The sequence below is a fragment of the Rhinolophus sinicus genome, linkage group LG04 (genome assembly GCF_036562045.2).
Source record: "Rhinolophus sinicus isolate RSC01 linkage group LG04, ASM3656204v1, whole genome shotgun sequence".
In the NCBI taxonomy this organism is placed as follows: Eukaryota; Metazoa; Chordata; class Mammalia; order Chiroptera; family Rhinolophidae; genus Rhinolophus; species Rhinolophus sinicus.
The window spans coordinates 126,011,389-126,155,567 of NC_133754.1; the positions used below are offsets into that span (position 1 = coordinate 126,011,389).

Below are 144,179 nucleotides of genomic sequence, written 5' to 3' on the forward strand. Positions count from 1 at the left end.
AGGGAAAGGAGGGTTCTCTAAGGAAGAGAAAAGGGGCTGAAAGAGTAGGTGAGGGTCCCTCAGGTAATATTTTTGCCCGCTTTGATTTTCCCATGGTCAGGCCCTGATTGTCAGTGACCTGGATACACAGTGGACTATGGCCTCCAGGCAGAGCTGCTTAGGTTACCCAGGACAAAGGCCATTCATCTTGCAAAACAAACTGTCCTGCTCGAGCAACCCCCAAATCTTATGTTCTTGGGGTTCTTAGGCCTTGAGGTTGGGAATTAGCCAGTAAGCTTGAGTTAGAATGTAAATTAATAGGTATAGGTTATAAAGAGCAATTCTTTAAAAAAAAAAAAATCTTTTTTTTTTTTTTTAAATTGGGGAACAGTGTTTTTCCAGAGCCCATCAAGTCATTGTCCTTCAATCTAGTTGTGGAGGGCACAGCTCAACTCCAAGTCCAGTTGCAGCCACCATCCCATGTGGTAATTGAACTGGCAACCTTGCTGTTAAGAGCTCACACTGTAACCTTTGAGCCATCTGGCCGCCCCTAAAGAGCAATTCCTTAAGAAACCGATTTCTTGTTGAGTTGTATTTTCTTATACACTGTGGAAAGGCCATGGAGTCAGACATCTGAGATTCTGGTTTCAGCTCTGCCAGCTGTGGTGCCTTGGGCGAATCACTCAGCTGCTTTTTCCCTCAGAAGAGTCTGGTGAATGCAGTGTTTGTTAAAATGTAGTTCTTGGTTTACCTGCATCAGAATGTCTTGGGCTACTTTTTAAACATTTCTGGATCGTTTCCTAAACCAAGTGAATTAGAATCTCTGGAGATGAGGCCCCAGAATCTATTTTTAACAAGTGTCCCAGGCCATTGTCATGTACACAGAGACCCACTGGATGGGGCCATCAATAGGATTCCTTCCTGCTCTAAAATTCCATTAACTCTGATGATCTGAATTTAGTTAGCTTTATTTTTCCACAAACAAAGCAAAATTAAAAGGAGAAAGAGAATGACATTTGCTAATCTACTATTTGCATGGTGCTATGTTTGAGGTCTTATATACAATATCTTATTTTTCTGCACAATAATCCTTTGAGGTAGGTATTATCATTACTACCATGGTATGCATAGATTCAAAGTTGGGACTCTGTCCAAACTTCTAGTTATAGGATAAATAAGTTCTGGGGGCGTAATGTAACTATAGTTAACAAGACTATATTTTATATTTGAAAGTTGTTAAGAGTAGATTTAAAAAGTTCTCATCACAAATACACATAAAAATTGTAACTATGTAAGGTGATAGATGCCATTAACTAACCTCATTATATACATACGTAAAATCACTATGTTGTACACCTTGAACTTACACAACGTTATACAAGTATGGCTATCGTATCTCAATAACGCTGGAAACAAAAAAGCTAGGACTCTGATTTCGAAGTCAATGTTTTTCCCCATAGTATTACATTATAGTAAGAAAGTACAAAATACCTTGTAGTAATTGATAAGCTCTAGTGCAGCACCTTGTCTGTATACAATAGATTACTATTTTAGGAACTGTTTCTTCATCCTTGTTGAATCACTGAGTTTCTCCTATTGTGAACATTAATTCCCTGATATGATGATGGCAACATAGAAACAGTAAGCTTCATATTAATTTCTCCTGGCCTTATTTTTCTTATTTAAAATTTATTCTTACTGTATTCTATGAATTTTAAGGCAATTTAAGTCCTTTGCGTGTGGTGGAGAATAAATTAGATATAAATAACTAAAAAAGGAAGCTATATTATGAATTCATTTAATAATTGCATTCACTTAAAGAGAATGAAAATACATGAAATCGTGAAAGCCCAAGATAATTTCAGTTTACGAAATTTTAAACCTATAACTAGCTCCAAGATGAATGGAAAAACAGATTAGATGAGAAATGGATCTGAAATTTTGTGTGATGTATCTTTTGATGGCTTCTGCCTCAGTTACCTACTTCAGATAGAAGATAGAGAAGGGAAGGGTGATGGCAGGCTAAAAGATATGAAGTTCAGTTGGACAGAAGAAGGGTGGTCTGTTTGGAAACTGAGTCAAGATGACGTCCATGTGAAAGAGGAATTGCCTTTTCCTCTCCTAGGTATTTGGAGGGGAATAAAGGAAAAATGGCAGAGGGTCAAATTTGGAAGGTAGATCAATTGGGTCATCCAAGAGATTCTTCCTGCTGGTGACAAGTTTGCACTGAGTTTGACCTGGTCAAAACAGAAATCATCTGGCCTCATGACTCATTACTTTGTGATCCATTATCTCTGTCTTTGGTTCATGAGAAAAGTAGCTTTATCTAATTTCAAGCTCAGGTGAAAAGAAGAAATGAGCATAGTAATATTTCCCCTGTGTTTGGACGGGACTGTCTTAAGACCAGGAAGTAGGAAAAGGCACCTCTCTGGTTTGAGATAATGTTTATAGGAAGCGCATTGTAAGCTATAAACAGTGTCAAGTATTATTGTTTTTTTTTTTTTGGATTAAGATAATACAGCTGGAAGGAACCCTAGATAACATAACTCCTTCATCTTACAGACACTAGGCCTACGGAAGTCAAGTGTGTTTATTACCTAAGAGCACATGCCAAGTAATGATGTAGGGCATAGACTCTAGAGTCAGACGTGCCTGGTTTGACGCCCAGTTCTGCCACTTACTGGTTTGTGGCCTAAAGACTTGAAAGACCTCACAGAAGTGAAGATCTGAGTCATACAGACTGAGGAAAATTTACCAGACGGTATAGGGGTTCAAAACAGGCCTCGCCAAAATGTGTCACTTTGGCATGTGAACTATTTTGAGCAAATGTCATAGACTCACAAGAAACTTTGACCTCTCCCTTAAAGAATTTAAATTAGGGGCCTTGCCCATAAGAAGAATGTCACCAGAAATAACTTTTTATGACCTATTTGTAGGGCAGGCAAACTTCTAATTTCTAAACACCTGCTCCTCTTATCATTCTGCAATGACACTTTGAAGCCCCCAAGTCACCATACCTCATCCTTATCTCAATGCCATGTATACCTCATTTTAACTTTCTGTCCCTGAACCTTTCACATACGTATGCTCTCTGACTCGCTCATGTGTGTAGGATTCCCATACATATACATGTAATTAAATGTGGTTATTTTCTCTTGCTAATCTGTCTCATGTCTATTTGATTATTAGACCAACTGAAAGAACCTTGAGGGCAGAGGAAAGTTTCTTCCTTCCCTACAATGGGCAGGGATACAGACAGGGGGAATGAAGGTATGTCCAAAGAGGGAGAGAGATGAGGACAGAGAGCTGTATGGAGACGTGGATGCAGGTGAATATAGCTGGAGCACACACATGGTGTTTGTGGGGAAGGGAAGTAAAGATGGGGGTGTGTTGGGGGGAAGGAGGACTTTACTCTGCCTCTGGGAGAGGAAACGTCTGCCAGATTTTTTCTTGCTATTTCACTATTACTTTATATTAATAATATACCCAAAGAAAGTTGAATTGCTACAAATTCTCGGCAGTGTCTTTATTTATTTATTTATTTATTATTTATTTTTGGGTCATAGAATAAGTGTTTGTTATCAGAGCATTGGTGGTCTGAGAAGGCAGTGGGTTAATGCCTCCAAAAACTGCCTTCCGGGAATGTGTCTTTATCCACAGGGTCTCCTGTACTTTGTAGTCCTGGAAGGAAGACTAGGCAGGGCCTGGGGTATTTCTTGGTCCCTTAGCACCCGTTTTACTTCCCCTGTGAGCTGAGCTCTCATTAGTCCAATGCCCAGCAAGGCTCTCTTGGGCAAAAAGGCTCTGGGTATGTCCAGAAAACAACAATAGCTACTGGTACCATTTCTATGTACCTGGCATTATTCTAACGGTTGAGTGTATTGATTCATTTAATCTTCACAAAAATCTTATGAAGTAAGCACCACTATTTTTTCTTTGTTCAACTTTTCAAAAGCTTTTTTTAAATAGAAGTATAGCATACATATAAAAACTATATGTAAGTGTACAGTTTAATGAATTTTCACAAAAAGAGCCACACATGTAAGTAGCACCCAGGGAAAATTACCAGCAACCAAATGGTTGTTTGGGGCCCCATCGAGTCACTAGTCCTCCACACCCCCCAAAGCAACTACCACTTTTACTTCTGACAGTAGAGTTTAGTTTGTTTTATACAGTATTATTTGTATGCAGCTTCTTTCAGTTACATTACATTGCATATAGTTACTTAAAGGTCTGTTCATTCTCTCATTGCTGTATAATATCCTCAACTTTTATTTTGAAATATTTTAAGCCCCCCCCAAAGTTGAAGAAGTTTTACAATGAACACCCACATACCCTTTACCTAGACCATGAAGGAATATTATTTCCATTTGACAGATGAGGAAACTAAGGCAGAGAGAAATTAGGTAACTAGCCCAGGTCATGCCCCTGGGATCTAGTCTTGCCTAGCTTGTGGCTTAATCAGTCATAACACTGTGGGGAAATCCCATAATTTCTCTGAGGCTGTTTCTTCATTATTAAAATAGGAGTAACAATCCCCATTCCATTGAGTTTCCAGGCTGTTGTGAGGTTAAAATCTGAGGAATATGTGAAAGTGCTTTGTGAAGAGTAAAAAGTGGTGGTGGTACTCGAAAGGGGTATTGTTTAAAATGCAGGTTCCTGGGCCTCACCCTGTAGATCCTGATTTATAAAGTCTGGGGGTAGGAAGCAGGATGTTTATTTAACAAGCATGCTGGGTGAATCTGATGCACTAGTTCCCATACCAAACTATGAAAAAACGCTTCTGTAAAACAATGGTTCCCTAGAGACTATCAGAATCACCCGGAGGACTTGGGTATTACTTTTGCCACCAGCTCCACTTTCTCAGACTCACCAAGATGAGAGAGAATTGCAAGTGCAGACTTTGGTGCGCTTTATTCTCTGTGAGCTGGGAGAGTTCGCCCCCAAGATTAGTGCCTAGAGCCCTCTTCAAAGAGGTAAGTAATAGAAAAACAAAAGGAAGCTTGCTCATTCCTAAAAAGGACAACTGACTCAGATTTAAAACGCAAAGGGAAAAGATGGGGACGTTTGTAGGTGAAAGGGCAAGAGTTTTCTGTTGTAAACTAAGAGGTCAGATTAAAGAGAAGTAAAAAAACTACCATCATTACTCAACATTCCGTACATTCCTGTGTCAGTGATGAATTAAGGAACGATCGGCACACCAAACTTCTCCTGAGAGCACCAACAAAGCCAGAGCACCAAAAAGAAAACAAGTAATACTTTGATTGCTTAAAGCATTGAATATAGGGGAAAAAAACAGAACTTTTTATGGCCTTCCTAACATTTATTTTATGGTTTAGAATTTTATTTTGAGTTATGGGGGGAGCGGGTAGAAATGCCATAATTGTTTTTCCTTACTGAGGGCCTATAGATGTCTTCAGTCGTGTATTTGAAATTCATTTTTAATGGGTCAGTTTGGAACTTTAAATATGATAAACAGTACATATGTCCATGCACCATTAGTTAAGTATTTGAGGTGAAGGTTTTGGGGGGCTTTCCACAATTCAAACTCCGTAGCTTGGCAAACAAAGCCAGTCTTCCAGCTCCCGCGCCAGCGCCGTCTCCCCTCGCTCTGCTTTTTGGAGGCGAAGGAGCTGGCAGCTGCTCCGAGCACTAGCTCCCCTTCCTACCGCCCCACCATCCACTCTAGTTTACCTTCCCGGGAGAGAGAGATCCGGGGGCCGAGGCCGGTGGCTAAGCCACCCGGAGATTCCCCGCCACTCCCTCGGGGAGAAGTTTACTGAACACCTACCCCGCCCGGGGCGTTTGCACAAAGTATTTGCTTAAATAATGAGGTTGAAGTTCCGAATGTTACACAAGAAAAACTCGGACTCAGATGTTGATGATTTAAGTTTATTTTAAAAAATAAAATGCGTAGCCCACAACTTAAAAAAAAAAAAGGCCACTTTGCAAAATAAGCATAGGCAGCTGTCAGCCGGGAGTGATTTGGGTTTGTTTTTCGGAGAAAAAAATTAAGGGGACCAACCAAGGGTATTCAAAGCCCTTTTGGTAAATCGATTCAACTTTAAATTAGAAATATGTATGAGGAATTGACTTTAAAGTCAAAAGAGCCGTGAAACAAATCTCTATAGATCCGTCGGTTAGAATTTTACAAAACTAAAAGTTATTAGTTTGCTAAAAATAAATCTAGAATCTGTTTCCATTTTTAAAAAGTTCTATTTTGAGAACGATGGTAATCAGGTTAGTGTTAATTGGTACGCGCGACTGCTCCACTTTTCCTTTGCAAAAGCCCTAGAGCTAACCCGGATGCAGGCCGCATTTTTGCCACGGGCCCTCTAGGACCCCGAAATCAGGCAGAGCACCCCGACCCCTTCATCCAAACAAAGGGCCCCCACTCCTGGGGGGCGGGGCTCCGGTGCGGGGGCGGGGGAAGGCGGTGTGGGGGAAGGGGCCCGGAAGCTGCCGAATGCGATGCTCGAGACTGGCAGCTGGGCGTTTGGGTCGCGAGGTGTCGGTCACATGTTGCGTAGGCGCGGGGGGCGGAGCAGCGCGGGATATATAGCCGGGGAGTCCGGGGGCCCTACTCTTGAAACGCCCTTGGTGTCGCCGGAGCTGGGATAGCGCATCTCTTCGGATTCTCGCCTCTTGAGTGCTGTCGGTCGGTGGGTGTCCTCCCCCTCTGTTACCAGCGAGCTGGCCCGGGTACCCCGAGGGGGTCTAGGCTGGAAGGCGGGGGTTTTAGTCCGTGGAGTCTCTCCGCCCCTGGGCCCTGTCTGGGAAGGGGCGGTTTCCTGGGCCTGCGCTTTCGACCCTTGCTTTTGTTCTTTGAGTCTTTTCTTCTAGCTGCTCTAGTAGCTTTGCAGCTTTTTGGCTTGGTTGCCGGGTAACATTTTCCATTTGTCCCGAAAGGACATTATTTAAAAAGAAATGCGTTAGGACATAGTCTTAAAGCAGAATTTTATGGGGTACGCAGTGACAGTGGGACAGTCGATGCTGGCGCTTGACTTCCGCCCTCAGTGCGGTTCTTATTTCTTGTGGAATTGGGACCCTTGGTGGCCAGAGGGTGAACTGATTGGCCCGGAGGTAGTGGACAGCGGGATGTGCTGGTTCTTTTAACTTCCCAGCTCTGCTGTTTAGCATTAGGCAGTTTTGCCTGTACATGGGTCTTTGGAGATACTAAATTTACATTTAAAAATGTTGTGAAATGTTTCTCAATTCCTCAGAACACCTCTTTCCTCCGTGCTTAGTCACCACTAAACTGGTTTCACTCTTGACAAGGAAGGAATCAATTCCCCTTAAAGTACTCCAAGTTGATAGTCTTGACTGTCCAAGATGTCTTCTGCTTGAAATCGCTGTGCAGTTTTAACATGGATTTTAACTTGTTTAGCATTTTTGTGAACAGATATTCCGCTTCAAAAGGCATTCCTAGTTTCCTAGTGGAGAAACAAGACAAATATATCAACAACTTTGCTTTTCCCTACAAAGCCTCTTTTCTATTGGAAATGTACACAGGAGCTCTGGAAACCTTGCCTCCGAAGGTGTTTGCTTAGGGGGAGAGTGCTCAGAGCTTGAGGGTGGGAAGCAGTGCAGAAGAAGACACCTCATCTTGATTTTTTTCCTCTAGAGATTTGCTTGGGTTGGGAAATGAATCTGGGGAGCGTCTTATCCCAAAGTCTTGAATAAATTTCTCTTCCGCAGATTTCTTCTTTCTCCAGGAAGAAAAATGGCACCTGTTGCAGTTGATTCACAACCGGTATGAATTTTAAATTGTGATTTCTTGATTCCTTTCCCTCCCCATGTGTTGAGACATTAACCCTCCCCCTTCCTTGGTTGCAGAGCGTGGTGACTAGAGTGGCCAACTTACCCTTGGTGAGCTCCACATATGACCTGGTCTCTTCAGCGTACTTCAGTACAAAGGACCAGTATCCCTACTTGAAGTCTGTGTGTGAGATGGCAGAGAAGGGCGTGAAGACCATCACCTCGGTGGCTGTGATGAGCGCTCTGCCCATCATCCAGAAGCTTGAGCCACAAAGTGAGTTCTGATTTCCCCCTTAAGGTTTAGTCCAAGGGACTAGTGAGGAGTGAGCCTGAAGCTGCTTTGAAGATCATGAATGCCAATGGAATGCCCTGAGCACACAGCGGCAACTTCAGGGAATCCTTAGCTTTTCCTACGGCACATACTACCTTTGTCTAGAAACTGCCAGGTGACCTTCATTGTTACAGGAGATCTGCTTCATAGCAATGGCGGATGTTCATGATACTTCTAAAAAATTCCCCAAAGATGCTTTTATGTTGGCATCTGAGATCACAAGAGGAAGACAGTGGGTAAACTGAAATAACTGACTTCCTTGGGCGCAGGCAGTAGACACCGGACTGCTTTTCTTACAAAAAAAAAAAAAAATTGAGCTATAATTAACACACCATACAATTCACCCACTTAACATGTACTATTCAGTGGTATTTTAGTATATTCAGAGAGTCATGCAGGCATCACCAAAAATCGATTTTTAGAACATTTTTATCACCCCGGAACGGAACCTCATACCAGTTTCTGTTGGGATGATGAAAAAGTTCTGAAAATGATAGTGGTGATAGTTGTACAACATTGTGAATGAACTTAATGTCATTGAATTGCACACTTAAAAATAATTAAAATGGGGATGCTTATGTATATTTTACCACAATTTTTAAAAAACTAGAAAGAAACCTTATGCCCCTTAAAAGTCATTCCCCTTTTCCTTACTCTGCCCCCCCCCAACTACTAAGCTACTTGTCTTTATAGGTTTGCCTATTTTAGACATTTAATATAAACTGAATCGTAGAATATGTGTTCTTTTGTGACTGGCTTCTTTAACCTAGCATGTTTTCAAGGTTCAGCCATGTTGTAACATCATATCAATACTCTGTTTCTTTTTATTGTGGAATAATACTACATTGTGTGGATAGATCATATTTTATTCATTCATCAGTTGATGGACATATGGATGCTTTTACTTCCCCTGCCAATATGAATAATGAATGCTACTGTGAATATTTGTGTACAAGTTTTTGTGTGGATATACTCAGTTCTTTTGGGTATATACCCAGGAGTGGAATTGCTGGGTCATGTAATAACTTTTAAGCTTTTAACTGCCAGACTTTTCAAAAGTGGCTTATCATTTTACATTCCCACTAGCAGTCTATGACGTTTCTTCACATTATGAACATTTTTGAATAAAAGTTTAAATCCTCCCAATGGTTAAATCATGAGCTTTTTTGGAGGATAAGAAACCTTTAGAGTTTTCCAGCTCTGTTACTTCCCAAGTGAATTTGGGACTAGTGATTGGCGTGATCATCCTTAGGAGGAAGCTTGGACTAAAATGTAGGCCATGTTAGGGAGATCCAGGGTTCTGTTAGCATATATTTCCTGGTGATAATGCAAAACATATTGCCACTTACTGAATTAAGTGTAGGTAGGGGTTAAACTAGCATGGAGGTGCTAATTTTGAGAGTTTTTAAGATACCTTATTCCCTGAACGAGGGTTCAGGTGAAGCTTGGCTTCTCTTGGCATCAACTTTATAGGGACCAGTTAATGAGGAAGAATCTTCCCAACCAGCTTCCTACCTGGCTTATCTCTTCTTTTGCCTGCTGCTCCCCCCACCTTATTTCCCTATCAGTAGAAAAAAGTTGCCTGCATCCTGCCAACCCTCTTCCTGTCTGAGCTAGTGACTAGGCAATACATTGTGAAGATCAACGTTCCTGCTGTTTTTTATAACACTAAATGTATCATAATAGGTATTCAATCTATGTCTACACCGTTAACATTTTCCCCATTTGTAATTCCTTTAGTTGCTGTTGCCAATACCTATGCCTGCAAGGGGCTAGACAGGATCGAGGAGAAACTGCCTATTCTGAATCAGCCAACAAACCAGGTGAGCTTGGGATGAGAGTGCTGAGACTTTCCGTCTCACATATTTTCATGTCCTAGCTGTTTAGCACAGGTGGTGTATGCCATAAACAGGAACTACTTAATTGTTCCTTCAACCTGGATGTATTTTTGAAAGTAATGGCTACTCCTTCTTGAGTTGTTGTCAGGTTATGTTTAAGAAGCAGAGATGAGCTACCCACCTTTGGACTAGAGTACTTTTAGTCTGATCTCTGTAATTTGTGGCTTTGCTTCTGCAGAAGAAATTGCTCTCACAAATGATTGATTCCCACGTGGTACTGGATAATGCAGAGGTGGTATATAGAACCTTTTCTCACTGGGTATCTGAGAGCAGATCCAGTAGGATGGAGAATAGGCATTTCTGCCTATGTGTTGGCCTTCTGGGGCTGTGTTTGGAGCCAGGTGTGTATGGTACCTCTGTCTATGCTCGTAGGCATTCATGAGCTGCTTTCAGTATAAGCATGTCAACATGGAAAATGCCATTCTTTTTCTGGAGTACTCCTTGTACCTTTCTATAGGTTCATCTTGTTTTAAAAAAATAAAACCTTGACAAATCCTATATCTGTTTACCTCATCTGCTCCTCCAACAACCCTTGAGTGGTGGCAGGTAGAGCAAATATACCTAAGAAGGAAACTGAGGCTCATCAACTCTTAGTAACTCTCTCCCAGACCTAAAGCTAGGCAGGGAAAGGGCCAGATTTCTTCTTTAACTCTTCAACTATGCTGTCTTAGTTAAGGCCGTAAGTAGGTATTTGTGCAGGGGTTACTCACCAGCCAAGTGACCTGCTTTTCTATTTGTAGGTTGTCGCCAATGCCAGAGGTGCTGTGACTGGGGCGAAGGATGCTGTGACGACGACTGTGACCGGTGCCAAGGATTCTGTGGCCAACACAATCACGGGGGTGATGGACAAGACCAAAGGAGCGGTGACTGACAGTGTGGAGAAGACCAAGTCCGTGGTCAATGGGAGCATTAACACAGTTTTGGGGAGTCGGATGGTGCAGTTGATGAGCAATGGAGTAGAAAATGCGCTCACCACATCCGAGCTGCTGGTAGACCAGTATCTCCCCCTCACTGACGAAGAACTGGGTAAGTGGATTTTTATCTTGAAGTAACGTTTTACATCTTAAGGCAATCTTTCAAAACAGCCTCACTGAAAGATATACTTTGTGTACCCCAAAATTCACCTTTTTCATCCTAAATGTACAGTTACGCAACCATCACCTCAATCCAGTTTTAGAGCATCACTCACCCTGAAAGATCCTTCATGCCTATATGCTGTCTCCATTATCTCCGAAAGATTAGCCAACCACTAGTATTTTGTCTCTGTACATTTTCTTTCTTAAAGCAACCTTAAGTTTCACACTGAATTGTACATGGTAAGTTTTGAAATTTTAGGAGAAATTAGCCTGGAGAAATGTTTCCTCCAAATGGATCGTCTTTAATGGGCTGCTCTTATAGAATCATTAAATAGTGGCTGCTCTATGCTGGGTGCTGTGTTGCCCAAGAAGCTCACTTTAGTGAGAAGAGACATATAGATGAACATGTCAGATGCAGTGGTATGTGTTGGGTAGTCAAGCTTAGCAGCACACATGAGCTGTCTCGGGAAAATGAGTGTCTAATTACTAGGTTGGTGGGTAGAATTGACGAAATGAAGATCCAGCTTAGATTTCAGGCCTTGTCACTTATATCTGTGATCCCTTACGGTTTTTGTCTTTTCTAACTTCAGAAAAAGAAGCAAAAAAAGTTGAAGGATTTGATACTGTTCAGAAGCCAAGTTATTATATCAGGCTGGGATCTCTGTCTACCAAGCTCCGCTCACGTGCCTACCAGCAGGCTCTCAGCAGGGTGCAAGAAGCTAAGCAAAAAAGCCAAGAGACCATTTCTCAGCTCCATTCTACTGTTAAACTGGTGAGGAAAAATTCATTTATCTAGAGGGATAAGAGTAAATGTAATCATGAAATCCAAGGATTTTATCTTACGAGCAACCCACTAGAAAAATGGGTGAACAGTATACAGCCAGCTCACCGAGAAGGAAATACCCGAAATATATGAAGTGATGTTAATCTTACTGTGAGGGGTCAAATTACAGATGCCTCTCTTGTCCTGTCACATTGGCGAAGTGTGATGCTCTGGCAATGGTGTAGAGAAAGAGGTTACTTGTGGGCTTCTGGAGGATTTAAGGGATGGTTCTAGGAAAGGTATAAAAAGACCTGTGCCTTGAGCAGCTTTACTTTTAGAAATGTATCCTACAGACATATATATTTAGAGTTGCAAAAGACTATAAACAATGCACGTTAACCTAATAAGGAACTAATTAAATTGATAACCTCACAAAAGACTATTGTGTAGCCGTTAAAGATTGCCAAGATATAGAACAGTGTGTATTGTACTGCCATTCAAAGCCAGTTTATTCTGGGAAAGGGAAGTAAGTGGCTGGCAACAGAGAAGAGGAAGTTTGAATTCCGTTCTCTTTTGTAATATTTTTTTCTATTTGACACATATACATTAAATTTCAGTTGCCTTAACTGTGCTGAATTGGAGGTAAATTTAGAGCAGTGTTTTAAGAGTTAGCGGCAGTGAAGAACTACAACTACTTGATAATAAATAACAATGATAAGCGGATTGCTCTCTTTAAACTCTCAGTTACATGATTTACATTATACATCTGAAAATAGGCTAACGTGAGTGCTTCACTAACTTACTCGTTTGTTTTACTTCAATCTGTTATAGATTGAATTTGCCAGGGAGAATGTGCATAGTGCCAACCAGAAAATTCAGGGTGCTCAGGATAAGCTATACGTCTCCTGGGTGGAGTGGAAGAGAAGTATCGGCTATGATGACACTGATGAATCTCACTGTGCTGAGGTAAGACACCGCGGGCGGAGTCACCCACTACATGTGGGTGAAGAAGTTTCACCAGACTTTGCAGTTTTGCCGTTACTCCTCTTAGAATACTCTTCTCTAGCAAAAGTTTGAATAATACTGTGAACAGAGGTTGCTTGTTATGTGACAGAAAAGCAAAAAACTGCGCAGTAACTTTATCTCTCAAGCTGCATGTTACTGCTGACAGGATACAGCTAAATGAGAAACCTGGGCCTTGCCCTCATAGTGGGTACAGACTAACGGGATATAGGCATTTTTACCGTCATAGTGTTTTTTGACAACATAAAAACAGGGGCTCTGACACTATATAGGGAAGGCACCTAACTTGGTCTTGGAGTGAGGATGGGTGAGTCAGATGACTTCATAGAAGAGGAGAGTGCTAAACTGCGACTAAATGGGAGCATAAACTAGGTGAACGCACAGTAAGGGGACTGATGTTCCGGACCGAAGAAATAGCATGTTCTAGACATAGAAAGTGGTTCATTGGGTTCCAAAAGCTATTAATAGTATGCATATCTATGAACTGTGAGTAATACTGCTACACTCAGGGTGGTTATGAAGATTTTTAAAAAGTCAAAGAAACCACATAGGTGATGGACACATAACCCATGTGCTGTAATTGAACTAATTACTACGTAGTATTGTTGGATCCACTGCTAATTTTAAACTTTTTATTTTTAGCACATCGAGTCACGTACTCTTGCTATTGCCCGCAACCTGACTCAGCAGCTCCAGACCACGTGCTCTACCCTCCTGTCCAATGTTGAAGGGTTACCGCAGAACATCCAAGATCAGGCCAGTCACTTGGCTGTGATGGCTGGAGACATCTACTCAGTGTTCCGCAATGCCGCCTCCTTTAAGGAAGTGTCGGACAGTGTCCTCACTTCCAGCAAGGGGCAGCTGCAGAAAATGAAGTCGTCTTTAGATGATGTGATGGATTATCTTGTTAACAACACACCCCTCAACTGGCTGGTAGGTCCCTTTTATCCTCCGCTGACTGAGCTTCAGAATACTCAGGACCAAGGTGCAGAGAAGGACACTGCCAACCAGGAGTCCCCGCAACCTGAGCACAAACATTAAACCTGTCTCTGTCACCAGTGCATGGTGCAGCCAGCCAACTAACACCTTCTGTTAATGTTGAAATTAACCTGCTTGACAACTCTGAATTGGAGAAGCAGCTCACTAGAAAAGATGTCCTTAAGTGTAGTAATTTCCAACTGGATTAAGAGCTTTAAAGTTTTTGGCATTAGCAGACGAGTGAGTTCTGTTGTTGACCTGGCTGGTAAGAAAATGATAGACTGGTCAGAGCCTAGCGAGAATTGAAAAAAGTTCTAGTGCATTTATGGTCTCATTCTCTTGCCTCTGTTGCTGTCTGTGTGTATTGAATAAAAACACCTTCGTGTGAGCTATGTTATGAACTGGTGTCGTCTCCGATTGGGTCTGAGCAGGCATCCTCACAGGTTTGTCTCACATGCATGCTTGTACAACTTTAGTTTTTTTTATTTTTCATAAAGGAATGCTGCCTATGAATTCAATAAAATTCACTGCAGAATAGATCAGTTCTATGCTCTGTGTTCCGTGTGCTTTGTGTGTTGCTTTCATAGAGCTGCTTGGCTTGTATGACAGGGTTATTAATACACATTCATGACTTCCAAGTGGCCTGTTAAGAAATTTTGCAGGGAAATTTGGAACATTGGAAAATTAAACAAGTTAAAAGTTAATGTGCATATAAGTTTTACTGGGTGACAGTTGTTGCCTTCACTTGCCCATTTACCGGACCTGAGAGGGGACCTCCTTATGGTTGACTGCCTTGCTGAAAACGAATCAAAGCTGAAAGGAAGCAAAAGAATGACCATTTGCATCAGTCTCAGGTAAAGGCAGTAGGCATTTCTTGCCCATTTAAACTGTGAACCCTGGAATGAGATTGCTCAGTGTTCGGTCTCAGGTGGACTTAACTTACTGTGTTGTGACTTTGGGAGAAAGTCACTAGTAATTGGTGAGATATCTTTAGAAGATCGTGTGAGAATAATTAGAAGTAAAAAGACTGGATCCCCTGTAAAAAAGATTCTTCTTACCTCCTGCCTAGGGTGTTCAGATTAATAGTCTCCTCAATGTTGGTCAGTTACTTAGGAAATATGAGTCTCCTTATAACAAAGCTGCAGGATGTCAAACTTTCAAAAAAACAAATCTTAGAATCTATGAAGTAGAACTACATGCTTCTGTCTATCCCTACAGCAAGGTTGCCCTTCAGAAACAAAGTCTAAATCTAATTTGTCTCTTTCAACCCTGGTTCACCTCTTTCTCTCCATGAAAACAAGGAAGCAGTACATTATATGCACCTTTGATATGAATGAGTTTATCAAAACTAAGTTATAGAACTAAATATTTTCCCCTTGAGGTATCTCCAGGAATCAGTAAACAGGTGAGTTGAATTGGAGGGTAGGGACTCACTGAGATGCTAGAAGTTAAGGAGCTTCTGATTTCTGGGAAGATGGACTGTCACAATTTATAGGCTTCCGGAATGGAGACTATCAATAGTATTCACTTGCCTGCCGGCCCCCATTGATGCATTTTCTAGAGCCACAGCCTTTAAATAATTTTTTTATTTCTCGGTCCAAACTGGACAAGGTCCTGCCCCTCTGCCTCAAAACTCCAAGGCTGGTATTTTGTGGTTTATTCTAATTGATTGAAAAATTCATATAGTATAGCTGTACACATGCTTTCTTACCCTGAACATAAACTTGCGTTTCCCCTTCATACTGTATTTCCCCGAAAATAAGACCTAGCTGGATCATCAGCTCTAATGGGTCTTTTGGAGCAAAAATTAATATAAGACCCAGTGTTATGTTATATATTATACCCAGTCTTATATAGTAAAATAAGACCGGGTCATATTAATTTTTGCGCCAAAACACGAATTAGAGCTGATGGTCCGGCTAGGTCTATTTTCAGGGAAACATGGTAGGAGTTCCCCTTCATAATGCCAACTGAATTGCTTGTGAAAAGGAGACATGTTTCAGAGCTTTATAAGCAAGACAGAATGTAAAGGAGACCTCCCTCAGCGTCTAGAATACCACCACTACCCGTTGCTTTTTGCCATGAGCTATGCACACTGGTGATGGTTTTGTCTTTGTGTCTCTAGTTTGACTGCCTAAACGCATTTCGTTCTATTGTCAATATGTCTTAAAATTCATGGTGATCTTGCATCTTAAATTTTGTGTAAACTGGCAGTTTTAGTTTAACAGACTTTTTCCCACAGAGGACAATTCTTTTGAGGAACAAAAGCTAAGCCTAGAACGGTATCGAACTATGGCAGGTTTTTAAACATTTGACTGTAGGAAGCCTGGCAGGTGTTCCTGAGTGTTCAAGGATGTTTTTTCCTTTGCGTGTAATAAAATGGGCTTTCTGGTTCTGAGGGGAAAAAAATCAAAGGAACATGGTATACTAGCCATTAATCTCTCAGTTTTCTCATCTGTCACATAAAATTAGTGATGTCTCCACAGATGGATGTGAAATGTTTGAGGATGGGCAATCTTTCTATTTTGCACTCAAAGAATGGGGATACCATCTGTGGGACAGTGATATGTAGTATGTTTAACTTGCTAGTTCAGGTGTGAGTAATACGAAGCCATGAAAATATATCCACTTTGATAAGACATTATAGGTATTGAAGAACGAATAAAAGGGGAGAAAATGTTTTGCTTGAGATATCTCTTAGAATATCATTTAGCTCATGGAGGTGTCTAATGAGGGAAGGAAGGAGAAGGAGCAGGATAGATATTTGTGCATATATCTATCAGGTATGAGGAGATGGAAAGGAGGGCCTCTTGCCAGCCTGACCTCCCTGGGCTCATGAACTGGGGACAGGGACAGCTGGGACTCGGTCCTGATCCAGCTCAAGTAACCCAGCACTGAGGCCTGCATGGGTGATGGTGTTTGTGAGGTGTCCCTGCTCTGTAAATGAAAGTATTTATTGCTTATGTCTCAAAGAGCAATACCTTCATGCTATAGATATCGACCTTCCCAACAGATATCCTGTAATGGTACCACAGTAACCATTTGGTAAGCAAACGATAGCTGAATAATCCTACTGTTGAGTATCTAAGTTTCCAGTCTAACCTGTAGAGACTTAACTTCATCTTAATGATGAAGTAATAGCATCAACTGGAGAAGTAATAGAATCAAACTGTTCAGAGAGGAGAATAAGTCTCTAAGCTTGAGGTCAGCTTAGGCCAGAGACATGTTTTATTATGGTGTCTTTCCTTTTCCCCTTACTTACCTTTTGAGATTCTGATGCCACTCCCCCATGTTTTAGAAGTTGAATTCCTGGAAGAAATTGTGTCAACTGACCCTCACTGGGATAGGCCCAGGTCATTTTTCTTTCCCCCTTTCTTCCGCCTCCACTTCAAGCCGTTGTTCTTCAGTCTAGTTGTGTAGGACCCAGCTCCCTGGCCCATGCTGGTGTTATGAGTCTTGCGCAGTTGGTCCCTAGTCGTTGGTCGGCCGCTCACGGCAGCTCTCACCAGCTGCTGGCTGCGCACGATGGCTGCTGGCCACTCACTGGCCACCAGCAGCCTGGGACAGCCGGCTGCAGCCTGCGACAGCACTCCGCAGCCCACAGGAGCTCACCCAAACCTCCGTTGCTTACTGCAACCCAACTCCAGAGAGAGCTGTTGTTCACAATCTTAGCTGTAGAGGGCGCAGCTCACTGGCCCATGTGGGAATCTAACCAGTGATCAGGGGGGCAGGTCATATTTTTAGGGTTGGTGAGGGGTGAAGCCTTCTTGATCACCATCCAGCTGGGGTTGAGCTGGGAGGCAGCGGAGAGGTACTTGGGTGGAAAACGCTGAATAGGAAAATCATACCCTCAATTGGTGTAGTGGTGAAAGGCAGGCAGCCTTTTGAGTTTGACTGAGATTGCTGATTAATACAATAATCTTTAATTGTTAAGATCGTCAGTAAGATGACTAAGTGAAATGACAGGAAGGCAAATGTTTGGAGGAGGTGGGACAGAGTTGCCTGGGAGTCTTCCTCCATGCTTAATTTGCTTAAACGGCCTGCAGATTAGAGAGAAATAGGATGTAATGAGAGGCTTTGAATCTCATAGGGGATCCTTATCTTGATGTAGAGTGTATCTTCTTGGTTCTTTAGCTTGGTACTAGTTTTATGAAAGTGCTACTTGAGAGAGCCATGTAAAAGATATTGGAGCCATATCGTAATACGTACATTTTGGGATAACTGAAAAAAATATAGTTGGTTAGAGACAATGTGGATATGTAGGTAGCTACATTATACCATGTTTCCAGGAAAATAAGACCTAGGCCTAATCAGCTCTAATGCGTCTTTTGGAGCAAAAATCAATATAAGGCCTGGTATTATATTATATTGTATTATATTATATTATATTATATTATATCCGGTCTTATAGTAAAATAAGACTGGGTCTTATACTGATTTTTACTCCAAAAGATGGATTAGAGCTGATTGTCTGGCTAGGTCTTATTTTCGGGGAAACATGGTATATATGTAGCTGCATTAAAAATGGTTCAATTCAATATTTGAGTCCCTAATATAAGGCATGAACTCAGCCCTTCTCAGAAGGTAAAAAGCAGGAACTGTCCTTCAGAGCCTCTTCTAGTCTTAGAGGAAGTGTGTTGATGAATATTCAAGTATTGTCCCAGTGGAGGGCCCTATTTGTCCCTCACTTTTAATAACCCCAGGCTGCTCATTTTTTCTTTTTTACTTTTAATATGTGCAGCGTATTGTATACCAATTATACATCAATATAGTTATAAAAGAATTACCCTAAGAAAAAAAACAAAAATAAATGGAAAGAAATACCAGTTACAACCAGTAAAGCATTATAGTGCAGTCTTGGGATGATGTCTGTTCATTACAGGCTGCTCATTTTTAAATTCCCTACCTTTATTACAAAATTCACCTGCAAAATATGACATTTCAGCCTAAGTAAGTGTAGGAATGGCAGGGCACAATTTGGATTTTAAGTTTTATTGACCAAAGCAAAACCGAATATTTAGATGATAGATATCTCTTGTGAGGGGAAAGAAGGTCTAATGTCTTCTAGAACTTAAGAAAGTAGTAGAGTGTTATTGACATTTTACAAAAGTAATGAATAGATTAAATGGTGCTTTTGTGTAAATATCAATGATGAACAAATGGTTACCATTTAAAATGTTTTCATTTCTCTTGGTCATATACCTAAGAGTGGAATTTGCTAGTGGGTCATAGGTTTACTCTATGTTCAATTGTTTGAGGAACTGCCAGACTGTTTTCTGAAGTGGCTACACCATTTACATTCCCACCAGCAGGGTATGAGGGTACTGATTTCTACATTATCTTCCCCTCCCCAACACTTGTTATCTGACTTTTTGAGTCTAGCCAACTACTTAAATTGTAAACTAATAAGACTAGATGGTGAATAGTGTAAATCAAGCACTTTTACTTTTTCATTGTTTATTCAGGTTTGAGCAAAGGAAAACTCAGCTAAGGAGGTAGTTAATATATCAGATTGACTCCCTTATATAATGTGACCCGAGTGAGCTCTCAGCATGGATAAAACCACATTACCTGTCAGGGAGCCTTCACCTGCCCTCTCTGTCTATGTCAGGGATTATTAACTGGGGATACTGATAAAATGAAGATTCGTGGGTTCCACCCCCAGAGAATCTGATTAGTAGGTCTAGAGGTAGTTCTAGGCATCTGCACTTTTTAAAAGCACTCTCTCACCCCCCTCCCCTCACCCTTCAAAAACATCGTCCCTAGTGATTCTACTGCAAGGGATCCACTGACCACACTGTTTGAGAAACAAAGGGAACAGGAATCAAATTATTTTAATCTGAAATAAAAATAGGTTAGGGTTATCTATAGTCCCCTCTCTTCGAACAAGACCCTTGGTGTGAACTCCATAAAATGTCTTGTTTTAAGGGCACCTACTCCTGATGTATCTACTGAAATGAATCAAAGACACAAAAGTTAGCACTGACTAGTTGAATGATGTGTGATGGATACCAAGAATCACTTTAATTTTGTTGTGATCAGTGCTACTCTGCTCCCTAGGCTGTGAGTTCTGAACACTTCCATTGACTTCTTAGCCGAGGACAAAGCATCGGGGTACAAGAGGGTTCCTACTGTGGGGCAGGGGATGTATACTCCCTCAAACTGTACCAAATTGTTCAGTAAAAGGTAGAGAGTACAGCAGAACCAAGTTGCTACTGACCCTCTAACTTTCAAGCACATCATAAAGCTGCATATGCAACCTATTATGGACGGTGAGAGATTTCTGCTAAAATCAAACCCTCAATGGGGTTAGTCTTATGTATTTGGTGGTAGAGCTACTCATTACCCCTTGCATGATCCTTTTATAGCCAAATATACATTGGAATTCTTTTTATACAAACAAACTAAATTTTTAGTTTTTCTTTTCACTTCATTATTTCTTGAATACTTACTCTCTATTTCAAAATAAATCATTGTGCTGATTCTGTGTCACGTTTACTAACAAGTTAAATTCCCACAGATGGTGTTTTTTATTTCTGTCATAGCCTCACCTATTCAGGGCTCTAGGTCACCACTAGCCTACCTTTATGCAAATTAGAAAATGGTACCTTATCCTTAACATGTGTAGTGCCACCTTCTGGAAAGTTGTCATAATAAATATGTGAAATAATGAAGTCTATGACAGGACAGATGCCCCCTGTGGTTGTATGGTGAACAACCTGCAAAAGGTACGGAGAATCTTATTAGGTTGGTGCAAAGGTAATTGCGGTGTTTGCAATTATTTTTAACCTTTTAAACCGCAATTCCTTTTGCACCAAACCAATAGCATGGTTGCTTGGTTTTCTTGAAAAGAATGTATTGCTGGTTTCCTGTCCTTTTCAGGGAGGGACTATGATTATCATTAGTTTCTTATTAAGCAAATGATTCTGAGTTTGGCCCTTACTGGTGGGCATTCTCAGCAAGAGATTTCTATACTCCTTCAGTATTTGTTCACGTCAGTGAAAAAGGAATTTATTTTATATATCTGTTAAATAATATCTCTTCTGCCACATTTCTAAAACAACTCGCGAAGATAGGCACAACTACTACATTTTAAATTAAACTCACCTTGGGAACTGGATAGACTGCGGCTACCTCCTAGCTGCCCCACCCTCCCCTATTTCCTTCACAGCCCCCAAGTAGGCTTTGAATTTAATGCAAATTAGACACTGAATCATTCTGAACATACGGAAGATGAATTATTCATATGGCTCTCGTAAATAATCTCATGGACTAGAGGTGCTGTTTTTGGCGGTAGGGGTGATGGTGGTGGTGGTGATGGAAACTTTTCTCCTAACCTTCTGAATGTGGGCTCTCCATCCTTTGCAACCAACTCTATTTCAGGCCAATGGTTACCTGGCCTGTAGGCGACTTTGAAGGGGTGTGTGTGTGTGTGTGTGTGTGTGTGTGTGTTGTGGTATTTAAGGAACTAATGAGAATAAAAGCTACTGTTTGAGTACCTTTTACAAGCTAGGCTTATACAACCTTTATTCTTCACCTGCAACTCAATCAGTTAGGTATTTTCCTTACGTGAGAGGTGAGGAAAAAGGTTGAAAAGAGATAAGTGGCAGGGCAGGGATTTAATCCAATGTCTTACTGATGTCAAGGTGTGTGTATTTTTTCTGTTCTAGCATTCTAGGCCTTTGATATATGGAAACTGTAGCTTGCTTTCTTGTTTTGGACCCAGAAAATCCCTTTGTTCAGATCTTCTTGTTTTTTAGCTTCCTGTTCTATTTTATATTTATTAAAAATAGTGATATTGGATGTTAAAATATACATTTACTAGAAATAGTTCAGAACAGAGAGCTAAGCAAGGTATGCTTTTAACCTAAAAAGGATAAAATTACAATCGTTGACTTACCTGGCTGATGCTCTGAATCTATTTGTATAAATATTGCTAGCTTTTGTGGCTGTTAGGTCAGATATCATCTTTGCAAAGTGAACATTCATGAATACCTAGAATGCAGTTTGATCTCCCCAAACTGAAAGCCTTAGGAACAAATGGAAGTTTGCCTCAAACCAAGTAGTCCTCTGAGCACCTGGTTCTTAGGGAAAAGTGCAATAAGGACTACAAACAGCCAGACAAAGGGTCCCAGTGACCAAAGCAAGATTCTCTCTTCTTCTCTATTTTCTTTTTTTAATATTTAAAAAATTGTGGTGAAATATACATAGCATCAAGCTTACCATTTTAGCCATTCTTAAGTATGCAATTTAGTGGTATTAAGTACATTTGCAGTGTTGTACAGCCATCACCACTATCCATTTCCAGAACTTTATCAGTCATCCCAAGCAATAAACTCCACACCCATTAAACAATAACTACTCATTGCCCCGCCCCCCCCGCTGTTTTTTCATGGATTTTTTAGTTAGTTGTTTTGCCTCTGTTAAGTAATCAGCTAATATTCCCCCTCTGCTATCAAGACTGCAGTCTTTTGTAATTCATTATACCTTACTAATTTTCTGCTTCTAATCTGATTTTGGCCAAGAAACATTACTTAGCTTATCAAAATTGTATGTAAAGTAAGAGTTAATTGAAATTCTTATCCCTAAAAGCCTTTCCTAGGCTTTTAGAAGAGCTAGGACTTTGTGATGGCTATTTCAACTATTAAAAGACCTTTTGCTTCCTCAGTTCCAGACATTTCCCAAACAGTCTATATTATTGGAAGTCAGTCTTATGGAAAAGTAGAGCATTATTGTTTTTAAGAGAATAATAGATTGAGAGATGAATAACCAGAAATGCTTTGTATCCAGCATTTTATAAAAGCTTTCATTTAATAAGTCCACCATTAGTTAGTTTCCTTGTAAAGAGAAGCTCTGTTAGTGCTTTTACAATATGAGTGAATTTGGGGAATAAGATTGTTAATACCTTGTCAAAAACCACAACTATGGACAAAGTAAGGTTCACCCACATGCAGTAATTAATGTTTCCATGAGCCCACCTGAACTGACAGCTTACTTTATTATTATTTGTTTTAATATCCAAGATTTTTCTTTTACAGGTATTTGATTTCACTGCCATAGACTTGACATCTGAGACTGATGAAATTCCAGATATTATAGCTTTGGAAGAAGAGTATGGATCAGGTCATTCACATGCTAATAACCCTGAGCCTTCTCAGGACAAAATGTTGAACAAGAAAATACTCCCTTGGCTGAATACACAATTTGTTCTACAATAAACTTCGTATTTGCTCATGTGTTAATTCCTATGGCTTTCAGGATTAATCTATTGGGGGTTAGTCTATTTTTTGGTTACTCATCTTAATTGAAATGAAATTTTGATCTAAACATTTGTAAGAGATCACAGTTCTGTGTCAATACATCATTTTATATAATTCTTCAAAGTTTAATCAGTGAAATGCCTATAATAAAAGTTGGTCTGTATAATCTTGAATCAGTGTGTGTGTGTGTGTGTGTGTGTGTGTGTGTGTTTTAATACTGATGATATATTGAACATTTCTGTGTGTGTGTGTGTGTGTGTGTGTGTTTTGGGTTTTTTTGTTTGTTTGTTTGTTCTTGGCCTCTCAGGATTCATTTTTGCTTCTTCTGGTAACAGCACCTTTGTATCTTTGGGGAGGGAGTGGTCTCAGTGGGTCTGTTGGTCAAAGTTTTTTTGCTTTCCTAGGGGTGGGCCTACGACTGAAAACAGGTCAATGGGAGGAAGCATATCATGATGGGTAAAGGCTTAGACTCTGGGTTCTAATCTTGGCTCTGCCACCTACTGGCTGTTTGACCTTAAATAAATTACTTAATTTCTTTGTCCCTCAATTCTCTTATCTGTAAAATGAGGATAATAGTAGGTTTGTCATGAAGAATCAATTAATTCACATTTGTGAAAAGCTTAGAGCAATGCCTGACACTGAGCAGCATTACTTAAGTATTAGTTTAACCCAGTAGCAATAAGCATCCCTAGTGTCCAGATTGTAGTTTTGAAATACCTTTACCCACTAGAAGAAATCAAGGCTTCTTGAAGAAATGGCTAATTCCAGGTCTAAGGCAGGATATGTAAAGTATGAGCCTTAAACTTCTTGTTATTCCAGATAGTAAGGAAACCAATTTGAAAAGGTTCCCATTAGCCAAAGATGGGCAATTTGAACTTCAATAAGGATAATAATTTCAATAGATTGAACCCCATCAAATGTGAACCAAAATCAATATCCAAATATATCATTACATGTGTAAACAACATAATTGGTCACCTTCAGGGGGTGATAGCAAAACAGTTCATTATCTTGAAAACTGGTAAACAAAGGGAAAGAATGGAGAATTTATCCTTTCTTATATCTTTACCAGTAAACAAACAGTAAATGAAGAAAACTTCTCTCATAAAAGTACTCCCACTAATCAATGAAAATTAAATGATACCTTGGTCAGTTTGAATTGCTATAACAAATTACCTTAGATTGAGTGGTTTAAACAACAAAAGTTTATTTCTCACAGCTCTGGAGGCTAGAAGTTTGAGATCAGGGTGCCATCACAGTTGGTTTTAGGTAAAGTCCCCTTCCAGGTTGCAGAAAGTCAACTTCTCTCTTTGTATCCTCACAAGATGAAAAGAGCAGAGAGATAAAGTGAGCTCTCTTGTGACTCTTATAAGGGCACTAATCCCATTTATGAGGGTTCCACCCTTATAACCTCATCTAATCCTAATTACCTCCCACAAGTCCCACCTTTTAATACCATCACATTGAAGAGTAGGGTTTTAACATATGAATTTGGGAGATGGGCACAAACAATCAGACCACAAGTGATAAATTACAATTTCAACATTTTGCAATTCCCAGTGAATTAAATGGATCTTGGTATTTAGAATTAATGCCTGTCAATGGCATAAACAAAGATGTTATGTTCTGCCTGATGAAGAGCATACACCAACACCAACCATCAACTAGTCTTGCCACAGGGACCGTAACTGAGTCTGATCAATCCTCTGGATCCAGGTGCCAACTTGAAAAATTTGGAGGACAGTGGAATATGTTGAACTGTACCATGAAGATGCAATCAGTGAAACGCAGACTGTGGGAAACTATTCTGGTTATATAGCCCCATTTCTTCAATGGGTAAATTAAATTGTAAGGAAAAAAAAAGGAGGAGGCACTGAGGAAAACTTGCATATTAAGTTATATTATTAAAAACAAACAAATAAACAACCCAGGAAAGACCCCCCCAAAAAAAAATAAAGTCAAGACAAATATAAAAAAGACAAGACTAAATTGCAGTGTGCAGGGGAGCACACTTGGGTGGTAAAACTACAAGACAATGTAAAGAAGCAAATACTATAAAACTGACAATGATGGTTACTTTTTGGCAAAGGAGGGATGGCTGGAGTTTTATTTTGTAGACATAAGAAATGTCCAAATCTGTAGAAAATTTTTATGAGTTTATTTGAGCCAAGCTGATAACATTGCTTGGAAGCAAGATCTCAAATCCTCGGGAGAATGACAATTTTGCAGGTTTTTTTACACATCTGGAATGTAAGAGAGAATGCAAGGGAGATTATTACATGAAGGTGGGAGAAAACAAGGGACTAAAAATCTCTATAATTGGATTATAGGATAGTTAAGATTATGTGCTCTCATGAGCATGGTTATGCTTCAAAGGAGTCTGAAAAAGAGGCACTGCAAGTGTGTTAACCTAGATGCACAAAAACAATGGCCAGGGCCTACTTAAGGCAAAGGTAACCTTTCTTTAGGGAAGTTACAGTCCTGAGGTGTGACCACCCACCATGACCTGCCCAGTCAGGATTTTCTGATCAGATTACCCTTTGAGGTTACTTTCAGTTAGGTTTGTGCCCATGTTCATCCACAATTTCTTGTTCTGGGTGATAGTTACACAGGCATTCACCTGTAATAATACAGTAAGCTATTTAAAAGAAGCAATTGGATTGCCTGGGATATAAATCTTGAGTGGAGTGCCACATGGGCCTGCTCTTCCTGAACCTTATTCTCTGGCCTTTCTATTCTTTATTAATACTACTCAATATCCATCTAATAAAACTCCTCAGAGTCAGTTTTGCTGCTTGCAACCAAGGAATGTTAATTGATACAAGTGGCCTCAACAAGTTCTGTTAGCAGTGAGGTGGGTATAGATAACTTTTTTTTTTGAGAAGTTTTGATGTAATGAAAAATGAAGTGGTAGCTAGAAAGGCATTGGGAATGCCTTCCATCATTAAAAAAAATCAGATAAAAAAGATATTACATACAGCATGTTTGTATACTCGTACTGATGGGAAGAATTGATGATGCGGGACAAAGTAGATGACAAATGCTGGAGCAAACTCCTTGAGTAGGAGAAAAGGAGTATTATCCATTGAATAAGTGAAAGGACTGGTCTTATGTAGGCACACCTTTATTCACCCAGATTAACAAAAGGGAAGGAAGAATACATGGAAAAAGACATAGGCAGGTTGGTAAATTGTTGATGAAAATTATTTTCTGGAAGCACCTATTAACTAAGAATACAGGACATCATTGAGTGTGAGGAAGGGAAAAGAGGTATTTGAAGTTTAAGGGAGGGAAGAAGATATGTATAATTGTGTGGAGAGTGAGACTTGGGAAGAATAGTAGGAGAAGGTAGGCCTAAGAGCCACTTGAGCTATCATGAATTTTGAGTGACAGCAGGCATCATAATTGTGTTGCAGGTGCCAAGCTGCAGGTGTGGAATAGGCTGAGAACGGGATTTAATCGGGATTTGAGTTCTGCCAGATAAATCTAACAGAGAGAAAGTGGCCAGGGAGCTGAGAAGAGATCAAGGAACTGAGACGCCAAGGCACCTACATGGATATTGAAATTACCAAAAATTTGTCCCCGGAGTAATGTTGGAGAGACAGCGAATTAAGCGCTAAATCTCAGAACGAGGTCCAGCAACCCGGGGCTCTTACTCGTGACCTCCACGAGAAAGAGTTGTGGGTGTAGCATCAACTTCAACGGAGCAGATGGTTTTAGTGAGGCAGTAAGTGCCAGAGGTGGCAATGAGAAATAAGTAGGGTACCACCCCATTTCCAGGCCGTTGTACACAGGTTGTGGGAGAGAAAAGAGTCATCAATTGAGAGGGCTGCAGGGGGAAGCGTAGGCTTAGGGGAAAGCCAGATTTCTTAGAGCAAGAAGATGAAAGGAACATTCAGCATTTGAGGATACAGAAGATTTTAGTAATAACAGACCTGAGACTCAGAGATTAGGTGATTAGTTATGGGTCACACAGCTAGTGAGAATAATTTAGGATAGAACCCAGTGCTTTTTCTACTACATGGAGCCATAGTCCGCCTTCTACGGTTTTCATCGGACGTAATAAGTCTATATGCGCAAAAATAACCGCAAAGACTAGAGATCAGAAAGCGCCAAGCTGGAAGATCCCTTAAAATACTGCTTGTGATTACACAAGCGTGAAATAGTTCGCTGGTCGCGCAGTGCGCTGTGGGTCTTGTAGTTTCCAGGCTTAGGCGTGGCGGGAAGGGACAGAGAGAAGGGCGCATTGCATGGCGGGAGATATAGTCGTCCCTGGAAGTCGCTCCTCCCCCGGAAGCCAGGCGGCGCGCGCAAACCGCTTTGCCGGAAGCGCGGGAGTCTTGGTTTGTCGTAGTTTTAGGCAGCTGTCCTGTATTACCGTTAGAGGCTCCGTTTCCCTGAGACTTTTACGGCCATTTGCGGTGAAATGGCTCCGGGCTAGACAGGAGCAGGCAGTGGCAATGCAGGAGCCGCCGCGACCTCTGGTTGCCCCCAGGGAAGGAGCCTGAGGGCCCTCTGAATCGTTTGGGCCTGTGCGTTTTGCCTTTGCAGTGACACTGCCTACCGCGAAGATGAGCTTGGCCTGGGTCACCTCTTTCGAGAAGGCGCATCTCTGGATGTATCTGCAGGCGCTTGGCTTCGAGCCAGGCCCGGCGACCATTGCCTGCGGAAAGATTGTATCGCACACGCACCTCGGAGTGTAAGGAGGCCGGGGCCGGAGGGCGGGGGAGTCTGAGCTTGGACACGCTGGGGTGACCCGCCCATTCGCGGACCTCGTAGGTTGATGAATCAAGGAATCGAGCGGTTACTGTGTGCCAGGCACTGGCTACAACGCCTCTGCTCCCAGTGGCTGCCAGCCTGGTGGCACAGACTATCAATTATAGAACCGTGCGGGGAGCAGTGTGGAGGGGAGTAGAGTCTCAGTTGGGGCAAAACTGAAGGGCCAGCTTAATCCTGCTTTGGTGGTAAAGCTGCGTGGTCTGTGAAATCGAGGGAGGCATGGCAAATTGGTAGTGGAAGGACGTATAAGCAAACACCTCTAGGGCACAAGGGAGCCTTTCTGGGTGGTTGCTCTTTAGTTTACATTTTTTACGTTTTGAGTTCGCAGACTGAGGCATGCCACAGTTAGCAAAAAAACACACAAAAAACAGAGAAGGGTATTAAGATGAAAAGTGAAAGCCCCTTCCCTTCTTTGTCACTAATGATATATGGTTATGCTCATAAATGTAAATATTTTGTTTATATTTCTGTGTCTTAGCTTACTAACTAGCCAATATCTAATTTTCCCATTGCAGGCCAAGGGAAATTTGGGATACATAGGCTATCTCCTGTTCTCTATCTTCCTGAATTAGTTGTTTTAGTTCTAGTGGCAATGTTTTATATGTGCTTATGCTTTTATTTCATGATGTATGAATCTCAAGTGTTTCTTGATTCCATAGTGTGAAATTTCACAATGAAGGTAGCTATTATTTATGAAATAATTAGCTCACCTACACTTCCCCTTGTCCCTCTTGACTTTTTTAAAACTGTGTTATGACTGTTTTACTGTCAAGGTTTAGAGCTGTAATTAAATTTTGTTTGGTAACTATTTGTTTAGAAGTTACTACTATTTACATCTAGAAATGCTTTGTCTAGAATTCTAACAATTGACAATCTGTGGATAGCATTTATCAGGCTATGATTATGTATTAATAAATATTTCACTTATCGCACATGAGTTAATACCCCATAGCAATCTCATTTTCTCTGTACTGGCAGAGAAACTTAAAGCTGCTTCAGGCCTCCACTAACAACGGTTCCCATTGCCACTGCATCCTTTTCTACCACGTTTTAGCAATCGTACCTTGCTCTGGTTTATCCAATTGCAATCTGCTTTCTGTCTTTGAAAATTAGTTAAAATCTGTCAAGTTCTGGTTCAGTAATAGCAGTTGTTTTTTTCCCCCCAACACTGTCATTGATATTTTTACCCCTTATGTCTTTAGAATCATAGGTTATTGGGAGGAATCTACCAATTTGAAACAAATGTCATCTTTAAAATGCTTTAAGCATACATGTGGCATCAAATTTATTTTAAAAAACATTTTTTATTCGTTTATATTCATATGGTAAAATTCATTCTTTTTGGTATGCAGTTTTATGAATTTTTGGTTTCTGTGAACATGTAGTGGTGTAACCACTTTTCTTATAAAGTTAAACATACCCTTAACATTTGATCCAATTTCATTCCTAGGTATTTGCCCCAAAGATTTGGTTTTTTGGAAAAATCATTCTGATTGCCTTACAGAGAATGGATTAGAGGGGGAATCAGGGCTTTGCAGTTACAGTAGAGCTAAACTAATGTGACAGTGGGAATGGAAAGAAAAAGGGGGTTCATTCGATTTGCTTATTCAACAAATAATTAGTTGAGTACAGTATTGGACCTGAGTATATAGTGGTGAACAGAATAGACATAAACTTTTACCTTATAGAGTTTTAGTCTAGTGGGTGAACAGATACCTTCAACAAATATATTAGTGAAAATTAAAATAAGTGTCAAAGAGGAGTGAAAAAATAACAAGTTTGTGAGAGATTAAGGAGGTAAGAGCTAATTTCTGTGTATTGAGGAATAGAAACATTCCAAGGACAAACAGTTGCTTGATAAGCATGGGAACTTTATTTTTTGAAAATATTTTTGTGGATTTAATAAACTTATTTGTAATTATACTTACAGTATTAAACATATAGTATTATATAGTTTCAGGTGTATACTAGTGATTCAACATTTATATACCTTACAAAGTGATCAACACAATAATTCCAGTACCCATTTGTCACTATACATAGTTATAGCATGGAACTTTAATGTTAATTTTTTTTCATCTCAAGATAATAGCTTTATGTGTTCACAGAAGGAATACTCACATCTATTTGTCATGCATGCCAGTGCCTCACAGCCCCCCTCTTTTGTTTTTTTCCCCAAAGGACAGGGTGTTTTTTTTTTTTTTTTTAAGATTTTATTGGGGAAGGGGAACAGGACTTTATTGGGGAACAGTGTGTACTTCCAGGCCTTTTTTCCAAGTCAAGTTGTTGTCCTTTCAATCTTAGTTGTGGAGGGTGCCATTCAGCTTCAAGTTGTTGTCCTTTCAGTCTTAGTTGTGGAGGGCGCAGCTCAGCTCCAGGTCCAGTTGCCAGTTGCTAGTTGCAGGGGGCGCTGCCCACCATCCCTTGCGGGACTCGAGGAATCGAACTGGCAACCTTGTGGTTGAGAGGATGCGCTCCAACCAACAGCCATCCGGGAGGCAGCTCAGCTCAATGTGCTGTGTTCAATCTTAGTTGCAGGGGGTGGAACCCACCATCCCTTGCGGGAGTCAAAGAATTGAACTGGCAACCTTGTGGTTGAGAGCCCACTGGCCCATGTGGGAATCGAATCAGCAGCCTTCAGAGTTAGGAACATGGAGCCCTAACTGCCTGAGCCACCAGGCCGGCCCCTGGCCATGGTTTTCTCTCTACCTAATTAGCTTTTCCTTTTCTTTTTGTAGAATATTCTCATTGTAATAAAGCAAATTCAACCAGTTTTCTTTTGTTTGGTTTGCATTTTTCAGAATCAGAAAATAAAAGCTTGTGTTTTTCTTAGTTGGTTATAAAAATGTACATGAATGAGAAAAATTAATTTGCCTTGACCTCTTGAAGAGAATGAAAAATATTGATTTGTCAAACTCTTATACAGCTTTTGATAATACTTACTTTTATTAACCATTTTTCCTTTTATTTTCCTGCTTCTATTTCTGTTTAAACCATTAGGAACATGTTTGACAAGCTGAATCGTGATGCCTTTCACATAGTTTCTTATTTTTTGTTTCAAATGCTGGACCAGTCTCTCACCAAAGAAGTTTTCAAGTGAGTAAAAGTTATTTAATTTTCTTTTTGTAAGTAGTCATTCTCAAATTTGAAAAGGGACTATGCGTTGATATAAGCCAGAATTTCAACTTTGGCTTTTGAGTATTATTTTGAATGGGTGTCACAAAAGTTAGGCTTGAGTCTTACACATTTAGTGTTTAACTTTTATAAATCTGAGTGACCTTTTCTTTGGTACTTATCTTGAAATCACATATCTTAATATCATTGTATGTTTCTTAGGGAAGTTAAGAGTTTGTTTTATAAAATTAGTTCTTAACATTCTTCATAGTCTTCATTATTGGGCAAAACAGTGAGCTGGTACCAATTTACCTGTACACTCAATTTTGCCTTACTTTTTTTTTTTTTTTTTTGGTTAATTACCCCCTGCCTTACTCCTTTTTTTATAGACAGTATTAATTGTTTTGTCTATTTTTACTTTCTAGATCTCTGTAAATCCTTATTATTTTTGTTATTGAGATATATATAGCTATCTATCTGTCTCTATATATGTAATAGTGTTAGGTGCTGTAGGCAAAAATAATTTTTATTAAGTTTGGCTTATTGTTATATACTGTTGAAATTAAATAATTTACGAAGGAGATAAAAATGTGAATACCCACTAGCCTTTGTTCCAAGTTATATTACATGTGATTTGGGTTTCTTCTGTCAGGAAAAGTGTTCAAATTTATTTTGATATTTGTATTGTGCCATTAGCCTCTTTTTTTTTTTTTTTTAAGATTTTTATTAGGGAAGGGGAACAGTGTGTACTTCCAGGACTTTTTTTCCCCCAAGTCAAGTTGTTGTCCTTTCAGTCTTAGTTGTGGAGGGCGCAGCTCAGCTCCAGGTCCAGTTGCTGTTGCTAGTTGCAGGGGGCGCAGCCCACCATCCCTTGCGGGAGTCAAACCGGCAACCTTGTGGTTGAGAGGACGTGCTCCAACCAACTGAGCCATGTGGGAGCTCAGTGGCAGCTCAGCTCAAGGTGCCCTGTTCAATCTTAGTTGCAGGGGACGGAGCCCACCATCCCTTTCGGGACTCGAGGAATTGAACTGGCAGCCTTGTGGTTGAGAGCCCATTGTCCCATGTGGGAATCGAACCGGCAGCCTTCGGAGTTAGGAGCATGGAGCTCTAACCGCCTGAGCCACCGGGCTGGCCCCATTATTCTCTTAATATAGGAGAATAACAAGTCCATTGTTTAGGGTATTGTTTTTTTTTTGATAATTTATTCTTAATATTTTATCTTCAGTTAAAGTTATAGTGACCAGAAGAATAGGTATATTTGAAACATTTATTTTGGAAATCCCTCTCATTATGGTATGGGGATTCCTCTGTCCAAATAAAAATAGATTTTCTGATTTTTTTCCCCCTTGATTATAAACAAAATACAGCTTGTTTTAAACAATTCAGAAAATACAGAAAAATGTAAATAAAGAAGTAGGAATCATTCCTAAACCCACCAACCAGAGAATAACACTGTTGATATTCTATCCTTTTAATCTTTTTTTCTATGTATACTTAATTTTTCCTATGAACATAGAATTATGTTACGCTGTAAAAATATGAAAAACATGGGGCCCTAAACAAATAACTATGCCTCAGAATAAAAATTTAGACAAAAATGATTATTGGGGAAAGCAATAAGTCAATTTTGAAGTCTATTATTTTTAACCAAAGCTGAGGCAAAGCTTTTCTTAATAATTTTATAGTTTGTTTATCCACAAAACAATAGCACCCGCTGACCATGGTACAGGTCATCTCTAGGAGTCAAAATCTCTCATGCCATTCTTTCTCGTGTGCTCTTCATGTATAACTATGTTTCTTTTTTTTTTCTTCCAGGCTTAACATACTAATTTATTTATACCATCTTTATGTATTAGTCCATTGAATCCATTAAGAGTGTTCTCATCTTTAACTGATTTTTAGTAGTTTTAATAGTGATTGATTCCTTCATTTATTATATGTATTCATTGATTATTTGCATTAAACTGGACTCAACCCTATAGATATTTATAAAGAAAAAGACCCAATTTCTCACAGGTTTGTGCCTCCTTTTAGTTGAAATCTACGAATGTTAGCCTTGATTCATTTAGCATTATTGTTTTTAGTATAGGAGAGAAATTTGATATTTCTAAATTTGGTTCAATTTGCTTTTTTGTTGATAATTCTAATGCTTTTATTTTTGTTTTTAAGACTTTGTTGGCCTCCATTTGACCAAAAAACTGATGCTGAATTCCGGAAACATTGCTGTGAATGGTTAAAAAAGATTTCTGTAAGTATTTTCTTTTTGGAAGATGCAAACTTGAAGAAGTTAAAAATGTGGGCAGCCAGTTGGCTCAGGTGGTTGGAGCGCTGTGCTCCGAAAAACCCAGGTCACCAGTTCGATTCCCACATGGGCCAGTGAGCTGTGTCCTCCACAACTAGACTGAGAAACAACGGTTTGACTCGGAGTTGGTGGTGGGGGGAAGGCGGAAAGGGGGAAGGGGAAGGGGGTAAAAAAAAGATATATGTTAAAAAGTTAAAAATGACAACTTTTTTCCTGGCTTTATTGAGGTATAAAATTAACATAATAGTATAATTTTTAGAGGTGAAATATTTTTAATGCTTTTATGCTAACAGTATAAGCTAGGAAATATTAATTAGCGTAATACTTTTTGATTTTTTTTTGTTGGGATTCTGTATATTTCTAGGAAACTAGCTTTGCTGGATATATACATTGGAAATAAGTTTTTGAGTTCCTTGGAGTTTATATCATAGTTTTTATTTAAAGCAAACTTTGACCATAGATTATTTTAGTTTGTGTCTCAAATAGTATCAGTAATTGTGTCTTTATATTGTAATTATTTTTTATAATTGTAATTATTTTGTTCAACAAGAGTTTAGAAAGATTCAAAAATTCAGTTTCTGGTTCAGATGGACTAATTCTGATCAATCCTGTCATACTTCAAAAACAGTGTGATGTAAATGTAAAAGTTATTGTTCATAAGGTCTTCAAATTATCTTATTTCCTTTTTCCATAGGCTGAATGTGGAAGTAGCTTTCCTCAGGTTGTTGGTTCACTGTTTCTTTCTCCTGGTGGTCCTAAGTTTATTCATCTGATGTATCATTTTGCAAGATTTGTTGCAATAAAATATATAAAAACTCATTCGAAAGGTAAGTTAAGCTTATAATAGGAATTTTTTTGTTTGATTCTTAAATTCGTATTATACTTTGCAGTTTATAAATTATCAAGAAATTTTATTAAAGCAATGTAAGATAAAAACATTAATTTACCTCAACAGGCAAATGGTTAATATTCTACTAGAACTGTATTTTGAAATCCTCTCATAATGAACATAAACTATTGAGATTATTTTATTATGTTTTAATATAGGGGTTGGGAAACATTTTCTATATAAGACCAGATAGTAAAAATTTTAAACTTTGTGGACCACACAGGTCTGTCACACATACCTCTGTGTGTGTGCATGTGTGTGTGTGTGTTTAATAAATCCCTTTAAAAATGTAGAAAGCATTCCTAGCTTGCTGACCTCAGAAAATCAGCCAACAGGCTATCTTAGCATGCAGGTTATAGTTTGCCTCTAATACATGTATTAAATGTGTTGAATTTGAGATTTATTTTGGCTACCAGTAATGTATGGGAATTTTGTTGTTAAAAGTTGGTGTTTTAAAGGGATTTGATATATTTGCTAATTCACAGAAACAACATACAGTTTGGATATTTAAGCTAAGACTTAAAAGAATGCTATTTATAGCATATTAAATATGCTGTTCTGTTTAATTGGTTTATGCTCATAAAACATGGACAGGAAAATACAGAAAAGTTGATCCATAAACCCCATCATCTTCCAATTTCTAGAGACAACCATTACTGACATTTTGGTTTATTTTCTTTCAGTTGTGTGTGTGTGTGTGTGTGTTAATCTCTTTAAAAATTAATTATTGCCCAATAAATTAAAAAAAAAAGGAAAAGAAAAAAATTATTTATTTATAAATATGTAATAATAAAATCCATTTTTGATATTTATTAGCTTATAAGTCTTAAGTTTTCTATGATCTTGTTTGTGTTCCATATAGATTCATCCATACATTTTACAGAGACATTTAATACAAAGCCACAAGATTTGCACAAATGCATTGCCAGGTGCCATGTAGCACGTAACAGATTTTTACGTATTTTACAAAGAGAAGATTTTGTCTCCCGAAAATACCGGGAAAATGCACAGTAAGTAATATTTTGATAGTTAGAAAATGAAAATTCCTTTCTTTTTGAAAAATGTCATCAATAGGCCTTCAATGGCAATAATTCATGCCTACTTCAAAATTCCTTTGCTGTTGTCTTTCCATTTTAAAGCCAGGTAACTTCTGAATAAAATATTTTAAACTTTAGGTATATTGTAAATTAAAATTTAGAAAAAAGGAAAAGATCAGTTCAAAAATTTAATTTTTTAGGAGTTTTTTCTTTTTATAACATGGAAATATATTTTAAGGTTGTATAGTGTTCATTCTGTTTTGTATCCTTTTTTTCTCTTAATATTTCATTCTGTAAATTTTTCCATGTTGCCATTGATAGTCTATTGAATATCTATTAAGCAGATATTCCTTGAAGTAGGTATTCCATAGTTTCTTTAACCATTTCATACTGTTTTATATTTAGGTTCATCTATTCAGCCAATTTTTTTTTTTTTTTTTTTTTGAGTTACTTCTATGTGCTAGACACTGTTTAGGCACTGGTCCTATGCATTAAACAAGACAGACAAGGTTCTTACTCTCAAGTAAATTGTGTATAATTTTTTACAATTACTAACAACTACAGTAAGATAACCCTTAAAGTGCTGTGTTATCTATTACAAAAGCCACAGAATCCTTTGAAATTGCCTTAAAACTGCACTGTTGCTTAACTGTCATAGATACCATTTAAATTTACCCGCTATGTATGTGAGACAAGGATAAGAGAGCAGAGTAGTCTTACTAACCTCCAACATTTTTATTCAATGTCAGAGAGTATATGATCCAAGAAGTCCTGTCCATCTTGATAGCAGCCTTTGTGTGAGATCACTCCTCTAACTCCAAAAGGGAGTGCAGAGTTCTTCAGCTGGCTGCTGGCTGTATTTGGAAGAGCAGTGCTCAGAGGCCTTCAGCAAAGATAGGAAAGGGGGAAATATTAAAATGGCTCTACCATTTAATTGTAATGGAATTACAGAAGGTCCCTGACTTAACGATGGTTAGACTTCAGATTTTTCAACTTTATGATTGTGTGAAAGCCATATACGTTCACTAGAATCTGTACTTCAAATTTTGAATTTCGATCGTTTTCTGGGCTAGCAACGTGTGCTGTGATACTCTCTCGTGATGCTGGGCAGCGGGAGTGAGCTGCAGCTCCCAGTCAAGCCCACGGTCATGAGGGTAAACAGCCGATAACTCTGCAGTGTACTGTGTTGCCAGCATTAGGGATATTGTGTTTGTGCATCCATCATATTTACAAAATGGCCATCTGTGTCCCCTGCTTTGGTGAGAAGAAGAGGGGAAGACAATTACTTTTAAGATGAAACTCAAGGTAATTGCCCAAGTTAGGCTAACGTAAGTGTTCTGAGCATGTTTAAGGTGGGCTAGGCTAACCTGTGATGTTTGGTAGGTTAGGTGTATTAAATGTATTTTGAACTTAATGGTATTTTCAACGTAGAGTAGGTTTATCAGGATGTAACCTCTTGTAAGTCGAGGAGCTTCTGTATAGTTGTCATTTTGTGTATTTTGTTGCAGATTGTCAGTTAAACAAGTACGAATTTTGAGATCAGAATATATAGGACATCAAAACCAAATAAAAAAGTAAGTAACTTCTAGAGCCAAAGGTTGCCTTACATATCAGTTTAGCTTCTGCATTTTACAGGTAAGGAAACTGAGAGTCCCAGCAACATTATAAATAATATATCAATAGTTAGATAAATATAGAATACAATTCTGATTCCTAGTCCAGATCTTCTAATAAATTATTACTTTGAGCTAGAATTTTATTTTTGTTTTTAATTGGAGTAGTTGTTAGGGGGTGGGTTTGCAGATCAGTTAACTCTTTGGATGGTAAATGACCGTGTGATTTTTAAAAAAAATGATTAATGAGATTATTTAATTTTTAACTAGAATGGAACCTTATGATGACCAAAGTAATATACAAGAGAAAATTGAAAAGGTGAGATAACTTTTGAAGGGGGAAATGTCATCTTACTTTTGTAATATGCAATGTTTGCTCTTTGCTTACTTAATTGGACAGTCATTTTTTTTTGTAGCACTTTTTATTTTTTTAACTCTTTATAAATGATAAAGGTATCAACAGGGTACCTCTGAAATGTTTGAATATGTTGGAAAAACTAGCTTATAATACGTGACTAAATATATACAAAAGCAGTTTTAAATATGGTTAATTTAAAGTCTTTCATGCCAGCAAGTAAAGTTCAGCTTGATTGTAACTTAATAGTATTTATTTATGTAAATAAAATACAGTAACTGAAGGGAGATGGTAAGTATGGAAGAAAAATGAGAAGTTACTTGAGGCTGGCTTGGTAGTAGAGAGGAATATGGCTGACATAAATGATCTGAGGCTTTCAGAGGTTGGCTTTCATGTGGGATAGGAGTGTTTTCTTAGGCCTTCTTTGTGGTTAGGTGACATCTCAGGCTCTTTGTTCTGATTCTGTGATCACCAAGCTGCTTTGGGTATTAATATGGCTTCCCAGGCACTTTGCCACTGGAAAAGGTGAGTGCTGTCCTCAGGAAATAATTGTTCATTCATTCAGTGAATTTATTGATCACCTGCCATGTACCAGGCATTTTTCTATGTATTAGAGCCACAGCAATGAAGAAAAATGGCAAAGCCACTTTTTTTCACAGAGCTTCCAGATTAGTGAATATGAATATTCCGATTAATGAATGCAGTATCTTTGATTATAAATTTAATCGGTTAGGATGAAACCTGTTTAAAGTTTTCACAGCAATCTCTCCTGAGTTTGGTTAATGTTGTTCAGTTTCAACTTTGAGCTATTGGCAAGGTAAAATTTGTAGACTTTAAAATTCTGAGAATGAGATCCTGGATCTTCATAAGTTCACCAAAAAGTGATATCCTGTGAGACCTCTAGACTATCTGCCAATGAATCTGCCTTTGGGGACAACTTTACACCATGGGAAGACAGACACCAACGTGGGTATTATTATCATATTTCCCCACCTCCCTCCCTCTTTTGTAAATTCTGTTGAGGCATAACATTCAAAAAAGCGCAAAAATCATAAATCTATACCTAGACAAAATTTCACAAAGTGACATCTATGTAACCAGCGTCCAGTTTAGGGAACAACGTTACCAGCATCTCGGAAGCCTCGATCCCCTTTCATTCACAACCATTTCCCCCAGATAAACACTGTCCTCACTTACTACACTAAAGATTAGTTTTGCCTGCTCTTGAACTATTTATATAAACCGGAATATCTAGAATATATTCTTCTGTGTTTGACTCCTTTCACTCATGCTGTTTTATCCATGCTATTGTGTTGTATAGGTGTGTTTCTTCTCATTGCTGTATGGCGTTCTTTTCTATGAATATAGTACAATATACTTTTTACTCTAGGCAGACCTTTGGGTTAACAGTTTTTGGTGCTTTTAAAGAAGCATGGTTTTTCACATTTTTAACTTTTTAAAACTTGAATGACTTAAAATTCGTGTGTAGTGTTATTATTTCTCCCTGAAAAATCTTTATTAGATTGCTGGTGTGTCCGAATACCGGAAATACTAATTGCATCTTGCTATAGTATAAGGGTTCTTAGATTTGTTTCGAAAATCATAGTGGGCTAGATTCTCCTGAAAAATTCTTTAGTTACAAAGGCCCCTTAGAAGTACTATCAGTGCTTTTAGACTATTAAAATGCAGTTAGTTAATTTCTCTCCAGAATCCAGGAATACTTCATTTATTCTTGGGAGTGAGCATATATTTGTTTTACATTTCTTTATGTACAGATTATGTATAGACTTTAATATTTTGTTTGTGTTTTCAAAGGTTCGGTCTTTGTGGGCTTCAGTGAATGAAACACTCACGTTTTTGGAAAATGAGAGAGAAGTTGTTAGTTCAGTCCTTAGTCTTGTTAACGAATATACTTTAGATGGAACTAATATTACTATCAATGTTCCAGGGCTCTTACTCGACAAAATTGAGAAACAAATGTGTCAGGTAAGCATTTGATATTAAGGAAGCTTTTGAGAAAACTTTCACATAATTTTATATTGTTTTTCTTACAGTGTTTTTCTACTGTTTCCATAATTTATTTTTGTGGGTATATCTAGTAAAACTTTCATAAAGAGGGGTACTGTTAAGGGTGCATATATTTATATCCATCAACTTTTATTAATTGTACCTCGTATGGTATTACAGACCGTGTTTCCCCGAAAATAAGACCTAACCCGAAAATAAGCCCTAGCATGATTTTTCAGGATGACATCCCCTGAACATAAACCTTAATGCGTCTTTTGGAGCAAACCTTAATATAAGACCCGGTCTTATTTTCGGGGAAACATGGTATATAGTTTAAAGAGTAGGAAGTTACTTAGAAAGATGATATGGTACTTAGTTCTTTATAAATTCTCAAGTAGAGCAATAATGACCTGATTGCTAAACATCTTTGTAAAAAGACTATCCTTTCTGGCGTCTCTTTCATCTTGATGCTATTATGTATTTTAAAGTCTTCCTTTAGTTTTTGTAACCTCAGTGTGTCTGTCTGCTGTTCTGTGGTTTTTCAGACTGCTGTTCTCAGTTTTTCCACTGGTTCCTTTTTCTTTGTCTGATATTTAAATGAAAGTATTCCCATCTGTCCTTTAATGCCCCCCTTTGCTTTCCCACATTACAAATTCATTTGTATTTTCTTACCCAATTCCATGGCTTCATCTGCCTCCTATACAGTAATGTTCTCAAATTGGTATTTCTGTTCTCTCTTCTTCTACATAAACTATATCAAATTATTTTCATTTGCTTGTGGGACATTTCCATCTGAATAGCCCATCCTTTTTTTCTTAGTAAACTTACCATTTATTAAGCAGCTACTACAGTATTTCCCCAAAAATAAGACCTAGCCGGACAATCATCTCTAATGCGTCTTTTGGAGCAAAAGTTAATACAAGACCCAGTCTTATTTTAAGACTGGGTATAATATAATATAGTACAATATAATACCGGGTCTTATATAATGTAATGTAATATAATATAATATAATATATAATATAATACTGGGTCTTATATAATTAATATGATAATATAATATAATATAATATAATATAATATATAATAAATATAAGACATAATATAATTAATATAATATAATACCGGGTCTTATATTAATTTTTGCTCCAAAAGGCGCATTACAGCTGATTGTCCGGCTAGTTTTATTTTTAGGGAAACACGGTAGTGTATGCCAGATATTGATTATAGTATAGGAGATACAAAGATAAAATATTATGACCCTGAAGAGCTTTCATTTCAATAGGTAACATGACAGGCACTTCAGATTCAGAGTACATAAAAGTTGGGATCTTCAAACTCAGATTCCTGTAGAGACTAGGGAGTAATGTATATAAGTGAAGTGTAATTGTGTGTAACAATAGTGTAACAGCTAATTGTGTGTAACAATAGGGATAAAGTAGAAAGCGATGGAGTCTTTGGAGAAATAGTCATTTTTATGTGAAATTTATGACTGTAAAAATATTGGCAACTAATTCAAATGATTTTAAAACACTGGAACTGTACAGGCCATATAAACATGTCTATGTTTAGATTCAGCCTTTAGGGACAACAATTTGCAATTTTTTGTTAAAACATGAATTCATAATCTTTCTCCAAGCCTGCTCTTTCTCCTCATCTTTATTTTGTTTTCTATTTATTTACATTTCTTTTACTCTAGTTTTCAACTTTCTGCATACTATAAAAATGTAGCGTGGCATGTTAATTCTTTCACAATAGTTTTCTTTGGACCAAAATTATTTACATAGTTTTGGGGTAGACATTTGACTTTTTTCACTCTTCTTTAAGGTAACCTTTCAATAATAGTAAAAAACACAGATATATTTATGCAACAGTTTATTATATGAAGAACCTGTAGTTGACTTTTTTCTTTTCCTGAATCCTTAGTTGCACATAGGAAATGTTTATGAGGCTGGAAAATTGAACTTCTTAACAGTTATTCAGTTATTAAATGAAGTCTTGAAAGTAATGAAATATGAACATTGTCAGGCTGACCAAGCAAAACTGACAATAGACCTTCGCTTCCTTGAAAAAGAGACCAAATTTCAGAGAGAAAGATTATCGGATCTGAAGCATATGAGGTACCTTAGGAAGATTCTGTTATTTTATTGGGGGAGGAGTAGGACAGTTTTGATAATTTCTCAACACAACTCTTGTGTAGTTAACAGCTCTTCAGCTTTGGCAAACAAGTGTGAAAATTTTAGTAGTACTCAAAAACCTTATGTCATCAAGTCCTAGAAAGATACATAAAGTAGAAAGGAAAATTAAGGTAATTTTCTTTTTGAAATGTATTATTTGCCCTTAGTGTAATTCTTTATGAAATAATTTTAACTTTTCTGTAGCTTTTCTTTTGTGGGGTCTACTACTAAAACTAGGCTCAGAAAAGTTGTTTATTTGAGCAGAATGACGAGGAGGTATAGGTTGCCTTTAGGAATGCACAGCGAGTGGGAGGAGAATTTCTGCTTGAGTTTAAAACCAGGAAAAAAATGTTTAAAAGATAAATGGAGTAATAGATGTGTGATTACTTTCTCTGGTCTTAAAAGATAAAAAAGGTATTTTAAGTGTTGAGTGTTCATTGTGAGAGTTTATTCTATTTATATGTACTGTATTGGTTGAACCTTCAGTTATATTTCTTTTTCTACAAACTATTCTTAAATTTTATTCAATATTTTAAAAATATATTCATGTTTTGAATAATGTTATCTCTTATGCTATTATAGGCGTAAATTAAAAGAAGATCTTACAACTATAAGACATTCTATTATTGAAAAACAAGAAGAATGGCATAAAAAGTGGCAAGAATTTCTTGGTCTGTCTCCTTTCAGTCTAATTAAAGATTGGACTCCAGTAAGTCATGTTGACTTGCCTTTTGGAGAGTAGTTTAATGTATGCGATCTCTTGATTTATCATGTTACAGATGACTTAGAAATCCTAGGTCATGTGTGTATGTATTTGTCATCCTTTCATCTGAGCCTAAATTTCAAATGATTCGTTTCTGTAATTCTTCCATACATATTAGAATATTCATCAAGCTACTGTTGTGATTTATAGTTATTATTAGATATAGAGGATTGTATTAAAAAGAAAATGAGTTATTCCTGTTGATGTTCGATACTATTACACTTGAGGCACAGTTGGAGGCCAAAGTAGTTCCCATGTTCCTAATATGATACTTCGTGTTTTAAAAAGAATTATAGGATGATTTATATGCATAGTGATTCTTTGTTAGGGGGGAACATCACCCATACAGAGATTAACTTAGTATTGTAATTGTGGTAGTGAGTAAAATGTGTATATTTCAAAATTATGAATTCTGTTTTAAGGCTGTGGATCTTTTGCCACCTATGTCTCCCCTTTCATTTGATCCTGCCTCAGAAGAAGCATATGCAAGAAGTATTCTTTTGCAGTATCCTGCTTCACTTCCAGGTTGGTTATGTTTTTCTCTTTTAAACTTCCTTCTCATCAATATTTCTCACTATGATAACTGTTTCTTTATATTCTTTCTTGTTTTTCTTCCCCCGTTATTTTTTTAATGTGGTGAAATGCACATTGTTTCATTCATTGCAAAGGATACAACTCATTGGCATTTAGTAAATTCACAAAGTGGAGCAACCATCACCACTGTCTATAGAGTTCCAGAGTATTTTCATTACCTCAAAAGAAAACCCTGTACCCATTCCGTACCCATTAAAAGTCACTCCCCATTTCCACCTCCCCCAGTCTCTGATAGCCAGTAATGTACTTCATGTCACTATGGATTTGATTATTCTGGATGTTTCGTATACATGGAGTCATATGCTATGATGAGGCTTTTTTTGTCTGGCTTCTTTCACTTGTACAGTTTTTCACTTTTGAATATTTTCAAAGTTCAAGTTGTAACATGTATCAGTACTTCAGTACTTTTTATGAATATGTTCTAGTGTATGGTTAAACCATATTTTGTTTATCTGTTCATCCTTCGATGGACATTTGGGTTGTTACCACTATTATGAGTAATAGTGCTATAAACATTTGTTACAAGGTTTAGTGTAGAAGCCCACAATTTTTTTAACATGAAAGAATAGTAGTTTTTACCTGAATACTCACTACCTGTTTCAACAATTAACACTGCCATATTTCTTTTGTTTATGTTTGTATTTTTGCTAAAACAAGTAAATTCTAGGCATTATAATATTTCACTCTAAATGTTTCAGCATGCATTCCCATAAAAATGACATTTTCCTATATAATTACCATAGTATCATACCATAATATCACATCTAAAAAAATGAACAATAATTCTGTCTTATTAAGTAAGCTTCCTCAACTATCATTCCAGTATCACACCTAAGAATTAATTTCTCTACAATATCTAATATTCATTTCATATTCAGTTTGCCCCATTGTCCCGTACTGTGTACAAGAAATTGTTATTAGGTTCTGTAAATGTAAGATGTCATGGCAGGACTTAGGAAGAAAAGAGTGAACACAACCAGGAGAAGTGATTAATTTGGGAGTCAGATGTATGTGGGAAGCACACGGGTTGGGAAAGATTATAGACCAGAGAGCAAGGCTCAGAACAGGTGCTAGCAGAAGAGTAGAGCATTTTGACTATATGATTTGATGAATGAAAAAGACCTTCAGTAGAGCATTACTTACTATGTAGAATTACTTTGATAGCTCTTGGCATATATGGTAGGCATTGTGTTTTCACTTCAGTTTGGAAAGGGCCTTTGCACTCTTGTCAGATTTAGTTTAGGCCCTGTGAAACCATGAAATTGTCCTCATGTCCATTCAGAGATCTCTGTCTGTCTTGAAAATGGGGCAAATTTGTGTCTGCTTAAGAAGTCCAGTTGGAAGTCTACTTTTTATAGGTGTTTGATAAGTTCTCTGGAGGTGACCTTTCTTCTGACACTGCATAATTTGTACTCTTGGGATTCGTTTCATTTCCCAAGGGTAGGGACTTGGTCTGAGCTGGGAGCAGCAACATTATTTTATATTTTTTTGTTGTAAAACTTTTTCCCTTCCTACACCTTACATGTAATGTCTTACTTAAAGTAATTTTCTCTTAAATTGTTTTTTTAAAAGTTAAATTTCAGAATATAAAAAGTACAGGGAATAATATAAATACCTGCTTACTGAACATTTTTTTGACAAATCTTTGCAACATTTGCGTTGGAAATTTTTTTTTTAAAGTACAAATGTAGTTAACTGTTGGATATCTGCCTTTTCTTGACCCCATTCTTCCTGCATTTGCTGAGGTAACCACTATCCTGATAGAATCTTCTGCCTATTCTGATGTGTGTTTATAAAAATTTTACTTTGTATGTATGGATCTAACAATACATAGTATTGTTCTGCTATTCTAAAGTTGGTGAATAAAATGTCTTTTATCCCCCAAAATGTCCTTTGTAAATGTTTATTTTTGAATCAGGATACAAGGAGGGTTCATTCATACCATTGGGTTGTTTTATCCTTTTTATTAACTTTTAATCTAGAATAATGCCCCTACCCCCTCTTTTTTAATGATATTGATAGAAATTGTTTTTAACAATCATTGTGTGTTTAGATTTACCAGTGCATTTACTGATTTTTTTATTTTTTGTCAATATTACTTTTCTTCTTCCTTTTGAGAAGTAAGTATGTTTTGAAGTATATCCTTCACTTCTTTTAGCGATGGAGCCTGAAGAGTAGTCTTTAGTCTTTTAGGGAAAATGTCTTTATTTTCACTTAATCCTAAATGGTAATTTGAGTGGATATAGGATTCTAGATGACACTTATTTTTCCTTAGGACTTTGATATAATCTCATTGCTTTCTACCTTCTAGTGTTTCTGAAACATTTGCTATTGGTCCATCTAATTGTCATTCATTTGTAGGTATGATTGATTGCTTTTAAAATGTTGATTTATTTTTGTGTTATGTAGGTTCGTTGAGGTTTGTCTTAATGTAGACTTGTTTTTATTTAGCCTTTTTGGGATTTGTGTGTACTTATTAAATGTGAAGTCTCATATCTTTCTTCGGTTCTGGAAACTTAGTCACTAATATCTCTTTTTTTAGGTTGGTGCAAAAGTAATTGCGGTTTTTGCAATTTTTTTAACCTTCTAAACCGCAATTACTTTTGTACCAACCTAATAGTATTGCCCCTCTCTCATTCTTTTGACTCTTTCATTCTGTAACTCCTATTGATGGGACTTCTAATTCTCTCTTTCATCTCATAACTTCTCATTCATATTTATAATCTCTGTAACTGGGCTGCATTCTGGATATTTTCCTTGGATTTCTCTTATGGTTCTCTAATTATCTCTTTAGTTATATTTAATTTCCTTTTTGATCTGTCTATTTAGTATTTAGTTTTCATGAATGTACTTTTCATTTGCTTGTTTTTCAGAACTGCTTGTTCTTCACAGTGTCATCTCTTTCATTATGGCTCCTGTTGTTTCTTTTTTGCCGATCATTTAAAATGTACTGATTTTTATCTTTGTCATTTTTTCTGATATACTCTATGTTTCAGCTACTTCTGCTCCTGTACACTCTGCCTGCTAATTTTCATGGTGGTTTGGTTCCCATTAAAATATTTGACTATGATCTCACCATCTGTGGGTCTCTCCACCCCTGGAGGACTTACGTGGCTCTGAATTGTACAAAGGTTTCTACACAGTGGCCGAGGGTCCCAGGTGTTTCCCTTGAGCTAGGCCAATTATTGTCGTTGGTTTGAGATTCCTACAACAAATAGCCAGTATAAATTTGGATTTCATACCTCTTTTTTAAGAATCTAATTTTATTATTAGTTTCAGGTGTACAAAACAACATAATGATTAGACATTTACGCCCCTCACAAAGTGATAACCCCACCAAGTGTACTACCCAACTGACATACATAGCTATTATAATACCATTGACTATATTCCTTATGCTATACTTTACATCTGTGAATACATACACACGTGCACACACACACACACACACACACACACACACGCACACGGTGCCAAAAAAATGTATACACATTTTAAAAAAGGAAAAAACCATTAAAATTGTAATATTCAATATATGCTGATAACAAAAGATGAATACAAGTTATGTGAATACCTTTTTTGGCACCCCTGGTATATAATATATTTTATATTTATATATATGTATATCTACATATACACAAACGAACATTTAATTATAGTTGACATTCAATATTATTTTATATTAGTTTCAGGTGTATAGCACAGTGGTTAGGCATTTATATGAAGGCTATGAAGTTCATACCTCCTTTTGAGTAGGCTAGGTTTTAAATTAACTCCTTCCCTCCCTCCTTTCCTTCTTTCCTTTCTTTCCTTCCTTCTAGACAGCAAACTTCTCTGCTACTTCCCTGGTCCAGCTGGCAGAATTTTTATAATCCTCTTTTCAGGGGCTGAGTGCCTTTACAGTTATCCTGCCCTATGGCAGTCTCTCAGATCCAGCCTGGGTGACTTGAGATGATGTTTCTTGTTACCATGTAGGCATTAAGTCTCCAGTGTTCAGCCGCTGGAGCCTGCCTCAGTGAGCCTTCGTTTCTCAGTGTGAACTTATCATGCTGAGCATGCTTTCCATCTTTGTTTCTGGCATTTGATGATTCTTTTTTTTCTTCTGGGCATTCCTTTTTTTTTGTTGTTGTTACATTTTATTTTGCAGTTGTAGTCTGTTTATGGTAGGAGTCAGTGCCTGCTTCATCTTGGTTTGCTTTGTAGTGGTGAGCTCAGTTTTGTTTTAACCTCTTAAATGCCCTATTACATCTGTCTCCTGCTTTGCTATCCTCACATCTTAAGTGCTGTACTTTAGTTTTTGTCATTTCTTGCCTATAATTGTGTTCTAACCAGCGACTCTGCCTCTAGTGTTCTATCTATTCCATATTATAAATGGCTCTCAGTGGTCTTTCTGTAATGTAAATATGGTCTTTTTCATCTCCAGGTATAATATACATCAAAGGCTTCCTATCACGTATCACCTTTAGAAGGAAAAAAAAGAGGAAAAAGCTCTAGATGCTTTTTCATTTAGCAACTTTTACTTTACAAACTTTCTTACATACCAGAACAAATGTGCATCAACTCTGCCTGCCACCATCAGACAGTGTTTATAGTTACACATAATCATTTTAGTTTATGGTTGTCTACTAAGTTTGTGGTCTAGTTGTATTTGTGCTCATTTTTGGAACGTTTTATAAATCTCAGTAATTCCATCATAGTTAGTAGCTGCAAAAGCACAGGGTATTGAAAATACTTATAAGGTGCCATACTATTATGATGGTTTGAAAGGAAAATTTATATATACATTGCTTTATGTATACATTGCATTCTTATATAGTAACACTTTGGACACATGTTTAGTCTTTCAGAAGCTAAGATGTTGAAAGATGAGGAGCCCCTGCTATATATATCAAATTCTCTGTAATGTAGCCATGCTTTCCTCATTGGTTTCATTTCCTACCATGCTTTCCCTAGATATATCCTCTGCTCCTGCATAGCAAACTTGTACCTTATCTCTCAGTACTTTCTTTTTTATTTTTTTTAAAAGATAGTACTTATGTTTTTTAAATTTTTTTTTATTGAGTAATATTGAGGAACAGTGTGCTTCTCCAGGGCCCATCAGCTCCAAGTCGTTGTCCTTCAATCTACTTGTGGAGGGTGCAGCTCAGCTCCAAGTCCAGTCGCCATTTTCAATCTAGTTGCAGGGGGTGCAGCCCACCATCCCTTGTGAGAATTGAACCGGCAACCTTGTTAAGAGCTCTCACTGTGACCAGTTGAGCCATCTGGCTGCCCCTCTGGAAGCTCAGCGGCAGCTCGTTGCCTTCAGTCTGGTTGTGGAGGGCACAGTTCACTGGACCATGTGGGAATCAAACCAGCAACTGTGTTGTTCAGCGCTCAGCTCTAACCAACTGAGCCATCCGGCTGCCCTCTCAGTACTTTTTTGTCTCCTTCAAGTTCCCTAATCTGGGCCAGATGCCTTCCTGCATTCTTGCATTCTGTGCATACTTCTATCCTAATACAGTACACATAATTCTCTACTCATCAGTAGTCTTTTCTACACCTACTCCTTGAAGGCAGGTCTCCATCTTTTGTTTTTTTTCTCCCGTTATTGGTACATTCGAGACAATTCTTCAATATGTTGAAGAATCAGTACATAGGTTGACTAATGTCGTAGATGCTGGGCTGAAATATGCTAAGAATTATAACTTCTTGGCTTTGTTGGTTTATATGGTAAGTGCATGATCTGTATACTTAAACATGAAGCGTGGCTATATGATGCGGAGAAATATGGGCTGTCCGTTTTGGAAACTTAGTATGAGCTATCAATCTTTTTAGAAAAGCCTACAAATTTATGGGGATGGAAGGAGAACTGACTCTGGGTGGTGAACACACAATGGGATTTATAGACGATGTAATACAGAATTGTACACCTGAAATCTATGTAATTTTACTAACAATTGTCACCCCAATAAATTAAAAAAAAGAAAAAAAGAAAAGCCTGCTAATATTCTCTATCACTGTCCAGCCTGTCACTTTATACTTGACAATTGAATCATTGTCTTTTCCTATTAGCATTCATATTCTGATTTTTCTGTTCTCTTTAGAAGTTGTAAAATTTGAAGAGATCCCCAAATATTAGAATGTAAAAACATTGTTAAAGAGTAATTAATTTTCCTATTCTTTTAGATACATCTAAGCAACATAACCAGGAAAACTATTGCAGAGGAGCCAGTGATATACTGGGAACTGCATATGATCCAGCCAACAGGTAAAACAAATTTGATTTTCTTATTGATTTTTTTCCCCCCTGTATTAATTTTAGTTCCATCTTCAGCCTGTTTCCAAGCTTCTCTACTATGGGATAGTCTATAGTTTTCTTCTTTTAACCAGACAGTATTTTTTCCCTGTGACTCTACACTTTCTGGAAAGATTCAACATTTCTGATACATGGGCATATTTTTCTTTTCTATATCCAAATGATGGGATTCGTGGGGATCATTTCATTTTTGAAGAAGAAAACATACATGGAAATTATCTAATGCAAGTTTGGGAATTTTTCGTGCTTTTGTGTTTGAACTTTTTTGAAACCACTTAATAGCTAATGACTAAATCCAAGCGATTAGGGACCTTTGAGATCATCTACTCTGGTAGTCTTCAGTCTATATTCTGTGGCGCCCTCTGGTTCTGTGAATGAATCTAATTTAGCCTGTGGGCAGTCCAACCTTTCCCACTTCAACCTGAGCAGCTTGCTTTTTTTTTTTTTTTTTTTTTTTAAAAGATTTATTGGGGAAGGGGAACAGGACTTTATTGGGGAACAGTGTGTACTTCCAGGACTTTTTTCCAAGTCAAATTGTTGTCCTTTCAACCTTAGTTGTGGAGGGTTCTGTTCAGCTTCAAGTTGTTGTCCTTTCAGTCTTAGTTGTGGAGGGCGCAGCTCAGCTCCAGGTCCAGTTGCCGTTGCTAGTTGCAGGGGGCGCTGCCCACCATCCCTTGCGGGACTTGAGGAATCGAACTGGCAACCTTGTGGTTGAGAGCCCGCACTCTAACCAACTGAGCCATCCGGGAGGCAGCTCAGCTCAAGGTGCCGTGTTCAAGCTTAGTTGCACGGGGTGGAGCCCATCATCCCTTGTGGGACTCGAGGAGTTGAACAGTAACCTCGTGGTTTCGAGCCCACTGGCCCATGTGGGAATCGAACCGGCAGCCTTCGGAGTTAGGAGCACGGAGCTCTAACTGCCTGAGCCACTGTGCCAGCCCCAGCTTGCTTTTTTTATCTGTATTATATGTTGGGGTTTCTGTATACCATTTGATAAAAAGAGTTCCATGCTTTTAAAAAAAAGGAGGGGTCTTCTAATGAAATCAAATGCCAAAATCTAACATATGAAAAAACTGAACCTACTTAGTTTGTCGTAACTGCCTTCAGGAGTATTATTTTCTTTATTGTCTGTTTTGTCTATTATCCTATTTTGGTCCTTAAAACTGATGTCAGATTATATAAGCAAAATGTCTAAACTAAATGTATGTAATCCATTTGGGGAATATATATATTTTTTTAATTGAAATTAAGCATTATTAAGTAGCAATCAAATACAGTCATAGTAAACAGATTCCTTTATTGTTTTGTTTTTTTCCTGATTACTCTTTGCCTTAAATAGGTATCTTTCAGTCCAACTGCCCCATGTAAATGGGGCACAGATTTGGAAACACAATACTTAGAACAATTCTAAAGGAAAATTTTAAATGGATTGAGGTCTTCTTTATTTGTATACTCTTAATAAGTTGAAACACTGTAACAAGGGTCAAACTTATATAGTAGTATAATCCCCTTATCGGCAGTTTCAGTTACCTGGAGTCAGCCAGGTTCTGAAACTATTAAATGGAAAATTCCAGAAATAAACAATTCATAAGTTTTACATTGTGTGCCATTTTGAGTAGCAGGATGAAATCTTGGGCCGTCCCACTCTGTCCTGCCCACGACGTGAATTTTCCCTTCATTCAGTGTGTCCACACTGTATATACTGCCCAATCATTAGTAGCTGTTGTGGTTATCTGATTAACTGTCATAGTATCGCAGTGCTTGCATTCAAGTGACCCTTATTTAATAATGGCCCCAAACTGCAATAGTAGTGATGCTGGAAGTTCAGATATGCCAAAGAAAAGCTGTAAAGTATTTCCTTTAATTGAAAAGGTATGTGTATGTATAATAACTTACCTGTATATAGAACAGTTTATATATGGTTTGTTAATGTCTGTGGTTTTAGGCATCCACTGGGGGTCTTGGAACTTTTCCCCTGTGGATAAAGTGGGGGTCTTGGAACTTTTCCCCTGTGGATAAAGTGGGGACCAAAGCTCAATTTCACTATTCTATGTGAAATTGAGCTTTGGTGGTTTCCTCTGCAGTAATTTTCTGGTTCACAGGATGTCAGGACTACTTGTGGAAGAATTATATTTTTTATTCTTAGATCTGGACGTGATAATTGATTATCTGAGTACCTAAAGAAATGTAATGAAGCATCTGTGAAGACCTGATATTGAAGAAATAGTAAAGTTATTGTACTTGTGTATTTCCTCCTCTTATCAGAATTGTTCTTAAAGCATGCTAGTAGGGAATAGTTGGTGCTTTCCAATCATAATTATGTTTTTGGTCTGTCTTCCCATGAGAGAGCAAAGTAAAGTCTTTCACTGGACTAAAGATTGATGGAGTTAGATTAGTGTATAAATCAGATTATGTTTATGAGCTCCACTGAATGTCAAGATTGTTTCTTTTTTTTTTTTTTTTTTTTTTTTTTTTTTAAAGATTTTATTGGGGAAGGGGAACAGGACTTTATTGGGGGAACAATGGTCAAATTGTTGTCCTTTCAATCTTAGTTGTAGGGGGTTCTGTTCAGCTTCAAGTTGTTGTCCTTTCAGTCTTAGTTGTGGAGGGCGCAGCTCAACTCCAGGTCCAGTTGCCGTTGCTAGTTGCAGGGGGCACAGCCCACCATCCCTTGCGGGACTCGAGGAATTGAACTGGCAACCTGGTTGAGAGCCCACTGGCCCATGTGGGAATCGAACCGGCAGCCTTCGGAGTTAGGAGCACGGAGCTCTAACCGCCTGAGCCACCGGGCCGGCCCCAAGATTGTTTCTTAAAGTAGAATTTTGTACTAAGATGTATGCGTAGAATTCTACAGGAGCCAGACACAGCCCCTAAGAATTTAATTCAAATGAATTCTCTTACTATGGGAAAAAGAAATTGTATTAAATATATTTTGATTTTCACATTTGTCGTCTTTCAGGCTCCTAGATCTTAAAGTTATCTTTTGACAATTTCCTTTATAGGTTGGGAAAGGCAGGTAGGGGAAAGCTTTTGGTGATGAGGGATAAATGCTTAATGGGATATGAAAGATTATTACTGCTTGATAGCAGAAGAGAGGTGAAGAGTTGAGTTACTGGGATATGGACATTAACGTGGTACTCCGAATTCTTTACTGTCAAAGGTATTTCATAATAAAATATTTCATTAGTAGTGTGTAATGTGGGTAAACTATACTTAAAGAAATAATACCCTTTTTTTTTGCATCTAGTTCAGCTATTATACTAAATATTTTATTTGTATTGCCATTATCTTATGTCATTATTCAATGTGGTTAACTAGGAAATTCATTTGTGGGTATGATCAATACAACTATTCAATTAAAAAAACATGGAAAGAATGCAGTTTTTAGAGTAAGTGTGTTATTAGCCCTTTCACATGCAGTTGTCTTTCACAGGTCTAGATCTTAAAGTTATCTTTTGACAATTTCCTTTATAGGTTGGGAAAGGCAGGTAGGGGAAAGCTTTTGGTGATGAGGGATAAATGCTTAATGGGATATGAAAGATTATTACTGCTTGATAGCAGAAGAGAGGTGAAGAGTTGAGTTACTGGGATATGGACATTAACGTGGTACTCCGAATTCTTTACTGTCAAAGGTATTTCATAATAAAATATTTCATTAGTAGTGTGTAATGTGGGTAAACTATACTTAAAGAAATAATACCCTTTTTTTTTGCATCTAGTTCAGCTATTATACTAAATATTTTATTTGTATTGCCATTATCTTATGTCATTATTCAATGTGGTTAACTAGGAAATTCATTTGTGGGTATGATCAATACAACTATTCAATTAAAAAAACATGGAAAGAATGCAGTTTTTAGAGTAAGTGTGTTATTAGCCCTTTCACATGCAGTTGTCTTTCACAGGTACTAAAATGTAAGTACTCGTCTCCATAAATCTCATGGCTGGTTTTGGTCGAGTGAGCTGTTGGAAGCTTTATCATACTTAAACCAGAATTCAGTGATTGATGATGCCTTTGCTGTATTCTGTGTATATTACCTTTTTTGCAATAGTTTCTGAAAAGGAGGTTTCCATGATGTTTCTAGTGCTGGCGATAGTTCTTTTTAGACTTTTAACCTCTATAGTTTCTCCTTTACTGCATTTCAACGATAGGGCAGTCTGATCTTGCATGCCTGTCAATGAAACATCCTTAGTTTTATAAATTTAATTCCAACATTATATCTTTCTCTTTTTATAATTATGTTTATTATTTCTCTTACTAGTTTGGTGCAAAAATAATTGCGGTTTAAAAGGTTAAAAATAACTGCAAAAACTGCAGTTACTTTTGCACCAAACTAATAATTGTAGATATGTTGTAACAACAACAGCAAATAAAATGAAAAATTGTTAGCCAAAATTTCTAACAAATCAGTTTTCAGGTTATTTCTTCAAGTTCTTTTTTAGGCATTCTTTATAATCATAAATTTAGTTCTAGTCAAAGCATGGATATAGTCTAGTGTTATAAAATACAAAATTTTCTAAACATTGACATAGTATAAATGCATTTTTTTTTTTACTGTGTATGTGTATTTACTTTATATATGACTAATTATCACTTATAATGGCTTTTTAACATTTTATTTATTTTTACACTTGGATTTTCCTCAAAGTTTTTACTACTATAAAAAGCATGTCACTTTTCTTAGGGTAAATTCCTACAATGGGATCAACATCCTTTCTTTTGCTCTGTTGCAGTACTGGGGTTTCATGGGCCTCAGTTTTGGCATGGCGAGTAGGTGGAGAGTAAAGACTGAGAGCCAGGGCTACTTTCAAGTTGTCTTGGATTGCGATGTTAGCAGTGCTAATTGCATGTTGCCAATTCAGCAGTGAGAGAGAAGATTGCCATTTTTCTCTATTATGAGGCTCTGCAGGAATGAATCAAATAGAAAAATTTGGTGGAATCTGTAGAACCTCATCCTCAAGTGACATTTATTCATTGATGATCAAACTGTCAATCAGTTACAGACATGTATTGCACTACCAAGTACCAGGCACTGTGTTAGCCCCTCGAAATAGCCTTTAGAAAGACATGGTCTTTGTCTTCAAGGAGCTCACCATCTCGTGATGGCGTCTTAATGGCTTTGGTTCATAGATTGCTGGCCCTGCTTCAGAGGCCTTCTGATCCTTTTAATTTTAAGTTTTTGGAAAAATTAAGATAAAATTGCAGTAGGTAATGAATGTTTTCCCTTTGATATCTAGGTTATATCCTGTTGAGGTGAAGCTGCAGCTTGAGCAATTTCAGTGATTTTTGAAATGGTAGGAAGATAAATGATAATTCCAAGACAAGCATATTTGAAAAAGTTTTAAAAGCATATTTGCTGTTTTATATTCAGGGAAATACGGTAGGGCTTATTTTGTATTACAAGTATCCTGAAAAATCATGCTAGGGCTTATTTTCCGGTTAGGTCTTATTTTTGGGGAAACACGGTATATTGTCAGAATTCATCCTATTTATTAATAGGAATGTTACTGTACAAATGGATTATAATTGAGAATGTTTGTTTTAAAACTAGTCATTTTAGCAGATAGAGAGTTCTCCAGCTCAAAGATGTTGTTGACGGTAGTTTAGGTCACTATGTAGTTAGAACTTCCTCTAAATCTTCCCTCGTATCACAATTCTTACCTTTTCTCTCCTTTATAATGGGGACATCTTTTAAGATAAGGGAGAAACAGTTTTGTGTTTGATTTCACATTATAGGACGGTACCTAGACGGTCTGTAGGGAATGTCTGGGAGCTGCATTCTTGGGTTTGTTTTTGTGCCATCTGTTATGGGCACGGCTGCTGACTGTGAAGTGCTTTTTGTCGTCAGGGCTTTTGTTGCGTTCTACCAATGGGCTTAATTTTTGCTTTACTTTTTCTTTTCTGTTTTAGGTTGCAAGGACAGTTTTATCTGATTCACCACAGCCCTCTATGGGAGAAGAAGTAAAATTAGAGGAACTAATTGACTCTCTAGTTTCGAATCCATTCTTAACAAGGAGCCAAATTCCTCGAACTCCAGAAAACTTGAGTAAGTTAATAATGCTTTCTATGACTTGTTTCCTTGCTTAGGTATTACTATTAGAACCATGGTCTGACAAAGCTCACTTTAAAACTCTTTTATATCATGAAGTTTAGTGGCCATGGCTCTTTATTTGTTTGATGTAAGGGACTTTTATTAATGTATTAAATGCGGGCACTCTTACTTACATGGAAGTTCTCTTCAGCAGTATTATTTTACCCTGATACTGTACACTTTTGTTTCTGTTGTTTTACTAAGCCTTTTCTTGGAAAATATTTTAGTTGATCACTTTTAAAAAACCCTTTGCCTCCACATGTGATCTGTGATCAACATTTATAGAGTGTAGAGGCTGTATTCTTCCAGTCAGCAGCCAGCAGCACCAGCCCCAAACTGGGCTGAGATCCGTTCTACCTCTCCTAAGCTAGTCAGAATGCCCAGTGCTTTTTCCTTATAATGTATGATTTGTGTAGGCACAGTTCTAATATTGTCCTTATGCCAGCACACCCTCCTGGTGTAGTGATTAAATACAAATTCCATTTTGCTGCTAGAAATGATATATTTAAAGTTAGATTGATTCGATTCCCATTGAACTTAGCCACAGCCTGATAGTGGTCAGTAAACTCCAACCCACCTGGCCTGCCCTGTGTGTTTTTATAAATAAAGTTATATTGAACACAACCTTGCTCATTTGCCAGCATATTTATGGTGGCTTTCATGCTAACAGTGGCAGAGCTGAGTAGTTGTGACAGGCTGGATGGCTTGCAAAGCCTAAAATATTACTATCTGGCCCTTTACAGAAAAAGTAAGCTGAACACTGGTGTAAAAGTATTTTTTTAAAAATGGAATTTGTATATGCTGTGTGGAAGTATGTGTACGTTTGAAAACAGCTTTTGTTGTTTGTGATTAGCTGGAGATGGAGTTCTCTGATGTTGTTGGGCTTTGGTGGGTTGTGGAGCCTTGCCATCCAGGCAGCATATCTCTGGAACATATACTCAGTCAGGAGCTTTATCTTGAGCACTAGAAAGGAAATGTTTAATTGCATGCTGTGTTTGGGAATATTAGTAAATTGTGTTTTCTGCCCCTTTCATTTAATTTAGTAAGTGATATTAGGAGCTCCTGGAGAAAAGCTGTTGAAATGGAAGATAACAGAAGTACAGAAGCAATTCAGATGGATACTGAACATAGAGAAGTGTTGCCAGAATCTTTACCTGCGTTGCATAATCAAAAAGAATTTAGCATGGCCAGTTTTTTCTCAACAACCTCTGAATCTGATTGTAGCCATTCTCATTTGCCTGAAGAGAAAGTTGTTTCAGATTGCCTCAAGTGTGTGCCTCAGAAACATGTGGTGACCAGTCACACAGGTGAACCAACAACACAAAATCGGTTAGATTTGTTAAATAAGAAAATAATCTGCAAGCAAGATTTGGAGTGTACAGCTTTACATAACAAGCTTTTAGAAACTAGCCAAATAGAGACATTCTCCCCTGCTATAAGCGATAGGAGAGATGGGATAGGTAGCAGTGAAGGTGAGTGTATTAAAACACCGGACTACTTGCAAACTTCTTACAAAGAACCGTCCATGCATAAAAGTATGTTATGGAACTCTTTTCATATAGCAAGTGGAATTAATTCCAGCAGTTTTAAGGATACTGATTTTGGCATATTACATGAAACTCTTCCAGAAGAAGTTGGTCGCTTAAGTCTTAATAGCTCCAGTAGTACAGAGTCCAATTTTAAACTGGAACCAAATACTCCTATGCACACTGGCATTTTTACAGAAGATGTGGGAGAAAGACAGACTACTCCAAAATCCGACCTCAGGTTACAGGCTATTTGCAGTAGATATGAGGCTCTAAAAAAATCTCTGTCCAAGAAAAGGGAAGAAACTTACCTCTCTAATTCTGAAACACCTGAAGGACACAAACCAGAATTGAGTCCTACTCTACAAAACATGCAAACAGATGATATGTTTAACTTTTTGGACACTCATGATTTGCACACTGACTGTACAAAACCATCTTTATGCATGTCCCTTGGTGAAAGAAAACGGTCTCTTTCACCACTAATTAAGTTTTCTCCAGTAGAACAAAGATTGAGGACCCCAATGCCATGTAGTCTTGGAGAACTTCTACCTAATTTAAAAGGTAAGATTAAATAGGCCTGTGCATGTTGACCTGCTGAAGTTTTCTTTCAACTTCTCATAAAAATAGTACGCAGTGAATGCTACATGATCTCTATTAATATGACAGCATAGGCTACTTGTTCTTTCAACTAGGGTGAGAAGAGTGAACCCATCACTTTGACGGGTACTTTTCAGAATCTCTAGTGTGTATGTAGTTTATAGTCAGTATGGGACAGGGTTGGAAAACAAAAGCAAAAACTCAAAACCTATTGCTTTTGTAATACAAACTACTGAAAATAAATTTTGTCAGATTTATTTTCTTGGCTAGTGGAATGTGGTTCTAAAAACATTGAGAGTCACTATGTTAAATACCATTTTTGTAATAAGGTAATATCTGTGATGTGCTTTGAAAAATTTGGTGGGAGGTGGGGTGACAAGTTAGGTCAATGTATGTTTCTTAGGGTTGCCGTAATCAAGTACCACAAACTGGGTGGCTTAAAACAACAAATTTATTGTCTCTGGAGACAATAAGTTCTGGAGGCTAGAATCCAACATCAGGATTTTGGCAGAATCATGTTTTCTCTGACTCCACCAGAAGAAGATCCTTCTTGCCTCTTCTAACTTCTGGTAGCCCCAGGTGTTCTTTGGCTTATGGCAGCATAACTGTTCTCTGCCTTTGTCTTCGCATGGCATTCTCCCCTTGAGTATCTGTGTACCTTTTTATTTTATATAAGGACCCAGTCATGTAGATTAAGTGCCCACAGTACTGCAGAATGACCTCACCTTTACTGATTGTATCTGCAGTGACCCTATTTCCAGTAAGGCCACATCCTGAGATCCTGGGGTTAAAAATTCAACATGTCCTTTTTGGGGGTCACAGGTCAACCCATTAACAGTTAATATTAAATAACTATTGAATTATAGACGCTAGATGATACATCATTAGGTTAAATGATAATTCTCTTCACTTTTGTATGTTTGAAAATTTTCATTGTAAAGAGTTAAACTGTTCTTAAAGCATGTTAGAACAGATACAGATTTGGTGATATTCATTATATGTCATTGATTTGCCCATGATAATTAAACACTGATATATTGAGAAGTATCCAAGGGGGTGGCCGGTTAGCTTAGTTGGTTAGAGCGTGGTGCTGATAACACAAGGTTGTTGGTTGGATCCCCACATGGGCCATTGTGAGCTGTGTCCTTAAAAAAAAAAAAAAAAGTATTTTAAGAGGGATGTATTGGTAGTCTCTGGAGAATACCTCAGTGAGAATAATGGTAATTTTATCACAAGTATTTGTATGTGAACTTTCTACTTAAAGAAGACTGAAGTTTGTATTACTTGGAATCTGTCCTATTTGTTGTTTTTTGGTAATGTTTGCTTATCCTTTTCTCCTTTTAAAAATCAATTTTGCAGAAGAAGAAATCTTGAATAAGAGCCTTGATGCAAAAGAATCTCTGATTTGAAAAGATGGAGCAGTAGCCCAATTAATTTGGCTATGATGCACTTCATTTGAAGCAAGCTGATTTAAAAACTGATTTGTAATTTAAATACACATTGGAAGTGTAACTTTTTCAAGGTCTGAAAAGTCTTAAACAATGCCTTTTAGCTTCCTCTAATGTTTTTAGTTAAGAAGAGCATGTTTGGATTTTCTGTTTGTATGGATATGGTGTTAAAAAGTGGAGTATTTGGAAAGCAACATGAGTTAATGTGTAGCCGTTTTGATTTCTTGAATAATCTTGTAAGCATTAAAGGGCAAAGTAGTAGTTTAATTTATTATGTTTTAATTTTAGTTAATTAACATAAGGATGAGTAGTTTTTGATGTACTTTTATGAAGTGGTTAACATAATAGCCATTGAGTACACTGATCTTTCATTTTAGGGAAATATATAACTTTTATTGTTTCTTAATGGAACATTCTGGTACTAACCAAAAAAAGTGAGAAAACTAGTGCCTTGAGATGTGTAGTCAAAATGACAAAGTTTGGGAAAGCTCTAAACAGGCTGGATGATTCAAGTAGGTTGCTCCTGAAAAGTGATATTTGATGGAATAAAGTGCATGTGATAATAAGTGAAGACGGGAAGAAAGGATTTAGGAAAAGGAAAAAGAAGATGACTAGACACTTTTAAGGAACACTATCAAACTATAAAATCCATTCAGTGGGTTGTGTAGCAGAATTATATTTAGTCTAATTTAGACTTTGAGAACTTAATTTAACCCTAGTTTTATATTTTAACAGAAAAAATGTAATAAATTTATGTCTGTGTTTGTTTTCTTGGGGGAGCACTGTTTAGAGGAAAGGAGCTAATTTTGATTATATTACTTTCCTCAGAAACCATCAGCTTCCCACTGCCTACAGAATAGCCTCAAAATAACTTGAGAAAACTGAATTTTGGGTTAAGTGACTTGTTCAGTGTTACACAGCTAAGTCAGTGGTGCAACAAGGGTTTGATCCTATTTTCCTTCCTTAATAAACCACAAGACCCCCTAGTACAGGGGTGTCCAAACTGCGGCCCGCAATCCATTGTTAATTGGCCCACAGCAAATTCCAAAAATATATTTAGTTTACTTAAATAAACCAGGTGAGGCAATATGTACTTCACCTCGAGTGAGTGGCCCGGCCGTTTGTGTATTTTACCGCATATGGCCCTTGGTAAAAAACGTTGAAAAAAGTTTGGACACCCTGCCCTAGAAGTAACTAAAAGGCCAGGACAACAGACTGGCTGCAGGGAGTGGGCCTTCTGTTCATCTTCTAGACTCTGTGGCAGTCAGATGTGAGGCCTCTTGCACAGTATTCTGTCTCACTCAGTCATGGCCGCTGGCCAAGAAACGGGCTTGTCTCTAGCATCCAGATGAGTACATGCCATAGCCCTCTGTGAACCAGGAGAAATGAGCATACACTGGAAGCGCGATAGCACCTACAGTACCCCTCTGTCTAGTCCCAACTCTTAACCATCAAAACCTTGTTCATTTGCCAAGAATGAACTGGCAAGGAGAAAAGGGGCGAGTTCTGTAAGTGGATAGACTTCATATCTTTCTTTATTCATTTTGGGCTTTTTCTTGTTTGTTCAGTCCCAGTTTGAAGGCCAGTCTTTTTGTGAGAGAACATCAGAAAAAACATACTTAAAATAGAAAAGAAAGGGGAAAAGCTTTTCCTAAGGTGCTATATTCCTTTATTAGTTAACAAAAAAGGGACTCTGCAGGTTAACTGGGAAACTGTTCTCTAGTGTGCCTTAAGAAAACTCAGTATCTATGAATTCAAAATTAACATTTTTAGGGAGGAAGTAGGGCCATAATTAGCATCTACAAAGTGTCAGGGCCATTCCTAGCCACTTTATATAGTTTCATATAAGTCTTAAGTGTAAGATAGTGATTATTATACCTATTTTACAGATGATACTGAATGAAGCTAGGAAACCTAAATGACTTGTCTAAGTTGGACTCAAGGAATCATCTGGGATACATCTTAATATAGATGCCATAGGTCTAAAATGGGGATTGGGGATCTGCATTTTAAATATGCTTCCCTGGTAATTATGAGACAATAAAAAGCTTAAGAACCACTGCTAGGGGATATTCACATTTAGCCCTAGGTACGGTACCTTAAAGAAGCTGGTACACTAGTGCTGATAAACTATAGAGATCATTATCGGATAAGGAAGCTCAAGTTCACTAGTAAGTGTGGGAGGCCATTAATTACTGAGAAACCAAATATCAAAATCTCTGGACACTGGATTTACAAAAATCACATCCTTCTTAAGTGAGTTACACCTGTGATAGGCTGAAACTTTTAGGCAGTTTCATGTCCTTATGTCCTTTGCGTGCCAGTAGTATAAACAAAAATATCTCACTTTCTCCTCAACCATTTTTTATGACCTGTCTTTAGTCTTCCCTGGCCAATACTGCCTGCATACCTGCCTTATGACTTTACGGGTTTGTCACTTCTTTTTTTAAATTTTTTAAAAATTCCATTGCCAATTCCAGAACAGAGTTAAAATATAAAGGCATATAAGGCCCCCTACATAGATTTCCTCTGTTCCCCCTTCCACTACGATCTCCCATTTTTTATTGAAATGCGTGTGAGCATGGGTCTTTAGAAATCTTAATTCACAATTTTGAAGCTGGAATACTTTACGCTGGTCTCCCAGCTTATCACAATTATACGTGTCCCTTAAGGCTAAGGCTCAGAACAAATCTCACTTCGACCTTTAAGTCTTAATTTACCCTTTCCATGTCCATGGGCCTATCCCTTCTTGGAAATCCATGGTTTAACTTTTATTCATTTCGTATTTTTCATTTATTGCTTTTATCGTATTTTTTCATGGTTGTAAATGCTCTCGTTACACCAATTACACACACACACCTATGTAGGTGTGTCGGGTGTGTGTCCGCACATATTCCAACCAAATAAATATTGAAGTATTGGAATTGTTTTCTTTGCCTCTAATGTGATGGAATTAAAGTAATGGTAGAGGGTTACTTTAATACTGTAAATGTACTTTTTCTCATTACATTCATAGATTACACAGAATGTACCTTGTTTTACTCACTATTTGTAAAATAAAGTTGTGTGAACGACTTCTATGTTGATTAGAAACTTCAGATAATGCCAAAATGTCCTAGTTATTTTCAATGTTTAAAGACGACAAACATGTCATGTTGACATGAAAAATGTTATCAAGTGGAATAAAGAATATTTGAGGTTAAAGAAAAACATGCAGGTAATTTAACTGAAAACAAAAATAAAGTATTTTGAAACCATTCTTTACCATGATCTCCTTAACCATGATCTCTGAAGTCAAACTTTATCTAAAGAAGAAACAAATTTTTGAGACCTTATAAAAGGAAACCCTATTTTTTCTGAGTATACTAAAATTAAAGGAAATATGTTTAAGGACATTTTCCTCAATGTAAGGAAAGTATCTGCTAAAGTAAAATTCTCTTTTCACATTAATTGCAGACACATAGTTGCTCTTTCACCTCATGCACTGTGAATGTCAAGTCTACATCCTAAATTTAAAATATCTGTGAGTCCTCTGTGGGACTATTTGTAAATATGTTCTATCTACTCTAGTCTTGAATAAACATTCAATATACCACCTGGCTCTGGAATTTCCTATATATCAAAAAGAACCATGTCTTGCAAATCACAAAATGATCACACAGAAAGTTGTATCAGTAACTTGATAAACAGAAATTTGTGCACTTCAGTGATTCAGGTGAGTGTTTTGTGACTGCCATTTTAATTACTAGATTTATTAAATGTATTTTAAAAAGTACATCGATACTTCAGAGTTTTTTCATCTGAAGTTTTTATACTAATTGCCAAAGGCCCTAATTAGACGAGTTTAGTAAGTTAACATCTGGTTAGCTTGTTATTCATGGGTAGGGATGCTGTCATCCACAAATGCTATTTTAAAGTGTTTTAAAAAATATTAACTACAAAGCCTTGGAAATTCTAAAGTTCTATCAAATATTTAATGTCTGTTTACAGAGCTGATGTCTCATTTGTAAAAAGAGGTAAGAGGAGTTGATCAGGTTACTTGGCTCTAAAACAGATTGCATTTAAAATAATCTTTTAAGGCAGCTGGAAACGAACATTTTAGGTCTGTTCTGATTTTACTATACCACTGTTCCAATCCAAATTAGGAATCTTAGAATCCTTCCCCCAAAGTAGGTAGTTCAACAATCTGATTCAATATTATCCAATTTCTAGATAAATACAGACAGGAAAGTGTTCTTGTGCAAAGTGAGTGAAACACAGAAGTCATTTAACTTTCCTGGGCTTCAATTTATCTCCATCTGTAAAATTACGGGCATTATGTCAAGTAATAATGTACACCTAAAAAAGCTAGGATTTCATGGTTAAGTTTTCTGTCTGGAGTAAGTGGTGGGGTGTGTGTGTGGGGGCGACACCTGTAATCATACTGCCTCGGTTCAGCTGCATGATCTTAATTTGGTCATACCAGTTTTCTCATCTATTAAAAGTAATTTACCTCATAAATTAGGATTAAATAAGAAAACGCACATCAAGTATTTAAGAACACCTGGCATTTAAGAAGGGCTCAAATATTTAGCTAGGCTCCATGTCCAGTAATTTTGGAGTAGGGGGAAAGAATGGCTCAATAGGTAGTAGTGATAGCTGATAACACTACTATGTGCCACTTACAAATGTTTCCATGTTTTCATTCAATCCTTTTACTAATCCTATTTTGTAGTGCTATTCTTATCCATGTTTTACAAATGAGTAAACTAAGTACCTTTCCCAGTTCACAGGGCTAGTAAGTGAAGAGACTAGAATACTAACTCAGCTCTGAGCTCAGGTGGTGTAGCTTCAAAACCGATACTCTTAAGCACTCTGCCACAGCTATGAAACACTGCTAAGAGATGGGGCCTAAGATCACAAAATCAAATTTACCAATTAAACAATACTTGTGTGCAGTCAGGATCTTTAGGTTTACGTATTAACCACCTTCAAATTATTTCAAATAAGACCATATTTTAAATTGCTAACAGTAAATGTTTATTCATGATTGAAGCCAAGAAGACTTTATAAATGCATTTTAATACCTTGCTGATAAAATAGTAACATTCCATCTTTGCAATCTTGTAAGGAATACAGGAAGATATTAAAGGCTTTGATGTGTATATCTATTATAACCAGGTAATCAGAACACACACACACCACCTACTTTAGTGTTACACCATACCAACTTTTCAGAAAGGCCATCTTGAAGCTCTACTGGATAGCTGAGTAAATAGCGTCCAAGGTTTAAAGGCTGGGGAATAGGGTAGAGAGAGATGGAAGGAATAAGCAGCACACATTTCAAAGCCCACTTTTAAGCACACGACATTATGTATGAATACTAAAAAAACAAAACAAAAAACCGAAAAAAGAGGCAATTCAGCCTTTTCAGAAAGCATTTGGCAATATTCAACGCATAAGGAGGCTGTGCTTGGGACCATCCACTCTCTCCAGCTTCTCAAAGTGTTTCCTGGCATTGCGAATGTTGATCAGAGTAGCTGCAGACGGGATCGACGGATCGGACATAACAACCATCACGTACGTGTTTGATGTGAAGATGTCGATGAAAGCAGCGAAGTTAGAATTCCTAACTTCCATGCTCTGGAAAGAAGCGGCCAATTTACTGCAGCTCAGCTTGAACTGCTTAATGATGTTGCTGATCTTCTCAAATCGGTGGACGTCACGCTGCTCTTTGCACTGGTAATGAGAAATGACCAAGAAGGTAGCTCTCTCGAACAGCAGAACTTCATCAGCCTCAATAATTTGGGCAAAATTCCTTAGGTTCATCTCCAGCTGCTGAACATTGGGAATCAGCTGATAGACAATACTGGACCAGGCTTTGTAGAGCGTTTCATCCCAGATCGATGTTCGAAAACAAGCGCACTCCAGGGGGCGAGACAAACGCCTCAGATCTTCCTCTCGCTCTTTAAAAATCAGGTCACGCTGATCCTCCTGAACCAGATCCATTTTGTGCACCAGGCAGAAGATTTTGGCATCAGGAGAGTTCTGGAGGATGGCCTCCAGACACGACTGGTAATAATGCATGTCCTTTTCCAGTTCGCGGCTCTCCACGTCAAACACATAAATCAACACCTCGACATTACGGAAGATGTTGTCTCGCTGGCTAGTGAAGTAATTTTCCATGAAGGTGTCCTGACCGCCACAGTCCCACAGGTTCAGCACCAGGTTGCCCAGAAATCGGACGTGGGAGTGCTCCACATCAATGGTGGCACCCAGGCGCCGAGTGTCACGAGCAATATAATTTGCAAAGATAATCGACCTCATGCTGGTCTTTCCCGACCCGCTCTTCCCCATCAACAGCACCTTTTTCTTCATGGCTGTATTGGGCATCACCCGCCGGAGCCGCTGCGGACTGGGCCTCAGGGCGCGGCCTAACTGCAGCGCGGAGGGAGGGAGGGGCCGGGCGAGGCGGGGGCTCCGCGGGCTGGGCCGCGCAGCTGTGCAGTTTGGGAAGCCGAAAGTGCGAGCTCGGGGCTTGAAGGCCGCGGCTGGGTGACCTCTTCCGCAGAGGAGAGCGCCCTGGGGCAGACGACTGCAACAGCCCGGGAGCACCGTTCGCCTTCCGGAGAATAAGTCGCTGCGCCCTCGCTGCCACCCACTTCCGGCGGCGATCTCGCGAGAACTTCCGCGCTCGGCCGTCACTGCCTAACGAGCTTTCATAAACAGCTCTTTTAATGAAACTGAGCAGGGGTTTCCCGAACGAGGAAATGGAAGGGGAATCCAGGACTCTGTTGCTCTGTTCTCCTATTTCAACAGGGTTTACAGTTGCCAGGTGTACGAATGTCGTGTGGTCGGTTGGGAGAATGCTGCCATCTCGCGGCCAACTCCCGCAACACGTCACAACTGGCTTTAAGAGCGGGGAGTGCTTGGGTGGTTTTCGGCCGAGGCAGGGGACAGGTGAAGGGGAGGAAGGCCAACTTCTCAGCGAAATTAGGCCTCACCAGATTTCCTAGTTTACTGACTATGAGGGCAGAGCAAATGAAAACTGTGCAGATGAGGAAAGTGAGATTTTGAGAATTTGAGTGACAGCTCAGTGCTACACAGTTAGATGGTAAATCCCTACTGGGTGATATCCTGATTCCCAGTTACTGTTTTTTCCACTTGGACCCAAGTTCCTTTCTCACACCTGCTTTCCCGGTTATCTCAGACATTAGAATTTATAATCAGCATTCCAAAGCTCGAGGAAACAATATGGAATATGTATTAGCTCAATCCTCACAATGACCCTATGAATAAATAACCTAACCCGATTTTCAAGTGAATAAATTGAAACTTAGAGGGGTTTAGTAACTTTGCTCCGTTACACATCTCTTAAGTGATGAAATGCAATTTTATGTTAAAAATATAAATAGTATATCTTTAAAGTATATAATATGATTTGATGTACTCGATGTTTTTAGATTCTACACATAAGTGAGATCATGCAAGTTTTTTGCCTTCTGTCTGGCTTATTTCACTGAGCCTATTTCACATAATATTCCATTTGTATATATAAATTATTTTTAATATAAAAAATTATGATTTTCTGTTTATATATTGGATTATAGTGATAGTTTTTTTCAGTTTTATTGAGATATAATCGACATATAACATTGTGTTAGTTTTAGGTGTACAACAAAATGATTTGATATATGTATATATTGCCAAATGATTACCACAATAAGTATAACATCCATCACCTCACGTAATTACAAATTTTTTCTTACGATGAGAACTTTTAAGATTTACTCTTAGCAAATTTCAAATATACAATATTGTTAACTATAGTCACCACACTGTATAGTACATCTTTAGGATTTATTTATCTTTTAAGTGGAAGTTTGTGCCTTTTGACAATCTTCACCCATTTTGCCCACTCTCCAACCTCTGCCTCTGGCAATCACCAATCTATTTTCTCTACCTATGAGTTCTTTTTTTTCTTCCAGATTCAACTCATATGTATTTGTTTTTCTCTGTTTGACTTATTTCACTTAGCATAATGCCTTTAAGTTTTAACCATATTGTCGCAAATGGTAGGATTTCCTTTTCATTGGCTGAAAAATTATCTATCAAGTTTTCTTTATCGATTCATCCATCGATGGGCGCAGGTTGTTACTATGTCTTGGCAATTGTAAATAATCCTCCAATGAGTATGGGTTGCAGATATCTTTTTTTTTTTTTAATTTATTGGGGTGACAATTGTTTGCAGATATCTTTTTAAGATAGTGATATCATTTCCTTTGGATATATATCCAGAAGTGGAATTGCTGGGTAATATGGTAATCCTATTTTCAGTTTTTTAAGGAAATGCTATACTGTTTTCCACAGCGGCTGCACCAGTTTACACTCCCACCAACAGTGCACAAGGATTGCCTTTTCTCCACATCCTCACCAACCCTTGTTATCTCTTACCTTTTTGATGATAAGCATTCCAGCAGGTGATATCTCATTGTAGTTTTGACTTGCTTTTCCCTGATAATTAGTGATGAGCATTTTTTCCGAGTACCTGTAGGCCATTTGTATGACTTCAAGGGAAAAACGTCTATTCAGTTTCTTTGACCATTTTCTAATCGGATTTTTTTCTGTTGAGTTGTATGAGTTTTTAAATAAATTGTGGATTAACCCCTTATCAGATAAATAATTTGTAAATATTTGCTCCCATTCATAGGTTGCCTTTTCATTTTGGTGATGGTTTTCTTTTCTGTGAGAAGCTTTTTAGGTTAATGTAGTCCCAGTTGTTTATTTTTGATTTTGTTGCTTCTCCTTTTGGTGTCATAACCAAAACAAGCATGGAGCTTTTCCCCGATGCTTTCTTCTAGGAGTTTTTTGGTTTTAGGTCTTATGTTCAAGTCTTTAATTTGCTTGAGTTGACTTTTTGTATAGTATAACGCAGAGGTTCAATTTCATTCTTTTCATGTGGCTGTCCAGTTTTCCCAACATCATTTTTAGAAGAGACTATCCTTTTTCCATTGTGTAGTCCTGGCCCTTGTAGAAATTAGTTGATTGTATACACCTGGGTTTATTTATGGACTCTATTCTGTTCCATATGCCAGTACTATACTGTTATGATTACTATAGCTTTGCAATATAATTTGAAATTAGGAAGTGTGATGCCTTCAACTCTGTTCTTAAGATTGCTTTGCCTATTCAGGACCTTTTGTGGTCCCATATGAATTTTAGAGTTATTCTTTCCATTTCTGTGGAAAAACACCATTGGCAATATGATCAGGATTGTATTGAATCGATATATGGTTTTGGGTAATATGGACATTTAAACAATATTAATTCTTCCAGTCTATGAACACAGGATATAATTCCATTTATTTGTGCCTTGTTCAATTTCTTTCATCATTGATTTATAGCTTTCGGTGTACAGATCTTTCACCTCCTTGTTTAAATTTATTTCTAAGTATTCTTTTTAATGTTACTGTAAATGGGATGTTCTTGATTTCCTTTTCTGATAGATTGTTATTGGTGTAAAGAAGCACAACTGATTTTTGTATGTTGATTTTGTATCCTGAAACATTACTGAATTTGTTTATTAGTTCTAACAGTTTTTTTTTGGGGGGGTTAGGGTTTTATATGTGTAGGATTATGTAATCTACACATAATTTAACTTTTTCCTTTCTAATTTGGATACCTGTTGTTATTTTTGTCTGATTACTCTTGCTAGTACTTCCAGTACTACTGTATTTCCCTCAAAATAAGACCTAACTGGAAAATAAGCCCTAGCATGATTTTTCAGGATGCCCGTAATATAAGCCCTACCCCAAAAATAAGCCCCAGTTAAGATCGTCAGCCAGACAAATGCATTTAGTATGTCCGTTGCAACACACGACATATTGAATTATAAAATAATATTAATATATAATTAAATATAAATAAATATTATTGACATTAATACTTAAAATAAATGATAATATAAATTATTATTAAGTATTTGTTAAATACCCAAGCGGGCACCTTTGATGAGAGGTAAACGCCTATGTAAACAGATGAACTCAAGACTTATTGCCAAATGACCAATCGGAGCACAGACACAACGCACGAATAATGTGTGTGCACTTGATAACAAACGGACATGGTTGTGTCTAATATGAATCTTCATAATTCAATTCGTCGTGTGTTATAACGGATGTACTTAATGCACTCATGTGAAATAAAGAAATGTTTTCTGAATTTTGGTACGTGAAATTTTTCATCATTCAGGTGGACCATCATTCTTAACTGTCATCATTTTTATTGCCACTCCTGTCTCGTAAGTCTTCAATTAACACTTGATTTAATGGTACATTTAAAGGGAATAATATTTTGACCCCCAGACAAGATGAGTGCAAAAAAAAGAGCTATTCCGTCAAGTATAAGAATCGTGGAGGACTCCCGGGGCAAGAATCTTACGTCTTTCTGCAAAGAGAAGAAGTTGAATCTTCGAATGGTCTGAAAATGGCAAGCAGAGTACGATAACCTCAGTCAACAGGTGTAAGAAGCACAAATGTGGATCAAGTCGGCAGCCATTATTTCCTGAGCTGGAAGACATCATCTGTGAATAGATTGCTGACAGGAGAGCAAAGGCTTTGGTTGTGTGCAGGGCTGATATTCAAGCATTTGCCCTTGCAATGGCACCACAGTTAGAAATATCCCCAGAATTCAAAGGACAACACTGGCTAGATGGCTTTCTTCACCGATATGAATGGTCTCTAAGATTGACAACACTGTTCAAGCTGGAAGATACTGAAGTTATTAAACGTGCACTTGCATTCAAGTCCTTTGTTGACGGCATCGACTTTTCTAAATACCAACTCTCCAACATGATTGCTATGGATGAAACTGCAGTGTTTATGGGCCAAGGATCTCAAACAACAATTGATCAGAGGGGTGCCTCGTTGATCTACATTCCCTCCACTGGTTACGAAAGTGCACGTGTTACCTGTATTTTGGCAATTCATCTGGATGGAAAGAAAGCCCCACCTCTAATCATCACTAAGGGCACGAAAGATAAGGTTGAACGCGTTTCAGACATTTATGTTCTTGAAACCGAAAAGGCCTGGTGCACACAAGCAGTTATAAGGAAGTGGGTTGATTTAATGCTGCCACTTGTTTTGCGAGGTGGCCAAAGAGGTCTGCTAGTCTGGGATACAGGCAGCACTCACCACGCTAAGGACATGAAGAACTGCCTTGCAGAGAGAAGAGTAGACCAAATAATGATTCCCGCAGGAATGACTGCCTATCTCCAGACTCTTGATATGGCAATAAACAAGCCATTGAAGGATCATTTGCCCATGGAAATCAATGACTACACTGAAAATAGAATGGAGAGAAATCAGCGTAGAAACTTTGTGAAGCCTAGCCTACAAGAGGTCGTGACTTGGGGGAAGAATTCATGGGATAAAATCACTGACAGCTGTGTTGCCAATGCACTATGAGCAGACTGCATTGGCAAGACGTGCTCATTTAGGGAGAGCTCTACTGCTGGACATGAGAGATTGGGGCCAATGGTTCTACAGGAAATGGAGTCACAAGAAATTCGAGCTGGAATTTGGGGTTTGGAGAGTTACGATGATGTTCCAGAAGAAGATGACATGACTGTATTTGAATAAATGTAGATTTTTGTACATGAATAAATGTAGATTGTTGTACATGAAAAAAATAAGACATCCTCTGAAAATAAGCCCTAATGTGTCTTTTGGAGCAAAAATTAATATAAGACCCGGTCTTATTTTCAGGGAAATACGGTATGTTGAATAGAAGTGGCAAGAGTGGGCATCCTTGCCTTCTACTGGATCTTCGAGAAAAAACTTTCAGTTTTTCCCCATGTTAGTTAGCTATAGCTTTTCATAAATGGTCTTTATTGTATTGAGGAAATTTCCTCTTATATGTATTTTAAAAGCGTTATCATGAATGGATGTTGAATTTTGTCAAATGCTTTTTCTGTATCTGTTGAGATGATCCTGTGGTTTTTACCTTTCGTTCAATTAATGCGTATCACATTGATCAATTTGCGTATGTTTAAACAACCTTGCATCCCAGGGATAAATCACGTTGATCAAGGTGTATAATCCTTTTGATATGTTGTTGAATTTGGTTTATTAGAATTTATTGAGGGCTTTTGCATTTATGTTCATCAGAGATACTGGTCTGTCGTTTTCTTTCTTCTTCTACTTCCTCCTCCTCCCCTCCCCTGCTTCTTCTTCCTCCTTCTCCGTCTCTTCCTCCTTCTTCTTTTGTGGTATCTTTATCTGGCTTTATTATCAAGGTGATGCTGGCCTCATAAAATCAGGTTGAAAGTATTATCTTTATTTCTATTTTTTGGGAAGATTTTAAGAAGGATTGGTATTAATTCTTTGAATCTTTGGTTAAATTCAGCTGTGAAACAACATGGTCCTGGGTTTTCCTCTGTTGGGAGTTTTTTGATTACTACTTCAACCTCCTTGTTAGGTATAGGTCTTTTCAGGTTTTCTATTTCTTCTCAATTCAGTCTTGGTAGGTTGTATTTTCCTAGGAGTTTACCCATTTCTTCTAGGTTACCCAATTTATATGCGTACAATTGTTAATAATGGTCCCTTATGATCCTTTTTATTTCTGAGACATTCATTTTAATGTTTCCTCTTTCATTTTTGATTTTATTTATTTGTCTTCTCTTTTTTTTCCCTTAGTTCAGCTAAAGGTTTGTTGATTTTATTTTTTCCAAAAACCAACTCTTAGTTTTGTTGATTTTTTTCTCTCTTCTCTATTTTATTTATTTCTACTGTGATCTTTATTATTTCCTTCTTTCTGTTAACTTTGGGTTTAGTTTATTGTTTTTTCTATTTCCTTGAGGTGTAAAGTTAGGTTGTTTGAGATCTTTATCACTGAAAACTTCTCTTAGTACTGCTTTTGCTGTATCCCATAAGTTTTGGTAAGTTGTGTTTTTGTTTGCCTCAAGGTATTTTTAAGTTACATTTTGATTTCCTCTTTGACCTGGTGATGATTCAAGAGTGTGCTATTTGGTTTCCACATATTTGGGAATTTTCTTGTTTTCTTGCTGCTCTTGATTTCTAGTATCATTCAATTGTAATTGGAAAGATACTTGGTATGATTTTTATCTTCTTAAATTTATTTAGATTTGTTTTGTGGCCTAGCATATGATCTAACCTGGAGAATGTTCTGTGTGTATGTGAGAAGAATGTGTATAAATTCTGTTGGGTGATAAATTCTGAACATGTCTTTTGTATGATTGGGTGATAGACACAGACAATAGTTTGGTGGTTACCAGAGGGTAAGGGGGGGTGGGTGGTGGGTGAAAAATTCTGTATATATCCTTTTGGTGTATAGAGTTGTTCAAGTCCACTGTTTATAGATTTTCTTTTTCACTTTAGAAACTTCCCCTCGTTGTCTAGTGATCTTTGGCTCTCTGCTCCCATTTGAAGTTATTTAAAGCCTGTGGGTAGCACTGGCAGGCTCTGAAGTTCACTGAAGGGTGATCTGGCTGGATCATTTTTTAAGGAAATTTCTGTTGTCGCATCTTTAGACTTGTTCTGTTTGGTTGGTTTTATTCTCTTAAGATTCTTCTACTGGGCTGGGCTGAATATAAACCTGATAAACAGCATTCTGTTCATTCCGGGAGAAGAAAGTTAGGGTCCTAATATTCAGTTTATAGGCAGACTTCACTTAATCCTCCTGTTTTCAATATGGTAGCCAGTCCTCAATGTCCTTGGTGTTCCCCCAGTTCAGAGACCCTCAATTTTACTCTTTCCAGGGAATAAAAACTGCAAGGCTTTGGTGGGAGCGGAGCCATTATCTAGTTATATGGAATTGGGGGAGGAGATTTGTGGGTCTAATTGCTTCTTAAACAGATCTTCAAACAATCCTGTTTTTAGTGCAATCTTTATTCCCACTGATACTGCCAATTCTTGAATATTTTGGAGGTTCTGTGGTAAAAATAATGCTTCTTTCTGGCTTTCCCTACTGCTGGCTAAGAATTCAGCTTTCTTGCATCAACTAAGTCAGTTACCATTCTTCCTTGTGCTTTTGCAAATTTGATGTTATTATAGCATATCCTGTCTTTACCCTTTCACTGTCATCCCATTACTTTCAGTTTAGTGGATATTTGGAGAGAGAAAGATAAATCCATGTGTTCAATCTGCTACTTTATTTGGAAATGAGAGGAATCTTGACTTAAATTACTCAAAACTGAATAACATTTTGATAACGATATTGAGGGGGATGTTTTGCTAGGTTATTTCTTCTTCTTAAAAAAAAGCTTTATTGAGCTATAATTTACATACTATAAAATTCATCCATTGTATATAAGTATGCAATTCCGTCACCACAGCTCAGTTTTAGAATATTTCTGCCACTCCCAAAAGTTCCCTTGCCTTTGTTTGCCATCAGTCTCTGCTCCCACCCTGAGACCCAGGAAGCCACTGTCTGCTTTCTGTCTCTATAGATTTGTCTTTAGAAATGTCATCTAAGTGGAATCATACAAGACATAATTTTTTTTTGTATTTTACTTCTTTCTCTTAGCATAAGGTTTTTTGAGGTTCATCCATATTGTAACATGTATTAGTCCTCCATTTATTTTTATTTTTTTTGCTGAATAGTGTTCCATTGTATGACTATACATTATTATATTTTGTTTGTTCATTCACCAGTTGATGGAAATTGAGATTGTTTCCAGTTTTTATGCTATTATAAATTACGCTACCATGAATGTTCATATTAAAAATTTCTGTGTGGACCTATGTTTTCATATCTCTTGGGTAAATACCTAGGAGTTGAATTATTGGGTCATCTCGTAAGTATATGTTTACTTTTTTAAGAAACTGCCAAATTATTTTCTAAAGCAGCTATACCATTTTACATTCCTACTAGCAATGTATGAGAGTTCCACTTTTTTTCACAACCTTGGCAACAATGTTGGATTATAGCCATTCTAATAGATATGAAGTGCTCTCATTATGGTTCTAATTTGCATAACGATTATTGATGTCATGCATTGTGTTGGGGATCCTGAAGTCCACACCTAGGCGCAATGATTTGTGAGGAGGACTCAGAAGACTCAGCAGGTAGTTATACTCTTGGCTATGATTTATTGCTGTGAAAAGACTCAGAGCAAAAGCAGCAAAGGGAAAAGGCAAATGGGGTGAAGTCTGGAGGAAACCGGGCACAGGCTTCCAAAAGTCCTTTCCCAGTGGTGTCACTCACACAGCATGTGCTCCGTTCTTCCAGCAATAACTTGTGACAACACATGTGAAATGTTGTCTACAAGGAAATCTCATTAGGGATTCATGGCTCAGGGTTTTTATTGGGAGCCAGTTGTATAGGCACCATCTACTTAGCTAACATGTTATCAAAATTCCGGGTTTCCAAAAAGCAAGTAGGTGTTCAGTATAAACCAAATTGATTCAACAGTTTAGGCACCGTGAACCATTATTATAAGGGAATGGTGGGAATGCTCCCACAACCCAAGTTCTTAGCCAAGGGCAATCTTTGCAAGCAAGACTTTCCAAGGATAGCAGTTTCAGGCTTGCTATATTAACTCCTTTCTGCACAAGCATCTTTTCATGTGCTTATTAGGCATTCGTATATTTTCTTTGGTGAAATCTCTTAACAGCTCTTGCTCTTCTTTAATTAGATTGGGTTATGAGTTGTAAGAGTTGTTTATTCTGGATACAAGTTCTTTATCAGATAAATGATTTGCAAGTACCGTGTTTCCCCGAAAATAAAACTTAGCCGGACCATCAGCTCTACTGCGTCTTTGGGAGCAAAACTTATATAAGACCCAGTATTACATTGCATTATATTATATTACATTATATTATATTATATTATATTGTACTATATTATATTATATAAGACCCGGTCTTATATGATATTAAAATAAGACTGGGTCTTATATTAATTTTTGCTCCAAAAGATGTAGTAGAGCTGATGGTCTGGCTAGGTCTTATTTTTGGGGAAACACAGTATTTCTCCCAGTCTGTATTTATCTTTTCATTCTCTTAATAGTGTCTTTTGAAAAGTAAATTATTAATTTTTATGAAGTCTGATATGTCTTATTTTTACAGATCATGATTTAGGTGTATATCTAAGATATCTGTCTAGCAGACAGTTATTTGCTTTCTTTTATATGTTTTGTAGTTTACATTTAACTCTATGATGCACTTTTAAAAATTTTTATATGAGGTGACATGAAGGTATAAGTGTTCTTTTTTCCCTGCGTATAGATGTCTAATCATCTCAGCATCATTTGTTGAAAAGACCATCCTTTCCTTATTGAATTGCCTTGTCACCTTTTTTGGAAATCAATTGACCATAGATGTAAGAGTTTAATTATGGACTCTCCATTCTGTTCCTTGATTTATGTCTATCCTTAGTCAATATCACACTGTCTTGATAACTTTAGCTATAATTTTGATAAGTTTTGAAATTGGGTGGTTTGAGTCCTCTCTGTTGTTCTTTTTCAGAATTACCTGGTTATTCTAGGTCCTTTGCCTTGAATCCATAAATCAATTTGCGGGAGAATTGCCTCCTTAACAATATTGCATATTTTGATCTATGTACATGGTGTATATCTCCATTCATTTAGATCTTAGTTTCTCTCACCAGTGCTTTGTAGCTTTCACTATAAAAGTCTCACAGTTATAGGGTTAAATTCATTCCTACGTGTTTTATTCATGTTGATGCTATTGTGAATCAAATTGTTTTATTAACTTTTGGATTGTTTGTTGCTAGTATATAGAAATTCAATTGATTTTTGTAATTGATCTTGACTCCTGCAGCCTTGCTTATTATTTGTAGTAGTTTTTTTGAAAATAGAGTTCTTAGGGTTTTCTACATAAAGGATCAAGTCATCTGCAAATACAGTTTTATTTTTTTCCTTTCGAATCTGGATTTTTTTAAAAAAGATTTTATTGGGGAAGGGGAACAGGACTTTATTGGGGAACAGTGTGTACTTCCAGGACTTTTTTTCCAAGTCAAGTTGTTGTCCTTTCAATCTTAGTTGTGGAGGGCGCAGCTCAGCTCCAGGTCCAGTTGCCATTGCTAGTTGCAGGGGGCGCAGCCCACCATCCCTTGCGGGAGTCGAACTGGCAACCTTGTGGTTGAGAGGACGCACTCCAACCAACTGAGCCATCCGGGAGGCATCTCAGTTCAAAGTGCCGTGTTCAATCTTAGTTACAGGGGGCGATGCCCACCATCCCTTGCAGGACTTGAGGAGCTGAACCGGCAACCTTGTGGTTGAGAGCCCACTGGCCCATGTGGGAATCGAACCGGCAGCCTTCAGAGTTAGGAGCACAGAGCTCCAACTGCCTGAACCACTGGGCTGGCCCATGGATGATTTTTTTTTTTTTTAAATTCCACTGGTGATAACCTCTAGTAGGGTGTTGAACAGAAATGATGTAGTTTGGATATAAGTGTCTAGTTTCTCACATAAAGGGGAAAGGATTCAGTCTTACCACTAAGCATGACAGTAGTTGTAGCTTTTCTGTAAATGCCCTTTATCAGATTGAGAATTCCATTCTTTTCCTGATTTGTTGAGGATTTTTATCAAGAACGAGTATTGGATTTTTGTCAAATGCCTTTTCTGAATCCATTGAGAAGATGAAGTAGTTTCTGTCTTCTATTCTATTGATATGGTGTCCTACATTGATTTCCCAATGTTAAAACAGCCTTGTATTCCTAGGATAAACTCCTCTTAGTTATGGCATATAATCCTTTTTATATGTTGCTGATTTCAGTTTGCTAATATTTTTAAAGGATTTTTACATTTATATTTATGAGAGATATTGGTCTGTAGATTTTGTGTAACAGTTTTGTCTGGTTTTGAAATTCATTCTGGGGAGGTGTTCCTTTCTCCTCTATTTTCTAAAAGAGGATGGGTAGGATTCGTATTACTTATTCCTTAAATATTTGACATAATTCACTGTGTCCCCCTATTTTTCCTTCTTGATACTTATAATTGCTTATAGGGATACACTTGGGCAATATTTTGGTCATCTGCTTCTCCCTTTAGATTAAGTTCCATGAGGGCACTGTCCCTTGTCTCCATTATTCAGCAGAATGCCTGGCTCATTTTAGGGAACCAGTAGGTGTTTGTGGAAGAAATAAATGGTTGAATGGTACAGGTCCAATTTGTGTGTTATGATGTGTTAGTCTTCTATTGGTACCAGTGAAGTTTAGCAATCTAAATAGTTAAGGATACTGAAAAGACAATGTTTTGCTAAAGTGCTTTGTGCTCAGATGAGTAACTATAGATTTTTAATAATGTTCTACGAAGAGTAGATTTTCAGATGGTATATAGCAATGAGTTTGGGATAGGGCGGGTTAGAAGGCCACAGAATAAAAATTGTATAGCTTCACAGAGTGTCAATTTTGTGAAAAGACTTTGGGGAAAATATTAAATAAGGATGGCCATGCTGAGAAATAAATGTAAAACTCTTAAGATAAAATACCATTTGTAGTGGTCTCTAAGATCTCCAGCTTACCCGTTTTTTCTTTTCTTTGTCCTTTTCTTGTGTGGAAAGGTTTGAAAAGAAAGATGTAGGTCAGTCTGAATCCCACTCTAGTATTTATTAACTATGTCATCTTGAGTGAGTTTACCTCCTAGCTTCAGTGTTCTGATTTGTAATATGGATGTGTTAGATTTATGTGAGTTTTAAGGGAGAGATGAGAGCACATATGAGAAAGTACGTGGAAGTGTTTGATGCATAGCAAGTGACAGTAAATTCTCCATAGGCAAGGACATTTTGGAACAGGGTTCGAGAGGCATTTGTATGACTTAGAGTTGGCTGGAACTAACAAAACATGGGCAGTGAATGTCACAAGGTTGTGTGTGTGTGAGGAGGTTGTCCTGTCTAGCACCAGCTCTACAGAAACACCCGCATTGAGGTAATTTTATCCACACCATCTCCGTCTTTCAAGCTCTCCACCCTCTGTTGAAGGCAGGGATGGGAAAAGTTGGGAGTGCCATGGGATGTTGACAAGTCTTGCTATCCACATCCACAGGGGCAGTTTGATTGGGTGTGTGTGTGTGGTCCTCATCAAAGCCTGCGGCATGAGTGGGTCATCCTTCTTCTGGAAGATTCATGGAGAACGTTTAGGCAGCTGATAAGAGAAGGCTGGTGTCCAGCGCTATAGTTTCTCTGTAAAGGGCATGTGATGCTTCCTGTCAACTGCAAGGGATGGCATGCAGGCTTTGCCTTGCCTTCCAATAGCTCCCACCTCTCCATCTTATCCCCCCCCCCCCCCCGTTTCTATCCTCCCTTTAGCTCCCTGACCTCATACCAGGAAGGCAAGGAGCAGCTTCACCCCACCTCCCCACTATTCTTAAGAACAATCATATTGCAAGTGACAGTAAATTCTGGAAATAACAGATCCACCTTTTTGACTTTCTAGAGCTGGGCTTGGCAAACTTTCTCTGTAAAAGTCATGTAGCAAATATTTTAGTTTTTGTGGGCCAAAAGCAAAATCAGGAATATTTCCACAAATTCTGGACAAAATTCACAACTTTATAAACACCAAAATTTGAATTTTGTATGTTTCATGTAGTATTCTTTTAATTTTTTTAACCATTAAAAAATGTGAAAAACAGTCTTAGCTTGCTGGCAATACAAAAACAGCTGGCCAGTTGAATTTAGCCTGCAGACAATAGTTTGCTGACCTGTTCTGAAGCCTAACACGGAAGAACTCCCCTTCTCCACCATCCACAAAAAACACACACCCAAAAACAAAAAACCAAAAGCTCTGCATAGTAAGTTTCTTGCAGTCCAAGAATTCTCTAAGTGACTCAGTGGCATGCAGGGTGGCTGTGGGGACAGAGTCCCAGAGAGCACTTTCCAGGCTCTTGGCCTCACGTGGCAAGGTGCTGGCTTGGGTAGTAGATGGCCGTCAGCTGTGGCTAATTGACCGTCAGCTGTAACCAGTGAGACATTGGCCACTAATATAACTGCAGTGGCTACACTAGCAGCAAATGGGGCCTAGCAAGAAGATGGTGGCTGAGCTAGCAAGCAGCGGAGTGTGGATTGTGGATTCTGTGGCTCCTGCTTCCTGTGTCTCCAACCCAGCCGCCAGCGAGACTATAGTGGTATGACTCCCCTACCTATGGTTCCTTGGGTGTTCCTTTTTGGCCTCACCATGTCCTGTGTTCTTATGTGGGGAGCGGGACCAGAGACCCGGCCTGACACCCTGCATGACAGTGGCCTGCGGGGTCTCTGGTCCCGCACCCCACATAAGAATACAGGATATGGTGAGTCCAAAAAGGAACACCCACGGAGCCATAGATAGGGGAGTCATACTACTATATTCTTGCTGGCGGCTGGGTTGGAGACACAGGAAGCAGGAGCCACACGATCAACAACCTGCCAACCTCTTCTCTGCCAACAAATGTCACTTGCCAACTGCAATCCGCGCTTGCTAGCTCAGCCATGGCAGTTATATCAGTGGCTAATGGCTAACCAGTCACAGCTGATGACCATCTACTACCCGAGCCAGCACCTTTTCACGTGACGCCAAGAGCTTGGAAACTGTTCTCTGGGACTCTGTCCCCACAGTCAGTCATTCACTAAAACTAAGGGTACAATTAAGAAATATGGGAAAGAAAAACAAGCATGTGGATGATTAGTACTTTAAGCTCCCATTTCCCATAACCAGGAAGTCATAATGTTTAATTCCACACAACGTACCAGAGCAGTGTCTCCTGTGTTTACTTCATGATCAGAGTCACTGGGCTTCTTGTTGAAACTGGAGTCCCAGGTTAGAGATTTTGATGCAGGAGGCTTCTGGGCAGGGTCTGTAGTGGTTGTCAGGGTCAGGTAACCTGAAGAAATACTATACTAGTGGAAAGCTGGTTGGAGAAGACCAAGGAATCTCTAAAGCTGTGCTTCTCAAAGTGTGGTCTCTGGTGCAGCAGCAGGGTTTGGGAACTTGTTAGTCATGCAAATTCTCCACCCACCCCAGGCCTATTGAATCAGAAACTCTGGGAGTGGGGCACGCCTTCTTAGTAAGCTGGGTGACTGTGATACACAACTGAAATTTAACCAGTGTCCCACATCCTCATGGCTAGCCCCTGGAGAAGTGATTGAGCACCCACCTGTTCTACACAGTCTATGGGTGGGGCAAAAGGCATTGATTTCCTCAAGAAGGATCTGGAAATGGTATTTAAGGCCAGCTTTTGGAAAGTCAAGGGATGCCTTTCTGTAAGAAAGGTCGCCATGGATCCTAGGGATAGAAAATGCCACTCAATATGGTGACAGTGGAGTTTTCAGCCTTTTTGCACTAGTGATCACTGCATATGCTGACTTGCGCACACACGAGCTTTCCAAAGACTGCATGTCCTTCACCTTTCTTCAGGTTTCTTCAAGGTTCAATGGAGAACCTTTGTCCTGGGCCTGCCAGGGGAGGCGCTGGGAGCTTCCTGACCTCACAAGCGGCCCTGTGACATCATTGCCATCTAGAGGCGCGCCTCCTGGCCCCAGCGATGTCACAGAGCTCCCGCAGGTCCACGGGCGGCGCTGCTTCCAGGGCCACAAAAGCTGCTGCAAGTGTGCAGTTGGGCCTGCAGAGGCCGGGGCGGCGACGTGCAGCGGGAGGTCACTGGGCGGGCTCGCTGTCCACGCTCGGTGCTGTTCTTCCGCCAGGCCAACTCAAGGAAGGGAACAGACGACCGGACTTTGGGAAAGGGCCACTGAAGTTTTCTCTGGCGTAAAGATACAGAACACTCGCTAAGGCCCTTGAGACTTGGTGCCCCACCAGCGCGGCGGTCGACCCGGGAATGCTCCGCGTGGACATCCAGGCCTCCAGATGGCCCCGGTGAAGAACAAGTGCATCTGCGACCTGTGCTCCTGCGGGTAGGGTGGTCACGCCCAGGCGCCTGGATTTTCAGACTTCGGAAAGCTAGGCTGAGACCTAACCCTGTGCTGCCGCATCAGGCAGATTCATCCCCTTGTCTCCCTGTTTTAGGCTGCAATGGTGTCAACCAGCATTCAGTGTGCCCCGAGGTTAATCAGTCCCATTGTTCCTTCACGTCACAGTTGCGCGGAGGTTGCAAATGGGCCCCGTCCCCTCCGTGCAGCCCAGAAACTGTCAGGCAAGGATTGAAAATCCCTGGCCAGGTTGGGATGCCTCTTACTGCTTTTGTTGGACTTCTTTAGGAAGAAGATGGGGTGGGGAAGAGGAATCCTTTACTCTAACAGAGTTTCTCACTCAGAAATTATTGCTCTGTCAGAGAAGTGTAAGGTATTTGTAAAACTTGTTTTCACGCTGGTATAAAGTTGAAAGAAATTACTTTGCACTTTCTTGTCTTGGCCCTGCCAGGTGTCTTTCCTGGCCAGTGTTCCTTAAGGACCATGCTTAAGTGAAGCTCCGGAAGGGAAGGTGGTCTCAGGGAGAAATCCTGGCTTTCATCTCAGTTCTGCAGCTGACTCCCCTCCTGTATCTCACATGACTGAGGTGCTCCTGCCACCTGTTTCCCAGCATATCTGGGAGCTGTTGGCTGGGGTGGGGAGGGCAGCACAGGAGCAGCAGCAGATAAGAGGGTGGGCTCTGGGGTCAGCTCTCCTGGGCTGTTAATTGTGGGAGCTTCGGCAGGCAACTGTAACTTCTCCAGGATTCTCTCTAAGCATTAAATGAGAATGTGTGTGAGACTCTTGCTAATGAATCGTGTTTAACAAATGTTGGCATCTTGAAATTTGCAAAAAGTGCTTGCCAACTGCAATATGCTACTTGAATGTGAAAAATGGCACCAGCAGTGAGAAGAATGAAAGGGCACCCTAAAAACAGTTAATTTTCCATACCGTGGAGGCAAAACCTCTCAGGCTCACCCTTTACATTACCCTCTAGCCTCCTCTTGAGGTTTGGCATTGGGTTTACTTCGCACTGTTGTAGGCATTGGGATTAAAATCCATGACATAGTTTCTATCTTTGCACTATAGACAATGTAGTTAGAAAGAAAGGGATACTCATTTAAGAGGTGCAAAATGTATAGGGTGAGACGTCTCCCTCCCATCCCTGAAGTTGGGGTACCAGTTTTCTGGATGTCCCTTCTCTGACTCTGTTCCTTCTTCATCTCTGCCAAGGGGCTATCTGCCATCAGAGGCAGAGTCTGTCCTCGGATCTTTTCTCCTTTCCTTCCTCTCCTCCTGCGTCTGCTCCTCCGCTCCATGGTTTCAGTCGGCTGCTTCTGGTTTGCTTCTCACATCTATCAGCCTCTGTTCTTTGTTCTTTTTTTTTCACTCTCATTTCACTTCTCAAAGTGCTTATTGATCCATCTGACTACCTCAATTAACCTTAAATTCCACAACCTTCAAACACTCACCATTTTCCCTTTCTCCCGGTATCTGCCCCTTCAGTGGTGCCAGCCATCTTGCATTTGCCCTGGGCTTAAAGATCTGAATCATCTCTTATCTTCCCTCGTTCCTAACATTTAATCTTTTCCAAAGTCTGGCCCCCTTCTCCTGTGCAATCTTTTATTAATTAGTACCTTCCTTTTCTTCCTGCATTATTCCCTCCCTGGGCATCTCGTTTTATGTTTAGAAACTGGTCCTAATGTACCTTTCTGATTTTCTCTCCCATGACTCCCTCACGTAAAACCACTGCTCGAATCGGGTTGGGCCTCCTGGGATCCGCTGAGCAGACCTTCTGACCTCCCACCTCTGTTCCTTACCCGTGCTCCCTTTCTCTAAAATGCCCATGTCCCTCCTCCTGCTGCACGACCTTTTCAGGTCCTGTTTCAGTAGCAAGTCCCCCATCAACCCAGCTCTGTAGTTCCCCATCAGAGGGGGGCCACTCCCTGTGTTCTTGGATTTATTTATGCGTCTGCATACCTTAGCGCTCCTATTTGATGTAATATTCCTGGGAAGCAGAGCCTATATTTTCTATTTCAAGTGTGTATGCTGTATAATGCTAACACATTATTCTCCATATAGCAGTCAAAACATCTTTTTGCATCAATCGATATTTTTGTTTGTTTGTTTGTAAAGGTGATATGCTGGGATTAGAGAGGCAAGATCTATAGCTGTGGTGTCCAGTAGGGTAGCCACTAATCCTAGGTGGCAATTTAATCTAAATTAATTAAAATTACATGAAATTAAAATGCTAATTCCTCGGCCACACTCAAATGCTCAAAGTGTGTAGTGGCTACTGTACCAGACAGGGCACAGTGCAGCGAGGGAACATTTCCATCATTGCAGAAAGTCCCACTGGACAACAGGGATTTAGAGTCTCATTATTTGGGAGTCTTCCTCCTCCTCACCCCCAATCAAATCTGCTCAGAGGTGTGTTGGGAGGGAGTGAGAGGAAATTTATTGGTGTTCTCTAAGCTCTAGAAGTCAATGATTTTGGGCTTTTTCCAGCCTGAGGTTATGGGAAAATGATGAGAAATCTGGAGGAAAAGCATGTGTGAAGAAGAACTCTACTTGTCAGAGGAGAGAGCCCTGCAGTGGGAAAGAGGGAGATTGGGGTGTCTGAGCGAGCCACGTGATCTTTGGGCTTCAGTTCCTCCAATGTTTTCAATCAGGAAACTGTGGACGCTCTTGGGGCTGCCAGGGAGGGAGGGAAGCCCACATCACTCCTTCCTCTCTCCCACTGCATCTTCCTCCTAAGGCTCTCTTTGCGCAAAGAGTTCTTTAATGTCATTTCAACTTTAATTTTGAAGAGTTTGTTGCTGTTAGTGGGGAGGCTTGGGATGGATACACGGAGAGCTGGATGGGAAGGCTTCCTTCTGTAGGAGCAGCTGTCAGAGGTTCAGGGAATGGGCCGCGCTCTAGGAGCGAGTTCTTACTTTTGGCCACAAGATGGCAGCCTTTCCCAACCAACTCTCTTAAGCCAGTCCCACCTAAAGGGAAAACAAAACCTTGGCGTTCTGGATTTTCCTTTAGTTTAATTTTTTATAGAGTTACCTTATTAAATTTTCTAAAATGAGCAATTAGAGTTTAGGGCCCAGCAGAGCTCAGGAAGTGGTATACCTTGAGGAGATCACAGATTACAAAGTGAGGGTGTTTCAATATCTAAATCTAAAGATTCCAACCACTCATAAAACTTTTTAATGAGCTTTGCTGGTTTTAAAAGCCAGACATATTTTACTGTATCAGGCTCAAGGCTCTCCCTCCACGACACTCCACTTGACAATCAAAATCTGGCAATTGAAATTATTATCATAAAATGCTGTAATATTGTCTTTTGAATACAATCAATGCCAATAAGCAAAAATATGCATGAGTTGTAGAAATACAGTAAAATGAGCAGTTTTAAAAAAAAATCAAACTACCATTTAATTATCTTGACAGCTACATTGGGGGCGGAGTTTGAGTGGAGTGACCCTACTTTTGTATATGAGAGAATAGTATTTCCAATCACATTTGAATACCCCGAGCACGTCCTGTTATTGAAAAGTGCCACCCTTCACAATTTTCAGTATTATACCACTTTACATTTCTGTAGTGTCTTGAAAAATTTAAAAGCACGTTCTCATATATTATTATCTTACTGGGGGGTCCCTCAACGTGGGGAAGCATTGCTTAGTTTGGAAATCTGATTCCTTAATCTTAGCTTCCGTTTTGCCCTGGGGATGTTTTCTGTTTACTGAGCTGTTCCTGTACCAAATTACTAAATTTGAAATAGGTAGGGGGGTTGCTAGAGAGTTGTCGATAAAATAAAAATGTTAATCAGCTTTATAAAGCTGAAAGGGATCTGAGTGGTCTTTAGTTCTTTTAATTTTACAGATAAGGAAATTAAAGTATTGAGATTCATTTTAATATACAGGAACACATTTTGTTGAGGCACAATTTAGAATAGTCAAATTTTATTCATCTCCTACTGTGTATCTATCAGACACAGATGTTACAATTCATAGTCTGTGGTCTATTTTCAAGTCATGCTGGGCCATTTGAAACTACAGTACAATAGGAACGTTCCTGTCCACTCAATAAATATTATCTCATGTGTAAAGAAATAGGTGTAATTCTAAAAGCCTTTTAGTAAGGTAATATAAATTGCAAATCTCTCTTCTGAGATGAAAATGTAGTTACACTTCTTTTTCTGAAATTCTTGTAAAAAAATTATAGTTAATCAAAGGATGGATATAGCTTACTTTTATATCTGATTATTTTATGGCTTGCAGTGCACTATTTTAAAGACGGTGCAATCTTGCAGGAAATTCCAGGACTGGGTAATGTATCATGAAATATTTATGTAGCATTGGTAGTGTGTGCAGCATTTCATAAAAAAAGGTAGTCCCGTAGAGGACTTGCAAATTGCTGAAAAGGATGTGGATTTGGCCCCTTCACAGAGCTTGGGGAGGAAGGTGATCTCAGGGGCAGCCGTGTATCTGCAACTTAAATCAGTTATGTTAACCAGGGAGGAACTTGTTATTTTAATTTTGGAAAATATTTTCTTCACATCGATGGAAATTTCCTTAACCTTAGATTTTATTTTCTTAGAGTCTCTGTTACAAATTAAGAGGAAGGAAAAAAATCGAGGAATTGGTTTGATATTACATGTTTCAAGAAGAATTCTTGTTTTTCATTTAAATAAAATTGACTTCATAAATTCTGATTAAGAAAAAAAAAAAAACCCCAGCTTTTAATAGATGCTTGCTGGTGACTTTTTGTCTTTAGCAGATTCCAGATAGAGAAGCCACGGGAGAAGGGAACCTTTTTCACTTTAAAATTGAATTATATTTATTGTAGAATTTATGCACTTGTCATGTTGTTACATTCTATGCTCTTTAAAAATTATGGCATATTTTTGATGTCAGAATTAATGTTTACTTGTTCCTATATACGTTTCATCTTATAAAATGAGAATAAGTCAGTGTGTATAATTAAATTTCAGATATTATGAAATTACAGAGTACAACTTACAGCAGTAGTAATTCAAATTACAGCAGTTAAAATAATCTACTCAATCTTATAGCCTACACATTGATTAGTTTAGAGTACCCCTGCTCTAATTCCATCCTGTTGTGGGGAGTTTTAAACATCACTCCCTCCCTCTATTGATATTAAGATATTTTAGACTGACCTTCAAGTAATTTGTAGTTTATTTGGGCAGATGACGTATCTCATGGGGGAAAAGTACCTATGCTTCAGATGAATGAGACTGATAAAATAAGTGATGTGGGATTTCAGGAAAGATCACTTTGGGAGGGGGTCTCAGTGAAAGCTATAGAAAGGGGAAATGATGTGCTTGGTTGGGGTGCTTTGGAAAGCGAGTGCTAGAGTCAGACTGCCCGCTTTCAAATATTGGCTCTGCCACTTTTTAACCGTGTTTGTGAAAATCATTTACTCTTTCTGAGAAATAGAGATAATAACAATACCTGTTATTAGGACAGGCGTGAGGATTATGTGGGAGAAGAGCACAGACCTGGCTCCTAGAGGTGAGTGTTGAAGGGAGAGATTATGTTGGGGGCAGGGTTATCAATACCAGCTTCAGGGTCCCAGTGGTCTTAGAAACATGGAGACATCACAGCCATGTGAGTGCTCCAGCCGGAAGAGGGAGATCGTGCCAGAGGCTCCAGGGAGGCAAATTGTACAGGGCCCCTTCAATGCCTCAGAATGTGAACTCTGAATTTGAGCGGGAGAATCACAGAGATAAAACAGTCTTCTCCCCCAAAAAACTATATACTCAAAAGAGCAGCATTTCTTTTTCTTTTTTGTTTTCTGTTAAAATAAATACACAATATCTGAAGTAGGCCAACTTTAAGTCTGTTATTCAATTAGAACTTCTGAATAGATTTGTAGTTCGCTTCATATTTTCTTAAAGGTCTCGCATTTCCATTCTATTCTTGTCATTTTTCTTACTTTCTTACTTTAATCAACAAATAATTCATCATGAGAGGCTGCCAAGTATAGGAATTGGCACAGCCAGACCACCTGGGTTCAAATCCCAGCCTTTCCACTCATCAGTTGTGTGATGCTGAACCACGTTATAGCAGAGAACGTCTGTGTGCCTCAGTGTCCTTATCTGTAAAATGGGGATAATAGTACAGCACCTCACAGGCTTGTTGTGAGGACGGAGTCAATAGGAAGTAAGCAAATAGAACAATGCCTGGCATGCATGGTACGGCATAGATAAATGGTAGGAAGATGCCAGTCTGTTCTTGGTAGCGACGTCCTAGGAGGAGTGGACGAGATCGCTGCTCTCAGGGAGAGCTTGCACTCCAGGGAAGTGTGTTACTTTAGTTTATTAACTGGCCGAGAATGAAAATGCTCTGCAGATAATTAAAACAGGGTGATTTGCTTAAGTGCTTGGGGGACTTGATTCCATTTGGAGGATAGAAACGGTCTGTAAAGATTTCATCTGCTCTTCACACATCTGGGAGGCCCTCTGCCCTCTCAGAGATTCTACACTTGAGTCCAGCCATGATTATACCTCCCAAGTTCAGACTGATATTAACAAACATTCCGGCTAAGTTTCTGTTCAGTTTAGAGCTTTCCTAGTCTTAAAAACAACGATGAAAGCATCCTTATTGCCTAGCATACTCTATCATTCTGCTCTGTCGTCTTCTTCTGTGGCTCGTTCAAAGTAACTCGGAAGCATCCACGATTGTTTCTCTAAAAGAAGAGGACAGCTGTCCTCTTCTTGTACTGGTGGCCGTCAAATATCTCCATGTATTTTGGATACCCACAGCATGCCAAAGTCCCTCATTCTAATGGTAACAAACTGAGTTTTTAATGTAAGGAATATGTTACATTTCTGCCTGTGCTGGTCAGTTACTCAATTTTAGAAACATTATCCTTTATGTGATGATTATTTTTAAAAGTCAAAACATTTCCCCAGAATGATCCATTTTCTCTTTCAAGTACAATGTATTTCTACTCTGTTCTTCAAATAAAGAAAGTCTGTATAATATCTGTGAACAAGAGTTAAAAATGAAAAGCAAAGAGTTAATTGAGTCCGTGGTTCTTCTATCCTGCTTCAAGTGGGGAATGTCAGTGAAAGAACATGGGACAGTGGGTTAGGACGTTTGAATTCTAGTCTTGGTCCTGATTAATTATAAGCTTTGAGAAAACTTGTTCAGGTTCTTTAACCTCACTGGACTTTTTACAAATTAGTAATTGTGACTTGTCTTTTTGATAATAGCCATTCTGACAAGTGTCATGTGGTATCTCATCGTGGGTTTGAATTGTGTTTCCCTGATGATTAGTGACATTGAATGTTTTTTCATATACCTGTGTCTGTTCAAGTCCTTGGACCATTTTTAAATCAGATTATTAATTCTTTTGGCTGTTGAGTTATAGGAGTTCCTTATATATTTTGGAGATAAACCCCTTATCAGATATATGGCTTGCAAATATTTTATCACATTCTGTAGGTTGCCTTTATATACTGTTGGTGGGAATGTAAAATGGTACAGCCACTATGGAAAACAGTATGGTCGTTTCTCAAAAACTTAAAAATAGTACTGCCTTATGACTCAGCAATTCCACTTCTGTGTATTTATCCAAAAGAATTGATGTCAGAATCGCAAAGCAATGTTAGCATTCTCGTATTCCTTGCAGCACTATTCACAATAGCCAAGATGGATAAATGGATAAAGAAAATATGGTATATACATATGATGGAATATGTTCAGTTTTAAAAAAGAAGGAAATTCTGCAAAATGCAACATCATGGATGAGCCTTAAGGATATTATGCAAAGTAAAATAAGCCAGTCACAGAAAGACAAATACGGGCCGGCCCGGTGGCTCAGGCGGTTAGAGCTCCATGCTCCTAACTCTGAAGGCTGCCGGTTCGATTCCCACATGGGCCAGTGGGCTCTCAACCACAAGGTTGCCAGTTCAATTCCTAGAGTCCCACAAGGGATAGTGGGCAGCGCCCCCTGCAACTAAAAATTGAACACAGCACCTTGAGCTGAGCTGCTGCTGAGCTCCCGGATGGTTCAGTTGGTTGGAATGCGTCCTCTCAACCACAAGGTTGCCGGTTCAACTCCTGCAAGGGATGGTGGGCTGTGCCCCCTGCAACTAGAAAACGGCAACTGGACCTGGAGCTGAGCTGCGCCCTCCACAACTAAGACTGAAAGGACAACAACTTGAAGCTGAACGGCACCCTCCACAACTAAGATTGAAAGGACAAAAACTTGACTTGGAAAAAAAGGCCTGGAAGTGCACACTGTTCCCCAGTAAAGTCCTGTTCCCCTTCCCCAATAAAAAATTTAAAAAAAAAAGAAAAAAAAGAAAGAAAGACAAATACTACATGATTCTATGTACCCGAATTATCTAACAGTCAAATTCATAGAATCAACAAGTGGAATGGTGGTTGCCAGGGGCTGAGTGGAGGGGGAAGTGGGGAGTTACTAATCAACAAAGTTTCAGTTGTACAAGATGAGTAAGTTCTAGAGCTCTGCTGTACAATATTGCACCTATAGTCAACAATATTGTATTGTGCACAGACAATTGTAAGAGGGTAGAGCTCATATTAAGTGTTCTTATAACAATACAATTAAAATAAAGAAATTAATCATCAGACAACGAGGTGGTCCCTATCCTATATGATGGTGTTTTCCTAGGCCCAGATAATTTCCATCTTAGGGTTCTGAAGGTGTTTCCAGAGTTGTTCCTGAACCTCTGATGGTGACTTTAGAGAATTGAGGGAAAAGTGGAGATGTGTCACAGAGCTGAAAATGGACTGACGTTTTTTCTGACTTTTCCACAAATTACTGAAGGCTAGTTAGAATGAATGAATGTCTTTCTCAGGCTTCATGGACTCTTTGGGGCCTGTCCGATTCAGTTTCCTCTCGGCACTCTGACTTCCTCTGCACATTGGCCATGTGTGGCTGCCCCAGTGATAGCTTTACACCACTTCTCATTTCAGGTCACCAAAGAGACTAAGTAGAGTTCAGTGCACTATTTCCAAATTTCCAGGAGAAGAGGGCTGATGGGGCCAGCCTATGACGTGGTTACTCTGGCATCCAGGGTTCTTCCCCAGGGTCCAATCGCTGAGCTCTGGGGCTGTGGGGTTGCACAATACAAACTGAAAACCTAGGGGAGGGGCCTGTTTTGTGTAATAGAGGTATGGATAAGAAAAAAATGATTATAAGAGGAAATGATTGACTTCTTGACTCTTTCAAAATATCCTTGTAGATAAAGTTGGTGAAAGATGGATTGGATGATAGTATAATTAAGTAGGTTCCCAGCTCATCGAACAAGGAGGCCCAGAGAGTGTGTCGATTGATGGCTTTTTGCCTACTTGGAATAATATCACTAGCACATGCTACAGGACTCCGTCATTAGCCTTGTCTTGGTCAGCATTTTTATCAAAACTTGGATGAAAACATAGACATCACCCTTATCACATGTACTGAAAACACAAAATGGGAAGAATATAGCAAATGTGATAGATGATAGAATCAAGATTCACAGTTATCTTTGACAGGCTGGAATGTTGGGCCCAAAACCAAGTTGAAACTTAACAAGAGTAGTAAACATGGAGCTCTACATTTGGGATGAAAAATTAATTATATACATTCATAACGGGAGAGGTTTGTCTTGGCCATAGTTGGTGAAAAGTTCTTTGGGTTTTAACCACAGTTCAATACGATCTGATGGTATGATGTGGTTCCTGAGAAGCATTAACTTCGTTTTAGGCTGAATGGAAGGAGGGTGTCCAGGTCAGCAGATATAATTACTTCATTGGATTTGGCTTGGTCGGATGACAACTGAAGAATGTTTTTTCATTTGGACACTTCATTTTGAAAGGATACCAGCAAGTGACCAGCAGAGCCAGGTTATGGGGAACGCATTCTGGAAATGAACAAACTTGAACTTGATAAGATCAGGGATGGATAGATGGTCAACTATTATTGGAAAAGCTATATTCTGCAGTGGAAAGCCTGTACTTGTTCTGGGTTATTCACAGGGTAGAACTAAAACCAACGAAGGTCACTTTGTGAAAACTGATTTGGGGTCCAAAAAATAAAGAAGAATTTGGTAGCAGTTAGAAGCACAGAGACTTGAAGAGGATTGCCTCTGGCCCTTGAGTGGGGTGTGTACCTGGCAGGATGCTGTGGGAAGGATTCCTGCATTGGACAGGAGGTTTGACAAAATGATCTCGAGGGTCCCTTTCAACACTGAAAATCCAGATTTCTGGAAAGGGAGAAGAGCATTTATTTTAATATGATGATTGAACTTAAAGACTACTACAGAGCAAACAACTATGGGTGCATGTGATAGGAAGAATAAGCTGAGATCCATATGTACCTGAACAGCCAAGGAAGTTAAAAGGGTTCTTAAGGCATTTATATTTAACACGTAAAGCACATGTGCAGGCTATAGCCTCCTGCCTGTGTCCTCCGCTCCTACTGACCTGCTTTTCCGAGAGTCCTTTGATAACCTTCAGGTAGTGTACGAAAAAGCATCTGTTACTTCCACGACTTTCTCTGATTATGTCTACATGTAGCAGTTCATAACTGTTTAGCAGGCTTTTGTGAGCTAGCCTGGGACTTTCGCCACCATGTGAAGCAATGCTTTTGTGAGGAATATATTTTATGCTTCCAACAATCCGTGTGTGGACTTTTGAAACCTGTTTCATTGCAAAGCTGGCATGTTTCTCTCTTTCCTTATGATGTCCCAACTTCACACCATCTCGGAGCCTTTTCTCAACTGGGCTCTGAGCTTGGAAGCCCTCCTTGCTCCTTGCGCCAACAATGGCATTCCCGAAATCCTGATGCGTCCATGAATCAAGCCTTTTCATTCTCCGCCCTTGTTCCATCTAGAAATGGATTTTATTAAGGTGCTTTCTTCCCCAAAAGGATTTTAAAGAATCTTAAATAATTTCACAAGGCACAGCACAATAAGCAAGAAAAACATGGTGAGATAGTTCCGTGTCTTCTATCCCCATAGTGCACTTTGTGTCTGATCTGAGTTGTCATCGTGTGTGGACTTAGGGTTTCTGTGTGGCCACCCTTAGCTTCTCAAGCTTCTAATTCCTGCATAAGAAGATGTCGGAACTAGGGGTGGAGATATAGATCTATACCTATATATAGATACATACAGATGGTGCCAAAAAAATGTATACACATTTTAAGAAAGGAAAAATCCATATTAATAGATACTGACAACAAAAGATGAATACAAGTCACATTTGACTTCTGCAATGACAAGAGGTGCTCAAAGTGGTTACCATCAGCGTCCACACACTTCTGATTACGGTGAACTGCTGCTTGAGCAACGTTGACCAAAGTTTTAACATCTCTTAAAATGTGTATACATTTTTTTGGGCACTTCTGGTAAATGCAGCTATATCTATATATCTATCTATATATATATATATCTCCATATCTCTAAATATACACACAAATATAGACATATATATTTACTTTTTTTTTCAGTCATAGTTGACATTCAATTTCATTTTACAATAGTTTCAGGTGAACTGGACACAGCCCTAGCTCTGCCACTGTCCCTGCCTGTGGAATAAATTCTTCACTCTTACACCACTTTAAAATTTTCTTTTGCATTATTTGTTCTACATTAAAATTTCCAGATGGGAGCTTCTGATTGGCCAGGCCTTGGTCATATGCTCAGGCCTCACTATAGAATTGGGGATTGGGAAGGATGGATACTGCCTCTCACAAAATGAATATGGTTGGAAATTGCTCAAACAAGAGAAGGGCTTCAGATGTTTGGCAGCTAAAAAAAAAAAAAGGCTGAAAATGCATGCTTAGATTTCTATATTAATTTATGCAAAGTCTGGACTTAGGTTAGAGTGAGGTTTTTCAACTGTGGCACACGCTGTCGTTTTTGTTGTGGGGGCCTGTCCTGTGCATGATAGGATGTTTAGCTGCAGTCCTAGCCTCTGACCACTAGATGCTGGTGGCACCCACCCAGGTGTGACAATAAAAAAATGTTTCCAGATACTGCCAACTATCCCCTGGGGGGCAAAATTGCCTCTGGTTGAGAATCACTGGGCTTTCACAAATCATAGATTATGATTTGATAGCCTTGCGACAATGGCTTTATCACAGGAATGAATCTTACACTATTGTCTTTGGAGAGAAACAAAGCTTTCTGCACAAGGTGCCCTTCCCCTGCCTGGGAGGGTCTGAAATGCCAGTGTTTTCAGTCTTAAGTGTACTGACCAATCAGCTGGAGAGCTGTTTGAAACATGCAAATTCCTGGGCTCTTCCTCCTGATTCTGTGGGTCTGAGGTCCAGGAATCTGCAAGTTTTAACAATTAACCCTGGTGATTCGATGCAGGTGGGCTATGGACCACACTTGAAGAAACACGTGGCTACTTCATTGAGTATTGACCTCAAAAACAAAAGGCATACATTTCTTCCAGGAGAAGAGACACGGTTTTAAGGCTTTCAAATGTTTCCAGTTGATTAAAAAGAAGCAAAGATGCGGTCTGTTCTTAGGAGTTTTTTGGCCAGGGTTGTTTGGAACCAGTCTTGACATATGATGCCGGCTCTCATCACCCTCCATCACCATCAGCAAGAAGTGTCTTCTGTTTTGAGCTCTGACTTGCCTCTCAATTCTCCTTGGAAAGGACCTTTCACTATACCCCTCCCCACCCCCAATACTAGTCAAATCTCGCAGGAAGGTTTTAATGTTTTCCAGGTCTCACTGGTCTGCTTTGTGGTCTTGTTCACTGACTCCCTAACCCCCACAGGAGCAGAGAACATCTCTCAGCATCACTGGCTTTACTTCCCCAGTGGAGCCTCCATGCTGGTAGGTCCCACATTCTAGTCACGCGTGGGGCGGAGGAAACATCTGGTCATATCTGCTACAAAGCTGGGGTACTCCTGAGCCCCCCTCTATGCTCCTCTATCAGAAAGCCTTAAACCTGTGCAAGGAGACTCCATTTGGTGACAAAGCATCTTGTAGTTTTCAGCCATGTTGGTGGGGGGGGCTTACTTGAGCTACTTGATTCTGCTTTTAATCCTGCTCTAGCTGGGACTAGTCACAATGCCATATCCGACAGCAATTTTTCTAAAGCTCAGATCCTGTGGCTTTGATACAAAGCCTCTGGTAGTAGTCCATTGATCAAAAGACAAATTTCACACTTATTCAAGCCCCCATCTTACCTTTCCAGCCAGCACGCACTCTTATTCCAGTCTCCCCAAACTATGCCGACACCATGTATCTAACTATTCTCTGTATGCAAACTATATTAACACCCTGCATTCCAGGCTCACCAGACTATTCTATAGGCTAATATGCAACACCCACTTTACAAATTGGGTGCCTGCCAAATATTTTTCTGAAAAATGGAATTGGTTGCTCACATTATGCAAAATCTGATTTAAAAAAAGTATGAGCTTCCGGTTTCTTTTGAAAAACCAAAAGATGTGACAGAACTGTGCCCATTTCCAAATGGTGACTGTCAGTTCTTGCCCTGAGATGCTGCTGCTTCTCTCCGTAGTGTCCCTGGATAAAGGTAAGGGGAAATACCATGAGTCTTTACCTTTCTATTTCCCACAAGAGGGCATTATAATCTCTCAGAAAGTAAAAGGGCCTGGAACTGCAAAAGCTGCTAGCTTGATTTTGCTACTGAGGTGCAAAAGTTTCTTAGGGCCCACCTGTTTTGCGTGCTGAAGGGTGTGCAGCATGCTGTGTGCTATTATTATTCACACGTTCACAAACTCCTTTCATTTGGCCTGGTTCCCCTCCAGGATCTTAATTCAATTCATCTGAAAGCCAGTTTGAGAGAAATGCACACAAGCAAGAGGGGCCTCTGGAGCCACCTTCAGCCTCGGTGGAGGTTGTGGAACTTTGACAGAGGCCTGAGGAGGCAGGGCTGTTTCCAGGGAATTGCCTGAATGGTGGAAACAACCTCACAGCCTAGCGTTCTTTGGTGCTGCTTCTTGCTGGCACAGAATGTATTTTGTCAGCACCGAGAGCAGAGCAGTCGCCCTTGGCGTGCCTTAACACTAACCAGGCCAGTGGAGATTGATGTGTTAATCAAAATGCCTGTTTGTTAATATAGAATGAGATGTACCTACGGAGGGGCCTAGAAACTTATTTTTTGCTGGCTAGAGTGTACTTTCCTAAAGAAAATTAACAGTCGAAGCCAAAATATAATCATCAGTTTGCTTGTCTGGGTTCTGAGCAAGGGGAATGCGACGAGTTGCACTTGTGGAGGTGCTGTTGGCATGTTCTGATGCCCACTCTGCAGTAAGGGGCTGGGTGGGTGGAGCACCTCTGCCAGGCCTGGGGGTGGGGGCAACAATACTGTGGTGTCTTGCTGTATTTGCCTCTCATACTGTCTGTGTGCCCCCTTTCCCCATGGTCCATGCCAGATTTACAAGTCAATAGATGATAACACCACAAATCAGGTTACATTCACATGTAGCATTTTTTCTGCTTTAGGTCCTGTTTACATTTTATCTATTACAGATGATTTAATCCTTTAGGCCTAAGGATTTGGGAGGGTTAGGGGTGAGGTTCCTTAGCACCTCTAAGTGAGCCTGAAGAGATCTCAAAGGTTTAAGAAAATAAACTATTTCATATCCCTCATATGGTGACTAAGTATAGGGGAGTGAAAATAAAGTTTCCAAATCTTTCTCTATTGGTTTACGTTTCTTTGCTTGCCTTTGGTTAAAACAATGAAGGAACTCATCTTTGCCTCAATTTTTCTCTTTTCCATTTTTAAGAAATCGATCCTTAACATTGGTATGATTTGAAATGGTTTAATAAGAGTGTGCAAATATGGAAAAGGAGAAGAGGAAGAGAATGAGCATAAAAGACATAATTGGGTCTTGGGTTTTTAAAAAACTCGCTTTGAATGTTAAAAAATCTTGTAAATTATTTTTTTCTGTATCAGTTTGGGTTGAATAACCTATCCATATTCCATTAGCTAAAGCTAATAATGAATTAAATATCTATACATATAAGCCTGTGAATCCTATTTTTAAAATTTTTCATTTACTTATTTTTTTAAGGGGGATGCAGCTCACAGTGGCCCATGCGGGCATCGAACCAGCAACCTTGGTGTTCTTAGCACCACGCTCTAACCAACTGAGCTACGCAGCCCCCCTGTGTGAATCCTGTTTTTGACTTTAGCTTCCACTAATTTATCTACAGTTAGAGACGATGTTGACTGAGTCTTGGGTCTTTTAATCTAAGACTTAGCTCTGAGTGCATAAAAAACCGTGTGTGCTTATTAGGGAGAATTTTGGATAATTTTTATTCATGTATTCTGGTTGAGGGGAAATCACCCTGTGCTTCAGGGAGCATCTTCTTTTAGTCATGTTTTACTGTTAAAATCACCCTTGGCCCTGGGGTGAGATGGGACGGTGTGCTGACACTGCCTATCCTGGCCTCTCCCTTCACAGAGTGGCCATGGGCTCAAAGCCCTCATTGGGTAGTTTTACAGGATTTTGAGAAATAGGATAGTTAAAAAATGAGTTATTTGGTACTGAAGTCCAGTCAGCTTGTATTTAAATGCCTTTTTAATGATCTGAACTTTGCTTATGTTTCATGGTACTATTAGGATAAGTAAAATATTTAATTCCTACTTTTAAGGAGTTTTAAAAATCTGTGCAATGGGTGCGTGTACATAAAACAATTAGTTATCAATACAGAATACTATAATGTGGTGAACAGGTAGAAGACATTCTGGAGTTAGACCGACCTGCACTTTTTATTTTTTAACCTTTCTGAGCTTTATTTCCTTAATATGTGAAATGAGGATATTGTAAAGGTTATATGAAATAATGTATGTCATCAGCCTTGAGCCTGGCATGTGGTTAGATAGTCAATGTTTGGCAGATTATCATAGCAATTGGGTCTGATAAAAGGTTCCTTGTATAGCTTTATTGAGAAAGGAAGGGTGTTCCATGTTTACTGCTCATGTAAATCACGTTGAAGGAAAATTTTCTAAAATACTATATACCTTCTTGATTTCTTTAATAAACTTTTTTCTGAAAGCAGAGATATGGACCCACTGATCCTGTCTTAAAAATCAGTGTGTCTGCATGTTATTGTTTTTTTTTTTTTTTTGTAGCCCTATTCTTTAGGAGCTGCTTCTGTTCCAGAAAGTCAGAGCAGAACAATATATGTAAAAAAATAAAGAAAAGAGCATGAAGTGTAGGACTAATAAGTAAGGGCTCTGGGAGAACTGCAGCGTCTTGGGTGCTTAGAATCCTTTTGCTCCCACCTTCTTGGCCATGTTCTAAAAGACGGGGGTTTCCATCAGTATGGAACTTGGTTACATGGGGTGTTTGTTTAGTAGGACCAGAGGCGTAAAGCCCCTGGATCATCTTTATTTCCCATCAGAAGTGAGCTTGATGGAAAGACTAATTCATAAGCAGATAGGAAATGTGGGTTCCGGCCCTAATAGTGAGGCCACGATCGTGCGCCAGGGCTGCCTCTGCACAGAACGCGGCCCTTGCTGCCTGAGGAGGTCTTCCGTTACCGAAGCACTTCAGACCCTCCTGGGAAGAGTAAGGTGCAAAATGAGTGAAAATGAACTTACTATGTCTCAACTTCATATACTTTCTTTTTTTAAGTTAAAAATGTTTATTTGTTAAAAAAAAAACTCTAATGGATTTGTGCCTCTTTAGAGAGTGAATATTCTCTTTTGAGGTGATGGAAATTGCATGAGTATAGGAAAATCTGACTGGCTTTGGTAATGAAAGAGTGTGAGAAAGTCGGGATTTCTCACAGCTGTTTTAGTAGGCAGAGTGCTTCCACTTGGGGAATAACACCACAAAAAATCTCAATTTTCCCTGATGTTTGTTCCATTTCATTCTGTGTATTCCTCTTCTCACAGATTTAAAAACCAAATTACTTCTATTACTTCACAGTTTCCACCTGGGGTCTCAGGAGTTTGCACAGAGCCAAAAAAGCATCTGCAGTCCCTTTCCCCTTTTGTCACATCTTATAACTGGGGGCTTCTTTTTGAGCTGTTTATGTCATCATCACTATATCTCTGGGTATTCCTAGTGGAGTTTTTAGTTTCAACTGAAGTTGTAATCTCAGAAGTGGCGGCACTCCCCATGCTTATAAACCAACATCATCCTGGAGAGTTTTCTGCTGTGACGGTTTGGGGTGACTTAATTTTGAAATTCTCTTTTTACCTTTCTCATCTCTTCTGGGATTTATTTTCTTTATTTTTTAAATTTGGCAGATTTTTTTCCTTTAACATGTAAAGATTATTATTCCTCCCCTGCCCCGATACAGAACATAGCTGATCTTGTCAGCATCAGTCTTTTATTCTCTGAAAATGGAGAAGGAAAATTACAGGCAATAAAGAGATTCAATTCTGTCTGCCGATGCTGGATGGACTAATTACAATGCAGCATCGTTGTTTATTTGAAGGCAAAATATGGATTTTTGTTTGGAAATAACAGTTTGCTGCATATATGAATGAGTTTGGCATTTTGACTAAATTGATCCATCAATTAATTGGATGATGAATTGCTTTCAATTTGGGGATTAATAAATTTTGGGTGCTGTGATCAGCATTTGTCTCGCTGAGCTGCTAAGTTGCATGTATGCTGAAAAATGCTCCCAGAAAACTGGCCTATCCTTGAAAAAAGTTCCTGTAGTGGCTGGGGCACCCTTTCTGCTCCCTTCAGATTTTGTCCTGTTTTTTACCCTGTGACACTGCAGGCAGGCTGAGTGGGGTTGGAGTGACTGCCTTGGCAGGAGGTGAAAGGTCAACTTGGCGGCCTCTGAGAGGTCAATTGTGAGATCCAGGAAAATGTCTCCCAGCTCCTTGTTTTGGTCCTTGCAGCATTTGAATGCATAAGTGAACAATTATTTTAGTCTGTTGCTGGAAAATAATCTGACTAAACTAATCTATATTAAAATATAAATGACTTCCTCAAATCTTTCATCAATATTATTTCAAAGTGTTATAGGGAATTTAGGCTTGAATTTGCAGCATTTGTACCACTAATTTATTGTTTATTGCAGCAAGAAATTTTTTTGAAGGTAACACAAGTTCACAGTTAAAAATTTCAAATAGTCATCCAGTTCCCTTTACCAAAGAGAACTTTTGTTTTGGCTTTCTTATCTATCTTTTCTGAGAGATTCTATAAACAAACAAGAAAGTGTTTATATATTACAGCCCACTTAAATGATATGAGACATAATATGCCCATTTTCTTACCCACTGTTAGTGTAAGTTCCTGACCAAATGAACTGTCTCTTCCCCCTCAGCTATCCCCAAGTAGGACTTATATTTGTCTTAAAAAAAAAACCAAAAAAAAACAAAACTCAGTCAGAATTGTGTTTAAGATTATCTTTTATTTCTTTATACCACTGTAGTATTTAGGGTAAGGTTTGACTGCATATATCAGAAAACTTAAAATAACAGTGGCTTACACAAGATAAACGTATATTTTTTTCACCTGTGAGAAGTCCAGGGCTGATAGGGCAGCTCCCAGTGTCAGGGACCCAGGCTCTTTCTGTCTTGCTGATGTGCCCTTTCTGGTGCTTTGCCTCATGCTCCAAGATGGCAGTTTAACCTCCAGTCATTACACCCGTATTCCAGGCAGCAGGAAGGAGTGGCCTCTCCTATCCCCCACATCATGTACATCCTTTGTGGAGACCTCACAGAAATATCGTGTAAGACTTTCTGGCTGGCCCAACTATAAACTGAGGATTCTATTACCACAGAAGAAGGGGAATATAGATGCTATTTTGGGTTAGGTAGCTAGCATTTTCTCCCACAATTACTCAACTCTTCAAATACGGTAACCTCCTCTCCCCCCATCATTTGATTTGTGAAAGTAAAGGTCAGTTCAATCTGAGAATAGCCATGTTATTGAGCAGTTTAAAAAAATAACTGAGTGTAGTATTAGCTCAATGGAAAATCTATTGTGGTTTGACATTGCAGTTTGGCCTTTTCTGAGTTGGTCATTTAGACCAGGGATTGGCAGGGCTTTTCTGTAAAGCACCAGATAGGAAATATTTCAGGCTTTGCAGGCCATATCCTCTGTCTGGTACCTGAGTAGCTCTGCTTTGTAGTGCAAAAGCAGACACAGACAATATATAAAAGAATGAACATGGCTGTGTTCCAATGAAACTTTATTATCACACTGAAATTTAAATTATGTATACTTTTCATGTGTCACGAAATAATACTCATCTTATTTTTTCAACTATTTTAAAATGTAAAAAGCATTCTTAGCTCACACGCTATACAAAAACAGGTGGGAAGATAAACTTGGATCAAGGGCCATAGTTTGCTGACTCCTAATTTAGATGGTGATTGTAGAAATGATAAGCTCTAAGAAAAGAAAGTACTGTTTGCTGTTCTACTGAAGTTGGTCAACTAGGGTGAGACTCTGGAAAGGGACAGAAGGAAGGAGAATCTAAAAGTGTTTAGAACTGACTAAGTTTTAAGGCCACCTTCTAAAATTCTTAAAAATATATTAACAAAATGTCTATATTTTTGTAGAGAGGCATTATTTTTTAATATGATAAAAATATAACATAAAATTGACCATTTTAACCAATTTTTCAGTGTACAGTTTAGTGACATTAAGTGCATTCATGATATGTGCAACCATTACCACTATCCATTTCCAGAACTTATTTATTCATTTATATTTAAATTAAAGTTTGTTGGGGTGACAATTGTTAGTAAAGCTACATAGATTTCAGGTTAACAATTCTGTGTTACATCATCTATAAATCCCATTGTGTGTTCACCACCCAGAGTCAGTTCTCCTTCCATCACCATATATTTGTTCTCCTTTACCCTCATCTACAACCCTCCTTCCCCCTTACCCTCTGGTAACCTCTAAACTATTGTCTATGTCTATGAGTTTTTGTTCCTTTGTTTGTCTTGTTCTTTTGTTGTTTTCAGTTTTATATACCACATATCAATGAAATCATGTGGTTCTCTACTTTTTCTGTCTGACTTATTTCGCTTAGCCTTATAATCTCAAGATCCATCCATGTTGTCATAAATGGTACTATTTCATCTTTTCTTACTGCCGAATAGTATTCCATTGTGTATATATACCACAATTTCTTTATCTATTCATCTATCGAAGGACATTTTGGTTGTGTCCATGTCTTGGCCATTGTAAATAAAGATGCAGTGAACATTGGAGCACACATATCTTTATGGATATAAACGTTTTCAGATTTTTTGGGTAGATGCCCAGGAGAGGGATTGCTGGGTCATATGGTAATTCTAGTTGTAACTTTTTGAGGAACCTCCATGCTGCCTTCCATAGGAGCTGCACCAGTCTGCATTCCCACCAGCAGTGTATGAGGGTTCCTTTTTCTCTGCAGCCTCGCCAACACTTGTTACTATTTGTCTTGTTGATGATAGCCATTCTAACTGGGGTGAAGTGGTATCTCATTGTGGTTTTTATTTGCATTTCTCTGATGATTAGTGATGTTGAGCGCTTTTTCATATGTCTATTTGCCATTTGTATGCCCTCTTTGGAGAAATGTCTCTTCAGTTCCTCTGCCCATTTTTCAATTGGGTTGTTTGTTTTTTTGTTGTTGAGTTGTATGAGTTCCTTGTATATTTTGGATATTAGCCCCTTATCGGAGGTGCTGTTTGCAAAAATCTTCTCCCATTCAGTTGGTTGCCTCTTTATTTTGTCGATGGTTTCTTTTGCTGTGCAGAAGCTTTTAAGTTTGATATAGTCCCATTCATTTATTTTTGCTTTTACTTCCCTTGCCTTTGGAGTCAAATATGTAAAATGCTCTTTGAACCCAAGGTCCATAAGTTTAGTACCTATGTTTTCTTCTATGCAGTTTATTGTTTCAGGTCTTATGCTTAGGTCTTTGATCCATTTTGAATTACTTTTGGTACATGGTGACAGCAGTCCAGTTTCATTCTTTTGCATGTGGCTTTCCAATTCTCCCAGCACTATTTATTGAAGAGGCTGTCTTTTCTCTATGTTTTTGGGTTCTTTGTCAAAAATTATCTGTCCATATTTATGTGGGTTTATTTCTGGGTTCTCAATTCTATTCCATTGGTGTGTGTGTCTGTTTTTCTGCCAATACCATGCTGTTTTGATTATTGTTTCCCTGTAGTACAAGATAAAGTCAGGGAGTGTGATAACTCCAGCATTGTTCTTTTTTCTTAGGATTGCTTTAGATATTCGGGGTCTTTTGTGGTACTGTACAAATCAGATGATTTTTTTGTTCTATTTCTTTAAAAAATGCCATTGGGATTTTGATGGGATTGCATTAAATCTGTATATTGCTTTGGGTAATACGGCCATTTTAACTATGTTGATTCTTCCAATCCATGAGCACGGAATGTCTTTCCATTTCTTTGTGTCTTCTTCAATTTCTTTAAAAAATTCATCTATTGAAGTATTAGTATTCAGCATATAGATCTTGCACATCCTTGGTTAAGTTTATTCCTAGGTATTTTATTCTTTTTGTTGCAATTGCAACAGGAATTTTTTTTTAAAATTTCTTTTTCTGAGATTTCATTGTTAGTATATAGGAACGCAATGGACTTTTGTACGTTGATTTTGTAGCTGGCAACTTTACTGTATTTGTTTATTGTTTCTAATAGCTTTTTGGTGGAGTCTTTAGGGTTTTCTATATATAGCATCATGTCATCTGCAAAGAGTGACAATTTAACTTCTTCATTCCCAATTTGGATGCCTTTTATTTCTTTCTCTTGCCTGATAGCTCTGGCGAGGACTTTCAATACTATGTTGAAAAGCAGAGGTGATGGGGGACAGCCCTGTCGTGTTCCTGAACATAGAGCAAAGGGTTTCAGTTTTTCACCATTAATTATGAGATTAGCTGAGGGTTTGTCATATATGGCCTGTATTATGTTAAGGTATTTTCCTTCTGTACCTATTTTATTAAGTGTTTTAATCATAAATAGATGTATCTTGTCAAATGCTCTTTCTGCATCAATTGATATAATCACATGATTTTTGTCCTTTATTTTGTTTATGGGATGTATCACATTGATGGATTTGCGTATGTTGAACCATCTTTGTACACCTGCGATGAACCCCACTTGGTCGTGATGAATAATCTTTTTAAAGTATTGTTGCATTCGATTTGCTAGAATTTTGTTTAGGATTTTTGTATCTGTATTCATCAGAGATATTGGTCTGTAGTTTTCTTTTTTTTGTGTTATCCTTACCAGGTTTTGGTATCAGGGTAATGATGGCTTCATTAAATGAGTTAGGGAGTATTGTCTCTTCTTCAATTTTTTGGAAGAGTTTGAGTAGGACAGGTATAAACCTCTTTGAAGGTTTGGTGGAATTCACTAGTAGAGCCATCTGGTCCCGGATATTTGCTTTTGGGAAGGTTTTGGATGATTGATTCAATTTCCTTACTGGTGATCGGTCTATTTAGATTTTCCAAATCTTCATGATTCAGCCTAGGAAGGCTATATGTTTCTAAGAACTTGTCCATTTCTTCTAGGTTATTGAATTTGGTGGCATATAGTCCTTCATAGTATTCTTGGATGAGCCTTTGTATTTCTGTGGCATCCGTTATAACTTCCCCTCTTTCATTTCTTATTTTGTTTATTAGTGTTTGTTCTCTTTTTATCTTAGTGAGTCTAGCCAAGGGTTTGTCAATTTTATTAATCTTTTCACAGAACCAGTTTTTTTGTCACATTAATTTTTTCTATTGTCTTTTTGTTCTCTATTTCATTTAGTTCTGCTCTGATTTTTATTATTGCCTTTCTTCTGTTGACCTTGGGTTTCATTTTTTCTTCTTTTTCTAGTTCTTTAAGGTGTAACATGAAGTTATTTATCTGGGATTTTTCTTGTTTCTTGAGATAGGCCTGTAACGATATAAATTTTCCTCTTAAAACTGCTTTCACTGCATCCCAAAAATTTGGTAGGATGTATTTTCATTCTCATTTGTTTCTATGTATCTTTTGATCTCTCCTCTTATTTCTTCTTTGACTCGGTTGCTCATTAAAAGTATGTTGTTTAATCTCCACATATTTGTGGTTTTCCTGCTTTCATTTTATAGTTGATATCCAATTTCAAAGCCTTGTGATCAGAGAATATGCTTGGTATGATTTCAGTCTTCTTAAATTTGCTGAGGCTAATTTTATGTCCCAATATATGGTCTACCCTGAGAATGTTCCATGAACACTAGAAAAAAATGTATAGTCTGATGTTCTAGGATAAATGCTCTATAAATGTCAATTATGTCAATTTAATTTAATGTGTCTACTAGGACTGCTATTTCTTTATTTATTTTCTGTTTGGATGATCTATTCATAGCTGTCAATGATGTATTTAGGTCCCCTGCTATAATTGTGTTTTGGTCAAGTATCTCCCTTTAGTTTTGTTAGTAGTTGCTTTGTATATTTCCATGTTCCCTGATTGGGGCATAAATATTGATGACTGTCATGTCTTCTTGTTGTTTCTTTTATTATAATTAAATGTCTATCATTGTCTCTTGTTACTTTTTTTTAAATCCCAAAGTCTGTTTCATCTGATATCAGTATAGCTACACCTGATTTTCTCTGGATACCATTTGCTTGGAGTGTCAATTTCCACCCTTTCACTTTGAGTCTATGTTTGTCCTTGTAGCTGAAATGTGTCTCTTGGAGGCAGCATATGGTTGGGTTTAGTTTTTTGAGCCAATCTGCTACTCTGTGCCTTTTTATTGGTGAGTTCAGTCCATTTACATTTAGGGTGATTATTGATATGTGAGGATTTCCTATCATTCTGTCTTTGGTTTTCTGGTAAGACTGTCTCCCCATTGTTTCTTTGCCTTTTTGTTGTTGTCTATTATTTCTGTGTGGTGGTATTCTATGATTTTTTCCTCTGTTTCTTCTTTTATTATGTTATATATTTCAGTTCTGGATTTTTTTTTGAGTGGTTACCCTAAGTTTATGTAAAAGAAAGTTTCATATTTAGAGTATTCCATTTTCTTCAGCATGCCTACTTTCTCCATTCCCATATACTGGTTCAGGCCTTCACTGTCCCCCCTTTTGTTTTGGTTATCACAAATTATCCCTATTTATGCTGGTTGAATAGCCTCCTTCAGTATTTCTTGTAGTGCAGGTCATATGTTAGAAAATTCCCTCAGCTTCCGTAAGTCTGTAAAGGTCTTTATTCCTCCTTCATATCTAAAGGATATCTTTGCTGGATATATTATTCTTGGCTCATAATTTCTCTCTTTCAATAGTTTGAATATTTGGTTCCATTCCCTCTGGCTTGTAGAGTTTCTGCTGAAAAATCTGATGATAATCTAATGGGCTTTCCTTTGTAGGTTACCGTCTTCTTTTCCCTGGCTGTTGAGGATTCTTTCTTTGTCATTAATTTTAGACAGCTTCAATACAATGTGCCTTGGAGAAGGCGTGTTGGGGTTGAGGTAATTAGGTGTTCTATTTGCTTCTTGGATTGGAGGATCCAGTTCTGTCCATAAGTTTGGGATGTTCTCGTCGACTATTTGTTTGAATATATTCTCTGTTCCCTTCTCTCTTTCTTCTCCTTCTGGTATGCCCATTATTCTTATATTGCTCTTTCTGATGGAGTCAGAAACTTCTTGTAGAGTTCTTATATTTCTTTTAAGTTTCAAGTCTCTTTCTTCTTCCATCTGTCATTTCCAGATTTCTATCTTTGATGTCACTGATTCTTTCCTCCATCTGGTCAACTCTACTACCTAAGCTGGCTATTTCGTTCTTCATTTCTTTTATTGAGTTCTTAATCTCTAGAAATTGTATTTGGTTCTTTTTTAAAATTTGAATCTCTTTGGTAAAATGTTCATTTTGTTCTTTGATTGTGTTTCTGAGTTCATTAAACTGCCTGTCTGTGTTTTGTGCATCTTGTTGAGTTTTTTAAGAACTGCAATCTTTAATTCTCTGTCATTTAAGTCACACATAGTTCCATATCTTTAAGTTCATTTTCTGGAGACTTTTCATTTTCTTTCTGAGCTGCCTTTTTACCTTGGTTATTCATGGCAGTTAATGATTTATTGTTTCTCTTCCTAGACATCTACAGGAGTGGGTTCTGTAACAGGTTGATAGAAAGAGGTCTTTCTTTTGTTTTCCAGTAGGTGTTGGTAGAATGTATTATTTTCTCTCCGATTGCAGCCTTTTATTCTCTCTCACACTGCAGTGTTATGTTTTCTCTGCACTATTCCAGCTTCTCACACAATGGGGGGATTCCCTGGAAGGCGGGCTTCTCCTCTGTTAACAGTTCGCCTGGGTCATAGGGCACTGCTTCTGTGGGGGGTTGTGGAGAGCGAGCTTCTGAAGTTCCAAAGCTCTTCCTGCACCAGATTCAGAGCCCATATGTTTCAGCAGTTCCGTTTACTCCTGCAGGGATCCGCCCAGATAGGTAGGGCCAGGGGTGGGGTGACTTGTGAGAAATGGCCCAGAGCAGTGGCGGCGACCACCACCACAGCCTGTCCTGCTTCCACAGCTCCCTCCCCTTTGCCAGGACTAGTTGGGCTGCGAGTCCATGTCTGCGGACCACAGTTCTCAGAACTGCAAATATTCTGTTCTTTCTATCTGACCCTGCTACTGTTCCGCTTCTAGCACTGGGCATATGGGCACGGGGCGAGCTCTGGGAGGATGGGGAGGGGGCGGCTAGTCTCAGTACCTAAGGCTTGCATTCTCTGCTCAGCAGTGAGGGCTTAAACCACCGTTTTCAGCCTTCTTCCCTCAGTCTTTGCTCGGAGGTCTCTGCCGTGAGCATTGGGTTGAGCCGTGTTATATGCTGTCCCCTCAGCCCTGTGGGCCATAAACGGAGCCCTAGCAGTCCGAGTTCTTCCCTCTCCCGCAGCTGCGGTAGTTCGGGGATGCAATGAGCTTGGAACACTGAGCTAGGTCTGCGTCCTGCATCTGCGTGGCCCCATCTCTGCACTTCTGCCTTCCCTCCTTCCCCGCTGGTGCAATTTGCCCACCTTTAGATGATTTCAGTAGTAAGAGGCACACACTAAGTGTGCCTCTTAGTCTTGCCTGTCTGCTGCACAGGGAGTCCTTTGTGGAGTTATAGTTGTTGAATTTATTGTAAATTCCAGGGGAGATTTCAAGAGGCTGGCCTCACACCACCATTTTTATGACGTCCTCCATTTCTAGAACTTTTTCATCATCCCAAACAGAAACTCTGTACCCATTAAACACTAACTCCCCATTATGCCATCTCCACCAGCCCCTGGTAACTGCTATTACATTTTTAATCTCTATGAATTTGCTTATTCTAGGTACTATATAAGTGAAATCATACAATATTTGTCTTTTTTATCTGTGTTATTTCACTTAGCATAATATCTTCAGGGTTCATCCATGTTGTCACATGCATCAGAATTTCATTCCTTTTTAAAGCTGAATAATACTCTGCTGTATGTATAATACCACATTTTGTTTATCCATTCATCTGTTGATGGACGTTGTGTTGTTTCCACCTTTGGGCTATAGTGAATAATGCTGCTATGGACATTGGTGTGCAAGTATCTGGTTGAGTCTGTGCTTTCAATTTTTTTGTGAGCATATGATAAGTCTATGTTTAACTTTTAAAGGCACATCCGTACAATTTTCCACAGAGGCTGCACTGTTTTATAGTCCCACTAGCAATGCACAAAGATGTCAATTTCTCTATATCCTCACCAGCACTTGTTACTAAAACAAATTGTTTTTGTAGTAACCATTCTAATGGTTGTGAAGAGTTCCCTCATTGTGGTTTAGGTTTGCATTTCCCTAATTACAAGTGATGTTCAGCACCTTTTCATGTGCTTATTGGCCGTTTGCATATCTCCTTTGCAGAACATGTATTCGAGTCCTTTGCCCATTTTTAAATTGCAGGGTTTTTGTTGTTTTTAAGTTGTAGGAATTCTTTATATATTTTGAATATTAGTCCCTTCTCAGATATTTGATTTGCAAATATTTTCTCCCATTCTGTGGGTTGTCTCTTCATTCTCTTGATAGTATATATAGTTTGACGTACATATACTTTGCACAAGTTTCAATTCTGATGACATCTAGTATATGTATTTTTCATTTGTTGCCTGTGATTTTGTAACCAAGAAATCATTGCCAAATCCAGTGTTACAAAGCTTTTCCCCTATGTTTTCTTCTAAGAGTTTTATAATTTTTGTTCTTACACTTATGTCTTATTTCATTTTTAGTTAATTTTTATGTATGGTATAAGGTAAATGTCCAGCTTCATTCTTTTGCACGTGGATATCCCAGTTTTCCCAGCACCATTTGTTGAAAAGACTATGCCAATGGTCTTGATACTCCTTTGAAAATCATTTGATCAGTATAATGGTTTCTTTCTGAGCTTTCTATTCTTGTCCACTGGTCTATATATCTGTTCTTATGTCAGTACCACACTGCTTTGATTACTGTAGTTTTGTAGTAAGTTTTGAAACCAGGAAGTGTTTCCAACTTTGTTCTTCTTTTTCAAGATTATTTTGACTGGAGTCCCTTAAGATTCCATATGAATTTCAGGATGGATTTTTCTATTTCTGCAAAAAATACTAAGCATTTTTAATAGGGATTCATTTGAATCTGCAAATTGCTTTGGCTAGTATTGCCATCTTAACATATTTAGTTTTCCAGCCCATGAACACGAGATGTCTTTCCATTTATTTGTGTCTTCTTTAGTTTCTTTCAGATTTTTTTTTTTTTTAGCTTTTAGTGTACAAGTCTTTTGCTACCTTTGTTAAATTTATTCCTAAGTATTTTATTCTTTTTGATACTGTTGTAAATGAGATTGTTTTCTTAACTTTCTTTTGGATTATTCATTGTTAGTGTATAGAAATACAACTGATTTTTGCGTGTTGATTTTTGTACCCTGCAACTGTGCTGAGTGTATTAACTCTAACAGTGAAAAAAATTTTTTTAGGGTTTTCACATATGAGATTGTCATCTGCAAACATAAATGATTTTACTTCTTCTTTTCCAATTTGGATAACTTTTTTTTTTTTTTCTTGACTAATTCCTCTGGCTAGAACTTTCAATACTACATTGAAAAGAAGTGGTGAAAGTAAACATCCTTGTCTTTTCCCTGATCTTAGGGGTAAAGCTTTCAGTCTTTTATCATTCAGTATGATGTTTGCTGTTAGTTTTTCACATATAGCCTTTATCATGTTGTGAAATTTCCTTTTATTCCTAGTTTGAGTGTTTTTTTTTTTTTTTTTAAATCAAGAAAGGATGTTGAATTTTGTGAAATGCTTCTTCTGTAGAGATGCATATTAAAGTATACAAGGGTGATTTCTGAGGTTTACTTTAAAATACTTCAGCAAAGGAAAAAGGATTTGATGAAGCAAGTGTGGCAAAATCCGGGATAATTGGAGAATGGATGATGTTTTGGAGCTTTATTACACTATCATCTCTACTTTTGAGTATGTTTGGAAATTTCCATTATAAACATTTAAAGGAAAAACTTTCATGAAAATACTCCTTATTCAAACATTATTGTTTGAATGCTCTTATTATTAAAATACCTTTCTGATTTTAAAGTCACTTTTTAAAATTTCTTTCACTATTTCCACTTAGTTTTAAGGAATATTGTGATCTTTTGCAACATCTCACTTTTTGCTTTTGCTTTTTCCCAAGATAGAAAAAGAATCTGTTTATGTTCTTTCTGTTTGAGAATCTCATTCTTGCCTAACGTGCTCTTCTCTCCTCTACAAGTTGGTAGATTTTTGTGAATTCTTGGGTGTTTAGTATGAATGTGCAATCATTTCTAAACCTGAATTACTTGAGGGAGCTTTGGAAACGTGTAGAACTGTAGACAGATTCATCAGGCCAGGGGTAGGGGTTGGTCCCCAGAAGTGATTGGGATGAAGCCAGATTTGGGAATCTCTAAATATGCAAAGATTCAGAGAGGGCTCGGCAGTAACATCCCTTTGTGCTCCCTCCTCCCAACCTGGAGAACATCCAGCTTTAGGGGAAGAGAGCAAGATTTGGAACCAGAAGTTCCCGTCTGGTCAGAAGACCTAGGTGACTTGGTTGAATAGGTAACTTCACCTTCAGAAAACTGGGAGACTGAACTAACTACAAAAGTTTGACAATTAAGTTCGCGAACTTGTTGCAATGATGTTGCCAACCTTTTTTCATATCAGAGTGTTTATTTGTTATGAATTTGTACCAACTGGACAGTTAACCAAGTTGACTATTTGGAAGTGCTGAAAAGACTGCGTGAAAAAGTTAGATGACCTGAACTTTTCGCCAACAATTCATGGCTCTTGCATCACGACAATGCACCAGCTCACACGGCACTGTCTGTGAGGGAGTTTTCAGCCAGTAAACAAATAACTGTATTGGAACATCCTCCCTACTCACCTGATCTGGTCTCCAATGACTTCTTTCTTTACCCGGAGATAAAGGAAATACTGAAAGGAAGACATTTTGATGATATTCAGGACATCAAGGGTAATACGCTGACAGCTCTGATGGCCATTCCAGAAAAAGAGTTCCAAAATTGCTTTGAAGGATGGACTAGGCGCTGGTGTCGGTGCATAGCTTCCCAAGGGGAGTATTTTGAAGGTGATCATAGTGATATTCAGCAATGAGAGATGTAGCACTTTTTCTAGGATGAGCTCGCGAATTTAGTGGTCAGAACTTGCGTACCACTGGTGAGCTTCCTGAATTAGTTAGTCATTACATGATGAGACTTTGGCTGATGCCAGCTTCAGCCTGGGAGAGAGATATATCACTAAAAGTGAGGGGATTAATGTGGACTAATCTTGTATATTGAAGGAGAAGGTATTTGTTTATCTGTATTAAGTTGATTAATTTTTTTAGATAACTGCTCAAGGGAAATAACAGTAAATTCCAAAGGATTTTTTTATTTTTGGGGAGGAGGGGTCAGAGTAGGAAGAGAAGCTTGCTTTGTTAGTTTATTTTTATGCTTTTTATTTAAATCAGTGTGTGTAGTAGAAACGTGGCAGTCTATAGTTACTTTCTACATTTCAAAAAGAAAAACTCGATCTCTTCTTGGATGGCCTAGTGGAACCACAACCTTGACGTATTTAATGAAATTAAGCATTATACAATGAGCTTTTCTTTTGAGGCCTTTAGGAATGTTCAGATATGCCTTGTTAGCTTACTCCAGCCAAATGGGAGGTCAGAAGATGCTGGCAGCCTGTTGGATCCTGAGGCCCCAGGCACTGTGAGATTAGCCCCAGATCACATTCAGGGGTGAGTGTACAACTGCTAGCAGTTTCCAGTCTTCTAAAAATCCAGGGGTCTGAGAGACTTCGGTTCAGCCTTTCCTTTTACAAATGACAGAACTGAGAGTCCAAAAGGGATGGCTTAGCCAGAGCCAGAGCCCTCTCATATGTAGCCCAGGCTCTGTTAGGGTGGCAGCACCTTCAAAACAGAACATTCTTCCTTGCCGGAAGCCACATCTTTCAGTGGTGACACCTAAAGGCAGTCCCCGTGGTCTTTTGCTTGTTTTGGAGAGATGCAGCGTGACTGCTTTTGTTGTTACAGCACTGGGTGGTCTGCCAGTGAGCACGTATAAATAACAACTAATAAATAATTTTACAGCAGAGGTCCTAAATCTTTCCAGATAGCTCACTGGTGCATGGCTGTCAAACACCAGACAGATCCTAAGAAAACAGTAACTTTAACCCATCCATCTTTTATGTACATGGCACATTGTTGTCATAAAATTTTCCTAAGGTTTTAATGGCTTAAGGGAAAAAATGTGCATGTAAAAAACGCGTACACAAACCCACCCACATGTGCATAGCTACCCTAGCAAGCCACGTTATCACTTCTATTTTTAGAAATCACCTATTTTATACCTTTCTGACTTTGTCTTCTGCGTTGGCTATAGTAAACTCTTTTTATTTCCTACAGCAGTGAATTTGAGCGGATTTCATATTTTTGGAATAAAATCCTCTGATTTTGCATGCCCGACTGTCAGAAGTGATAAGATGAATTGGTTTTACTCATTTTGTTTGTCAATTGGTTTTACTCATTTTGTTTGTCAATTGGTTTTCTACCTCTTAAGGGCCCAAGTCCTGTCCTATCTAAGACCTTTGGGTTTTCAGCTGAGTTGGGGTTAGGATTCTGGCGTTGTTCCTGTCATGTGGGAGACCCTACTTGCTGTGCCATTTGTTGTGCGAGGCGGCCTGCGGGGTCTCTAGTCCCGCTCCCCACATAAGAACACAGGATATGGCGAGGCCAAAAAGGAACACCCACGGAGCCATAGGTAGGGGAGTCATACCACTATAGTCTCACTGGAGGCTGGAGTCACACGACCTGCAACTGACCGACTCCCTGCTTCTCTGCCAACTGACCGACTGCCCTCGACTCTCCAACCAGCGCAACCACAGCAGTTATATCAGGGGTTAATTGGCTAACTGGTTACAGCTGATGGTCAATTAGCCACAGCTGATGGCCATCTACTACCCAAACCAGCACCCCTCCACGTGAGGCCGAGAGCCTGGAAACTTCTCTATGGGACTCTGTCCCCACAGTCCCTTTCCCTGAAATGTCCCAAGCTTCAGCTTCTTTACCTGTAAATTGGCCATAATACTGGTTGCACAGGGTTACTGTAAGGATTGAGAACGGTAGCTTCCATGAGAACCCCCAGCACAGGCCTCCATATGAGCTCTCAGTAGGTATTGGTTCTCTTTGTCTTTTATCTTCATGTCTCGTCCCCCCTTCTGTTGAAATTGTGTCCATAGCAAAGCCTATTCTCTCCTGAAGCCATCCTGACTTGGAATAAAAGTCACACACTCTATTTTCATAGTGCACTTACATTGCACCTCTCCCATGCAGTCTTTATGTGAAGTCTTTCACTATGATGATTACAGGGGACCTCTCTGTGCACCCTCTCACCCCCCCCCCCCATCCTGGCTGAGATACTGCACAGAAGGCTGAGGACAGAGGCTGCAGCTGTGTCCTGCGTTTCCTTTGGAACATTAGTGCACGCTGCACACACAGCAGGTGTGATCACAGACAAACCCCAACAGATGTTTGGGGTGGTTTTTACAGCAAATCAGTAGAATAATACATACTCACGAGGTGGTTGCCGTTTCTCTCATCCTTGCTGCTTCCAGCTGCCCAGCTCTCTCTCCAGGCTCTTTCACTTGGACAACATCTGCTCTGTCACCTGAGCATCTTGGCGTCCCTGAGGAGGTCAGGTTTATCGAGTACTAGTTAATTGGAGCCAGCCTGACCAAAAAGCTGCGTGTTATGGATGGAATTGTGTCTCCGAAAAGACGCTGAAGCCCTCACTTCCATACTGCAGAATGTGGCCTTATTTGGAAATAGCGTTTTTAGACAGGTAATAAGGTCCCATGAGGTGATTAGGATGGGCCCTAATACAATGTGACTGGTGTCCTTATTAAAAGAGGCGATTTGGACACAGGCAGATACGTACAGAGGGAAGACGATGTGTAGGCCCAGAGAGAACTAAATCTGCAAGCCAAGGGATGCCCGAGGCTGCTAGGAACTAGGACAGAGTCATGGAACAGGGTCTCCCTCAAGCCCTCAGAAGGAACCTACCCTGCCAACCCCTTGATTTGGGACTTCTGGCCTCCAGAACTGTGAGACAATACATTTCTGTTGTTTAAGCCACCCAGTTGGTGGTACTATGTAATGGCAGCCCTAGGAAACTAATGCACTGTGTGAAGCAGGCAAGTTTAATTACTCTTTTCAGCCTTATTTCCATATCTATAGAATGGGATGATGAGATAAATCGTATCTATCGCACAGGGTTCTTCTGAGGATTAAATAGTGATGACATTTTGGGAAGTTCTTTATTAATGGGGTCTCTTTAACACTGGGCCTCCCTCAGCCCTGGATCACTTTTACTTTTTATTTATATTTATACATTTTTATTTAAAAAATATTTTTTTATTGGGTAACAATGTGTTTTTTCCAGGACCCATCAGCTCCAAGTCAAGTCGTTGTCCTTCAATCTAGTTGTGGAGGGCGCAGCTCAGCTCCAAGTCCAGTCGCCATTTTCAATCTAGTTGCAGGGGGTGCAGCCCACCATCCCATGCGAGAATTGAACCGGCAACCCTGTTATTAAGAGCTCCCGCTTTAACCAACTGAGCTAACCGACTGCCCAGCCCTGGATCACTTTTAGACTTAGCAGCCCCTTGGTGCATTTCTCCAGAAGCTGTTCAGCCAGGTTCTAGTTTTAGTAGCCATGAGATCTAGAAGCCTTAGTGTAAAAGCAAATCCTATTTTCCCATAGGAATCCAGTTTAACTAAAGTTCTCATTTCCTGACCAGTGCTCAGCAAAACATAATTTGTAAAACCAGCCATCCTACCGGGTTAGAATGTGTTCACAGGCAGAGGCCTCCCCGCTCTCAGGTACCCGTTTTAACTGGGAGCCTTTGTTATATATACCCTTTAAGTACCCATTGATTTCCTTACTTTTAAAAGCTTGCCATCATAGGCGACAGGAAGTTGTAGGGCCTAGTTTATTTGGTAGATGTTAGAAGAAAAATGAAAATCTATGAATGCAAATCCATGCATCTTGCTTGGGTATAGGAGATCGGTGGCATCTGGAATCAGATGCTGGGCTTCACTCTGACACTTGTAGCTGTGTGGCCTTGGGCCAGTTACTTAGTCTTTCTGAGCATTTGCTTTCTCCTCTGCAAAACTAAGGTGATGATACCTGCCCAGGTGGCTGTTTTAAGGTTTAAGTAAGACAACTTAGGTGAAGAGACACCTTTTCCGTGTACATACTCAAAAAAATTCCTTTCCTCCCATCGCTCCCATTTCTCAATTGTTACAGTCCATGGCTCAAATGTTGGCTAATCAAGCATGAGGAGGAGGTTCCTTTGGGATAGGTAAGAGCTTATTGTGCCCTTCAAGTTGTCCTCTGTAGAAAGCTGCCCACCAGCTGCTTGCTGAGAACCTTTGAGTGACATCGTTCAGATTCAAAGCTTCATTTCAGCATGGTCCAAAGTGAATGTGATATTTCTACTTGTAGTTCTTTTGGTAATTTTATAACTTCTGAGTTGTTTATTTAAAAAAAGTCTGAAAGTACTAAACAATTGAAGAATGAGATATTAGATGGGTGTGTTTGTGTGGGTGTACACGCGCGCACACATGCACGATGGCTAAAAAAGTAAATTTTCCTATAGCTAGTGTTCTTTAATTATGAATTGGTCATCTCTATAAATTAAATGTATATTTTTGAAGTTCTCTAAGATAAATCTGCATTAATAACTATGGCTATTTGAGCACTTAGGGTTCAGATAACATCAATAACCTAAAAATCTTAAGCTCTTTATAAACATCAATGCAGACTGTGTTAATATCCATATAAAACAGGATTTCAGTTTGAGCTTAATTGAATTAGTCGTTTGGTATTGGATGAGGAGTGTGCTCCAGTTTCACTTAAAAAGCATTGGAGTAGGGAAAGAAAGAGGCATAGAATGTTATGTTTTGGCATCATTTTATTTGTTTTATTAACTTTCTAGTCTCAAAGCCGTTCTCAGATGATTCCATTAAAAGGAGGTGGGATATTTGCCATTTTCCATGAAAGTAATGATAGATGATGGGGGAGAGAGATTATTCATGCCTTATTATAATCAATATAACTTCATTCTATAACTGCTTTTTGTGTACTTTAAGTTAAACAATCTTATTTCCTTTTAAAAATAAAAAACTTCTAAGTTCCATAGAGTCAAGTTCAAAACAGAGAAAATTTCCCAAGGTTTTTATACTTTCCCCTGATTAATAATTATTTTCACAAACTAGGTTCGGGTGGGATCCTGGTTTGAGTAGCTATATGATCTGCAAAGCAGTGTAAAGTGAGTCATCATAAAGTGAACCCTATTTCCCTGTAGCAGTCTAGTTTTAATTTTATTCCTGAAAAAGTGCTCAGCAGCATATAAATCATAAATATGCCCATTAATATGTTATGAAAGTAAAGATGCAGCGATATATATCGTGTAATAAATAATAGCATTATACTCCTAGTTACATACAGTGGGCACGCATGTAGTATACACACTGATTATCCAGGGGCCCCAGGGCTTTATAAAATACACATTCAGCACATAAAATGTACAGCTCTGCCATGATTTAATATATATGAAAGAATTAATAAACTATAGAGTGCTAGACAGATAAAAGCTAACATTTTATTAGCCTTGTTCATATAGTGTAACATATATATGTGCAATAAAACATTCCTAAATGTCTAGTTAGAAAACATTTTTGCTCTCCTTAGAATTTAGAAGGACATTTGGGCATTTGGGTGACTCATGAGCTCAGATATGTGGAGATGTTTGAATGGATGCATTTTCGGGGGTAAATATTTCTTTATGATTATATACTGTGTTTCAAAATGTTTTTACTCGCATTTTGGAATGTAATCCTCATAATCACCTTTAAAAGAAGATACTATTATCCCCATTTTGAAGACAAGAACACTGATGCTCATAGAAGATAAATGGCGCCTTCAAAGTCACTTTGTCGCTAGAAAGTTGCAGAACCCGAACTAAAGCCTGTTTTTTTCTAACTCCTCATTTTGTGCTCTTTGAAATGCAGCATAAGGACCAGACATTTCCCCCTGTAGTAAGCAGATGCTATCCAAATTATTTCAGAAATCTTAGAGCAGTGTTTCAAGTTGGGTCACTCTCAAAGGGAACCATTACAGTGTCTGACTGAGGCCTCACAGAAGAGTCCAGCTGTGAGGGTTTAAGAGATGAGACTCTTGAGTCCTGGCTCTTTCTTCACTGCTCCCACCCCTTGCTCTTCCTTCACTCTTCTCACCACCACCAATAGCGTTACTGACGACAGGTGGTCAAGGTAGTCTGGGCAAGTGGGCTACCTGAGGAGGACACATGGAAAGGGGGATTTTGCCTTAGTGTGTTAGGTAATACTAGTCAGTGCTGCAGTAACAAATAAACCCTCAAGTCTCATTAGTTACCACAAAGATTTATCAATCATACAAAGTCAGAGGCGCTTCTTTGTGCAGTGACAAGGACAGGACTGCTGCCATCCTGCAACTCCACCATGTTGGAGTACCTGTTTTCCAGGTATGAGCAAGAGAGGGAGAAAACATTTGTCTGCCTCTGTGTTAAGGCCTTGGCTATTGAATGTACTGCTGAATCTTTCTGAAATTCCTCAGGTCTCACGATCAGCTGTTGTTCTCTGCGCTGAGATTATTGGCTTCTGCAGCAATAGAATCATAACACTGTCTTCAGTAACATCCTGGTTAATCACCTTGCCTGACCGTCCTTGACAATCATCTTGCTGCCTTTTTGTTTGTTAAACACATATGGAGTGTTTGTGTGCAAGGCATTGGGTTGGAAAGTTGATTCAAAGCAGCATTTATTCCAAAGAATCACTTGAATTATGTTTCACCCAGTAGTCATAACTTTTGCATCAGCACCACTGTTAGTCCGTACGAAGCCTTTGTGCACCTTTTAAACAGGCACCCCTGCCGTGCATTTTACTTCCATCTGTCAGAAAATTGTCATGCTGAGTTTATGAGAACAATATCCTTCACTACTGTCTCCTGAAAACATTTCAAAATAAATATACAAATCAGCAATGTCTCTGAAGTAAACAGTACCCCTTTAGATGTGTCAGCCTTTCTCCAGTGCACAGCACACAACCTGCTCAACTGTGTGTGGCAGCCTCGTTCCCTTTGCTTCCTACTATTGATTCTTTCTGAAATTCTTCAGCTATTCCCAGGTAAAAATCTTTCCAATCTTTATAAACATGCTGGAGTATTCCTTTTTGGAAAAGATGATTTCAGTTCTGTTAAGCCACAGGAAAAAGTGTCATTTCTTTTCATCGGTCAAATTTCTATCCCATTTCCTGAAGTAGATATCACCCACCTTTGTCTGATTTGTTCTTTTCCCTCTTTATTAAAATGCTTTTTGTTTTTATTACAATTATTGTGGTGATATTGGTTAGTAAAATTATATAGGTTTCAAGTGTACATTGCTATAATACATCATCTATATATTGCATTGTGTTCACCACCCAGAGTCAGTTCTTCCTTCACCATATATTTGATCCCCTTTACCTTTTTCTACTACTGCCTCCCCTTACCTTTGGTAACCACTAAAGTGTTATTTGCTTTTGTTTTTGTTTCTTTGTGGTGTTTGTTGCTTTCAGTTTTATACTCCACATATGAGTGAAGCCATATGGTTCTCAACTTTTTCTGTCTGACTTATTCCGCTTAGCATGATACTCTCAAGATCCATCCATGTTGTTGCAAATGGCAGTATTTCATCTTTTGTTACGGCTGAGCAATGTTTCATTGTATGTATGTACCACATCTTCTTGATCTAATCATCTATATAAGGACACTGGTTGTTTCCATGTCTTTGCCACCGTAAATACTGCTGCAATGAACACAGAGGTACATATATCTTCCTCCCCCTTCTTCTCCCTCCCCCCGGAACTCCAGTTTAAGCCATTGTTTCTCAGTCTAGTTGTATAGCACACAGCTCCCTGGCCCACGCTGGTGTTATGGGCCTTGCGCTCCCGCCTCCCTGGCTGAGGCAGTCAGTCGCCAGTTGTCGGTTGGCTGCTCACAGCAGCTCACGGCGGCTCTCACTGGCTGCCAGCCACTCACGATGGCTGCCGGCCACTCATGCTGACTGCCAGATACTCACACTGGCCACTGGCCGCTCATGGCAGCACATGGTAGCCCACCGCAGCACACAGTAGCCCACGGCAGCTCATGGCAGCTTATGCCAACCTCCAGCTGCTCACGGCAGCCCAGCTCCAGGGAGAGCTGTTGTGTACAATCTTAGCTGTAGAGGGCGCAGCTCACTGGCTCATGTGGGAATCGCACCAACGACCTTGGCGTTAGGAGCACTGAGCTCCAACCACCTGAGCCACTGGGCTGGCCCCCTGTTTTTTTTTAATTTAAAAAAATTACTATAATTTATTCTTGAGTTTATTGTGTGTGGGGGAGTCATTCGCACCTAAAGTGATACTGAGTCTATGAACTTTTAAACAGATAAGTTTTAGAACAGAGATGAGTATTCTACGGAGGTAGTCACCAGAAGTATGGCCAACTTTCTATAAATATTGAAGAGAGATTTGTAAAGTTAAAAGTACAAAAAAGGACAACACGATGGCTCTTGTTCTACCTAGCTGTGAATTATGTTCTAAGTGACCTCTTTTTCATTATATGCACTTCTCTATTAGCGTGTTTTGTTTCTGTCCATGTGCTTCTTTTCTCATTTTCTGACATTTTCTCAACTCATTCACCTTTCTTTCCTTTAATTTGCCCCTAAGATAAAAATATCCCACATTTTGGACATACAAGTATTCTGGATAAAGAATGCATGGGAAAATGCAAATATTCTGGATAAGGATGAAAAATTTCTCTCTCTAATTGGCCAGTGACACACAGGAAAAAGTTCTCTACTTCTCATCAGGTAATAAAGAACCACTTACAGGACTAGGACGAGTCTGAGAAGGGACATTAACTGTCCCACTCCTCAGTGACATGCATTACATAGAACACTGTCCCTTACCATAGTCCAGTAGGAGACGGGTTTTGGAGGAACCATGATGGGCCTTGGTGTCCACTGGCTGGAACTGGTCACTAAGTGCTGGTCCAGGAGGTGCCACCTTCCTCCTGAACATTTCTTGTCCATGTCCAGGGACTGGAACCTGGAGCATGGCTTCATCAGTGACATATATCTTTACAGATAAATGTTTTCAGGTTTTTTTTTTTTTTTTTTTTAGTAGATAGCCAGGAGATGGATTGCTGGGTCATACGGTAATTCTATCCTTAATTTTTTGAGGAAGCTCCATACTATTTTTCATAGTGGCTGCACCAATTTACATTCCCACCAGCAGTGTATGAGGGTTCCTTTATCTCCACAACCTCTCCAACACTTGTTATGACTTGTCTTGTTGATGATAGCCATTCTAACGTGTGAGGTGGTAGCTCACTGTAGTTTTGATTGGCATTTTCCTAATAGCTAGTGAAGTTGAGCATTTTTCGATATATCTGTTGGCCATTTGTATGTCTTCTTGGGAGAAGAGTCTGTTCAGGTCCTCTGCCCATTTTTTAATTGGATTGTGTTTTTGTTGCATTTAATTGGATGGTGTTTGAGTTGTACGAGTTATTTATATATTTTGGATATTAGCCCCTTATCAGAAGTGTTGTTCGCAAATATCTTCTCCCATTCGGTGGGCTGCCTCTTTATTTTGTTAATGGTTTCTTTTGCTGTGTAGAAGCTTTTCAGTTTGACATAGTCCCATTCATTTAGTTTTGTTGTTACTTCCCTTGCCTTTTAGGTCACATGCGTAGAATCCTCCCTGAACGCAAGGTCTATAAGTTTAGTACCTATGCTTTCTTTTATGCAATTTATTGTTTCAGGTCTTCTATTTAGGTCTTTGATCCATTTTGAGTTAATTTTTGCATATGGTGACAGATATCAGTCTAATTTCATTCTTTTGTACATGGCTTCCCAATTTTCCCAGCACCATTTATTGAAGAGGCTTTCTTTTATCCATTGTATGTTTTTGAATTCTTTGTCAAAAATTATCTGCCCACATATAGGTCGGTTTATTTCTGAATTCTCAGTTCTATTCCATTGGTCTGTGTGTCTGTTTTTCTGCCAATGCCATGCTGTTTTGATTATTGTCGCTTTGTAGTATAAATTGAAGTCAGGGAGTGTGATACCTCCAACTTTGTTCTTTTTTTCTTAGGATTGCTTCAGCTACAGCGTCTTTTGTGATTCCATACAGGTTTGATGACATTTTGTTCTATTTATTTAAAAAATGTCATTGGGATTTTGATGGGGATTGTGTTAAATCTGTATATTGCTTTGGGTAATATGGCCATTTTAACTGCGTTGATTCTTCTAATCCATGAACATGGAATGTCTTTCCATTTCTTTGTGTCTTCTTCAATTTCTTTTAAAAATGTCTTATAATTTTCAGTGTATAGGTCCTTCACGTCCTTGGTTAAGTTTATTCCTAGGTATTTTATTCTTTTTGTTGCAGTTGCAAAAGGAATTGTTTTTTTCATTTCTTTTTCTGAGATTTCATAGTTAGTATATAGGAATGCAATGGATTTTTGTACATTGATTTTGTACCCTGCAACTTTACTATATTTGTTTGTTGTTTCTAATAGTTTTTTTGGTGGAGTCTTCAGAGTTTTCTATATAAAGAATCATATATGCAAAAGTGACAACTTAACTTTTTCAGTTCCACTTTGGGTGCTTTTTATTTTTTCTCTTGCCTGATTGCTCTGGCTAGACTTCCAATACTATGTTGAATGGCAGTGGTGACAGGGAGCATCACTGTATTGTTCCTGATCTTAGAGGAAAAGTTTTCAGTTTTTTGTCATTAAGTGTGCTATTAGCTGAGGGTTTGTCATATATGGCCTTTATTATGTGGAGATACTTTCCTTCTATACCCATTTTATTAAGTGTTTTAATCATAAATGGATGTTGTATCTTGTTAAATGCTTTTTCTGCATCTATTGATATGATCATGTGATTTTTGTCTTTTGTTTTGTTTATGTGGTGTATCACATTGATCAATTTGCATATGTTGAACCATACTTGAGCCCCTGGAATGAACCCCACTTGGTCATGATGAATAATCTTTTTAATGCATGGTTGCATTCCAATTTGCTAGTATTTTGTTTAGGATTTTTGCATGTGTATTCATCAGAGATATTGGTCTGTAGTTTTCTATTTTCTGTGTTATCTTACTAGGTTTTGTATCAGGGTAATGTTGGCCACATAAAATGAGTTAGGAAGTATTGCCTCTTCTTCAATTTTTTTGGAAGAGTTTGAATAGGACACGTATTAAATCATTTTTGAATGTTTGGTAGAATTCACTAGTGATGCCATCTGGTCCTGGACTTTTGCTGTCTAAGGGAGGTTTTTGATGAATGTTTCAATTTCCTTACTGTTGATCATCTATTTAGATTTTCCACTTCTTAGTGTTTCAGTATAGGAAGTTTATATATTTCTAAGAACTTATCTATTTCTTCTAAGTAATTGAATTTTGTGGCATGTAGTCCTTCATCGTATTCTTGTATGATCCATTGTATTTCTATAGTATCCATTGTAACTTCTCTTTCATTTCCAATTTTGTTTACTTGTGCCTTTTCTCTTTTTTCCTTACTGAGTCCAGCAAGCGGTTTGCCAATTTTATTACTCTTTTCAAAGAACCAGCTCTTTGTTGCATTAATTTTTCCTATTGTCTTTTTGTTTTCTGTTTCATTTAATTCTCTAATTTTTATAATTTCCTTCCTTCTGCTGACTTTGGGTTTCATATGTTCTTTTTCTAGTTCTTTAAGATGTAATGTTAGGTTGTTTATTTGGGATTTTTGTTGTTTCTTGAGATAGACCTGTAATGATATAAATTTCCTTCTTAAAACTGCTTTTACAGTATCCCAATAATGTTGATATGATGTATTTTCATTCTCACTTGTTTCTATGTATTTTTCAATCTCTCTTTTTATTTCTTCTTTGACCTAGTCATTTGTTTGTAGCACGTTGTTTAATCTCCATGTATTTGTGGTTTTTCTTGCTTTCTTTTTGCAAATGAGCTCCAATTTCAAAGCATTAAGGTCAATTTCAAAACTTGGTATGACTTCAATTTTCTTAAATTTGCGTAGGCTAGTTTTGTGTTCCAACATATGGTCTGTTCTTGAGATTGTTCCATGTGCACTAGGAAAGACTGTATAGTCTGCTGTTCTAGGATGAAAGGCCCTGTAAAAGTCAATTATGTCCATTTGGTCTAACGTGTCATTTAAGGCTAATATTTCCTTATTGATTTCCTGTTTGCATGATCTATCCATAGCTGTCAATGGTATATTTAGGTCCCCACTATAATTGTGTTTTTGTTTCTCCCTTTAGTTCTGTTAGTAGTTGCTGTGTATATTTTGGTTCTCTCTGATTGGGAGCATATATATTGATAAGTGTTATGTCTTCTTGTTTTATTGTGTCCTTTATCATTATGAAATGTCCATCTTTGTCTCTTGTTACCTATTTTATCCTGAGGACTCTTTCATCAGATATAAGTATCGCTACACCTGCTTTTTTCTGAATGCCATTTGCTTGGACTATCATTTTCTACCCTTTAACTTTGAGTTTGTATTTGTCCTTGCAGGTGAGATATATTTTTTGAAGGCAGTATATAGTTGGGTTTTGATTTTTGATCTACTCTGCTACTTTGCACCTTTTTATTGGTGAGTTCAGTCAATTTACATTTAGGGTGATTATTGATATATGAGGATTTCCTGTAGCCATTTTATCTTTTGTTTTCTGGTAACTCAGTGTCTCCATTGTTTCTTTGCCTTTGTGTTTCTGTCTGTTATTTTAGTATGGTGTTATTCTATGATTTTTCTCTTTGTTTCCTCTTTTTTCTTTATGTTATGTATCTCAGTTCTGAGTTTCTTTTTTTTCTTTTTCTTTTGGTACTTACCATTAAGTTTTTGTAAAAGAAAATTTCATATATACAGTAGTCCTTTTTCTTCACCATGCATCTTATCTCCATTGCTCTTTGCAAATTCAGACCTTTACCTCCTCCCCTTTTTATGTTTTTGTCACAAATGATCCCTATTTAAGCTGTGAGTTCATTTCTGAGTTGCAGTAGCAGATTTTCTTCTTCTTCTCTTTTTCTTTTTTTGTTTTTATCTCTTTTACCCTTTATGTTGTGTTTAAGTTTATAGTGCACTATTCTATGTAGGGGTTGTCATTTCCTGCTTCTGTCTGTCTGTTAATAACCTTACTCAGTTTTGTATAATTTTACCTTTTTGTTTCAGGTAGAACAGCCTCCTTCGGTATTCCTGTAGTGTGGCCTTGTGGTGGAAAATTCCCTCAGCTTCTGTATATTTGGAAAGGTCTTTATTCCTCCTTTATATCTAAAGGACAACTTTGCTGGATATATTATTTTTGGCTTGTAATTTTTATCTTTCAGTGGTTGAATATTTGATTCCACTCCCTCCTGGCTTGTAGAGTTTCTGCTGAAAAGCCTGATGATAATCTATTGGGCTTTCCTTTGTAGATTTCTGCCTTCCTTTCCCTGGCTACCTTGAGAATTCTTTCTTTGTCATTAATTTTTGACAGCGTCAATATAATGTGCCTTGGAGAAGGCCTATTAGGATAGACATAATTAGGTGTTCTGTTTGCTTCTTGGATTCGAGGATCCAGTTTTTTTCATAGGTTTGGGAAGTTCTCATTGACATTTTGTTTAAATAGACTCTCTGTGCCTTTCTCCCTCTCCTCTCCTTTTGATATACCCATTATTCTTATATTGCTCTTTCTTATGGAGTCAGATAGTTCTTGTACAGTTCTTTCATTTATGTTAACTCTCATGTCTCTTTTCCAGCTGTGTCATTTCCAGATTTCTATCTTTGATATCACTATGTCTTTCCTCCATCTGGTCAGCTCTATATCCTGTTTGCTATTTCATTCTTTATCTCTTTTATTGAGTTCTTTAGCTCCAGAATTTCTATTTTTTTTCTAATTTCAATCTCTTTGGTAAAGTATTCATTTTGTTCATTGATTTTATTTCTGAGTTCATTAAACTGCCTATCTGAATTTTCTTGTATCTTGTTTAGGTTTTGCAGAACTGCAATCTTGAATTCTCTGTCATTTAAGTCACATACTTCCATATATTTAAGTTTATTTTCTGGAGATTTTAAATTTTATTTCTGAGCTGTCTTATTACCTTGTTTATTCGTGGTAATTGATAAATTATTTCTCTTCCTTGGCATTTGCCTGAGTGAATTCTGCACCAGGTTGATATGAAGAGGTCTTTCTTTTGTTTCTCAGTAGGTAGCTCTGGAGTGTTTTATTGTCTCTTGCTCTGTTCTGGCTTCTCCTGGTGGAAGATTTCCTGGGGAGGTGGGCGTATCCTTTGTGACCAGATTACCACAGTCTCAGGGCACCATCCCTGTAGGAGGATGTGGTGTGTTCTGAGCCTCTGAAATCTCAGTGCTGCCCCTGCAGCCAGACACAGAGCTGTGCACCTCAGTATCTCTGGGTTCCCCTACTGGGATCATCCACAAAAGGTGGGGGGTGGGGTGGGGTGGGCTGCAGGAGGCCGCTGGTGTGTTTGTGTCTTTGATTTCCTCTGAGTAATGGTGACTACCAGACCACAGCTGCCTCGCCCATATATCTCTTCCCGTGTTACTGGAATTAGCCTCAGTATGTGTCTGACACTCAGGAATGGTCTCTCTAGTTCTCAGGGTTGTGGATATTCTGCTCTTTAATCTGACACCACTACAGTTTTTTATGGGACCTGCTGCTAACCCTGGGAGGGTGTAGGGCACACGAACTCTGGGAGGTTGGGGGTAGAGGGCTAGCCTCCATGGGTTTGTTTTCTGCCTGGCAGTGAGGGCTATTAGACCACAGTTATAGAACCTCTCTATTCATATCTTTGCCCCGAGGTCTTTGCCTATCAATTTCTTGGTTCAGGCGTATTATATGCTGATCACTCAGGCAGGATTGCTGGAGCCACAGAGAGTGCACCTGAAGTCTCAGTCCTCTCCTCTTCTCTCTCCTCGGACCACAGTGATCTCTGGGCTGTGTCCAACAGCCCCCTTCTCTGTGTTTTTCCCTTCCATCCTCCCCTGTTTGCCCCAATTCACCTACCTTCAGAGGGCTCGATTCACAGATCTCTCGGGCATGTTGTGTGGGGAATCCTTTGTTGAATTATAGCTGTTCAACTTGTTGGAACTTCAAGAGGAGGGGTCAAGAAGGACCCCCTCATACCACCATGTTTCTGACCTCCTCTAGTCCGATTTGTTTTAAAATTATATCTACCTCCATCCATTGTTGGGGCCTCTGTTCTCTGACCATTTGTTACATTTTGAAAATATGGAGTCACCCCAGTACAATAGTTCCTTTATTCAAAAACCTCTTACTCAAATAAGACCTTAATGGAATATCCTCAGAGTGATAAATTCCTGCCCAGAGGCTAAAAATTATTGCCATTATTAGGAAAATAGATTTTCTGTTTGCCAGCATTTGAAATAGACCAATCCAACAGTCAATGCTATTATTCGTTAAATGAACAAATGAATGGATACATTGTGAAGGACAGTTAGTCTTAACTGTAAACCAATTGCTTTTTTTTTTTAAACTGATTTTATGACTGCATGTTATCACAGAAGGACCCAAAGCCCATTACTGTTTCTTTGAGTTAAGGACCCTTGCTAAAAATGAAGGAGCAATCATGTGTGAAGAAACGATAGTATGTTTAAAAAAATTCCAGGACTGGTCTAATTGCACTTTGATTACTCTCTCTAGGGAGTAATTCTTATTCCTTGGTAGGAAACCACGAGCAAGTCTGACCATTTGGTTTTGTGAAAATAAACTTAGTTTAATTTATTGACACGTTATACATACCTGCCAAATATTCTCATGCTTTTTCCCTGACACGTGTCTTGCCTGGTGGAGTCACTGTAATACAGCCTATGTGTTTTTAAAGAAATTATGTTTTGCTAAGGAATGTATCAAAATTGTTAAACCACGTTGCACCTTGTTCTCATTAGTCTTTGGAATGCAGCTGCCGGAACAGAAAGGGCAGGGGAGACAGAGACAGAAAGTGGTGGATACTCTCACCTCTTCTCCTTATATTTGGCCTCTGGGCCCCATTTTGAGCTGCAGGGTCTCAGTCCTTCAGGCAGCTGTGCCAGGAGGTACAGTCAGGGAGCCTCATAACCCAAGCCCATTGCTGCTCTGTTTAGCTGACAAAATGAATCTCACTTCTCTGTGAAATCCAGCTACAATCGCCCTACTGTATGTAATTAAATTTCCAACATCCGGGTTTCCACTAGAAATGCTAAAGGGAGGCCTGCCTGGGCCCATTAACAGCAGAGAACACTGAAGAGTGTGCAGATGTTCCAAGTCCTGATGATTCTACTTGCTAACATCTCTTGTCAGTCCTTGCTCTCCACTCCTGATACCCCTACCTGCTTCAGGATCCCTCGTATCTTGCTTATTCTGGTAACATAGCTTCAACAGACCTCTTTGCTCTCTCCAATCCACCCTTCACTTTGTGGCCAGAGCGAACTTTTAAAGATGCTTGGCCTTTTCTTCCCTCCCTTTTGGAATTCATCTGACGTTCTCCATCACCTACAGCATAAAATGATAACTTCTTTGTTGTTGAAGGTCCTACAAGGTCTGGCCTCTGCCACCTTGTCCAGCCTAATGTTCCAACACTTCTCACTTGTCATTTTCCACTCTAGGAATATAGGACTATTTGTAATTTCAGAAATATACCTCTGTAACTTTTCTCTCTCTCTCTCTCTCATTTTTATTTTGGCTTTTATAAAGTTAAGAAATGTCTTTACTGATGTCATGACATAGGAGGTAGACACAACCACAGCTGTGGAGCTCTCAGAGTGGCGGTGGGACATTTTGACATCATTGGGCGGGCCAGGAAGCTTATTGTGAAATGTCCAATTACCTCAGTCAGTACTTATAGCAGTGGGGAGCTGTCTCGGAGCCGTGTCAGGTCCTGAGCACGTGCCCAGTGCTGGCCAAGCCTAGGAACTGGCCGCGCATAGTGCTGAGCACCCCAACTTCACTGTGATACCTTGGGGAGGGGGGAGTGTCAAAAATTGACAGAGGGCCCATCCCCTGGCTCAGATTGAGAGAAACCATGTGTGGTGGAGTGTAGGTCAGTAGGCTAGAGAGGTTTCTGCTTTTTAATCATCATTTGGGGACCCAAGGTAGAGTCTTGGGGGGGTTCCCTTGAGCATCAAATCTGGGAAATTCCTCAGAGCTGCTCATATCAGGAGCCTTCTTGCTGCTGTTGGCAGTCTGGGAAGCATACCACACCACAAAGCCCTTGCACGGTGCCTTGGGCTCCTCGTGGGCTGGTGGCTTCATGTACAACTGCCACATGTCGCTGTCCACCATGTCGATCAGCTATTCCTCCTTCAGGTTTAGGGTGTGAGTAATGGTTTCTTCCACGTTCTCTGGGAGCCTTGTCGGTGACGCAGTTGGGGTCTAAAGACCTGCTCTGCAGGAAGCAAATGTCTGCCTTGAATTCATCCATGATTTTGTGAATGGCTCTGCCACGGGCGCCAGTGATGCAGGCATGAACGTGGCAGTGTAGTGGGACATCCTTAGAAACCATCTGTTCCAGTTCACCCACAGATTTCAATATGGCGTCCTGGGCAGCTTCTGTGTTCTTTTCGTACCCTGTGGCTGGTTCCCATCATCCTTATCAAGAAACTGGATGTTCACGTCATGCTCCAAGAAGATTTGGGTAATCACTGCCCCCTTTCTCCCAATAATTTTGGGATGGTATTTAGGGTCTACGATGATGCTCAGCTTAAAACTCCTTAAAGCCCACCTGCTCCACCTGCAGCTCCCTCCCATGTTCCAGCAGTCTGGCCTTGGCCCAGCTCAGATATGCAGCGAGGACTGCAATGGTGATGACGTTGGACTGCAGCTCAGGGGCCAGGACATGTACATTCACTTCCAACTTGTCCATTATCCTATGGATCCTGCTCCCTGCTGCCTGATGAGGTACCAGTGAAGGTCAAAGGGCACGTCTACCTTAATGGTGACAAGAACAGCACCGCGAGGGCTTCCTTGGTGATCTCACACTTTTCCTTCCGGCCAGAGATGATGATGATGTGATACCTCCTTAGAGAGCCAGGGTCATCGTCTCTCCCCTCCCTGGCATTATTGCTGTACACTTGTTCTCCTGGACGGCTTGCTGTACACTTCAAACTGGTTTCTCCTCACTGTGTGGGAATTTACTTTGCACATTATAGCCCTGAGTAATCTCATGGATGCTGGAAACTTTGGGGCCCATGACAGATCAATGGACTTTCTGGGATATGGTGCATATGAGGTTTCCAGGTCCTCGATGATCTCCTGAATAAGCTTCTGGGCCACCTCTACACAGTCCTTGGCACCCTTGAGGGTGATTTTGTCACTCTGTGTGCTGGACCATGGGAAGCTAAGCATCACCCCACCGTACTCTCTAGCATTCTCCTGTAAGACTTGACCTCTTTGGATAACAAAACGATGGCTGTGCTTCAGGTCTGCCAGCACGTGGTCTTCCACCACGTTATCCAGGTTCTGGATGAGGACTTCCAGCTTGCTCTGGGCCTCCCTGAACAGTGTCCTCTTTCCCCGTGATGGTGATCAGGTCCTGATCCGTATCCTCAGCCGTTGGGAATATGATGCGGGCTCCAGTGGTGTCACACACATTGCGGATTTTGCCAATGAGGAACTTGTGGTCCTCTGGCTTGGCGTGGATGTCAGCGGTGAAACTCTTGGTTTGCTTCTCCTCTGCCAGGTGCAGGAGCTGTTTCTTGGCTTCTCCACTTCTGAGGAAGGCCCCTGATGACAACGTGTTGCTCCCCAAATCTTCCACAGGGAAGTGACTGTGCACCCCACTACAATCCTCCATGATGGGGGATCAGGTGACCCTTTGAGCCAATGAAGGAGTTATGCAGCTTGGCAGGGATCGAGATCTCCACCTCGCTATGTTGGCCAGGTCTTTCTGGATAGACAGGATATGACTCTGGGTGGCCTTGCAGTTGGCCCGCTTGCCTGTGATGACAATGGTCTCTGAATTGCTGTTCTCTGCTGGAAGGTCAATCTTGGTGTTGCTTTCTTCATGGATCTTTTACCAATGATGTTCTTGTGCAACTGTTTGAAGATTGGAACAGAGATTGAATAGCTATTTTCCACCAAATCTGCCATCATCTTTTGCATGCATTTTGTGCATTTTCCCACCTCATTCTTGGGCTCTCTGAGTTGGACAATATCTTTTTTCTTGTGCTGGGTCTAGGAAGCTGATGATAACATCTGGGAACTTGTTGCGAATCTCACGAATGTGCTTGTCCTTCTGCCTGATGATTGTGCAGTGGAACCTCTGCTCCACGATGAGGTCCCTGGTGTCTTGTTTTCCACGTGAGAGGAAAGCTCCAGCAGTAACCCCTTGGCCTGCTGTACACCCTGCGTGCCCACCTCGATGCAGATCAGGTTGCTCTTCTTGCTGTCAGGAGGGATGCGCACAGACACCTTGTCCTGCTCTTTGATTCTGTTGATGTTGGCTCCGCTCTTCCCAATGAGATGCCTGTGGAACTTGTGGTCAGTGTTGACCTCCACGTAGTCCATCCGGTGACTCATCTTTTCACCATGGCTTCGATCCGTTCCTGGGCCACATTTACGTCCTCTGTGGGGCCTTCCTGGCTGATTTTGTCCTCACCCTCTTTGAACTCGATGTGAACCTTTGGCATCTGCTGAGTGATTTTGGCCAGGTTCTGCCCTTTCTTGCCAACGATGAAACAGTGAAGCCAGGAAGGAGCGGAAACAGAGGAGACTGTGAAGCTGATGGTCTTGGCCTAGACTTCAGTCAGCAACTGCCCTAGCTTTTCACGCTCACCTTGAAGTATCAATCAGGGAAATGCTGTCTGAGGGCGGGAAATCCACAGAAACACCAGTTCTTTCCAGGATCTCTTGCAAGGAATTGCCCTTGGGTCTGGTGACATATTTGTGCTGGGATTTCTTCACCTCCACTGCGATGGTTGTGGTCTTCTTTTTCTTCTCTTCATAAATCTTCTTGACTCGAGCCACAGCCTGAACCAATGGTTCTTTCTCTCCTGTGAGGACGATTTCCCTCTGGTTGATGTTGGGTCGGGGGATGTGGATATGTGTGCCTGTCCCCTGCATGATCTCACTGACCAGTCAATTATAAGGCCCACCAATGAAGGGGTGGAACGCCTTTTCCACTTCCAGCCTCTCCCCAGTAGTCCTGTGTGGCGAAGATGAACAGGACCTCTCTGCACCCTCTCTGGCACTCGTGATCCTGATGTGGTTGCTCACGCCGTCTGGGCACGGGATCTAGATTTGGGTTGCAGGTCTTAGCTCCAAGTCTTGCAGTTTCTCTCCATTTGTGCCAATAACAAAGCAATGGTGCTCTTTGGGAATGGCAGCAGTTGCTGAGGCCTGCGTCTAGCAACACCACCATTCTGGGTTTTCATGACAACATCCAGCTTCCCAGAGACCATGAGGGAGAGGCCCTGGTCTTTGGTGAGAGACCGCTCCAGGTGAGTGCCGTCCTCTGCATGATCTCCAGGCAGATTGTTGCTTGTTTACCTTCTCCAAACTGGTTCCTGTCCTTATATTTTCTCTCCTCCAGGGGTATATGGAACACCTGAGTGATGATGGAAGACTTGATGGGTCGGATCTTGTTACTCCAGGTGCTGGCAGGTTCCTGGGCAATTTCCAAGCAGGCTGCTTTCTCAGGGAGTTGGGGGAAAGCATTTCCCAGGGAGCAGGTTGGAGAGTTACTCTCTTCTTCTGAATTTAAAGTGGTAACTTTGATTTGTTGTGGAACCAGTCCACTTTGGTGTTCAGCAAAGCTCTCTTGGGTCAAAACTGCCAAGGAGCTCATAGTAGATCCAGCGTCTACACACAGTCCTAAGTGAGCCACAGCAAAACGGTCAGTAGCCAGAAAGCCCATCCTGAGGCCACCTCTGTCAGCCTGCCAGCTTTTGTGCAGTGGCTTGCCGCCCGCCAGGGGGATAAGCTGGCCTTTCTGAGGTTCCCTGCACTCTGCTCCGATGCACTTGTTTTTCTTTCTTCCCTGGATGTCTTCCCTGCTAATGGTCCATCTATTACTGTAGGCAGAAAGAACAGGGCTGTGGGGTGAGAGCAGGGAAGAAAGGAAGGAGGATGTGAGGGGAGACAAAGGAAAGAGGACATGAGGTCATTCTTAAGAAAACGTGCAGCTACAGCTAATTGTAATGGATTATGATACTATTAGCATTGCAGGGAAAAATTCTCTCTCCCCACTCCCCTCCTCTCCCTCCCCCCGCCAAGGGTCTCCATGACAGTTCCAGCAAGGGCCAAGTAAGGACAAGGGAATCCTTCCTCTCATCAGGAAGGAGTGGTCAGCGAGGACCCTCCCTGAGAATGCCTGTGATGCCTCCCCTAACACTTGAATATTTCGTGCCCTCATTCTAATAAAATCCTAAAGTCTCTTCGTTCTTCAGTGCAGTTGCTCTTCTTCTGGGCCTGCCCACTCTCATGCCATTTTGAGAGTGTACTATTTCTTTTCCTTTAATAAATCCACTGCTTGCTTGGCTTTGTTTGCATGACTTATTTGGTATGTCCTTGAATTCTTTCCTGTGACGATACCAAGAACCCGGTCTCCCATAACACATCTGGCAGCTCTCCTTAGTGTACACGCCACCTCTTCTTTGAAACCCTCCCTGATTTCCTCTGCTGATTTAGTTGCTCAATGAGTTTCCACTGAGCTTTATGTAAATACAGCCATCAGAGCAGTTACTTAATGGCATAAATACTTGTTGGTCTTGACTGGACTGAGCTTTTTGAGGTTGAGGACTATAGCCTTTAATTTGTATCTCCATAAAGTATCACTGACTTGGTATATAGAAGTTCAAGGAATGAATTAAGGAAAGATTACCAAGGTACTGCTCAGTGAATCTTCAAAAGCCGTTCTTTTCGACATCTCAAAATCCAGCAAGTTCAGGTACAGGAATGGAATAGCTTTGGTGAAAAAGTTCATCTGTCTCAGTGAAATTCAGCCAAATTGCCTTGCCCACCTTTGTGCGGTTGCTTTCTCTCCTGTGTTGATGTTATATGCTCAAAGTCACCTGAAGGACACCTGTGCTCAGGGGCCCGCCCCCGACCCCCACTGCCATGGTGACTCCAAGGAAAGTCAGCCAACGCCGAGGGACTGTCATGTAGGAGCTTTCACCCCAATGTACTTTGTAGAGCTTTTCCTAGGAGACGGGTTGCCTGCTCTACTATACCAGAGCTCCTGCCAGGGCCCCAGTTTTGGGGCTTCTTTGCGTGCTCTCTTTGGGGAGGGGCATTTTTATTACTCAGTAAAAATTGCTGTGGAATTCCAAGACATATGACATCTCAGTCCATCAAGCTCAATTTTGTAGTGAGATGTTTCCTTGTTTTGGTGTCTCACACTACACGCTTCACATTTTCTCCACATTTAGGGACAACTGTATCTTCAGGGCTTGGGTATCTTCATGCTGTGGACTGTGGCCCGTTTGGGCTGAGCTGGGTGGAGAGGGCTCTGTCTCCTTACCCAGCAGGCTATCCTTGCGAGTGAAGTTCTTTAGTCCTCAGAATGCAGTGAGGAAACGAGGTGACACATGAGAGGGGGCTGTCCTGGGTGCTGGCCTCCCTGGTATGTCCTGAGAGGCCCGTGGGGCAGGGAGTCTGTCCTGTCATGGGGTTTCTGTCTCCTGTGGGGACAAGCTCTATCTCACTCAGCCTTGAGCAGCCAAAGGACTCTGCACATCAAGAGTGTGGCAAAATGTAGAGGAAAAAGGTTTCTGAGTTGGGCAGAGCTGAGTTAGAATCCTGATTTTGGCATTTACTGTAGGACCTTGGCCAAGTTGCTGAGTCCCTTTTTTTTTTTTTTTTTTTTAATAATTATAAAACAGGTCCCATGCTCCTTGTGGATTACATGTGATAGCATTTTGGTAGAGCTCCTGATATATACTAGGAGCTCAGGAGTTAGTACTCCTGCTTGTGACTAGCTGACAAAACATTTGAGAAATACGTGGATGCACAGAAAGGGAGACTGAATCTTTGTTTTTGCCCGCCAACCTAGTGCAATGGCTGAAATTACTAGTATCATGCTGTCTCAGAGAGGGTTCCAGATGGCATGAGAAGCTTTGGTCTGGCCCCTTCTCCTGCTCAGGGGGCCCTACTGGAAGGGGTGGAGGGGGCAAGAAGCCTGACTTCTAGTCCTGGCTTTGCCACCAACCGCCTGTATGACCTTAGATGAATCACTTGCCCTCTATTTGCCTCGGTTTCCAGACTTGTTTGGAAATTGGTGTGGACCAGCCTTGCTTACTCCAAATAATGTGGATGTGAAAGTATTGTTATGAAAATACTATGGAGTATTTCATGATTAAGAACAGGAGTGAGTGGAGGTTGTCATTTCCTTTTTCCCCCCTCCTTTCTATTAGCAAGCTGTTTAATTAACACCACTGCAAAGAAGTAACCTAGAAGCATGGAAGAGAAGCATTTGTTAAAGTGACTTCTTGTAGATGTCATCATATCCATTTCCAGAGGTTCTTAGGAAACTCTTTGAAGTTGGTTTAACACTTTACACCTGCTCTGCTGTCAGGTGTTGGGCTAGTGGTTGGTCCGATTTGAATTTCACAAGCCCTTAGCTCTTAGATAATGCCCTACAGGATAATCACATTTTAAAGCGTAAAATCTCTTGACTCTGTTAAAAATGCAAATGTTAAAAGACTGGAAAGTAATATACCAAAATGTTAACTGATGGGTACGTAGTAGAGTTCTGAGTGAGTTTTTCTTTTTTTCTTTATACCTTTCTGTACTTTCCAACGTTACAATAGTGGGTTTTGTTTTTGGAATAAAACAAACAAACAAAAAAATACAGAGGGTGCCAAAAAATGTATATACATTTTAAGAAAGAAAAAAAACTGTATTAAAATTATGCTCATGGTAACCACTTTGAGCACCTCTTGTAATTGCAGAAGTCAAATGTGACTTGTATCCATCTTTTGTTATTGGTACATGAATATAGTGAGTACTACAATTTTAATACAGTTTTTTCCTTTCTTAAAATGTGTATACCTTTTTTTGGTACCCTCTGTATATGAACCGTCTCCCACAAATCAAATGTACTGCTGTTATTTAATATTACAAAAAACTATAGATTTTAAAAGTTTGTTACACTAGTCCACCTCAGTTTGCTTGCAAGTATCTAGAAAATTCCCAAAAGGCAAGCTGGGTGCAGCCAGGGTGGGAGACTCTCCTTGAGGCACTGTACAAGTCACCCTCCTCTCCCTCCCTCAGCTGCTCAGAGCTGGGGGGCTGGGGACAAGACTCCCCCTCTGGCAAGACCTCCCTTACGAGCTTGGTGTTTAGTGAGCTCACATACCAGTTTTGGTGGGTCTGGGGGATTAATGAGCTGCTAAAACTTGACTTCTTCATCTCCTGAAGCTTCCTTTCAAACTATAGATTCCAAATACGACCTACCACAGCCACGTATCCCTTCCCACTATACTTGTGATTTGTATGCTTTAAACACATACTCCCAAGCAGCGCCTTAGTTCCTACTGTTGATTCTGAGAGCTTTAGCCAAAATGTGCCAGAAAACAACTTTATGAATGAGTTTAGCAACCTCACAGCATAAAAATGACTCCAGCATAACCCAGTTCTCAGGCTTCCCTGTAAATGATTAAACTTTGTAATTATTCTCATTTGTTAATCCTAATATGTAAACACATGAGTGAATCAGGAAGTGCAAAAAACTGAAATCCGTTCTTTTCTCAAGCAAACTCCATTCTAACCGCCCCATTTTGGGCAGTGTTGGTCTGGTGGGGAATTTCCTTCCTTTCAGCCCTCTGAGTTGTCTATCCCTGAGTCCTGGTGCAGTGTCTCTTAACTCGTCACTTTCCTTCTTCCACACCCTAGTTTAGGTTTTCATCTCATAACCAGATAACTGTAATTGGTCTCCCTACTTCCAGACTCCTTTCCCTTTAGTCCAGACCCTACTGCCAGATTAGTCTTCTGAAAATAGAGCGGATCGGGTCACTCTTCCAATCCACAACCTTAGTTGAGCTCTTGCTCATTGTCCTCACAAAAGCAAGCCAGTAAGTCAGCTTCCCAGTGCAGTTCCCAGCGTCATGCATGTCCCAGGCCAAGCGATCTAGCCAAAGGAGCTCTAGAACATCCCATCAAGCCCCTGTGCCTTTTCCTCCCTGAGCCTTTGCTCAGATCCTTCACTTCTGGCACGTCCTTTCACCTTTGTCCACACATCCCTGACATGCAAAAGCTTGCCCACTCTCAGCTCTGACGCGATCTCCTCATGAAGCCTGAATTTTTCATATACCTTCCTCTTCTCCACCTACATGAAACAAGTGTGTCCTATTTCCTTCTTCGGAGGTCCATTAGCCTGCTATGAAATTCTTCCTCTGTTTTAGTAGTATACTAAACAATTTGTATATTAATCTGCTCAATTCATTGGAACATCCATTGAGTGAGGGCTAAGACTGTCGTAGTCTTTTGGGTCTGTCCATGGTCTAGCCGAGTGCCTTGATACCCATTATTTGTTGAATGTAATTGAATAGTAGGATTCAAAATGGCTTTTAATAAAACATCTAGAATAGTTTTAAGACATATAGTCATTTTTCTTACCTTTATTTGTGAAGAGTGAAAAGCAAAAATTCTATGCTAGCCTAGCCTATTTTAGTGTAGTGCTGTGAAATGATATTATTTTGCAGCTACTTAAGAGGCTGAGGCCTGGAAGTCTTTCCTATTTTACAACTCAAGGAGACTTTCTTTAAAAAGAGAGTAATTTTGGCTCCATGAGAAAAAGGAAGCAGGGAGAAATGGGGAAGTGTAAGACTTTTGGTGTCATCCCTACATGGGGTCAGAGCTCAGCTTTTGAGCAAATTATTTAACCTCTGTGATGGAATCTCAGGTTCTCCATCCACAAAATGTTGATGGTATTTGTCTAAGTTATTGTGTGGATTGCAGGATGATGGGTGGAAGCAGCTAGAACAGTACCTGGCATCTAGAACAGTACCTGGCACACAGTAGGCATGCCCAAAGTGCAATAATGGGTTATTATTTTCATAGCCATTGCAGACGGTTCAATTAGACAGTGGGGGCATCTGTAAGTGCAGCTGCAGACTGAAAACCAACTTCACATATTGCAAAAGCTCACCTTGCACAATGGCTTTTATTAAAATGTGAGATTGTTTATAAAGCAGAGGATTACTTGACAGCTGACCCTGAAAATGGAGCTGGAGCTCAAGCAGGAAGGGCCAGGTGTGCTGGGCATCTCCTCCTCAGCAGGCGAGCTCTTTGGGCCAGAAGAAGCAGATGTTTGGTTTTCTGGGATGACGGGGCAGGATGGGGTCCTGTTTGCCCTTTCACAGTGTGAGGCTGTGAAGTGCAACAGCGTGAAAGGCTGGGCTCTGGAACTGTGCTGATGGAGCTCTCACATGTGTATAGCTTAAAACAGAGTTTTAAAAAAGTCATCACTCTCACGGCATCTCCGTGGGGTGAGGGAGGGACGGAATGAGCAAGAAAGGACAAGAGAAGAGAACTGGGTCAATTGGACACTGGTTCAAATACCTATGACGTATATGCACTGCTTCTGGGTGCTGAGGACAGTGATAGATGTGATAATGCAGAATACAAAGATGATAAGATATGGCCCCACCGGAGTCTGTCAGTGTGTGTTGTTTTTTTTGAGTCCTGGACTCTTCCAAAATATGGCAAAAGTTTTGGACTTTTACCAAGGAAACTGTGTACGTACATTCATTATTTTACATACAATTTCCAGGGCCTCATGGATCTCCTAAAGTTCACTTAAGGACCCTGTGTTAAGAACCCTTGATGTAGTAATTACAATCTAGTGGAAAATATTAACACACACGTTGGATTCAGAAACATCTGGTTCAAGTGTGTGTTCCCAGCCCTTACCAGCTATGTACCTCCCTGAATGAATGAATGGTCTTGGATAACTTAACCTTTCCAAGCCTCAGGCACCTTATGGAGACGAGGATAATAGCAGCAGCATCTCACAGGTCGTCATGAAGATGAAAGATGCGAATAAGCAGAAAAGCTATTAGCACTATGCCTGGCATGTGGTAAATGATCAATAAATGGTAACACATCATTATTATTAGTAAGCATGCCATGAGGGAGCCATGGAAGTCCAGCAGGAGATTAATTCCTATTAGCATATGGGAAGAAAGTATGAACCACAGTTTTCAGTTGAGGTCTTGTATCTAAAAGAACTGTGAAAAGCAATGTGGTAGGTTTTTCCATTCGTATAGACAACAAATTTATGGTAACTGTCTCATGCCTGTTTGTAAAAGAAGGCAACCCCAACAGCATTCCATAGGGGGTTTTAGTGGTTATATATTCCAAGAAGATGACCTCATTGGAGGGAATACATTTCTGTCAATGACTAGCAGAGTCATAATTCATCAGCAGGAATGAACAGAACCGAGGATAAGATAACGGTTATGAGCTATCGAGGGAGTACCACGCGCCAGGCATTGTGCTAAGAGTTTCACATTTCTGTGGGTTTGCCGTGTCCTTTCTGGTGAAGCTTGATCGCTTAGAAGAGCTGAAGTCCAAGAGATAAAGGACTGCCACTGGATGTACTTGGAGGTCGGCAGGCTCTGTGTGTGTGTGTGTGTGTGTGTGTGTGTGTCCGCACACGGGCTAGCAAAAATAGAGCCTCTTATCAGCTTTCACTCATTTGACTGCTTTCTGAGCCATACATTTTACCATTTTGGAATGCGCCTGTTGAAAAATGAACGTTTATCATGCAGCGTGTCAGGTTACAACCACAAGATTCAGAAAAGGGTTTCTGAGCTTGGGGGGAGAGTTACAATTAACCTCGTAAAGAGCGCAGATGAAAGTCTTTCCCATCGTTACAATCAAAGACACTTTAGGCCACTCTTCCCCCAGAGGAATAGTTGCTTTTTATGGCATGTTTTAAAGTTTTATTTCAAAAACAGTCAGCGTCTTAAAGCGCACTGTTGTATTCTCCCCAGGCCTTCACTTACAATGTGTTTTCAGTTTTCTCAATCGTATTACCACGTTTCTGGATCCGATGTGAGTTGCTGCCCTCACTGGATCCGCACACGGAAGGATTTAGCCTGAATTTCTTGCAGTCATAGCAAGACGTCTCTCCCAGACCTCTCTGCTGTTTTCTTCTGAGAGGAGAGTTCGAAGTCAGCAGTATGATGTTAAAAGAGATTATCTTTTCAGTCCTCCAATTTTTTTCAGTCAAGGAAACTGAGGCCGAAATGAAATCCAGTTTTCTACAGTACTTTTTCTACTACACCCAACACTCAACTGCTCCTCAAAATCAAGACACCAGTTTCTTGCCCCATATTCTGCTTTGGAATGCTTCCTAATTGTGTCATGTCTGTGTGTCCACATGGGTGTATCTATGTGTGCGTTTTAACTTATGTACTTAAATATCATATGTCTTTTTCAAGATGCAGAAACTGTGACTAATTGCCTTTTAATAATATTTTCACCGAGCACCTAAACGTTGGAGGAAATGACTAATAGCCCGATGGTATCTAGGGTGTTACAGTAACTGCTGTGGTCAGTTTGCAACTGTGTTTGCATGGAATTTCGAGGTCAGTGAATGTATTCACGTCTCTCTCTGTCTGCTTGCCTACTCCCACTCCAGTCCTTTCTCCTGTGTCTCACTGTCCCCTGAGCACAACTTTCAGCTTGTCCTGGGTGCTGGATTTTATTGTTTGAAGAGCACTTTACATGCTTTCTCCACCATAATAGGCCTTCTGACAAGGATTGGACCAAAGCTTGAAGTTGCACCCATTTCTGACTTTGTTTGGATGTGCACCTCTTATTTATACAACAGGACTATTGGCCTTCTTGCTGCCGAACTCAAGTGGTTCACCGCTTGTGGTGTTCTATTCAAGAACAAGACAACTCGTTAGGCAGTTTCATTTACTTGCATTAAGTAAAGGAGACAGGATTGGCATTCAAAGCTCTTGCTCCCCAAAAGGAAGCTTAGCCATTGCTTATATACACTACATACTGGTTAATTACCCGTTGATTTCTTCTTTGTAGTTGGCTACACTTGCCTGGTTGGATTCCTAGGCCGCTTCAAGCTCATACTGTTTACAGCTGCATCTGCGTACTGTGCTACATTTTAATATTTATCAAGAATAGCATTTAGTAAGAACCACCTTGACCTTTGTCCTACCTACCATTCTCACTGGTCACTATGTCTGCAGTCTGTTCCTTGACCAATTCTCACTACTGTCTTGCTTGAATTTTGTCATGCACAGAGCCAATCTTACCAGTCACCTGTTAAAAACCCTGTAAGCCTCCCATCCCCTGGAGTAGGGACCACAAATGGTTCTATTTTGGGTGCCAATTCCACGTGCTGGTCATGGCTATCTGAGTGTGGGTTGTCTGACGTGTAATAAGTGCGATGGTTTTTAATATCTGACATATGTGGGGAGAGGCAGTGGTAGCAGCTGTGCCACATCACCCCTAGCCAGAAAGAAGGACAAGGTGTAAACTAGGCATGGCCCACACGACCTTTCCGGATCTGGTTTCTGCCTACCTGTCCAGAATCATTTCCCACTCCCCAGGCTGCATCCTCCCTCCAAGCACTGCTTCCCTCAGCATCCCCATTGTCACGTGACTCTGCATCTGCCTGAAATCCTTGCCTCTTGTTTCTCCATTGCTGCCTCATCCTTCAGCATTGATTCAAGTATCAGTGCCTTTGAAGCCTCCTTACCTTTTCCCCCTTAGCCAGACCTCACAAAATCACTTTCTTCTTTCTCTAGTTTTGCATTGCATTCTGTATATACCTAGCATTATTAACATATTATATTATAATCATTTCACCATATGTCTGCTCTTCTACTAGACTAGTTGGTAGAAAAGTCAGTATTGATTGATATCCTTCAACGTCCAAAGCACACTGAGAAGCACTGCCCACCCGGGAAGGCGGTGGAGTGGGCTCAATGGACTAGAAAGAGGGTGGGGTTTTGAAGCTGACTTTGTGCTCGTTTACTAATAGACAGGAAATGTCATTTCTCTGTCTCAGGCTTTTCATATTGTAAATCGGGAATCATAATAGTTATGCCAGGTCGTTGGCTGGTTTAGAAATAGTATTTCTAAAATGTTAGCATATACAGTAAGTCTTCAGTAAATGGTTATTATTGGTTATCTAGTTTAGACCAATTCTGTGAGGTGCAAGCAGGAATTAATTTTTTTAAAAATTCATTGGGGTGACAATTGTTAGTAAAATTACACAGATTTCAGGTGTACAATTCTGTTACATCATCTATAAATCCCATTGTGTGTACACCACCCAGAGTCAGTTCTCCTTCCATCACCATATATTTGATCCCCCTTACCCTCATCTTCCACTCCCGCCCCCCTTACCCTCTGGTAACAATTTTTTTTTTTAATGCTGCAACTGAGCCTCAAAATATTTTCTTAGGGTCATAGATAAAATAAATTACTGAGTTAGAATTTAAACTCAGGTCTGTGTGTCTTCAGGGCCAGTGTCCTCTTTCTTACATGTGTTTTCTTTCTTTCTTTTTTTTTTTTTTAAGCAATGGTCTCAAACCTACCAAAAAATTCTAAAAACAGTGCAAAGAATTCTGTGTTCCCTTCACCTCACCCAGATTTCCCAATTGTTAATATTTTACCTCAATTTTGGGTCACTTTTTCTCTCTTTCTACACATGCACATGGAAACATACACATCTTTTTCTTACCTGATGACTCTGCCCAAAGCAAGGATCTCTCCATCTGCATTATCATTGTGCAACCCACCCAATCACAGGAGGTCAGCATGGACACGACAGTACTCACCGTACGATACACCTACCTCACTCAGATTTCTCCAAGCGTTCCCACAGTGTCTGTGGTCCAGCACCCTATCTAGGAACCTGTATTGCTTTTAGTTACCACATCTCATTCCTACCCTCTCATCTGCAACCGTTCCTCAGCCCTTTCCCCCATGTCTCATGGCCTTGACAAGCCTTTCATTATATAGGATGACCTTCCACCTGGGTCTGTCCAGTGTGTCCTTATGATCCGCTCAGGCTATGCACTGTTGGGAGGGAACCACAGACATGATGCTGAGTTCTTCCTGGTGCATCACTTTGAGACATACATGATGATGACCCATCGTATCACGGTGACGTTAACCTTGGTCATCTGGTCAACTTGGAATCTGCCAGGTGTCTCCACTCTAAAGTCAGCATTTTCCTTTATATTTGATTATTGTGGGGAGATATTCTTGTATGATACTAATATCCTGCTCCCCATCAAAACATCACCCATCAGCGGTAGTATCCATGATTGATTCCCACCTGCATCCACTATCACCACAAGTTGCCAAATAGTGATGATCTATTTCCACCACTTCTTCTACATTTATTACTTGGCTTTCTACTGTAAGAAAGAAAATTCCCTTCTCTCATTTATATATGTATTTATTTTATTTCACTGTGGACGCATGGTTCTATTTTATTCAGTGGTTTTTAACCTGTTACTATCATGTTAATCCTCAAACTCTTCCCAATTTGAACTTCTTCTCTGCCTCTTATGTCCTTTTGACATATGCCCATCATTTATTAAGCATTTCCTTGTTTTCTGACACAAATATTCCAGGCTCATCTTGTATTGAAACTTCCATGCCCCAACTCTGAAACTTCTCCAAATGCCTCTGGTTTCTTTCAGTGAGGGATGATATTTAGGAACCAAGATCTGCTTGCTCGCTGTGCTCATTGATCCTGTATACACACACATGCATATATAGAAATACACATAGATACACATGCATATACAGAAATACAGAGAAAATACTTATTTCTATATCTGAATGTATACTGGAAGCACCTCAGTTCATACCATTGCTTCCAATTCCAATCCAACAACTCCGGGGTCTTTCTAGCCTTCTTTTCATGTTCAGAAATCCCGAGAAAACTGGCTCCTTTTATTTTCAATGTATTCACTTATTTGTTAGAAAATAAAAGTAACCAGGTTTCCTGATGATTTTTGCTGCCTCTTTGGTGTGCCACCTCCATACCTCCAACCCCTTCCTACCTGCTTTCTTGACTGTCACACTGCCACCAATATCCTCATAAGGCATAAGGGCCTCCTATGCCTCCCCACATTGTTGAATTCTGAGCCACCATTGTCAAGAAGTAAAGATAGGAAGTAATGGATATGTGCTTTTAGGCAGGACATAGGTGCTTTTTCTTTCTAACCCTAACAGATGACACTGTACATGGCAATAGGAGCTTTGTGAATGCAGTGTGAGTGAATGAATACATAGGCAAATGAACGAGTAAACAAACTTGTATTATTATTGTACATTGTTTAATTTGTTAATGATATGTTGGGATTATCTGAGGGTGAGAATGGAATAGATATAATCAAAGCACCAGGAAGATTTCTATCTCTTTTCACTGTTGTAAGTAGTAGCTTGGAAGGCGACAGAGGAAAGGGACCAGTTTGGGAATACCTGCTAAAACAGCCAGTGGAATTGAATGAAACTGTGCTCTGGAGTCAATTGACCCATGAGGCAGCCTGCTTGTGTTGGTGTCCAGAATAGCACCAGGCACTTGAGGACCCGTTAAGCAGGAGGTGTAAAGATGAGTACACATGCAAGGCACAGTCTGAGCTTCATTTTGTTGGAGGTTCGTGCGTGTGTGCTGTGCACATGCTAATGATATAAGGCAACACTCCAGAAGAGTTAGCTCCTGTGTGTTTTCTGAAATTCCATTTGGCTTGAAGAGTTCCATGACGTGTTGTCTGACTCTACTGGGATGTGCAACGTTATGGCAACTGTGTTGAATGCTAGTCTAAAGGTGCTACTGTGTTTCCCTGAAAGTAATACCGGGTCTTATACCATATTTCCCCAAAAAGAAGACCAGGTCTTATATTAATTTTTGCTCCAAAAGATGCATTAGGGCATAGTTTCAGGGGATGTCTTATTTTTTCATGTACAACAATCTACATTTATTCAAATACAGTCATGTCATCTTCTTCTGGAACATCGTCATAATGTACTAAATGCGTCCGTCTGGCTAATGATCTTAACTGGGGCTTATTTTCAGGATAGGTCTTATTTTCGGGGAAACACGGTAGAGCTGTGGAATCAATGATTCCTTTCTAATAGTGTACAGCTGTAAATAAGTATGCATAGTGTTAGTTTTGTGGATTCTTAAAACGCATTACCATCCCATTAGTTTTCACTAGCCCTTACCATGGTAACTACCTGTACTACAGTGACAAAACCTTATAAACATGCCTTATTTTGGTAGAATCATTTTGAGAACAGATTCTTTTGGGTGGCCACTCATACTACTCCCCAAACCTCATCTCTCTTGCCTGTTGCCCACTGTTGTGGCCAAAAAAGCCAGATCCTTGACTTTGTAGTCTCCCTTGCAGCTGGGGGTGGCTTTATGACCTGATTCCAGTCAGTGAGAGGGCTTATGGGAAGTGGCTGTCACTTTTCCTCTGTCCGGGTGCAGACGATAGGATTCTTAGTGCCTGGGGCTGCTAACACAATGTTCTGTCAGTGAACTTTGCCTCCCTGAGTGTCCTCTGGGTGGGAAATGGTGTCTGCCTTAGGTCTTGAAGGACTAGAAGCTTAGTATAGGGCACCAAGAGGAGAAAGAGGTAGGGAAAGAGCAAAGGTGAGAGTATGCGGAAAGAGATGGAATTTGGTAGAAGCTAGGGAGGCTATCCTTGGTACCCCAGGCTTCTCAGAGGTTCAGAGACCGAGACCCCAGGTCCACTCCCTCTTGAATGCTCCTGTGAGTCTTTTGCAGCTGAGCTGGTTCTCTGAGCATCTTTTGCAGAACCAGGCTTTCTGCAGTCTGACTGATGACCTTAGCTTGTGAGCCTTTTGTATGCCTTCGGTTATTGTGAAGATTATGTGAGATAAGATAGATAAAGAGTTAACTGTGCCTGCTATCTAGTCAGTGCTCAATAACGGTTAACTTTTCATACTGTTTTCTTTGAGAGTGAACAGATCTATTGGTGTACAAATTTTATACCTTTGTGAACAAAAGGCAAAGACCCCACAGAGAACAGTTTTCAGGCAGTCTAACAAAAATGTATGGTGTTTGTGTCTTCAGTGGTATGAGAAGAGAGAAAGAAGAGGGTAACTTTGTAAAGATGATAGAGAGCCAAGAATTTTATTTTTGTGAATCTCTGTTTTGTAAAGAAGGTTTCTCTTCCAC

General features: G+C 39.4%; 4 protein-coding genes and 1 pseudogene across 5 annotated transcripts in view; 3 read left to right on the plus strand and 2 right to left on the minus strand.

The window, feature by feature from the left end:
- The first annotated feature begins 6,436 nt into the window (after positions 1–6,436).
- On the plus strand, positions 6,437–23,239 carry PLIN2 (perilipin 2). Of its 2 annotated transcripts, XM_019750367.2 has the most exons (9): positions 6,437–6,641; positions 7,678–7,732; positions 7,816–8,011; positions 9,809–9,891; positions 10,707–10,992; positions 11,633–11,814; positions 12,637–12,771; positions 13,471–13,761; positions 22,845–23,239. In XM_019750367.2, exons 2-9 carry the CDS (start codon positions 7,703–7,705, stop codon positions 23,022–23,024), a joined length of 1,383 nt encoding a protein of 460 aa, XP_019605926.1. In that variant the 5' UTR covers positions 6,437–6,641; positions 7,678–7,702; the 3' UTR covers positions 23,025–23,239. The 2 variants fall into 2 exon arrangements, with proteins under 2 accessions (XP_019605926.1, XP_019605929.1); XM_019750370.2 differs by lacking the exon at positions 22,845–23,239 and having other exon boundaries at positions 13,471–14,354.
- A 4,126-nt stretch (positions 23,240–27,365) lies between these two features.
- Positions 27,366–61,913, plus strand: HAUS6 (HAUS augmin like complex subunit 6). The gene is made up of 16 exons (XM_074331521.1): positions 27,366–27,765; positions 30,846–30,941; positions 33,129–33,207; positions 33,956–34,088; positions 35,013–35,160; positions 36,696–36,761; positions 37,071–37,119; positions 38,971–39,141; positions 41,089–41,282; positions 41,922–42,048; positions 42,525–42,627; positions 48,862–48,943; positions 50,761–50,860; positions 54,900–55,035; positions 56,124–57,170; positions 58,566–61,913. The coding sequence occupies exons 1-16, from the start codon at positions 27,638–27,640 to the stop codon at positions 58,613–58,615; spliced, it is 2,709 nt and encodes a 902-aa protein (XP_074187622.1). The 5' UTR covers positions 27,366–27,637; the 3' UTR covers positions 58,616–61,913.
- A 1,783-nt stretch (positions 61,914–63,696) lies between these two features.
- Positions 63,697–65,445, minus strand: RRAGA (Ras related GTP binding A). Its single transcript, XM_019739182.2, has one exon. It carries the CDS (start codon positions 65,024–65,026, stop codon positions 64,085–64,087), a length of 942 nt encoding a protein of 313 aa, XP_019594741.1. The 5' UTR covers positions 65,027–65,445; the 3' UTR covers positions 63,697–64,084.
- A 61,669-nt stretch (positions 65,446–127,114) lies between these two features.
- On the minus strand, positions 127,115–130,823 carry LOC109451151 (vigilin; annotated as a pseudogene).
- A 5,374-nt stretch (positions 130,824–136,197) lies between these two features.
- SAXO1 (stabilizer of axonemal microtubules 1) overlaps positions 136,198–144,179 on the plus strand; it is a 40,439-nt gene continuing 32,457 nt past the window's right edge. Inside the window, exon 1 of the mRNA XM_074331522.1 lies at positions 136,198–136,385. Within this exon, the coding sequence (XP_074187623.1) occupies positions 136,198–136,385 (188 nt within the window). The remainder of the gene's footprint in view (positions 136,386–144,179) is intronic.

Coding starts and splice junctions, on each gene's coding strand:
- PLIN2 (XM_019750367.2), top strand. CDS start 7,703: ATGGCACCTGTTGCAGTTGATTCACAACCG. Junction 8,012..9,808: donor CCAGAAGCTTGAGCCACAAA/GTGAGTTCTGAT, acceptor TAATTCCTTTAG/TTGCTGTTGCCAATACCTAT. Junction 11,815..12,636: donor TCCATTCTACTGTTAAACTG/GTGAGGAAAAAT, acceptor AATCTGTTATAG/ATTGAATTTGCCAGGGAGAA.
- HAUS6 (XM_074331521.1), top strand. CDS start 27,638: ATGAGCTTGGCCTGGGTCACCTCTTTCGAGAAGGCGCATCTCTGGATG. Junction 30,942..33,128: donor CTCACCAAAGAAGTTTTCAA/GTGAGTAAAAGT, acceptor TTTGTTTTTAAG/ACTTTGTTGGCCTCCATTTG. Junction 34,089..35,012: donor TATAAAAACTCATTCGAAAG/GTAAGTTAAGCT, acceptor TGTTCCATATAG/ATTCATCCATACATTTTACA.
- RRAGA (XM_019739182.2), bottom strand. CDS start 65,026: ATGCCCAATACAGCCATGAAGAAAAAGGTGCTGTTGATGGGGAAGAGC.